The sequence below is a fragment of the Podarcis gaigeae genome (assembly GCF_964106915.1).
Source record: "Podarcis gaigeae genome assembly, chromosome: 7".
NCBI lineage: Eukaryota > Metazoa > Chordata > Lepidosauria > Squamata > Lacertidae > Podarcis > Podarcis gaigeae.
Genome location: NC_139683.1, coordinates 37,502,553 through 37,646,731, shown reverse-complemented (window position 1 = coordinate 37,646,731; position 144,179 = coordinate 37,502,553). Strand labels below are relative to the sequence as shown.

At 40.8% G+C, this 144,179-nt stretch overlaps 1 protein-coding gene across 4 annotated transcripts; it reads left to right on the top strand.

The window, feature by feature from the left end:
• The first annotated feature begins 31,273 nt into the window (after positions 1–31,273).
• Positions 31,274–104,789, top strand: FAM110B (family with sequence similarity 110 member B). Of its 4 annotated transcripts, none has more exons than XM_083747946.1 (2): positions 31,274–31,948; positions 101,618–104,789. In XM_083747946.1, the coding sequence occupies exon 2, from the start codon at positions 101,965–101,967 to the stop codon at positions 103,075–103,077; it is 1,113 nt and encodes a 370-aa protein (XP_083604072.1). In that variant the 5' UTR covers positions 31,274–31,948; positions 101,618–101,964; the 3' UTR covers positions 103,078–104,789. The 4 variants fall into 4 exon arrangements, with proteins under 4 accessions (XP_083604072.1, XP_083604075.1, XP_083604074.1 ...); XM_083747949.1 differs by lacking the exon at positions 31,274–31,948 and adding an exon at positions 56,269–56,427; XM_083747948.1 differs by lacking the exon at positions 31,274–31,948 and adding an exon at positions 66,615–66,745.
• Positions 104,790–144,179: the final 39,390 nt, after the last annotated feature.

Here is a 144,179-nt window from a genome sequence, read left to right as displayed (position 1 = left end):
CCAAGTGTTTTCTTTTTCTTTTTCCCTGCCAGCAAACGATTAATGAAATTCAGCTTCTGATTGGCTGGGGTTCCAGGAGAGGGAGTTGAAAAGGAGAGGTTGGGAGACATGTTGGGAGAGGAGAGAGAGTTGGTTCTGGGTAGAAACATCCACTCTGAGGAGTGTAACAAAAGCTACAGAAAGGAGTCTCTGAGCTTAGTGTGAAGGACAGTGTGTGGTGTGGAGAGTAATAGGCCAGGAATTAACTGGGAGACTGAGGCTGAGCCAGGAGAAGTAGAAGCTGGAAAGATACAGTCTACTTAGGTCTCATTCCAGTTAGAAGGGGAGAGATTCTGCTACAAAAAGAGAAGACTCCCAAACCAGTTGAGGGGTGTGGTGATCCCTTGGGTCTGTTACTTGGAGGACCTCAGGAGTAAGGTTGTCAAAGGGGTGTGTAACTGTCAGAAAATACCACCTTGTTAAGAATCAAAGTATTAAGCGGCAACAGCTGTACAACAACTGAGAAAGAACTGAGGTGAAATAACTGGAAATAAGCTGAGCATTTATCCTTTAGTCTATAAACCTGTAACATCTACCTGAAGCTAAGTAACTTAACATAAGCAACTGAAATTTAAAAGAAGCTGTGCTTGATTAGAAGTCCATAACAACAGTTAGATTTAGTATAAATATTATTAGGTGAACGGTTACCTGAAATAACATTATAACCTGAAGTGTCCTTTTTTAATACAATCTTTCTTGTTTATTTGATCAAATCCTACCTGAGACTCCAAATCATTAAGTTTTCCCTCACACAAGTCCCCTACTAGATAATCTGGGGTAATTTGTAGAAATTCACGTAATTGGTATACTTTGAGTTGGTGGCACTATATTTAAATGAGGCCCGGCCCAATGGCACCAGGGTGAAAAAGTGCTGTCGCGCCGTCACAGGGGGCACCAAATGCGGTCCTGATAGTTCTGCACCCAAGGAAATAGCCTGAAAAGCATCCCCTTTAGAGTCCACCACACGCTAGTCTCCAGATCATGGGCCATGACAATTTCTGCATTCTGATTTAATTCAGCACATAGCACTTAATGAATCAATACTTCTTACTTTTTAAAAAAGTTTATAAGATTTTAGCAAGTTTCATGTGGAATTTGAACAGATTTAGGTTGAAATATATTATTTTAAATTATATGGACATGACACATTAATATTTTCAACATTGTGTAGCTACATTACTAGCTTCTGCTCTGTGGGGTGATTGTTATTTTAAGAATGCAACCTTGAAGAATGTACTGGTGGCAAGGAAGACCTCTCTCTCCACCAATACATAGCCTAGGCCTAAAGTTTAAAAAAAATTGTGCTGGGATTGGTTGATTTAAATGAGAATATCTGGCTCCTGCACTTTCGCCTTATTTCTTCATGCTTCATCTGTCCAATTATCAAATCCCTTGCTGTACTGAGAGAATTCTGCTGTGCTAAGGGATTAACTGAACCCTCAAATATAGAATGTGCACTGCTCTGCATCTTGTAAATTACAATAACATGCACATCAGCCAGTTTTATCAAACACACAATGATACACTCTTACAAACTAGATAAAGGAGAGCTCCCAAAGATCACCAGAAAAGGTATGGCACTATGGATAATACAGCAAAACGCATATGTAAACACTTGACGCATCAGTAGGTACCAAAATTTTCTTACCATTGCAATATGAGCTGGAAAAACCCATCAGGTAAAATGGCTTCCCATTTACTCTGCACAGCCTGGCAACATTAAGTTTTCTCTCTGTAACTGCAGAGACAGATTATGGGGAGTGCAACCAGCTTGCCCATACTGGGTGCTGAGGGGCACCAGAACAATGATGTAGAACAGAAGGTGAGAGGTGGGGGACTCTGAATTTGGGCGTTGCACAGGGTGTTGCTTAAATTTGAAAGTCCACCACTGCATATTGTTGCTTCAGGCATAAACAGTAGTACTCAGAAGTTCAGAACCTTCAATCAATATCTGCAGAACCAAAGCAATTTACTATATTTTCTTTCTCTGGTACGATCATATTGAAATATCAGTAGCTTTCAAGGACAAGGCCCAAATGACACCCATAACAAATGCCTTCCCCACCTCTCATACTGGAGAACCTGGAACACATAATGCCTCTTTTTTTTAGGATTCAGTTTATTGGCACACAACCAGCAATTACCACCTCCAAGAACCAGTATAGCACCTCAACTGTCTCTCCTGAACGGATACAGGTTAACTGTACTGTCTTCAAAGTTGACATCTTGGGGTTGACTGCATATATTTTGCCTAGGATATTCCTGCATGCCAATTTTTTTTGGGATTCATCCCTACTTCCCAGGCCATTCAGGAAAAAGTGGAAGGAATAACTCATTGGTACCTCAAACACCAGGGGAACTGTGACATCTAGAACAAATACCATCCTGGCCTTTCATAATTCAACACTGTCAGCCTGCAATATGGATTCTCCATCATAAAGATGAATTGCACCTTAGATTGCTCATGGCAGTTGTGTTTGTAGGCATGAAGCCAATGCACAATGGGTCCATTAAAAATGATGGGGGGGAATAAATAAAGCTCATTTGAACTAGCTTTATAGACAGATCATTGAAACTTTCTAACCACACAGGATGCACAATTTCAAATTTTTCATTTAAGAACATCACTTTAGAATTAGCACATACATCTTAACTACTTTCATGATGGGTATAGATGATTGTTTCATTTCAGCCCCTTCCTCAAGTAGGAAAAACCACAACATAAAATCACTATTTTATTGATGTTTTCATTGCTGTATTTTTGTACGTCATTTGGAGACCTTTGCTGTGTAGAAAATAACTAGTAAGTTCAAATAATATTCATAAAGGAAGGAGTGCATTTAAAAAAAGGAACACAGACTGAAAGTATTGCTTCTCCCTACTAAAAGTTTTTTTTTGTTTTGTTATGTATTTTGACTAGTAGTGTCAGAGCACACAATAGATCCATTCTTCATTCTGTGAAACCTTCAGTTGTATTTAAAAAGCTGAACCATCAAAACCCATTATCCTCATGAATAAAATCAAATTGGAAATCAGTGCAATACTTATAGAACCAAAATGCCGCTTTCCCTTCCACATTATTCCAAAATATGATAGACATATTGCTTGCTGAAGAGCTTTATTTTAAACTAAATAATAAATAGTAATAGTAATAATAGTAATAAATAATTGGCATGTGGCATTTATTCCTTCTTGAAAGTAGTTGCATGAGTGATAGGAAGTAACAAGTTTTTCCTTGGAATATATAGCAAGAAGTTGCTTGGCTGAAGAGGAAATAAATAAAAAGGAGACAATATTCACTTTTCATTCTAAGAAAAATACTAAAATACGGTTAAAATACTTAATTTTAAAAAATCTTTGCTGAGGATCATTTGGATGAACTGGAACTCTGATTTGAATGTGACCCCAAATTAGTTTGTTTTGTAAGTGGTCAAGTGTGAACTGGAATTATTTTGGACATATTGTACTAGAACTATTTCCTTTTAAAAATGATCTTTCCACCTTCTGGGGTGGCACCCCTCCCCTATCCCATGTACAGAAACCAACTGGCCTGGCAGTTACATCTTACCTTGGCCATGGTGATGGGATCAGATCCTGCACCAAATCTAAAGCAGTGGGACAGATTGGGGGGCATAATAGTCTGTGTGTCAACAGAAGGGAATGAACTGGGGCTCAGGAAGTACAGCTGCTGCTCTCCAGTATCTGTTGCCTCACTCTGCCTAATATGACTGGCCCTGACTTTCAAGTTTTCAGTCAAGGGTGCTTGCATTTACAAGCACTCTGATCAAATGCTTGCAACACCCATAATCACAGCTGACATAGTTTTTTTAAAAAAAAATAACGTTTAAAGCAGCTGCTACTAATTATATCCAAAAAGATTACAGAGCCAACCAGCACCAGCTACCAATTACTGGCAAAACACCCGGCAGCAAAAGTGTGGCTTTCTCATTCTCCTGAACTCATAAAGGAGTACTGCCAGGTGAACTTCTTTCAGAAGGCACCCCAAAAATGTAGATCAAAGTATCTTAGCCCACACTTCTGCAAAGCTTACTTTTAAGCTGGAATCAGGGAGACTGGTTAATGGCTGTTGCTGCTTTGACACAGGAATTTGGGCATAAGGTAACAAAGTGCACATGCAAATCCTAGCATAGCTAGGCCTAGCACTGGGAACTCAGTTTCTGTAGAAAGGGGGTTACCTATAATTTATTTATTTTACTTTCTATGTCATCAATATTAAGCAAAAATACCAAAGTGCATAAAATCAACAAAATTAGTCACAAATCAGTAGATCAGCTTAGGACATTTAACATAGCTGGCTTATCCATTGGGGAAACCCTGGGTGAACAAATGAGTTCAAAAATTCAAAAGAAGAAGTTATAAAAATTGCATAGTTTATCCCAACAAAGTTACATAAAGAAATATGGAAATTTATTCCCTCTCTCCTCTCTTCTTCACTCCAATTAGTAGGTTATGTTCATTATGCGATTATAGCTCTAGGTATAAACCTTGTGTAAGGATGAAGGTATGGCTTGGGGAGTCAGCACAAGAGATCAGTGTTAATAGTACCTGGCAGAATTTCTCTCGAGATGCTCAAAGCTTCAGGTCAAAGAATAAGTACCATATGCTGCACAGCTGGCAAATGCAGAAGGGTTTTAGTCATTTTAAATGGATGACGCCATCTCTGGGCATGAAAAGAATAATTTGCTTACTATGCTAGCATTGATACGTTGACAGAATGTTTATGACTGTATCTGCTACTGCGCCTGCACCAGTGTGAGACTGAATGCATATTTTGTATGAGGTGTGGACAGAGGGAATGCACAATAAAATTCTAATCTGTTCTAATGGAAGCAAAGTAGCACATCGCGGCTACACTAGAATGTGAGAGTGGATGTTTCCATTTGTCTCCAGGAGACAGAGAGAACAGGAGGGAGAGTGGGAGGGGACAGGGAGGTCAGTGTGGTGCAAACACATTGACAGAGGTGCCAGATTGGCTCTGTTGATGTGTTTGTGTTGTGCTGCCTCCCGTCTCCTGGTAAGCAGCAGTGTCTCACCTGCTGTGGAGCAGGGGTAGTGACTCTGCTGCATCCCATTAACTGCAGAGTAGGGAAGTGACTGCTTCAGAAGCAACATGGATGGAGCACCCCTCTAAAAATGACTGATGGATTGAAGGGATCATTGAGTGAGAGTCAAGAAAAGGCACCCCAGGATGGGAGATTGAGGTGTAGACTGCTTCCAGTGGGGAGGGCAACTCCTGACATGACTGGAAGAGAAAAAATGTGATACTGTGGAGAAGACTGTAGTTACCAGTACTGACATCAATTGTGGAAATGGTAGTGGTTGAGCTGCTAAATCCTGTATAAGCCTGTGTGTGTGTGTGTGTGTGTGTGTGTGTGTGTGTGTGAAATGCTGTTGCTACTGAGGAAGGGAAAGGCAGAGGGTAAATTATAATGTGTGCTTTTATTTCTGTTATTAGTTGATTATTTGGGATTTATTTTATTGTTCCACTATTAGCGGATGGTTATATTTTTATTGCCTCACTTATTAGTTGAATTGCTGTTGGATTATTAAGTGCTACACACTGAAATCTCAGCTGTCACTTGAGACAGAATACAATTTTGTGTTTTCAGTTATGTGTTATTTTGTATAATTGTTTATCTATTGGATGTTAGATGCTCTATGCTTCAGATAGGAGGAATAGTGAGATGTAAGGATCTTCCATGAACGAATAAACAAATCATAACATCTCACCTGTCTTGCCAAAAGGCATAATCACCTATACTACACTGATATTAAATTCATGTATTAAGAAGTAAACAAAACACAACAAAATGTCAATATTGCTGTTTCAGATCAAAACCAAAGTAAGTAAACATTGTAGTCCAAGCATTGTATTTCAGCCCTGCTATGCCCCGTTCTATTCCCTGCAGCCCCCCATTCTGCCTTCTACCATGTCCCAAAGCACCCATGTGTTGCCAATCATGTGTCAGTTGGATGCGCCTAAAATGATTACCACCAGTTTTCCCTACAAGTCACTCATTTGCAACGATAATCCTATACTTGGAATTATGAGGCCTGTAGGTGCATTTAGAATGGCACTCTCAGCACTGTTAGCCCTTTTCCTTTCTTGCAAATTGTGTACTATATTTCTGCACATTAGGCAATCTAGCTCCACCTTGTAGGATGTTCAACAATTTTTCTGTTTGATTGTATGCAGTTCATATTTCATATTCAGTAAACCAACTCTGTGTGATAATGTTGTGGCCACTGTGTCATGAGACAAAGATTCTTGAGAGCAGAAGAAGCAGTAAGGCCTACAAAATCATTCAAGCCTAAGCCTGCTAACTGTTAACAGCACACTGCTAAGTCACTGTGACTCGTGACTCATTCTCCCTATAAAAGTAGCCAGTCTCGCTGTGGGCCTCCATCAGAGAGCTGTATGGATTGTGTATGGAGTAGTCTGTGGAATGGTGCTGTTGTTGCTGCTGCTGCTGTGTAAAGCTAAGGCAGACAGAGTGGCTCCAGGACTCTAGTAAATCACTAAGACTGTGCCTCTGTGAAGAGGCAGATAGCAGCTATGAGCACTCTGTGTATGCGCTTTAACTATCCTGTTTATGAACAAGTTTATTTTCTTCAGTAAAGTTTTAATTTGTTTATGAAGAAGACTCTGCGTGATTAATTTACCGCTGTGTGACACACTGAACAGAAAAGAAATCATTTAGAAGAAAATTATGCCCAGAAGTAACACTCAGTGCACACCTATGTATCCTGTTTATTCTGATTACACAAAGATCTGCATTTTTACATTTATTTATTTTTTAATAAAAGCTTTGCTTGCGAGGCTTCAAATTAAAATTGGGTAACTGAATGAACATAGTACTGTTTGCAATGCAGCTGTATCTCTGTGAAGATAATTTTGCACTAGTCTTCCAGCTCTTTCTTGTAATAAGTGTTGTTGTTTTTCCTTTGTAAATATGGTCTCCAGTTGAGTGGCTTTGCAAAATAAAGACAGATGGCAGTGGATTATCTCTAACACTTCTTTTGCTGCAATGCAGTCATTACAGATCTTTCTAATGCGCTCACTACTGCCTTGTCCAACAGAATTTTTTATAACTCAATCACCAGCATTTAGGGAGTAGCAAACTCTATGCAAATTGTGATTTATGAGTTTTCAAAATGGCAAGGACACCACACGGTTTCCCGCAGAAGTTAGGCTCCTACACTGGTTCCAGATGCATATGTAGCCCTCTCCAGCCATCATCTAAATGTGTTAACTGAACATGCAAGGGGGGTAGTTGGGAGGAGCATGGTAGCTCCAGGCCCACATCATTATTCTCATTGCCCTTCACTAGTTGGAGGGCAACAGTCTGAAGTCAGAAGACCCCTGAACTTATGTAGCTAACCAGCACTTTTTAGAACTTTGCCAGGGAAAATGATAATAGTGGGTGCCACACTCATCTCTGCTAACCTCCTTGTGTGCTTAGTTAATACATTTAGAGAGAGCGCTTAAAGGACATGTTGTTGTTGTTGTTGTTATCAGTTTTATTATTTATACCCTGCCCATCTGGCTGGATTTCCCCAGCCACTCTGGGTGGCTCCCAACAAAATATTAAAAAGACGATAAAACATCAAACATTAGTCATTGTTGGGCTTTCACTGTTTGACGGAAATTTAGTTGTTGTTTTTTTCCCTAGCTTTCGGTGCCTACAGTTAGACTGTGTTTGAACCTTGAGCATCTTTGGTTTTATAGCAATTGTTTTGCATGCATGGTTTTATTATTGCTATTTTAATTGTGTTCTGTGAGTTGTAATGATGTGGTTTATCTTTTTTTTATGTAAACCACTCTGTGGACATTGGGTGATTAGAATAAATATACTAGGAAAGAGGGCACAGGGGCCTCCAACTTCTTTTACTTCATTTGGTGATCTTACCCTAAAGTTGTTTTATTTTTGCTGAAAAGGGTTTCAGGAAATCAAACACATAACTAAGAAGAAAATTTTGCCTGACCCTAAGTCCACTCTCCATTCTCTTTTTGATCCCGTCTTTGAAACGTTGTTCTATAAAGACTTAGTGATATACAGTATCTTATTGTAGCAACTGGTCTGACAATTGCTAAGCACTGGAGAACTGTGGTCAGAGACTTGTTGGAATGAACTACCTAAATATGGACCTGGGCATTAATGGGAAACTTGACTCATGAGAAATGAACATTCAACTGACAAGTTCTATACCAAGCTCTTTCAAGTTTTATGACATATGCTACAGCAAAAGATCATGCATTGCATCCACCAGGGATGCATAGACACATGTGGGAAAGCATTTTGGGATGGGATGGATTACATAATGCTCACTGGTGCAACCAAGGAGAGGGTGAAGAGGGAGAGTTGGGGATTTGTTTTTCCTTTTCTTGTTCTGCACCTATAAAACTAATATTATTAAATAAATAATATTTGCAAGACAGGAGTGCCTGGCGTGCTCTGGTCCATGGGGTCATGAAGAGTTGGACACGACTAAACAACAACAATTTGCAAATGGATGCATGCCCAAAGTGATCTGAAGCCACCCCCATTCTTACTCTCCTCCCTCCTTGTTTCATGCATTTCACCTCCTCCCCAGCCTGGGTTGCTTCCAGTATCAGAACAGTGTTGGGGAGAACGTCCCTTTAATACAGAGTTGCATTTCTCATTCCTCTGTTTCTTCATGGATCTTTTGAACTGTCAGTGTTGGCACATTTCTCCCTATTGCATTCCACTTCTGCTGCCAGGATTCAGTCTTCATAATTGGATATTCTGCTTTCCCTGATTTGAACCTCTTGCTTATTGATTTGATTAATTGCATTTCTATGCCACTTTCCATTCAAAATAAGCCGAAGGGGCCTGCAAGCAATAAACAACAACAAAAAACAAAAAACACCATAGTTACAGCACAGCTTATATAATTTAGCAGGTCATTAATAAGACAACTATAAATAATTCTAACCTATTTTAAAAATACAGCATCTAAAAAGTGAGCTAAGCATTATTATACTCACCACTACCACCAAGAATAGTCCAACAATTATTCTCTCCACTCACTTCATAAAACTACATGGCCAGCATACAAGAGGACTATGATCCAACAGAAATGCCTACAAAGAGATCTGTAGTGTAACAAACACCCAAATCATATAGATGTGTGGGCGTGGGCAGCAGCCCTACTCCCAGTCAAGCTGCTGTCCCTTAAACTCAAGCTGTCATCTAGAGACTGGGATAAACTCTACACCTCTTCCTCTGGGACTTCACTCTCACTGAAATGAATCATCTTCCAGGCCCCACAAACAGTAGCAATATAAAACAACCAACAAAGTTGGTGATATTCTGCAAATGCAATTCTGGTTCTAAATGCAGCATAACGAGTCTCTATAGTATATTATATTTTAAAATGGGGTTTCAGAGTTTTTAGGGGGGTTTGAATGTTTTATGTAGATTTTCAATTTCATTGTTCTGTATGGGACAATGACAATAAAGATATCGTATATCGATATTCTTATGTGGCCTCGTTGTCCAACAGTTATGACCCCCTTATAGGATAGCTCTATCTAGCTATTTAGAAAATGTCCCAATTGCTTTAGAATCTCAAAGTGATGTACAGAAAATCAAAATCAAATACAATAAACCAGTGTTTCAAAGCATAATACTAGGTAGAGATCTTGTAGCATATGAAAGAACCTCAAAGCCATGGACAAAATATAGATCGAATATGGAATAAACAAAAGCTCAAGTTGATATAGAATATGAAAATCAAATATAGTATGTATAAAAGAATCTGAAAACTGCATGCAAAATACAAATACCAAAAAATCAAACAATATACTAAGCAGAACTCAAAGACAATAAATAAATACATCTCAAAACAGAATACGAAAGAAAAATCATATAGAGTACGAAATATGAATAATCAAATAAACCATTTTTAAACCAGTAATGATTGGAAAATCCTAATCACTCTGTCAAGCAAAGACAGCTGACAAGATAACAACTTATAAAAGCCTTGGAATTAAAGTAAAGATAAATCAATAATGTCGTCTCCTTGCCTCATCCCCAAAGGCAGCTCTGTGTCGATAAAATTCTTGCCCCAAACATCAGTGAGCAACTTTATCTCACCAATATTCCAGCTGCTCAGGCTCTTTCCCTGAGCTATAAACTCCCACTCCCAACCACCCATCAGACCAACTACTATAACCTTCGTACCTTCCAAAACAAACAGAAAACTGAGCAGGGAAGAAGAGAAGAAAGGAAGAGGAAACTGTGGGAACCCAAAATAGAAAGGGGAAGGAAAGAGAAAGAGAAGGTTAAAATAATAATAATAATCTACTACTGAGAGTTAGGAACTTAGGAAGCGGCCTTATACCAGGTCAGACCATTAGTCCAACTAGCTCAGTACTGTTGGCAGCTCACCAGGATTTCAGAGAGGAGTCTCTCCCAACCCTAACTGGACATGTTAGGGATTGAACCAGGAAACTTCTGCTTGCAAGGCAGACACTCTGCCACTGAGCTATGACCCTTCAAACAGCAGCACCCTTTAAATAAGTCTATGGGCCAGGTCTTTCACATTAACCACAGCTGGTTTCAGTTCTCTCCCTCGAAGATCACCCAAGACAAAGAAATAGCCCAGGTCAGCAGGGTAGCTAAGGAATAGGCAGGCAGATGGATTTAACAGCTTATCTACCATTCCCAAACTCCTACCCCAGTGAAGCACTGAATTCCAGTCAGAATTCTTATCTTCCTAAGACTCCCATGGTCATGATGGCTCTGCTCCAAGCATACATCTTCTTATAATCTATACTAAGTAAGTTAAGGGTAGCCAAATAAAATCTAATGCTAAATAATGAGTTGTAGTCCAACAACATCTGGAGGTCACCATATTAGCAACCAAAGTAGCAGACCTTGTCCTGTTTAAATATTGTTATATTATGTTCCCCTAATGTAGCAATCCCCTCCCTTTGCAAATCATCCTGGAATGCCATACAGAAAGATTTAACACATCTGTTGATAACTAGCATGGAATCTTGAGGAAACACGTCTCATAGAATACTAGTATAGCACATCAGAACTTCATTTTGCCACACATCTAGCTATATGAAATGCTCAGGCGAGAGCTCATTCTCAGAATAACCTCCAAATGTCAGCTCCATCCGTCACCCAAACCCTGTGGCTGCATCATCGCCATCATCCTATGCCAATGAGTTAAGTTCCATTTTCACATGCAAGTTTGTCACTTCAGGAGATGTGTCAGTGTATTTATCACACTGCGTAGGCAGAGGGTAACCTTGGCATCCCTCTTTTCAATCACATTCATAGCCTTGTGAATATTTGCCTGAATCAGTGTGATGGATTCAAAAAGCCAAGTCCTGCTTGTGTGCAGAATGGCATTTCATTTCTATGACGGCAAGTTTCCATTACTGTTATTATATCTGATCCAAGTTGTTTATTCATTCCTGTTGTCTACCCCAAGGTCAGACTCCAATGGCTCTCTTAAACTGATTTCTTTCCCATTCTCTTCAAGTGGCGCTAGGTCACAAAAGATGGCTACACATTTGTGCAAAAATTATTATTCACTGTTAATTATAAAAGTGAAGGAGAGTTATCTTTTGCTGTTCTTTTTTTGTGGTTAGATAACCTGCCTCCTTCCAGATATCTGAAGCTGCAGTTTATAATGTGCCAGTCACAAAATACACAAGCATGGTGCCATATATTAAATGGTGACATGATCAAAGTGTATAGAGTTATATATAGTTTAGAGAAAATGGACATGGGATGCTTCTAGACTGTTGCTATTTACTAGTGAGAGTCAATCACAAACCAGCAGGTTGCACAATTATACTTGATTGGAAGGTCTTGTGTAACAGACCTGCTTCTTCAAAGTATTGAACGTTTGGCAAGAAGAAAAGTGACAGGGAACTGCACTGGAAAGGGTGGGCAACACTTGCTTGGATACAACATTATCTAACCTTTCCACTACAGTGGGACCTCAGGTTACATACGCTTCAGGTTACATATGCTTCAGGTTACAGACTCTGCTAACCAAGAAATAGTGCTTCAGGTTAAGAACTTTGCTTCAGGTTGAGAACAGAAATCATGCTCCGGCGGCACAGCAACAGCAGGAGGCCCCATTAGCTAAAGTGGTGCTTCAGGTTAAGAACAGCTTCAGGTTAAGTACGGACCTCCGGAACGAATTAAGTACTTAACCCGAAGTACCACTGTAACTGGGGAATGGAGGAGAAATTTGATTCATTTAACACTGTTGAACCCACACTTTCCAAAACAACATATGAACCGGAATAGACATTGTGACACAGTTCTCCAACCAAACAATGTTTACAAAGATGCATATATTGTGGGGAAGTATGCATAAAAATAATTATATTCATGAAAGGAACATACAAATATGCATTATATTAGGGGGACTTACACACATTAGTGAAAACTGCATATAAAGTGTGTTTACTAGGAAAAAATTGCACTAAAATGGTAATGAATTTTAATGAGGATTTTTGTTGCAAATTGCTGTAAGATGTGGAGAACTTAATTTGATTTGTAAAAATGAGAAACAAGAGAGAACCTAAACTGCCAGATCCTTTCAACCCTACTCTCAGCAAATCAGAATGTATATTAATTTAACAGACAACATGCATATGAAATGGATGCCTATATGAAAAGTAGCTAGGGCAGTGAGGTCCTAAGACCACTATAAATGCCATTGGGTATTTTTCTTTCCAGACTTGAAGTATAAGAAAACTCAACTTTCACTGTCCATCCATTAATCCCCATACTACAGGAATATAGTTTAAAAGTACATGAAAATCTGTAAATATCAAGGATTTCACCAATACAAAAGTAACAAATTAAGACCAAAGGATAGATATCACTGGAGAAGCTGACGTCATAAGAGGCATTCTCAGCATTACATCTTCCACATCTGTATTATAAATGCTTTCCTATGCAAATATTGTAGTATGCTCAAAAGACTGCCTTTTCCTGCACCAATCTCAGTTTGAGGTCTAAAGAAACATTTTGTATAGACTCTATACCAATTTTCCATTGTTTACATTGTATAATACCTTCTAATTCCCTGCTCCACACTTCTCTGCAGAGAGCCAGTGAGGTGTAGTGGTTAAGAGCGGTAGACTCGTAATCTGGGGAACCAGGTTCGCATCTCCGCTCCTCCACGTGCAGCTGCTGGGTGACCTTGGGCCAGGCACACTTCTCTGAAGTCTCTCAGCCTCACTCACCTCACAGAGTGTTTGTTGTGGGGGAGGAAGGGAAAGGAGAATGTTAGCCGCTTTGAGACTCCTTCGGGTAGTGATAAAGCGGGATATCAAATCCAAACTCTTCTTCTCTAAATTTATAAACTTCTACCTTACCAAAATCCATTTAACATGGCTTAAACATGGGTTTAGTTTTCTACCAAACAGTTTAAAGGTAAAGGTACCCCTGACCATTAGGTCCAGTTATGGATGACTCTGGGGTTGTGTGCTCATCTCGCTCTATAGGCCGAGGGAGCCAGGGTTGTCTGCAGACAGCTTCCGAGTCATGTGGCCAGCATGACTAAGCCGATTCTGGCAAACCAGAACAGCGCACAGAAACATTGTTTACCTTCCCGCCAGAGTGTTACCTATTTATCTACTTGCACTTGACATGCTTTCAAACTGCTAGGTGGGCAGGAGCAGCGACCGAGCAACGGGAGCTCACGCCTTCGCAGCGATTTGAACTGCCCACCTTCCGATTGGCAAATCTCAGTCTGAGCCTCTCAGCTGGTATAATGTATATATTCCACATTCTAACCATTTCTCCCAAGACTACTTCTCTGTCTTCAGATCTGCATTACCCCATATGTGTTAATTTAATGTGAGCATATGGATTAAATTGTAACTGACAGGCCAATAAATAACATGTCTCTCTAGCTGCTAAAATAGGACAATTTTTGAAACTATTTATGGAATAGGAACTTGTCTAGTTTGCAAGACTAGACAAGCTAAGAGATAAGCTGGCCGAGAGAGCCTCAGGCAACGAGGTTATTAAGGGGGACCAAAAAAAGACCACAGCACGTAACCTTCAGATTAAAGCGGAGATTAACTTTCCACCAAGAGAGAATGTGCCACCCCCCAAAGAGAGCACTCCATCACCTCCCCCCCCCGAAGGAGAAATATCCCTAAGGTGACCCCACCAGACGTATGGGACAAAATGAGATACCTAGATGAAACAGAATTGGGCCAAAATCAGGCCTCAACAGAATATCCACAGAAGGAATTTATGCATAATAAAGATCTGGTGTTCACAAACGTGAGCACTTTGCATCCACCTATTGAAATCATAGAGTGGCTGGATAGCCCGCCATACAAAGACGATAGGCGACCGATACATAAAGCGACAAACCCTAAAAGTACGTTAGCTAATAATTGACAAAGACTCGACTGTGATAAAGCCAATTTTAAATTTTTATCATGGAACATTGCTGGTTGGCTCAACAAGGCGACTGACCAATCATTTGTCAATTTCATTCAAGATCATTATATAGTCTTTCTGCAAGAGACATGGCTAACAGGGGATTTAGATGTAAATGGTTTTGCCTCATTTTCGCTCGCAGGTTCACCAAGCAACAAAGGGGGACGAGTTAAGGGCGGGCTAGGCATTCTAATATCCACAAGGCTGAGAGCATCTTTCGTCGAGCTGGAGCCTCTGAGCAGTATGGCCATGGCATTATTAATGAAATGCAGATATTGCACATTTCTATTGATTAATATATACGCCCCTCCCCAAAGAGGCAAGCAGCTTATCAAAAATATCTGGCATAGGCTAGAATCATATGTCGATGAGCTAATGAATCAAACTCCTGCAGCGGCAGTGCTGCTGGCTGGGGATTTAAATGCCAGAATTGGCCAATCAGACGAAGCGTTATATGCTCATTTCCATGACGTACCTCCCATTTCTGAAGTAGCCCATCTTATTCCCCCAAGGCTCTCAAAAGACAAGGGCTGCAACTACGCAGGCCTATGCCTTCTACGTTTTTCCAACAATCTGGATCTGACCGTATTAAATGGTCGTGTCGACAGAGAACTCAGTGGGGAATTCACATTTATATCCAACATGGGAGCCTCCACTATCGATTACATCCTAGTGTCATCCAACCTTTTGAGCAGAGCACGGGAATACAAGGTGGTGGAGAGGGCTGACAGCGACCATCTACTGCTCTGTTTAATATTGGATGTAAGAAAAGATTTATTTTGCTCTGATAAACTTGAAGCCCCATGTTTCGAAAACATGGAGCTAAGATACTCGCGTATTAAATGGTCCAGCAAATTGAGTGACGAAATATCGGAAAGACTTCACTCAGATACTTTTCTCACTAGAAAGGAGAACCTCATTAATACCCCAACTCCTGAGGCTAGATTAGACATGTTCCGGGAACTGATTTCGTCCCTACAACCTTATCTGACCAAAAAAAAACGCCACGGCAATCTCTACACTCTAATAAATCCAAACCCTGGTTTGACCAAGAATGCATGGCTATGAAACGCCTCCTGCTGGATAAGTACAGGAACTATAGAGCAGCGAACTTACCTTCGCTTCCATTAGACTGGTTTGAGTTAAAACGCAGTTTTAAAGCTTCGATTAACAAGAAAAAGCTCCAGGCACAAAGGGAGGAATGGCAGTGCCTAGTGGAGGCCTCCCGAAGGAAAGATTCTGCCACGTTTTGGAAAACAATTGCAAAAGGCTGGAGAGACTCCCCGACTGAAATCGAATACTGTATACCTGCTGGAGCATGGGAGGCCTTTTTCCTCTCATTATATTCATCAAATCAACTGGCCCCAGTTCTGCTTCCCGCTTCAAGCGAATTTGGCAAGGAATGGCCCCCTGTAACCACAGAAGAAATTACTGGCCTTATTCAATCTCTTAAATCAGGGAAAGCCCCGGGTGCTGACAATATCCCACCAGAAATTCTTAAGACAAATGTTGAATGGTGGGCCCCTGTGCTAGCCGCCTTGTTCACTAGTATAAATCAAACGGCTATTATCCCCGAGGACTGGGGTTTAGCCATCATCATTCCAATATTCAAGAAAGGAAACAGATCTGAGCCAGCTAACTATAGACCAATCAGTCTATTAAGTATTATCAGCAAACTATACGCTGCTCATTTATGTGACAAATTAGTGGAGTGGATGGAAAGAGAGCGTATTCTATCAGAAGCTCAAGCTGGTTTTAGAGCAAAGCGTTCAACTATAGACCAGGCCCTTATCCTTCAACACCTGGCAGACAAATACTCTAGAAAAGGGGGGTCTTTATATGCAGCTTTTGTGGATTTTAAATCGGCCTTTGATCTAATACCAAGGGACAGACTCTGGGAAAAGCTTGGCGCTACAAACATAGATAAATGCTTATTACGCCTTATCCGTGGTCTATACGAAAACACCAGGGTGAGGGTAAGATGCGATCGGTCAGGCCATCTAACTAAAGAAATTCAAACGCACTCTGGGGTTAAACAAGGATGTGTCCTCGCGCCAACGCTATTTAATTTTTATATCAACTCTCTAGCAGTAAATATGGCGAAAGAAAATGCCCACCCTCCCAAACTGGCAGGTATGCCCCTCCCGGTGCTTCTGTATGCAGACGACGCAGTCCTACTCTCCTTTTCCTGCGTTGGCTTGAGGAAGCTTTTGAGATCACTTGCTGATTATTGTCAAGCGGAACAACTATCAATAAATTACAGCAAATCTAAAATTATGGTGTTTTCAAAAAAAAAGAAGGAAACACAAATGGAGAATTAATGGTCAACCTATTGACCAGGTAGCAACTTTCAAATACCTGGGAATAACTTTTCAGGACAGGAAAGGGTCTCGTGGCACCAACACATGAAAAACGCCATTGCCAACGCAGGAAGGGCCAATAAAGCCCTTACAAGATTTTTTCACGGGAAAGGGGGTAAATACGTTCCGGCGGCCTCCCAGGTTTTTGCTGCAAAAATACTCCCACAACTCACTTATGGATCCCAGGTTTGTAGTTTTAAAAATTTTGCGCCTATGGAGGCATTTCAAGCAAAATGCTATTGGTGTTTATTGGGGATCCCTCCCTGTGTATCTAATATAGCTGTCCGCTTAGAAGTTGGACAACTACCCGTTAACGCGTGGCTGTGGATTCTAAAGATACACTACTGGTTAAAACTTATTTTTCCCCCGGCCGGTTTGGCTCCCTTAACACTCTTAGACACCTTTCATTCTACCTGGAAAGCTTCCCTGTTTGAAAAGATAAGAAGCTTGGGATTCTCCCCGCAGATCTTGATAGCAGCAGGATATGAGAGAGCCAGAAGTCAAGTGCTCCAGCGCATTAGGGACATAGAGCTGCAATGTCATATGGGCAAAATGGATAAACATGCCACAATTAGAGACTTTGGGAGAGGGTTCTCACCTGCAAATTATCTGGCTGATTTACAAATACCTAAGTACAGACACTCCTTTACCCTGGCCAGATTTAACGTTCTGCCCTCTGCCCTGCTGTTAGGCAGATATGAGGGCAAACCATATGAGTCGCGTGTTTGCCCATGTGGCTCATCGGAAGTGGAAACAAGTTTGCATGTATTGCTGCACTGTAGTTATTACGAGGATCTACGCCTGACCTTTATTGCCCCAGTTCTACAAAAGCTTAAAAATGAACCAGAACTCCATTGTATGAGAGCCTTGGTAGAAGATAAGGTTCCTGAAATCACGATCAATGTTGCTAAATTCTGTGTAGCCGCTATTAGGCGCAGGAAACAAGAGCTTTCCAATGTCAACATGCAGGCGAAGGCAAATACTTAATTTTATACATGCTGTCTAACTTTAAATTGTTGTTATGGCCTAATCTGTATTGAAATTGTCCTTTGTTTTCTCTGGTGTTGTGTTTCGATGACTAGCTGTACGAGTTAATCTGGTCTGTGACCGTTTAATAAAATTTGAATTTGTCTAGTTTGCCATGGAGTTCAGTTTCTTCAGAAAATTTCCATATTTTAAAATCTGTACATAATCAAATGTTCATGTGTGTACAGCTAGCACACTGCCAAAATAAGTGAAGTCTTAGTGTGATAATAATATGAATATGGAATCTTAGGCTGAAGGGTGGGTAATAAAATATTACAACAACAACAACAACAACAACAACAACAACAAATCCTTTTGTGCAGCTTTTTATTAATATACACATATGCACTTACGCATTAACAAAAATCTGGATGCAATCATATAATAATTGCACTGAGAGTGCAGCTTTTTGGCAGTGCTTTAGAAATACACACACACATTTGGTAATACAGAGTGGGGTGGAGAAGAGTAACAAATGAATTGAAGGAATCGATAGCTGTGCATTCACAGTGCTCTGAGCAAAGCTGAAAAATAAAAATCAATCAAATCATGATGGATTCAAATTCATCAGTTCTACTTCAGAAACAAGACCAAGTAATTTTGACCTGTACAATCCTGGGGAAAATTTGAATGAGGAGAAAGTGGTGAGCTGTTGGAAGATGCCAGCAGGAGCTGCTTCATGCAGGCAGGTTTCCATATAGTGCAGTGTTGCTGACTGAGGTCCATTTGTTGGCAGCTACCACGCTGCATGTTAAACCATATGATATGGACCCTATGTGTACAGAATGCATATGCTAGGATAAAATTTGCATCAAATGCATATCATAGTAAAAATAAGATATAAAAATGCATTATGCTATGCAAAATTGCTTTGAAAAATGTGTGTATTAGGTAAAATTGCATACAGAAATATTCGGGAATTTTGCACTAAAATGCTGGTGAGTTTTCATAAGTTAAAGCAATCTGATGTTGAAATGTGGATAACTGAAGACTTGAAAAAATGAGAAGCTGCAATTGACAGATTCGCCCATCCCTACTGAATGTGCAATGTAGTTGTTCTCACAAATGAATCCCATTGTGTTCAAGGGGACTTAGTTTATGGCGAGTGTAAATTTGCTGCTTAGCACACAAGACTGCAATATTATGCCCACTTATGAGTCTCCTTAAATTCAGTGGGACTGAATTCTAAGTAGTATAGAATTGTGCCACATTGCTATGTTTAAAATCCAAATCTGGAGCAAAAATAGGCAGGCCAGATAAATATAACAGCTTGGAGTAAAAAACAAAACAAAACCAAAACTGTGCAACTAGATAAGCCATGTCTTAGGGGAATTTGGTCTCATGTGTCTCAAACAGCTTCTCCTTGTGCCACACGACAAGCCTTTTTTAAATAGATAGATGATAGATAGATAGATAGATAGATAGATAGATAGATAGATGATAGATAGATTAGATATAGATAGATAGATAGATAGATAGATAGATAGATAGATAGATGATAGATAGATTGATAGATAGATAGATAAGAAAGAGACTATAAAATTTAAAAAAGGAAACAAGTCACAACATAGCACTGGTCCTGCTAAATCCGCTGGGTGCACCAAAAGTGGCACTTCCCCCCTCTTCTTTTAATTGAGCTTTTTTGGGTTTTGGACAGAGCAGTGATTTAATGAGCTTGCAGCAGACTTAAGTATAGCAGCAGCAGTTCTAACCTCAATTTCACACATGCTGCCCAACTGCTTCATGGCTGGCTGCAAAATTTGGCCTCAAACCAACAGGTCAAATTAAACATGCTTTAACTAAACATTTTATCAAGGCTGTGCTATGTAATCTAATTTTCTATTGCCGCTTTGCGTATAACTGTGTAAACCAATGCCACAGAGCTTTCGTTCAAATGGGTCCGCTGTGGTTCTCTCCTAGAACGTCTTAAATAAACAGGAAATAGATGTAGCCTATTAATTCACACTGTATTAACTCCAATTTCTGATGAAATTACATGTTCTGTTACATCATTTAAATTATGAAAAGCTGCATTATATTTAGAATGGTTGTGGCCACAGATCACAAAGGAAGTGAAGGTTGCAAACCTTCATTGTGTGCGAAGGTTTATATTAAGTATTAATGTATGAGGAGGACAATTTTAAGGCTTAGGAAGGCCAGAATCAAATGTGGCTTCCTTGGGGGCATGGTTCCCAGTGCCCACGCAGAGTTAAGAAGAATATGTAGGAGGATTGGCTGTGGCAAGGTGACTATTAATTCTCTTTGTGGAATGGGACCAACTTTCCGTCCCTCCTCAAATTAGCCTTCTGGGAAAAAAGAGCTCAGGGGCAAAGGCTCTAGTTACTGAATATGTGTGTGTCCATGGACATGTTTGTCTGAATGTGTATGGACATTCTCTCTCTGAATTAGCAAGTACAGTGTGTGTGTGTGTGTGTGTGTGTGTGTGTGTGTGTAAAACAGAGGGAGTTTGTGCTGGCGAATTTCAGACCCTCTAAGTGTCCCCAAGTTCTGGATTTTGATTTGATCAAGATCGTCCCAGGTTTTGATTTGATCCTGAAATGTCCCGTTTTTCTTAGGACACCCCTATTTTCATCAGATAAATGGTGGAGGGTACAGAGTTATGCGACCCCTGAGCCAAGCAGATAATTTACTATACTAGCTTTAGAAGACATCTAAAGACAGATGTTTAATGTTTTATTTTATTTTTTATATATGTTGAAAGCCACCCATAGTGGTTGGGGCAACCCAGTTAGATGTGTGGGGTATAAATAAAAAAATGATGATGGTGATGGTGGTGATGAAATAGAACATCCCTATTTTCATTAGAGAAATGTTGCAGAGTATGCAATTTTGCCATACTCACCACAGACATGCAGCCCTTAGTGCAGGGGTGGGGAACCTCAGGCCTGCAGGCCAAATGTGTCCTTCCAGGCCTTTCTGGCCCTTGGGACTTTCTCCAGGCCACACCACCTCCTCAGGCCATACCTTCTCCCCTCAGGACATACCTCTGACCAGCTGTGCTTCATACCATCTTGGAATATTTTTGGTTTTTTTCTGGCTGGAATGTACCCTTGACCTCTGATAATGCTTTACAGTTGCCTGAATAGAGGATAAAGGGGGTGGTGTATGTGTGTTAGGGACAATTGTACAAAAGTAAAATTTAGATTCATTGTTCCACTCACTTTAGCCTCTGAACTCATCCACAAGTGGCATGTGCCCTATACAGGGCTGCCTAGAAGGTCATATGGCCAAACAAAAAAGGGTTTGGCCACGTCTGCATCTAGCATTTGGTTTTGTGTCAATTTCTTCCATTTGTATTTCTGCTTTTGTAGGTGGGTATTAATTTAGGCATTGGAACATGAGGGGAAAACCTCCTGATACAAGGCTGCCTTCAGATGTCTTCTAAAAGTTGTGTAATTCTTTATCTCCTTGACAACTGAAGGGAGTATGTTCCACATACTGAGAAGGCCCTCTGCCTGGTTCCCTGTAACTTCACTTCTTTCAGTGAGTGAACCAGCAGAAGACCTTCAGAGGAGGAGGACCTCAGTATATCCCACCTTTCTGCCAAGGAGCTCAAGCTGCTATACAAGGACACTCCCTCCAATTCTTCACAACAATCCTGTAGGTTAGACTGAGAGAAACTGTGACTATCTCTGGGTGGGTTTCATGGCATCCAGTGAGTTTCAGGGCTACACTGGGATTTTAACTCTGATCTCCCAGGCTTAGTGTAATACTGCAGCCACTACACGGTACTGACTCTCTGCAGTCCATACCTATCTTATGAACAGATAGGAACTTCTTTGTCCAAGACTTCAACTGGCTTCATCCAGGTTATGCTGGTTTAGATCTTACACAGAGCCCAATTTCAGGGCTGCCTTCACCTGTCACAAGGTAGATTAATACTTTCTTGCAAATGGAATAAAAAAATTCTTTCAGTGATTTACCTTCTTTCAGTAATTAAGCCAATAATTTTGATCCATTCTATAAACACACACACTGCAAAATGTTACTTTTAAGTAGCCAGTTAATGATTTAGCAATGCACGTAATGAATTTCCTGTTGAAATCATTATTTCTCCCCAAATAGTGGAAAGCATTTACACTAATTCACTTCAAAGTTTATAATAAAAATAATGGAATTCCTGTTGAGGTTATGTCTTCCAGAATATAGGAAAGCATTTATACTAATTCACTTAAATGTTCTCCCCACATCTGCTTTGGAAGCTGGTTTTAATGGCATTCCATATGCAAATTGCATTTATTTGGGGAAGGGCTGTAGCTCAGCAGAAAAATAACCTCTACAGTACTTTGCATGCAGAAGGTTATTGGCTCAGTCTTCAGCATCTCCAGGTAAGGCTTGGAATTGTTTCTGTCTGAAATCCTGGAAACCTACTTCCAGTCAGTGCATGGCAATAGTGAGTTAGATGGGCCAATGGTCTTCCTCAGTATAGGGCAGGGGCCTATGTGTTACTCTTGTGTGATTTTTAGAGAGACAGAATAGCCCAGCAGATGTACCCACTGAGGCTAGCTCAGTCAGCAGAGCATGAGACTCTTAAACTTAGGGTCATGGGTTTGAGCCCCACGTTGGGCAAAAGATTCCTGCATGGCAGGGGGTTGGACTAGATGACCGTTAGCACCCCTTCCAGTTCTGCCATTCTATGACTGTATGGTTCTAAGTGGTTCCCAGAAAGTGGTATATGGACTTCCAGGTCATGGAAACAGAACTTTACAAAACTATTGTAAATACTGATCTGTTGCAAATTTATGTTCCAAGCTCTAAAGATGCACAAGCAGCTTTTCCAGGGTCGTTACTGGTTTTAATTATGTCCTAATCTAGCTTAATTTTTTCATTATGAAGAAGAAGAAGAAGAGGAGGAGTTTGGATTTGATATCCTGCCTTTCACTTCTCTTCAGGAGTCTCAAAGCGGCTAACAACCTCCTTTCCCTTCCTCCCCCACAACAAACACTCTGTGAGGTGAGTGGGGCTGAGAGACTTCACAGAAGTGTGACTGGCCCAAGGTCACCCAGCAGCTGCATGTGGAGGAGCGGAGACACGAACCCGGTTCCCCAGATTATGTGACTGCCGCTCTTAACCACTACACCACACTGGCTTTCTTCTACTTTTCAGCTTTTTCATTGTATGGAATGAAATCCTTGGGGGGGGGGGTACACACTGTGAAGTGTTGTGGACTATAAATGTGATTCACTGTTGTGTGTTTCAGTGCTTTCCCACAGAACCTGTCAAGATGGGGCAAAACCTTCTTAATGCAAATCATAAATGGGCCAGGAACAATGAGTGGCATCTGTGAATGGGTGCTTTGCTTTTTAAAGGACATTTTATAGAGTTCTAACTTGGCTTCTTATTGCAAATGCACAACTGACACATTCTCACAATGCTGCTTAGGAGGTGCCGTTCACTGAAGGTCCAGCATCAGCATGTATCAGCCTTGTGGGGCAACAGCTAGAGAAGGCCATTGCCCACATGCACTGCACCTAGACTTCCCAGAGCATCTGTATAGCCACTGGGGGAACTAGAACAGTCAAGGAAATAAACCTTTGGTCCGATCCAGCAGGGTACTTCTTATATACTGATCCACATGCTTAACTGTGTCACTAAACCATAATCACAATCAAGCAGTCAGTATCCCATAGCCATTGCTCAAGGGACATTTGCAGAGACACTAATGAGCATACAGAACTTTGTGCAAACAAGAGTTTCTTCATTTACTTCAGGGTTGAGGAGTACAGTGGTATCTCGGGTTACATACGCTTCAGGTTACACACTCCGCTAACCCAGAAATAGTGCTTCAGGTTAAGAACTTTGCTTCAGGATAAGAACAGAAATCGGGCTCCGGCAGCACGGTGGCAGCAGGAGGCCCCATTAGCTAAAGTGGTGCTTCAGGTTAAGAACAGTTTCAGGTTAAGAACAGACCTCCGGAATGAATTAAGTACTTAACCCGAGGTACCACAGTATGTGCATTTGTGTTTGGTGTTTGGTATGTGCATTACAGCTCAGTAGAGAGGATGAATTTAACCATCTCGTTCAAACCCTGCTGACCTTATGACCACACCACATTATTTGGGGGATTACTCAGAGTTAGCATGTAAACCTAGTCACAAGTCTTCCCAGGAAAGAGACCATGCATAAATTAAGCTATGCAGTCTCCTCTTTACCAGGGTTTACTTCTTTTGCTGCAGCACAAAGGAAGCCCACACGAGACCCTATCAAAACTGTGTGATTTAGAATTTGCACAGACAGTGGCTCTTTATATGCTCACTTTAACACTAATCGATACATTCTCTCTTTAGTTTTGAATTAAGCCGTGAACCCCACAGTAGAAATAAGTACATTATGAACTGTAAGGAAACAGAATCCTTCATCTACTATTTTAAAATACTGAATGCATAAATATTTGCTGCATTCATATACATTTCCGTTTTGGAAGTTGGAGTGGTGGTGGTTCTGGGGTAAAACATTATAAAATGCTTACAAAATGGTAAATGAAGAGAGGTCAGGTTGATTTGATTTTTTTTTACCCTAATAATTTCCAGCTGGTGTATCCATGCAGTTAAATGGTTGATGAGTTCCTGAATTATATGACAATGTATGTATACTTGGAAGCACTTGTTTCAATGTTATATATCCTTACTCAAATACATCTCAGCTAAGTCAGTGGGTTTTGCATTCAAGGAAACAAACAATTGAATGGGTTATGCATTGCTTAAAAAGAATATGCACACCTTTTGTGAATGAAAGGTTTGTCCATTATTTATTTACTAGAAGTGTAAGATGATGGCATAAAATAATTTTTTTAAAAAATATCAGTTGAAAATAGCACCAGTTAAGAATTAAATATATATTTTTCTGCAAATAAGGACATATTCACTAGGGAAAGTTTATTGGTAATAACAATCTTGATTGCCTGAGAGCTTTTGTGGAAACAAAAGGCTATTACATTTGGCATCATGAAAAATTCAACATGTTTTAATTTTCTTTTAATGTTCCAAATGTACTAAGCATTTCCCACAAATTAGAAAGCTAGATGATATTTATATCTATGCTGTGGAGCATGATGTCTATGCAAAACTAACCCCCACTGTGTTCACTGGGTCTTATTTCCAGGTAAATGCGTAATTCCACCTTGTTCATGTTTTAGTGAAGCAGACTGTATGCCCAAAATGAAACATGTCCTAGTGTTTTCCTGTATCAAGCTCATAAACATTGCTTTAAGTGCCTTTACGGTATCAGTGCTAGTTGAACTTGCCATTATTTAGCATCTTTGCACCAGAAAATACATAAATCAACTGATCTACTGTCAGCACGGTCCATTATAGGTTCATTTCTGAACTATCTAACAGCAAAGGGCTGCACTGGGGATCCGGAAGAGGCTCACAACCTGTCCTGGCTCATGCTGGACAAAGGACGATTACCATTTTCTGCCAAAAATGTTATGTACCACCAGTCAGTATGGTGATACATAAGCAAGGCAAAGTTCAAAGGTGCAGCAGGTTCAAGGCATGGCTACACAGGCTGTTCTGTTGATCCAACAGTTGACATGCCCCCTGGCTTGCTGTTATATTATTATTTATAACAACAACAACAACATTTATATTTTGTACCCCACCCATTTGACTGGGTTGCCCCAGCCACTCGGGCAAGCATTAAAAACTTCCCTATAGTAGAGTGCTGCCTTCAGGTGTCTTCTAAAAGTTGTGTAGTTATTTACTTCCTTTACAACTGATGGAGGGTATTCCATAGGGAGGGTGCAACTGCCAAGAAGGCCCTTTGTCTGATTCCCTGTGACTTCAGTTCTCACAGTGAGGGAACTGCCAGAAGGCCCTCGGATCTGGACCTCAGAGGGGCAGGCATGGTTTTACTGCAGGACTTGCTACTGTAGTGATAACCTTAAAACTCTGTATCATCCCCTTCAATCAGGTCATTGCAAAACACATGGAATAGCATCCTCAAATACATCTGGATTTCTTCTTTCCACTCTGATGTACATGTGCTTGTTTCTTTTGTTTGAGGAGCTTTTCAGACAATTGCTTACTCAACTTATGGCAGTGATTCCAAGTCTTCATTTCTATGGCTGTCTTGCAAAGGTGTCCTATGAGGTCAACAGCTTTTAATAATGACAAAAGCCACAATCCCATGCACGCTGATGCTTTGCTGAAAGCTTTGCTATAGGCTCTTCCAGGCAAGGATATGTCAGTATAATGTGGAAGGAATTCTTTTTTAAAAAAATGAGAGAGCAATATTCTAAAAAAAAATCTTCAAGGCTTGCATTAAGACAAGCTAATCTTAGCCATTTTCTTTAGAATGCATTATTTATTCATTCAGATCATTTTTACCTGCACTGTTAAGCCAAAGAGACTCTCGGAGGAGCTTACATATAACCCATAGAAACAAAAACAGTCTCTGCCTACGGGCAGATACAAAACAAAAGGAAGAAAATATAGTGAGTGAAGAGGAGAGCAAACAAACGGAGGCACCAATTATTAAAGGTAAAAGCTCTTATAATAGCTAGAGTGGGAAAAGTTGAGGGATGGAGCTGGCCTTTCACCAGAGCTGATGGAGTGAGCCTGCTTCCCAATTTTCCTATGGCTACAACAGTAGACATTCCTCTATAGAAGAGATGTCAGATCTAAACATCCTTTGATTGTTAAGTCTTTTCTTATTTGTGTGGTGTAGTGGTTAAGAGCAGTAGTCTCGTAATCTGGGGAACCGGGTTCGCGTCTCCGCTCCTCCACATGCAGCTGCTGGGTGACCTTGGGCCAGTCACATTTCTTTGAAGTCTCTCAGCCCCACTCACCTCACAGAGTGTTTGTCGTGGGGGAGGAAGGGAAAGGAGAATGTTAGCTGCTTTGAGACTCCTTAAAGGGAGTGAAAGGTGGGATATTAAATCCAAACTCCTCCTCCTCCTCTTCTTCTTCTTCTTCTTTTTCTACTACTACTACTACTACTGGTTTTAGGTAGTTTCATTACACTAAAATGAGCAAATTCTTTTCCATCAAGTGAGACTTAATAACAAAGGGAAAATACAAATATTAAAATTCATGCTGCTAAAATATATTCATCTAATCAGGAGCTTTCACTGATGAATATATTATAAATTAAAGAGATTTCTGTTTTGCAGATTTTAAGAAGTGATTTTAAGAAGTACAGTGAATTGCCACCAAGATTATCTCATTGGCTTATTAGCAGCTTACATTTCAAGTAGTGCCTGAAGTTATGGGTTCTAATATGAATGCTTTTCTTCAACCTGTGCTATGAAATAGTTTGAAATATGAAAACCAGTGAACTGTCAAGATTGTTGTTGTTTAGTCATTTAGTCGTGTCCGACTCTTCATGACCCCATGGACCAGAGCATGCCAGGCACTCCTATCTTCCACTGCCTCCTGCAGTTTGGTCAAACTCATTTTATATGCCTGTTGTCTTTGTCCATGGAGTTTTTCTTGGCAGGGATACTGGAATGGATTGCCAGTTCCTGCTCCAGGTGGATCATGTTGGGTCAAAACTCTCCACTATGACCTGTCCATCTTAGATGCCCTGCTCGGCATAGTTCATAGCTTCTCTGAGTTATTCAAGCCCCTTCGCCACGGCAAGGCAATGATCCATGAAGGGGATTATCAGATGGCAAAAGTGCTGCTAGAATATACCAAGGGAACTGATGTTTGGATATAATGGTTATGACAGCTAAAAGCATAACTACTTATAGCCAACTTTATCGTGAAGGGATCCCATTTGCACTACGGTGCAGAAATGCACAGCTTTTACCTCTGAGGGAATGTAGTAACAAGAACAAGGCATTCCAAGCCCCCCTTCTCTGTCTCCTTCCAGAAGAAAACACCAACTCAATAGGTACTGTCCCCCTGTAAAAGTGTATAATATGGAGTTTGCATTTTTAAAAATGGGCAGAGTTGGAGTTTCATGGCTCAGCAGGAAGTAATGTGCAGGCGATGCAATACAGAATAATTTCCTAAATATCTAAACTCCCCATTATACTTTCACAGGTAGACAGTACCTATTTAGTGTTTTCTTCTGGAAATAGACAGAAACCTAGCTAATACATGCCATGCACTGTATAGAGGATGCACTCAATTTTCATGAGTCTCTATCCTTTTGGATCTGTTCTTGGGATAGGGGCCTTAGGTCAATCCCTTTTCCTCCAGCTCCTCTCACTTTGTCATCCATGCCACAACCCAGTTGGGTGAGTCTCTGCTGGTCAGCAGTAGGGCACTGTGCTTTTCACCTGTTCTAGCTGTCCTACCTGCATCAGCATACACAACTTGGGAGAAGCCAAGTTAGGACCAGAAATGGAAAGAGCAATAAAATCAACAGATAACAACAAGCATGCCATTAGACTATCTTCCATAGTCAGCCCCACATTCATCTCAAAGGGACATGTGGAGGAGAGGTAGCCAATCCCACTACCCAAATCTGGAAGCAATTCACTAGATTTGTTTTTCTGCTGGAAGCATGGTTTTGGTACCAAAGCAGGTTATGGATTCATCATGGGCTCTTGAATCCACCTATAGATTCCAAAACTGTTTGGCTCCCGAAGCTTGTAAATCTATTATAATACAGAAATCCTGCAACTAAATCCTGCAAGATAAATCATACATTAAAAATGGAGTAAAAGTTTATATATATAGTAAGGCTAAGCCACAGCATTTAAATTTTATAGTGTTTATCCTAATCTCGAGGTCCTGAGATTTGCAAAATGAAACATGATAAGATGTGGCAAGAAGCACAGCCACATTGTGTCATAGTGTGTATTTGAACAAAACAGTCAAGATTTATCATAGAGTTAGGAGGATTAGCAATAAAGCTTTGCCATGTTCTTCAAAATCAGTCATATTAACAGCAGCTTTGCGAGACATCTGTGCAGTACGCTGTAGATGAAATCCAAATAAATACACATAAAGAAAGCGATTATCACTTCTATAAGAATCCCAACCTAATGCTTTATACCCACAACAGCCCTAATTAGATAATTAATGCTCTCATTTTATGGACAGGAAAATGAGGCTTAGCCAGTGACTTGTCTAGACCAGCTTTCCCCCTCCCCTACTGGTTCTGCAGGCTAGGGATGATGGGAGTTATAGTCTAACAACATCTGGAGAGGGGACCCAAGGTTGGGAAAGTCCAGTCTAGGCAACTAGAAAGTCCATAGGTGAAAGGGATTTGAACCAAAAGAAAATCCTGTGGTGCAACATACACAATGAAACATGATTCAGGTAAGTAGCTGAAGAAGTGTGCTTATACCCAGAACAAACTTAGTTGTTATACCCAGAACAAACTTAGTTGGTCTCTAAGGTGCTACTGGACAATTTATTTATTTCAAAATGAAACATGATATTCTCAAAAAGTGGAAGTGTGAATTAGAACACTCATATGCTTAAATATGTGTTATTAGGACACTTCTGCATTCTATGCACTGCAGTGGGAACTTCGTCATTCTAGTCCCCAGCATACTTCCATTCTGGGAAAAGTCTAGAGAGCCATAGAAGCAGACTAGAAAATGAATAGAGTGTCCCTATTCCATACAGAGCTCCTTCACTACAAACATATCTATAGGTGCCACCTGTGGAATGCTGAACAGCATAGGGCAGGATGGTCATGGCTTCCATTTATGGGAAGATGGTTTGGCTTCCTACAGGATAACTTGCATGAGGGAGTTGTTCTGAGGTGGTTTGGCCTTTAGCAGCAGGCACAGGTTATACTTTCCTGCACTTCTGCTTGGTTTCGTGCAAGCTGCCCTTGCTATATTTTAATCAATATAAGCTTTAAACATATTCCTATGTCAAGTCTTCATTCCAGGTGCACCAACAAGCCCCCTTCCCTAAAAAAAGGGGGGAGAACGCAGCAAAATGGTTTCTGCTCTTTCTCAATTTAATCTTATTTCATGTGATATGGGGGGGGGGGAATTAAAAGTGCAACACTTCTACCTTCAAAAGCAATAAGACTGCTGCATGCAGCTAAGGTTTTCATTGAGCTGGGAAGACTTCTGAGGAACTATATTTTTATTATTAAGCTTAATTGTCACTTGTCACCCTAAGGGTCTTCCAGCAATTCACATTTTAAAAATATACATATATATAGAACTATGTGCTATACATAGAAAGGATGGGAATAATGTAACACATTAATATTCTATACAACATAGTGGAAAATCAAAAACAATTTAGGTAGATTGACCTTTGCTGCAGCCTGATTGGCTAATTTGTATCCCCTTCCATCCAAAGCCCCAACAATGACTTGAAATACTGACTACACTACAGGACTGTCATAACTGACACCTTCAACCATGGTCTCCCATCCTGAAATAGCAGGCTAAGAGATTGCATTTTTACTGGAATTGCATTGGCAGGGCCTTTTCATACATTTTTTTTATAAGGAGGGGGCGGAACCAAAATGAAGCATGGTAGTAACGAGTCAGTATATACAGTGGTACCTCTGGTTAAGAACTTAATTCGTTCTGGAGGTCCGTTCTTAACCTGAAACTGTTCTTAACCTGAAGCACCACTCTAGCTAATGGGGCATACCGCTGCCGCCGTGCCACCAGAACACGATTTCTCTTCTCATCCTGAAGCAAAGTTCTTAACCCGAGGTACTATTTCTGAGTTAGCGGAGTCTGTAACCTGAAGCATCTGTAACCCGAGGTACCACTGTAATTATGATGGGACTTAGGTTGCAATCCTACTTCCATTTACCAGGGAGTAAGTCCTATTAAATTCAATAGTGTCTGCTTCCAAGTAGACCTGTTTTAAGACTGCAGTCTATGTACACTGTAAGTATATCTGACCCCAATGAGATATGCCTTGCAGGGAAACATTTGGCCATTGGCTCATTATTTACAAATCACGGATACCTACCATCCATAGAGAGTGTGAAGAATTCAGTTTCCTAGCGCCAGCTTTAAACGGACAGTATACTACACTGAGTTTCAAATTGGCATCCTAGCCTCTGTTTTTTAAGAGGGGGGGGGGGGAGAAGTTAAAGTAACACCAGGCCAAACTAAGAACTGGTTCAGGCCACACAAAACCAGTGTGAGAAAACACCCTCTTTCTCAAGCTTTAATCCTATATATATTTTTTTTTAACCTGAGAGTAAACTTTAACTGAACCGATGTTACTTCGCAGGAAAAGCGCAGAGGCTTTTAGGCTGCTAGTTCTCGGGGGAGGGCGAGGGCTTGCGCGCAAATCACTTTGCGCAGCTTCGCACATGCTGCTAAAACAACAAAGCCGAATGCGGAAGAATAGATCGTCACAGTTCTCGCAATCCAAATTATGACTGGTTTAAAGGGGAAAAGGGGGGGGGGACCTTTCCCTGGCTTACTATTCATTTATTTGGACGCCTGCATTGGCTGGCTGCCTTCCCTCTCTTCCTCCCCTCACACGTCTTGGTCCAAACCCAGAGCATTGCCTTTAAAAAGAAAAGGGAAGGGATGGCGAGAGGGCCGCTTTCTCGGCAGCGTCTGCTCCGTTACACGGAGGGGGCCGATTCAAGCCTATTGTGTGCGGGCAGCAGCATCCCCCGCCCCGCCCCCTTCCCCATTTCAGCCTGGACCAAACCATCCCGAAGTCGAGGGGGCCCCAGAGGCAGCGGGGAAAGGAGCATGCCAGCCCCTTGGCCCAGCCGCGCTCTCCCGAGAGCTCAAGGCCGGAGCTCGAACCGGGGCTTCTGGCTGCTTTTTGGCTAGACCCTGCGAGGCCGCCCATGGAGAAAAGGCAGCCCCGGAGCAAGGCAGCTTCTTTCCCTCGACTCCCCCTCCGCGTTGGCGAGGCAGTGGGAAGGACGGAGCTCGGCGCCGCCGCCGCAGCCAGCGGCTCTAGCTGTGGCAGCAGCAGCAGCAGCAGCAGCAGCAGCTCGGTCGTGGGAGAGTTTCATTCAGCGCGTGGAGGGAGCCCCGCGCGCGCCGGCGGGACGGCTTAGCGGGCTGCGCCCCCTCAGCGGTTCGCCGCCTCGTCTCCCCTTTCCACGGGAGCTGGCGTCGCCTGGCGCGGGGCTTGGTATCTCTGAGGAGAGGCGCGGCAGGTAAGGGTGCTTCTGAGAGAAACGGAGAGGGAATCCGGGCGCCTCGGGACCGGTGGCGGCGGCGGCGGAAGAATACCGGAGGGGTGTGTGGAGAAGGTTGGCTGGCTGTCTGTCGCGCTCGTTGTCTGGCGCAGCTACAGCTCCGTCTCGTCTGCCCTCCCCAACCCCCTCACATCTCGGCTGCTCTGACTGGAGCGCCTGTGCCTTGTTTTGTTGCAATGGCCATAAGCACAGGAAAGCAAGCCAGCAAGCAACATTGCTGCCCGTTGAAATAGCAGCAGCTGAGGGAAAGTGGGGGGGGGGCGCTTGCTTGCTTTGTGCATGCGCCAACCACCTGGACTGAGCCCCCCTCCAAAAGGGCATTGTTCTTCCAGTCTCTCGGAGATATTTGGGTTAGAAGCAGGAAGTGGGGGCAGGTTTTGGGGGGAGGTTGCTCGTGTAAACTGGGTTTGTGCTGCAGAGAGGAGGGTGGGTTATCTGCGAGTGCGTAGAGGGAGGCAGGCTTGTTTCCTTGCAGATCTCCAGAGATGGAAGTAATTCCAGGAGAATAGCAAAAGGTTGGATACCCAGAGCTGCCAAAAGGATTCTGTTGGCTCTGCCTGGGAAGCGGAAGAGCTGTTGGTTGCTGAGATCCAGGTGCAGCAGCTTCTGGTTCCAAAGTCTTGCTAGTATCACTGTTGCATCCCGAGGCTGGGATCACGTGCAGCTTTTCAGCTTTAATGTCATATATTCTCTCTCTCTCTCTCTCTCTCTCTCTCTCTCTAATAGTTCAGCAGTGTTTTTGGTTGCAGTCCTAGGAACATTTACTTGGGGAGTAAGTGGAACTAAGCACAGTGGGACTTGCTTCCAAGTAAACATCCATAGGGTTGCATTATTGGAGGACAACTGTGTTTTCACATTTGAGGTGCACCTGTTAGGTGGGAACTGGAGTTACAGTTGCAACTGAATAAATTGTGTTAAGGCAGTATCCTAGACTTCTAGTAATGGCACGGGTCCAAAGGAGGACTTTTCACACAGGCTTTCCTTACCTAAAACATCCATGATACTTGCCTGCCAAACTTCTTTCATCAGTGTCATTTCATTTTAGTGCAGGTCCTTGTAATGGCAATATTATGATCTCAGTCTCATCCATAGATGTGGTATAGTGGCTAGGAGTATAAGTTGTGATGTGGGAAGATTCTACTTAAAATCTCATCTAATTTATGGGGGGGGGGGACTTTCTCCCTCCCCTTTTAGAATCATGTAATTGTAGAGTTGGAAGGGACTCTGAGGGTCACCTAGTTCATAGGCAGGTGGCCCGTATGGGGCTCAAACTCATGACCTTGGCATTATCAACACCATTCTCTAACCACCTGACCTAACTGAGCCCATTTGTAGTGTGAGGATAAGAATACAGTAATGGCCTACTGCATAGGGCTGTTATAGTAACTTTTAAGAAAACATGAAATATTCAACCAGTTAGGCAACAGGTTATGTACTAGAACTGCTTAGATATGAATGGGCCTCATGAAGAGGCTATGTAAAATTCTTGCTTGTGGTGGCATTCTATACAGTAGGCTTAAAGCTATTTACTCCATGCCACCTCCCCAGTCATAGTTTTAAAACCCTTCTAGGGAATCCTGGTGTTTTTGGAGAACTTATCAGTGCATTCTTTAGTGAGAAGACCTATGATGTTAGACAAAGTTCATTACATTTAGTCTTCCATTATTGATCTTTCTTTCCTGAACAGTTTTGCCAGAAGATGTTGGGTGCATTTAAGGCACACTTATGGGTGCACATAGGATAACAGTGGAACTCAAAATGTATGGCCAGTGCCTGATGATTGCAGTGCATGATCTCCTACAACAGAGATGGGGAACCTGTGTCTGTCCAAATATTGCTGAACTACAACTCCCATCATTCCTGACCATTGGTCATAACTGACTAGAACTGATGGAAGTTTTAGGTCAGCAGTATTTGGAGGGTCACAGGTTTCCCAACCTTGCCCTACAGTATACAAGGACTTTTTGGTCATGTGCTAATGTTCTGTAGGAAGTATGTAGTTGTATGTATTCCTGGCAGATAAGTTGATGCAGAAGAGGTTTCCTGAAGACAGAGAGTTCTAAAACCACTGGTATAAGAGACTCTTCATGCCCATTCCACGTGCATCCTTGTTTGTAGAGCATCTCTTGCCCTCTGCAAAAGCATTTTTCATTGCTATCCACATGTGGGCTGCAATATTTGAATGGACCTTTTAGTAGCTTTGTGAAAATGGAAGCGAAAATGTTTTGCATTAAAAAAAAAATCTCACTGGTATCAAGAGAAATTGCATTAATAAGCATTTGACTTCAGGACATGTTATGAGCAGCAAACTCAGTGGAAAAACTATTGAGCCAGTGCAAATATAAATCCAGGTTAGTTCTTCCTTACATCAAGAATTTGTCTTGAGCCTGTTGTATGTCTGAAATACTTTTTTTTAATTTAATTCATTGAGCAATTTTGCTTCACTTAAATGGTCCTGAGTAAGCTGCTCCTTACAGGACCTTGAAAAACTGTTAATAAAATTTAAAACTATAACAACACTGGCCTAGAAAGAGTACATATTTATGACTTGATCTTGGGGTTGTCCAATGTGCTTTAATTCTTTTATGATGAATGAATAAACACAAGGTTCCTTCCTCTAACCCAGACTTCTGTCCTGTTCCAAATCTGGTACACATCTGTCACAACACTGCATGAAATTAGGCTCCTATGAGGGTAACTTTTTTAAATAAAAGGTTGGTAACTGGTCAGATTTCAAAGGGATGCTCTTTCTTTTCAGAGAGGTGAACCTAGTGCGGCAAAAATGCTAAAAAGATACATAGAGACTATACTTCCTTATATATTCTCTAGCTCTTTAGAGGTTATTTTGTTAGTCAGTCAACTGAGCACTGGTTTCACAGTAGTCAGATATATGTCATGTATCCTTTTTATGGAAATGGCGATGTACATCAGTCATGATGTCTCCTGATAGGAAATACAAGGAGCTCCTTGCTGCACCCTGCCACAGTCAGCTTCAGGAATGCCAGGGTCCTAAGTCTTAACCATTTGTAAAACGATCAGACAATTGTGATGGAGGTAGCAAATAATGAAATGGGGACAGGGAAATCTCTTGGTTGCTACAACAATGTGATGTGAAATTCCAGCGGATCAATCAAGGCAGCTTGCTCCTTCATGATAGTGGAAAGGGTGGAAACTTCCTTATGGATCAGCCATAGTGGCAGAAATTATTGTGTTGCTGCTAGTGCGGAATGGAATCGGTCAGCTTGCAGAATCAACTTTCCAAGAGCCAGAAATCAGTTTCAAGCCTTGCATTGTCGTAAGACTGATATCCGCATATCTCAGTTTTAAGTTGTGAAGAATGCCTGATTAAGACTTGTGTCAGTGAGCAGGAGTATACAAGAGGAGGGTGGGGGATACTGATGAGAAAGGTGATGACACTGAAGCATCTGAGTTGGATAATATGAAGCAAAAATGCTTGTGTTGGCCTGACGTCTGCTTAGTGTTACCTTCACCACATTTAAAATCTGGCTTTTGCTGTGCATTCAACATGTGTGTTTCATATGTACTCTGTATTTTATTTGTTTAACTTCATTTTTTAAAATATCTCTTTGGGCTCTTCCTGAGATTCCATGATGAAAACTAAGAACTCTTTATTCTCTTCAGTATTATGTACCTTTGTATTTACAGAACATTATTGGTAATTTCCCTTAAAATAGTTAACCATTTTATTTCATCATGTCATAATAACAGTTGATGGACTTGGTTCTGTTTTGTAAGTGATGTCAGTGTCTCATGCACACTTCTCTTAAGTTGATGATTTAAATACTTGTCTACTCTTTGATAATATTTGACTGGTCAATTGAGCAATATTCCTTTACCAATGAGTTGCCTGAAATCTTGTATTTCATTTCATAATGTTATGTTCTCAGAAGCATGATAATGATTTGCCCTATGTTGAGGTGGAGAAGTAATTGATAAATCATAGTGGTTGATTATAAGATACAGCCATTAAAATTTCATTTCAAGTAAAACTATATTATTACCAGAGCAGACAGGTAACCCATTATTTTGTAGCTGGTCAAATGGAATCAAATATCTGTAAAAGCCTATTGAAAGAGAGATGTATTTCAGCTGACACGGAAAAGTAAACTGTTGATGCTTGGAGAGCATTCCATAGTTGGGCTGCCGCTACAGAGAAAACTGTATCCTGTTCACTACACAATGTTACTTATGTGGTAATGGGATTGAGAAGCCACCCCGCTTAAGCTTCTTTGACAAAAAGGCAGGAGAAAAGTGCAGTAAAATAAATAAATGTGTAGATTGCAAGACAACAAGTTGCATATATATATATATCCATTTATGTTTTTAGAGCATTGTGATGTATTCAAGATCCCAGATTAAGAAAGTCTGTGCTGAGGTGTTTGCCATGCAATGTCAGCACTCCAAGATCATGGCAGCAAAGGATTTTCTTCAGTCTTGAATCGTCAAACTTCAAAAAATCATGTAAAACCTTTAGGATGACTTTTGTGGAACAAGGTTGATTTTCACTCTCATATCTGAATGCTGGCTTTTGTACTTCTATGCAGATTCAGAAGTAAGCTTTGCATAGATGAGTAGGACATGAGATTAGGACTCTATGGAAATACTTGATGTGAAAATTAATGACCATGGTTATTGCTTTGAATCTAACCTTCAAAACCCCTATTTGCAACTCAGCTGGATGGGCAAATTCATTTTGCATTAGTTTCTGTTGGTTTCTTTGTTACACAGATCTCTTCTTATTGTTTTCTGGGCTAGTTTTGCTCTCTAGAGTAGCAACTCCCAAACTGTGTTCCACAGGCAACTACAGTGGTACCCCTGGTTAAGAACTTAATTCGTTCTGGAGGTCCGTTCTTAACCTGAAACTGTTCTTAACCTGAGGTACCACTTTAGCTAATGGGGCCTCCTGCTGCGGCCGCCACACAATTTCTGTTCTCATCCTGAAGCAAAGTTCTTAACCTGACGTACTATTTCTGGGTTAGTGGAGTCTGTAACCTGAAGTGTCTGTGACCTGAAGCGTCTGTAACCCGAGGTACCACTGTAGTTGTCCACAATCTTCATTCAGGTGGTCCACAGCATATCTGTGAAGAACAGTTACAATTTGAATTCCATAAAATTTGATGGCATTCAAATTCTGTTACAATAAAATGCATTACAGTGTTACCTCGGTTTAACAACAGCCCTGTTTATGAACTATACCGGTTTAAGAACGCCGCAAAACTGGAAATAGTATCCTGGTTTGCGAACTTTACCTCAGTCTAAGAATGGAAGCCGAACAGTGGAAGGGCACCGGCGGCAGGAGGCCTCATTAGGGAAAGCACGTTTCGGTTTAAGAACAGTTTCAGTTTAAGAACAGACTTCCGGAATAGATTAAGTTCGTAAACTGAGGTAGCACTGTATAAGAAAATAAGAAGCAATAAAAATACAACTAAAGATCATATAGCATCTAGCAAAGTGCATTACAGTTGCTACAACAGGCAGAAAACAAGGTTCTGCCAGGAACCTTAGCACTTTTCAAGTGGTTCATGGCGAAAGGAAGTTTGGGAACCACTGCTCTGCAGGAGCCAACTAAAGCATGCCTGATTTCTTCTGGCTACAGCCCATTATGTAGAAAGGATTTTCCATGTGGACATCTATGCAGCTTTGTGGTCTGTTCTGTCAACGGAAATAATGTACATTCAGTTAGAAGGAAATATAATAAGCACACAACATATGCACATTTAACCTGTGCACATTCCGCTTTATGTGCTTGGCAAAAAACAAACAAGGGGTGGAAAGGCGTCAGTGTCTGGGGGGGGGGGGAAGACTTTGGCAATCCCACCTGCCATTGAACCCATGACCAATTTTGGCTTTAGGCATGATCCCCAGAACTATAGTGAATGTTGAGAAATCTGTGTAGTTATAAATAATGCCCCGCCCTTATCAATATTCATATTGTATTTCCATTGGTATTCCAGGTGACAACAGTTGCATACTTTCATCTGTATAGACACACTTGTGTTTACTCTTGATGCTGCATGACATTTTGATCCTAAACAGTCTTACCTCTTGTTTGCTTACTATCAAATCAACTGTGTGAGATATTAAAGATTTATATTGCAGCAAAATTAAGCATTTGTAAAAGCCTCAAAGTAATACTGATTTAAGGTAGTCTTTTAATGTCTATTCATGGCTGTTTATAGCCATAAGACTGCAAATCTATTGTTGCCTCCTTTTATTTAATTTAATTATAAGACAAGTAGATACCATTTCTTTCTCTTCCTGCCCACAGCAAAACTATACTACTACAACAGAACTGTCTTTGTTTTTATGAATCTATGAAATTGTGTAACTCCAAGAGCAATCCTTCCTTTCAGGAAGAGACTGTTCCGTTTAGGTCAAAAGTGACAAAATTAATAACTGGTGACACAGCATTTGCTAACTCTGTAATCCCACTGTTAGTAAAATAAAATACACCCCCCCCTCAGGTTCCATGAATTAAAACATAAGCTTCGTAGAAATGAGATAAAACAAAGCTCCCCCTCCTCACTTTTAATCAATGTAAAATTTAGCATGAAATTGGAGAAGATAAAAGGCTTACGTTTAAGGAGTTACCCCTTTGAGTTTAGAAGTATAGCTGAACTGCTAGCTTGACAACTTTCTACATTTTCCCTCACCGTAATGTGGTTTGGCGCTACATAATGGAAATGTTATTTATACATGCCTGGTTGCAGCCTTGCAAGTGCAAATAGTAAAGAAATGCATTTGATCCATGCCTTGCACTTACCATATTTTTCTGTGTATAACATGCCCCCATGTATAAGATGCCCCCTATTTTGGGGGACTAAAATTAAAGAAAATGGGGGAAGATTGCCGAAAATCACTCACCCAACTGACGAACGCTAACAATCGCGACACCCGCCAAATTGGCAAAGCCAATCCAAAGCAGCCCTTGCCGCATCCGCTAATAACCCACCCATTTGACAAAGCAGCAGCCAATCCAAAGCAGCCCTTGCAGCAGACTCCATTCACCCACCCAATCACAAGGTCCTGCTTGCAGCTGCAACCAATTGCCCGTTGTTGTCCCCCCTCTGCACTACCCATGTATAAGATCCCCCCCATTTAAAACTTTATTTTTGTGTAAAAAAACTTTGTCTTATACACGGAAAAGTATAGTATATTGAGCAAATTTTAAAAGTGGGCATGCCATTGGGTTGCAACCCTGCGCCTTGTTCCACTTGCAAGAAATCCTGCTGATTTTTTTAAAAAATGGCCACCTCCTACCATGATACTCACTGCTTGAACTGATGACAAGCTGCTGCCAATATGGGGAGAGGCAGTCATGTGAGGAGCACCATTGTGTACAGATGTGTTTGCAGCTGCTTGATAAATATCACTGGGCACTGAGTTCTTAGTATACTGAGAAGAATGTTCATGTATGTATATTTGTAGTAATAAAAAAAAGTGCCATGAATTTAGCGTGGTTCCTTCATCCCTTTGATGTCCACGTTTTTGGCATGTGTTTTCAGGAAAGAGACTTGTTCGATGAATCATAAAGGATTTCCTATCACTAATATGATAATTTACAAGGCCAGATAGGATATTTATTTGTCGGGAGCCAATGAATGTTCCTTACTCTCTTTTCACCCCGCTCCAAAAAATAAGATTGTCTAATTTTGACTTCTTTTATTTTTTATTGAGAAACCAGTGAAACCAAATCCTTAATATATGGGACTGGTGTTTAAGGCTGCAGTCCTACAAACACATTGTGAGTTATATAATTGAACTAGTTTTTAAGATATTTTCATTGTTTTATTGTTTGTTTGCTTCCTTGGGCTCCTTTAGGAGGGAGGACAGGGTATAAACTTAATAACTAAATAAACTAGTGGCTTTACTTTTGAGTAACTTGCATAGAATCAATTGCTGTGCTAGCTAAATATTTTTCTGCTATGGAAATGCATCTGAGTTTGTTTGTTTTTTTATCTCTTGGAATTTAGTGTACTCTTACTAGTCTTTTGATAGCTCTTATTAGGATGGTTTCAGTTTTATGTCATTATGAAGCTAATATGTTACTTCCTTAGAGTAAAAACTACTTTAGTTTGGGAGATCTATGGATTCCCAAGGACAATGAGTTGGATAACTTCCATGTGCTGCCTTACCTGCCACACCCTCTGGGCTCATGGAGCCTTCCCACAGAGTCCCTTTGACATGCAATCTACTGCAAATTATCCATGAACTACAGTAATTCTTTTATAATACTTATCCTAGTGACTGGAATAGCAAAATTTGCTAACTGTGCAGAGAAGGACTTGCTGGTTAATATCTATTAATTTTAACATGCTTTTGTGCGAAAAGAGTTTGCTCTATCAAATGAACCTTAGAAACATCTTACAATCCATCAATATATCATGTATACCTGCCTAAATGATAAGTGACAGTCTCTGAACATTACTGTTCTCTGCACCCCCAGGGCCCCGCACAAGCAAGCTGTAGTTGTAGTGGTAGAGCACATGCAAAGCAGAAAGTCCCAGGTTGAGTCCCATTATCTAAAAATCTCCAGGTAGTCCTTGCTTCCAAGTCCATGTAAATGCTGAGCTAAATACACCAGTAATGTCACTTAGCCTAAGGCAGCTTCCTAAACTATGGGAGGTAATTGCAAAAAGGGTTAAAAAGGAGGGGGGATATAAGAACGGAAGTATGTGAGGACATGCTAAAGTAAAGTATCAACTATATTTGTGTAGTTTTGCTGCTGCTCAAGGTGCTGTGTGTTGTGTGTTTGCTCTTTTCATTTAACCCCATTCTCTTTTCCAATAATCTGATAACTCCGATACAAACTTTCTACCAGTGGGTTTCCATAAGAAGTGAGGTGGGTGGCAGCCTGGGTTCTCATGGCTGAGCAACTGGGTGAATATTTTGCCATGGACTCACTTTTCCAGCTTTAAACATGAAAGTTATCAAACCAGTTCAATTAAAATGTAATCCTCATAAGGGGAAAAGGAACCGCATTGAAATAACTCATTCCAGATGTGCTTACCAATAGGCTCGCTCTTTCTCTGGCTTGGGATTTTGCCAGGTTCATCCGCTCTGTGCCTGTTTTTGGTCAGTTCCTGGGAAATCGGGAAGAGCAGCTAGTGTGGGAAAAGGCAAATGCTGATAAAATTTTGTATTTGCGAAGTGTCAGGAAAGTGGACAACAGAGATGAGAAGCATTAATGAAAGTCTCTTATAGTAGCTATGACTAGATAGCACTCCAAATTGCTATATTGTGTTCTTGTGTTAAGATACTGTATCTTCACTGCTAGGGTCGGGAACCTTGGGTCCAGAGGCCAAATGGGCCTTTCTCTCTGGCCTTGGAACTCTCCTCAGGCAACACCTACTCACCAACTCTGCTTCCCACCCTTGTTGAGTGCTCTTGTCTGGTTGGAATGTGTCCTAGAACTGCAATAGCAACTCTTTCTTATCTGGATGGAAAATAGAGGTGGATGTGTGTAGAAATTAGCCTACTGTCACTAAATGTTTCTTCCCTTGTTCCAGCCACTTTTTCCTTTGGTCCCACCCACCACTTGCATATGGGGGCTTGGAAACAGATTCCCCACTTTTGCTTTACTTGGAGGTCTTGGAAATGTTGGTCCAGCTGTAGTATTGTTCAACTGGCAAAGGGAACAGAGACAGAGTTGGGAAGGCTGAAGCTGATTTTCAGTTTTGGAGCCTTAGATTGTGTGCCTAGATAGCTCAGTTGGCTAGAGCATGGTGCTGATGACACCAAGGTTTCAAGTTCAGTCCCCATATGGGACAGCTGCATTACAGAAGGTCGGGATAGATGATCCCCAGGGTTCTTTCCAACTCTATAATTCTATGATACTAGTGAAATACTTTTAATTGTGTGCTCCCCTCGTAAGTATACAGTGTGTGTGTGTGTGACATTAATGTTTGCACTCTCTTGGAGTTGTATTTTTAAAACCATAATTCTAAATAGTGATGCTCAGGGTTCAACAATGTTGCTCACCCCAGGGGCTGAGTATGCTCAAAGCTTTCTCTGAAACTTGGAGCCGCAGAGGTGAAAGAATAAAGCCTGTTGCCTCCCCAACCTCAAATTTCCACTGAAGCTTGTGATTTGTTTTGGTCCTACACTTGCCTAGTGTGTTCTATGTCCCCTGGATTGAGGACTCCTAGCTCAGAGTCTGCATTAGGTAGAACGTGAGTTTTCATGCTGTGTTTCAGAGGCGTGTCATGAGGTAGGGGGTTAAGGTAGTGTGGTCATAGCAACAACTAATTATTGGTTCAAGCATCTAGAGAACAAGCTGCCTTCAGGTCAGTTCTGGTAGCTTGATGTATTGGAGTGTTCTCAGCAAGCCTTAGGAGACAACTTTTTTGTTGGACCGTTCTTCCTGGCTTGTAGTGTTATTCCATGCATACTGATGGTGCCTAATACATATTTCTATCACATTGTAGTGTAGTTTGGGTTGATACTCCCAAGTATTATTGTTATTATGGAGAGTACAGATGCTGCAACTGAATCTCAGATGCAACAGCTGTTCAGAATCTCTCCAGCTGTTACCCATGCAGCACAATATTACCTTGCAATTTTACATGCTATTTATTTATTTATTTATTTATTTATTTATTTATTTAATTTAGTTATTGGATATAGTTTTGTTGCAATCTGTGAGAGTTCACTTGATAATAAGGAGTTAACATATAAAGAATCAATGCCCATTTCCCCCTAAAAGCAGCTCACTTTCATCACCTGGCTGACTATGGACTTTGCGTGCACAACGTCTCAATTTAGGTTCCAATCCACATAATAAGTTCAGGAGGAAATTGTTGTTGATTAATCATACAGCCAAATGTATATGGTTTTGTATACTAAAAAAGGAAATTAGGAACTTTGGATACACTGTTAATTCAAAAGTGCATTCCAGTATAGATCTGTTTCTCTCATGCTGATGAATTTGGCTTTCAAAATATGTTTCAGAATAACACAATAGGAGATTTATTATATGATCATTTAAGGTTTTTTGAGGGAGAGCCACAGGTTCAACATCTCCCTTAGAAGGCCTTTCAATTTAGATTCTATTACTTTGGGGTGGTTTTTTTAAAAAGCCCTGAATTTTTGTGTTAGCTTTGTTTCTGGGTTTGTTTGTTTTTTAATCATTATAAAAATAAATGAGATTATGAGAATGCAAACTATTTTTGATAGCCTAACGTTTAATCTGTTGCAGAGATAATATATATTAATATCAAAGCTGTTATAAATAAAACAAAAATCCAGCAAGCATCTCTCTTGGAAGTTAAATCTAGATATACTACTGTGCTGGGGATTCCTACATGTAAACATTTAATTAAACAACAGTAAGAGAAAGAAGAAATCAAATAAGTTTGAAAATAAATCTTTAACCCTAGTCCAAATAAACTGGATTTTGACCCAAAGTACAAGCACTCTTTCAATTATATGCAATCCAGCAGAGTGTAGATATTCTTTTAATTTTACTTGTTCATATCTGTCTAATATAATTCAGTATGGTGTATAATATGTTGCTGCTTCTTCTTTTTAAAATGCAGTCTTTTTCCTTCTTGTAGCTAGGAAAAAAAATCTAGGTCAAAGAGATGCTGTCTTATTAATAACTTAGGGCTCCGTTCAACAGAAATTATCTTCAGTGGCTTCCTAGCTTCTCTGTTCCATATCCATTGTTCTGAGACCCTTGCTTCTGACCTTTTCCTCCTCTACAGCCTTCTAAGTTTCATACAGCCAAAGGTTGTGTGACTGTGTGTGCTTATGATTGATTTCTTTGGATTTTTTTCAGCTTTTGTTTCTGCATTTACATTGCTGTTCCTCCAACAGAAATACTTGCTAGAATGACTCAGTGGCTAAACATATTTTACTCAGAAGCAAGTCCTTTTGATTTAAGTGAGAATAAGGTCTACTTCACATGCACATTACTATATGTTGGCACTGTGACTATTCCACTGTGGGGTGCCACGGGGTACCATTCTGTCTCTGAAGCGGTTTAACAGTGCTTAGGGGATTTGGCGTACTGTATCATCAAGATGCAAGTGACACACAGCTCTGTCACAACTGAATAATGTGCAGATGTGCAAGTTCTGAGCCCAGTGCCTGGATACATTGGTGGTCTGCATGAGGGCCACAAGCTGAAGCTGAATGCTGACAAAGCTGAGACCCTGGCTGTGAGTGGTGGTCCCCAGTTCTGGGAGTTAGTCTCCCTGTTTTGGACTGAGGTGGCTCTCCCAATTAGGGAGCAGGTGTGTGCCCTGGGGGAACTCACCTTTAACACTGGAGCCCCAAGTGCCTGGCTAGGAACATTTTTTACAGCTTCATTTGGTGTGTTATCTACTTTTGTATCTGGACAAGGATAGGTTGGCAACAGTGATCCATGCACAGGTAACCTCATGATTAGACTACTGCAGTGTGCTCTCTGTGGCGCTGCCCTTGACATTGGTCTAGAATTGTATGGTTGGAAGGGAACCTGAGGGTCATCTTGTCCAATGCCCCGTAATGCAGGAATCCTGCCCACAACCATCCCTGGGTGGGATTGAACCATTAACCTTGTTAACAGCCATATGCACCAACCCTTTACGCCACGAGGCTTCTGCAGCTGTGCAAAATGCAGTGGTAATGCTGCTAGCTGGAGCAACCTACTATGGTCATGTAACACCATTGCTGAAAGAGCAGCAATGGCTGCCAGTTTGCTACCAGGTCAGGTTTAAGGTTTTGTTGTCTTACAAAGCCTTAAGCAGTTTGGAACCTGAAGGAACGTGTTCACCCATATAGACTGGCTATTGAGATATTAGGATATGGCCCGTTCGGTTGTTCACAACATGCAGAAGAGCATTTGGCAGGAATCAGGGTGAGGGCTTTTTTACCCCTCTTGTGGCACCTGGTTCCATGGAAATAAGATGGACACCAATTCTGTTGAGTTTTTGGCACCTCCTGAAAACACAACAGAATTGCTGTCCATCTTATTTCCATGGACCAGGTGCCACAAGAGGGGGGGGGAAAGCCCTCACCCTGATTCCTGCCAAATGCTCTTCTGCATGTTGTGAACAACTGAACGGGCCATATCCTTTGATGGATCACTGGTGCAAGGCATTGACTGGTAATGATGAATTTAGTGTGTTTGTTTATTGTGATTTTACTTTGTTTTCCTGTATTGTTTTGTTAAGTTGTATTTTACTGTTGTAAACTACTTTGGGATTTGTATGAAGGCTGGTATAAAATATATATTACATAAATTGTTCTCATGTTCTCACTCTATATATGTCCTTACAGCTGTAGCTTTCCAAATTTGCTGCTGGTTCAGAATGGGAGGCATGTGTTTGAAGGGTGCTATATTTCCCAGTAATAATGCCTAGGGTTGGAACCCTGAACTTCTTGTTGGGAAGTATACTTTATCTATTGTTTTTGGTCAGCATTTAGGAAGGCTGCCCCAGGAGAAGTTTTCTGCAATGACGAGGGTTAATATGTTGAGATTATTTCTGGATGAGGGGAAGGTTTTAGAGAAAACTCATAAACGCCCAACACTACATCTTAGATGGAGGGAAATCCTTATACATTTAACTAATATTTTGTAAGAGGCTGAGGGGCATTTGCAGAAATTGGCTACACAAAAAAGTTGCATCTTTTCATGATGTAAATGCTTGAGTTTGCATGAGCCTGAGATGTGAAAGGAAGCAGTTCATTTAGAGGAATTACTCCCGGCACAACTACTTCCAAGGTGAAACAAAATCTTACTAGGTGGCTCACCTGCAGCATCAGTTGTTGGTACCCAGACAGTAATACAAGGTTCTCCACAGGAGGACCACCATCATCATAGGGGAAGGCCTGTTTTCTAGGTCTAAGAAAGCTGTCTTCTGTGATTGTATCTGGGGCAAGAGGTGCCTTTCACTCACAACCCAATATGGCTTCTTGCTTCTACAAGTAGATGACCATATAAGGAGTTAAATGCAAAACTCGTATATCAACATTTATTAGATTGTTTAGATTATGTACAATAAGTTAAATGAAAACAGCTTTAAAATGTAACAATGAAAAAAATTCATACTGAAAGTCAAACCAGCACTAAATAACAAAACAATGTCAAACACAATTCATTTTATACACCAGAAACCTAAAATTATATTGAAATGTAAAAAAGGCCCACCCACATCAAACAGCATAGACAATACTAAATTAAGAAATGATACTGGTATTTGGCCAACTGTGTGAACTACTGCAGTTAATTTTGCCCCAAAATTCATCCCCCTTTGAAATGAGGCCTTCTTGTATTAATGTCTTTTCCTGGTTTTGATTTGTAGCATTGCCTTGTTGAGTTGCAAACTCTCTCATAGTGACTAGTTGGACTGTAGGCTTCAATATGATGTTCTTTTAAGTTGCTAAATAAATAATCAGGTTGGAGGTGCTAAGTACAAAGAATTGGTGCACTGTTATAACATTCAGTGTTTTGTTTACTAAAACAGCTGAGCCCACACCTTGTTAATAAATCATTTCCAAAAATAAAACATTTGTTGCATTTTATGATAGAGTCAAACTTAAAAGAGGTGTGTGAATTTTGAGGGAAAGCAGGTTAATAAGCAGAGGCAGGACATGCACTTTTTAAATCGTGTTTGCATGTTAAAACAACTAAAGGTGCAATCTAACAGGGTAGAAACAAAGGTGGATGAACGGCCTAATCCAGTGGTCAGCAAACGTTTTCAGCAGGGGGCCGATCCACTGTCCCCTCAGACCTTGCGGGGGGCGGACTATGTTCTTTGGGGGGGAATGAACAAATTCCTATGCCCCACAAATAACCCAGAGATGCATTTTAAATAAAAGGACACATTCTACTCATGTAAAAACACGCTGATTCCTGGACCGTCCATGGGCCGGATTTAGAAGGCGATTGGGCTGGATCCTGGGCCTTAGTTTGCCTACCGATGGCCTAATCCAATGCCCTGTTGGGCTTGTGCCATCAGAGGAAAGTGTGGGTGGAGTAGTGTGTCAGGGAATGGGAGGTGTCTCCCAGAATGACCACCATCAGGTGGTTACCTGATGTATCCTCCTTGTTGGAGAAGAACCAATAATGGACTTTCCCACATCCTTGCAGAAGGGACTTGCAACATTGTATATTTCTCTGCAATGGTGGACTTTTCCCTCTGCCACCAGAGAGGGAGATTTGACACATCCAATGGCCCCTGGAATGGGGGCCCTCTCCCCCATTACTGTAGGGTTGTTAACTTTCAAGGTTAACACATTTATTTATTAGACATGGTGCATCTGTATGACCTGAATATAATCTTACGTAGTCACCCAAATTCTGTCTCTTCCTGTATGTTGGATTGACTTTTCCCCCCAGCTTTCCTGCTTGCACCTGTAAATGCCTACCTTACCTTACTGCAGGAAGTATTTCTAAATAGTTATGGACAATTCTGTTTCTGCTTCCATCCACTTTCAAGTGTGTTCTATCCCTTTTCTGCATTAATCGGCGAATTTTGAAAACCAAGCGGGATTAAAATTTCCATTTAAATATGTTTTTAAATAGGCATTTCCAAATGCATTTTCTATCAAAATAAGGATTTTAGAATATGTAGTTTGATTCTGCATCCCCCCCCCAAAAAAAAATCACTATCACAGTGTGAATTCCAGTGGATGGCTTCATTCCAACCTGTGCATTAATCTAGGAGATGCAGAATAATTCAGTTTGTATTGGAAACTGCAAAAAACTCCACATTCCCCCGGTATCCTCATCTATTGCCAGGGTGACAGGTCCCTGGCATTGGTATCAAATGCCATTTTCTTTCCGTTTGTTTGCTTATTTAAAAAAACACCTTTGCTTGTTGCCTACAGAACATATGTAGATGTATCTGAAATAACAGAATTCTTTTCCATGAACACCATTTTTGCTTGCATGAGTGTCCTTTAAATTATGCATTTCCCTGGGCATAAGCTGAATATCTTGAACGTCCTTAAAGTCACTAGCATATCAGAGGCATTACCATAAAACAAAAAATAAATACATTTTCTGTCATTCTGTTTATTCTAGCTTCTGATTTCACCACATCTTCCGCATAAAGGATGGAAAGCACTGGGATCAAAAGGGAAAATTAGGGCACCAAGAAACCTAAAATCTAACTTACTCATGAATATTGCATTGTGTGTCCTTCTCTAACCCACACAAAAGGAACTAATATCTCTGTCTTTTATCCAATTGCATATTTTTTGCAGTGCTGTAGAACATAGATGTGGGCAGGGAGGGAAATGAAGAAACCCTTTTGTTTAAAATATCATTTTAATTAGCAGCTAGTTGGAGCAAGCCTTTAAAAAGTTGAGAAAACTGTCTCCTTGCCTAGGACTGTGTTCCATTTAAAACATTTTTGGATGACTTCATAGGTTTCAAAACTTTGGTTTCTACTCCCTCCCTCATTTGGCATACTGTTTGAATTCTCATATTGCATACATTTCTTTCCAGAGTTCTCAGTTGTATTTCTGTGTGTTTGAATGGTCATACATTGCTGTCTTAATTCAGTTCTATTTTGTTACATTTGGGGATTTTCATGGAGTTTTGCACTATGTCTCGCCATGGTCTCAGATATCCATGGGAAGTCTACAAAGTGTCTTGGATATCCTTGCCTTTCCAAGCAATTCTTCCAGTGTTCTGCCCTCCCTCTGAAAGAGCAGTTGCACAAACTGATGCACATTTATGGTGGCAGGCGAGATGTATTTATCTTAGCTGGTTTGGGATGGGGATTTGCATTTGAATGTTCATCCCTGCTGCAGTCCTTTGTCCATTTTACTCTGTATCAAAGGGTTTTAGTCAGTTAACTTTTACTCAGAGTAGACCCATTGAGATTAGTGTCTATGACTTATTTAGGCCTAGTAATTTCAATTGGTCTGCTCTGAGTAAAGGTTAGTTGACTACCACCCAAGACTTTGCACATCCAACAGCCAACTCTTCCCTCTCAGACAAGAAAATAAATTGGATAGAACTGGTCATAAATTTCAGTCACCATCAGAACAACAAATATTTGCATTGGAAATAGAACATCACCAGTTACTTACCATGATAGTCCATTTATGGCTAGGGAAGGAGAAATTAAAGGCTTTGGTGTTAGACGCCTCTCTAAAGACGTGTAAAATGTTATTAAATAGTTAATAATAATATTTTCATTAAAAGTAATCAGGGTGGTGAGTTTCACTGGAGCCTAGGTCTATAAGGGAACTTGTGTTCTTTATTTTCATTCACAGCTTCTGCTATGAATACCCCCCCCCCTTGCTTATGATGGAACTCTTTCATTTGTACTGGTTAATAGTGTGCACCACATGAGCACTGTCTGTGTTCACACATCGCCCCTCTACTTTCTCAATGCTTCTCTTTGCCACATTTGTATAGTAGCACCAAATAGCTTCCTTGGAGTTTCTGTGTTATATGGAAGAATGATGGGAAAACTTTCTCCATCTGCTGTTTCAGAACTTCTCGTATAAAATCTGTTTCCTATTAAGTGAAACTGTAGAAGACACAAGCTTTCCAAGAGGGCTGGATGTCAAATGCACTCTCATAAGTAAGAGGTACAAAAATACTAAACATAGAATAATGGCTACAAGGTGACTAAACATGTGATGTGTACTTCTTTTGTATACATGTCATTTCCTTCTGTTCTAATATTTCAAGGTTGTCAGAAGGCTACTGAAGGGTGATAGTGGTGAGCTGAAATGCCAAAGCAATTGGGCTGATATTCTTGTGTGCTGATATAACAACTTGTAGCTGATTAGTTTCAGCATAACATGGATAGGGATGTGCTTTCATTCAGTAACACAGTATGGAATGGTGGATTGACATATTTATTTGGCTGTATGGTTGTCCATCCATAGTATATTGCTTTAAATGGGATGTGCATTCCCCCATTCACGTTCTGCAATTCATCACTCTTAACTAAGTGAAACTAGAGCTTTCTCAGGGCAAAAGCCTTGCTACACCATGCTGCCATGCAATGAAACTGAGCCTCAGCAACATGAACACATTCCTTCCTCTCCAAATAAGCCCTAAAATGGTGTCGAAGCAGCAGTAATTGAGGACTACAACTTGCAGCAAAAAATAAACTTTTCCAAGAGGGTTGTTGTTTTTCTTTCTGCATCTCTTGAAAGCCCACTTTGTCCCTTGGAAATGCTTGAGTGAACATTTTGACACAGAATTTCTTTTCAGCAGAAAGCTACAGAAAGGTGAACTCAAAAAGCTAGGTGCCCATCAGGATTTCTGTTGCATTAGGGGAATAATAGTGCTGAATAATGAAGGCAGAGGGCAAGGTACTAATAATTAAATCCCACTGTACTGCAGGCCATTTTCATTTTGGGGTTTGTCACAACTTCTTGGCTTCCAGAATGAGGATATGGCAGTCAGCACAGAGAGACCATGGTGTTGTGGTTTCCACTTTGGAGGGGGGGGGGAAGGATTGGGCATTGGATATTCTAGGAGATGCTTGTTCTAACTCTGAGTATATATTTTGCCTGCTTTAGTGAGCATCTATTCAATCCTGCTCATATATGCCGACATGAAAAATATTGTAGGCACACAGATTCATGGAAACTGAGATGTTGAATGACAAAGGACTTTCAGTTGCGCAACAGAACTTCACCACCTCCCCCATGTGTACTCCTGAAATATGCTCTGGGTTTTCCCCTGACTCCCCAGAGCAGATTTGAGGAGAGTGCAGGGCATGCATACAGAGAGAAGGGAAGTTGCACTACACAAGCAAAAATCATTGTGCTGACAGAAACAGTTGGATATTGTCCAGGGTCTGCACCATACATAAACATAGATTTCTCATTAGTGTAAGGTTGGATCATGTTCAGACATTTATTTGAAAGTGTGTAGGGAGAGGGGAGCAAGATTGTGTGTGCTGACTCCATACCTGCCCTACATGTATTCAGTGTGATATCAGAAAGATACTTGTATTGCACGCCTATGCAAACTCTCAGCACTTAGGCTCTGCTTTGCAATCAGATCTCGTAAATAAGTAGCAGTTGAATATTAAGTGGTAAAGAAACACAGTAGTACCTCGTTTATCGAACGTAATCCGTTCCGGAAGACAGTTCGACTTCCAAAACATTCAACAACCAAGGCACACGGGGGGGGGGGGTTTGAAGAAAATGCAGCAGAAGCCATTCGACTTCTGAGGAACATTTGAAAATGGAAGCAATTACTTCTGGGTTTTTGGTGTTTAGGTTCTAAAATGTTCAGCTTCCGAGATGCTCGAAAACCAAGGTACAGTGGTACCTCGGGTTAAGAATTTAATTTGTTCTGGAGGTCCGTTCTTAACCTGAAACTGTTCTTTTTTCTGTTTTTTTTAATAGAATATTTATTAAGATTTTACAAAGACATAAATACAACAGTCCATAAAAAATAAAAAGAAAAAGAAAAAGACAAAAAAAGGAAAAAGATTTAAAAACAAATCCATTTTTTATAACTTTAAACTCATTAGCTTGTTTCCTTGACCTCCTCACACCTCCCCTTTTTGTGTTCCCATTTACATAATCAAGTCAGCAAATCCTTACCCTCTTTCATTTATGTTAACTCTTTATCTTAGCATATTATAACTCTATATTTTCATCCATTATCAATTCATTTTTGCATATTCTTATTAACTTTGTTGCTAATGCCACTTATTTTCAATTCAAATCATTTTAACATTCATTAATTTTACAGTGTTTCTGCAGATAGTCTTTAAATTTCTTCCAGTCTTCTTTCACCAACTCTTCTCCCAGGTCTCGGATTCTGCCAGTCATTTCCGCCAATTCCATATAGTCCATCACCTTCATCTGCCACTCTTCCAGGGTGGGTAGATCTTGTGTCTTCCAGTACTTTGCAATAAGTATTCTTGCTGCTGTTGTTGCATACATAAAGAAAGCTCTATCCCTCTTTGGCACCAATTGGCCGACTATGCCCAGGAGAAAGGCCTCTGGTTTCTTCAGAAAGGTATATTTAAATACCTTTTTCATTTCATTATAGATCATCTCCCAGAAAGCCTTAATCTTTGGGCACGTCCACCAAAGGTGAAAGAATGTACCTTCATTTTCTTTACAGCTCCTGAAACTGTTCTTAATCTGAGGTAGCACTTTAGGCTAATGGAGCCTCCCACTACTGCCGTGCCGCCGGAGCACAATTTCTGTTCTCATCCTGAAGCAAAGTTCTTAACCCGAGATACTATTTCTGGGTTAGCAGAGTCTGTAACCTGAAGTGTCTGTAACCTGAAGCATATGTAACCCAAAGTACCACTGTACTTGAAATAAACTGTACGAATAATGACTCTTGTGTTGGTGTACATTAAAAGTTTATATATAAGATGTCATAAGGTATTTTAATTTTAAAATATTTCATATGCAAATAGGCTTATTGCAAGATGCATGCTTTGGTTAAATGATTGTTTTTTAGCTGAATCCTTGCCTATGTATGATTATTTCAATTTTATTTGTCCTTTTTGTTAAAGTGATATACATTTTTGTTAATGCTGTGGGGCCTTTTAAAGTTTGACATAGCTTAGGGGCTCCTCAGGCCTTAGCCTGGCCCTTGTTGTAGTCCAGCAATGTTTAGGGGCCCACAGGTTCCCCAGCACTGTGCTGAAGAGGTCTATTAAGGCACATATTATGGACAAACTATAAACAGATGTGATACATAATTCATTTTATGTAGTATGGGTGACTTGAGTCGCTGTAGAACATGTTGCATAGTTTGTCTTCTGCATTTTTCATTTCCGAATGTTATCATTGATTTTATGCAGGTGGCTTGATGTGGGAGTGGCAAAAGTGTTTGTTTGGTGTCTTAATGCCACTGTGGAACTTGTTTGATTCTATTTAGTTCCTTAAACAGAAATGCACTTCTCAGATTATATGGAGTGCGATAACTTTTTAAGGTTTCCTGTTGCAACTTCATTTGGGCTTCTGTTATTCCTGTAAAGAGAGAGAGAGAGAGAGAGAGAGAGAGAGAGAGTGTGTGTGTGTGTGTGTGTGTTTAAAAATAGTGACTCAGCCTGCCTGTCTCCTTGAATTGAGAGTATGCTTTTTACAGACTGATTCTCTTTGTCATAATGTCCACTGGCAAAGATCTTCTGTTTCCAATTAGATGCAAGGCCAGGATCTCCCACACCTTTTCTGTTTTGTCAAATCACTTCTCTTGTTCCAAGAATAGAACTATCTTTCCTAGTTCAGTTGCAGAGCAGAAGGTGCTCTTATGGAAGAGACTGTCATGCTTCAACTGAATAGTTACAGAACCCTGTAGCTGTCTAGTCAGTTAAAATTGGCATAATTCTTTCTCTTTCATTAGTATGTTAATTCTGTTTATAGTGTTAAAGTGCTATATCAGTAGCTTCTGTACGTTCCTGTTAAGTATCAAAATTGGCATTGCTTATCATCTTTAAGACTGAGCAATGGATTAAAACATCTTTTTGTAGATTTGAATACATGTAGTGGCTCTTCAGGGAATGTTAGTCAACCCAGCTTCATAAATTTGTCCCAAACTAACCTTGGCTTGTTTTGAGAACATAGTACTATATACTTTCACAGGCACTGGAATGTAATCAACAAGAGTAAAGAGAGGTCAGGCGATGTCAGATGAGCAAACTGTATCTAATATAAACAGAACTGATATCCTAAAATGACAAGATTAGGGCAATAGGCTCAAGAGTTGTGGATTATTGAATTTCCAGACTGAAACATGGGACAGATTAGCATACTCAGAATAAATCAGAGTTTTTGTGTTAGAAGCTAAAAAGAAGAGACTGTAACATTTAATAGGCATGTAAAGAGGATCTTGCAGAGTTCTGTGGTATCAATTTGATTTACCTCTGGCAGGACTCAAGGTGGCATACAGATAAAAATAAGAACTGCTAAAATTCAACCTAAAAGTATGGATTTGCACATTCTTGCTGAAAAATATGTATGTTTGTATGTGTGGAAGATCTCGCCCTGATAATCGCAGGTAGAAAAGGTCCATATATATTCTGAGCCCAGGATTGCAGCGTACCTGGCATAGCCAAACAGGCTTTAGTCTGCCCTGTGCTGCATAGATTCTCAGGATAGTGACACACATAGTATGTTTGGGGAGTGTTCGTTTGTGGTAGTATGTGGCTTACCCACACTTTATTTTGGGGAGCAGTGAACCTAATCTGAAACCCAGAGGGACACAACATGCCCTGGATGTGACAGATCTGGCAGTTCTCACATCATTGTACATAGTGCAGTACATTTTGTCGTTTTGTTTGCTGAAATTCTAAAATACCAGTATTGTATTGAGAATAACGCTAACCATCTTCAGCTTTAGACAGAGTTCAAAGTGGTTTGCAAACCACAGTTAACACTAACTCTTATGAGTTTAAACATATTTTCTGCAAATAACTTTTTAAATTGCGGGTGTGGGTGTGTGTTTCATACAGAGATGGCACCTGGAAGGGACAGAACAGCACCCATGGGTTTATTTCACCCAGGGTCTTAACAGGAGATCAGAAAATGTTACATCTGCCTTGGGCCTCATAAGGAAGATCTCACTTTTTAGGTGTAGTAGTAGTTGTTGCAGTTGTTGTTGTGGTTGTTGTTGTTGTGTGTTATTGCTGAAGCATGCACTAGATTATCATTTGTCTTCAGTTTGAAATGCCAGGTCTTCAGAGGTTATATGGGAGTAAAAGGACAAGTGAATTACTCGGCTTACTTTCACTTGCACATTTATATTGTACCTTTCCTCCAAGGAGCTCAGGGTGGCATATATAGTTCTTCCCCCTCCTCATTTAATCCCCACAACTATGTTGAGAGTAGATTAGGTTAGGAATAGGTTGGGTTAAGAGACCGTGTCTGGTCCACAAGTAAACTTTGTGGTTGTGGGGATTTAAACCCTTCTCTCCCAGGTTCTAGTCCAGCACTCTAACCACATTGATTCTTGAAATTACTTCACAAGGAGAGTTCAAATTCTTCACTATAAACAACTCCATATTCTGAGAATGAGTCCCAATCATCCCTGACCACTGGTCCTGGCTAGGGATGATGGAAGTAGTTGTCTAAAAACAGCTGCAGACCCAAGTTTGAGAAACTCTGATTTATGCCCTCTCTACTGACAATGGCCATCAACCAGAGTGGCCAAAGTAGTTTTGGTTCCATATCTGAGCCTGAAATCAGATTGAAATGGGTTTAGATAATCCACTTCTTCCAAGCATGTTTGCAGGTGGGCTGTGAGTACTGAAGTAAGGTGCATGCTCTCTTTCAAGTGTGCAGAGAAGTTTCTAATGCCATTTATCTTTATGTAAGTGGTGAGATGCTGTTGCTTATTCTGTTTTAGCTGAACAGAATATGGCCTGTAAGCACTTATCATTGTGAATGTGACTTGGTTTTCTGACAGTCTGTAGAGGTGCAATCCTTAGGGCTAGAGCTGTTTATTTAAAAGAGAGCTTAGTTTTGACTGCAAATATTACCAAACCACAATTTTGAAAAAAGCTATTCTAGCTTGAAATTGCTGTGCTTCATGTATCTTAGTAACTTCCCTCACGCAGCAGCTGCATTCTGCATTTTGTGGTAAAGGCACATATCCATCAATAGCTCCTTTCTCTTGGCACAAGGCTGTAGGAAGTTGTCAATAGCTTATTCAGCACTTGTTCCCTTGCTTGTGAAAAGAGATACTTTAGTAGTTCTTGAGATAAACAACTTGATTGCATTTTTAGCTAAATATTATCTGCTTGTATACAAGACAGTTGTTAATGCATCTGCTTTACACTTCCATTTAATCAGTTGGACTTAAAGGGATATAATACTGGGTAGGTTGTTCTTTCTATTGAATAGGTATCATTCTTCTGGATATTTATTTATTTATTTATTTAGCATTGTAGACCCATCCGTCCCCCCTTCTTTTGAAAATGATAACCCAGTTACCCTGATAAACTAGGTCTTTGTGTCTTATATTTGTATGATATTATAAAAATGAATCAATATATGTTTATTCAGCCCACTTTAAAAAAAAGCCTATTCACAGTGAGTTGTGAATTTTTAGAAACTAAATTAAATAATCAGCATCAGTGTCCTTAGTCTTCCACTCAGAGGTAATATTTACTATTGAAAATCAGTCCAAAGAATTTCCTAACACCTCAAGTTGTAATCATTAATTTGTAAGGCGTTTAACATATATTTTCTTGTCAATGCAAGTTGTTTTGACAGCTACTTTGACAAGTGCTTGGATGAATGTTATGCCTTTACAAAAATGTGGCTTCCGAGACTGTGGACCCACCAATCTGACTATCTTCTGCTGTTACTTGCTCTAGGGGCTGCAAAAAATATCCTGAAAGTGCTTGTAGAGGAGTTTGGCCTTGGAAAGCTACTAACACCCCCCCCCCAAAAAAAAAATTCAAATCTGAAACAACATCAAGAAACTATCTGTGGTCCAGACGAGCATAACAAAAATTCTGAAAACACACTAGCTGGTGAGATACTTTTTATACATTTATTCTGACAAAATGATTGGTAGAGTGCAGCATTCAGTTCTTTCCCTGGTATGGAATTTCTGTGTACCATCTCTTTGCTTGCTTCAGCTATCTTAATTTTTCATCCTAATATGGTATGGGTTTATTTACCTTGGAAGGACTTTCAAAATATGTGGAGAATCTTGGCTGATTAAACTACATTCAGCTCATAGGACCAGTTAAAGGTGAAGGCTGGAAGGAACAGGAACAGATTTTTTCTGCTGCTCCTCCCAGACTTTAGTACTTATATGGGGGGAGCGGAGTTCATCATTCCCTTGAAGTAGTGTTTTTCACGTTGGGGTTTCCTGAAGCTTACTAATTTTCCCCAAGAGCAGAAAGCTACTGCAAAAGTTGATTCTCATTGCCTTAAAGTTTATTACAGCCAAAGGCTTCAAGCTGGCTTTATAGTTCTCTGAAATACAGTGGTACCTCTGGTTACAAACTTAATTCATTCCAGAGGTCCATTCTTAACCTGAAACCGTTCTTAACCTGAGGTACCACTTTAGCTAATGGGGTCTCCCACTGCCACTGCGCCACCGGCGCTATTTCAGTTCTCATCCTGAGGTAAAGTTCTTAACCCCAGGTACTACTTCCAGGTTAGCGGAGTCTGTAACCCGAAGTATTTGTAACCCGAGGTGTTTGTAACCCGAGGTACCACTGTAGTGAAATAGGCAGTAAAAGCAACTGCTCCATGCATTTGTGTATCGTTTCTGCTTTGTCTTGAGGAAGTAGAAAACATGAATGGGAACCTGTCTACCTGTGTGCTTTCACAGCTTCTAATGCTCAACTCATCCTTCGTTGTGGAGTCATTCACTCTGGTGTAACCTAACTGGGAGCTCTTGGTGGTAGAAGAGTTTTAAACAGCTGTTCAGTTCATTCAGCTACATATTGGTCCACTGACTGACTTGGTCTACCAACAACATACAGAGAGGAAGCGCTTGTATCAAAGCCAATTTTGTAACACTTTGGCTTGCAGCCTGACACATTTATTTGACTGGCACTAGGAACAATTGGAGTGACCCACAGCAACACAGTTCATCAAAGTTAAATGCAGGCTATTTTAAAAGGCTGTTGCCAACTTAGCACTTAGAAAATGAATAATTGAATAAATAAGTTTCACTCTTCTGAATGGAGCTCTTTCAAAAGAAGCGTCATCAATTAAAAATATCCTTTGAATAGCGTAAGGCAGCTTTGTGCTTAGCTGTTCTTAAAACTGCGGGGTGTTTATCATTCAGGCAGTAGGTAATCAGGGCTAGATTTCTTATACTGAGAAATGCGAGTAATATTAGACACTTCTCTTGATCAAAAGAATAAAAAGCAGCTTTGGAAGTGTGCTGAAGCCCTTCATCATCTTTTCCCAGTGTTCTTTATTTTTTACCCTGCCAGCCGTCTTTAGAAGTTTGCATTGAGATTTTGTTGGTTTCTTCTAAACACTCTTGAACAAGGCACAAGAAAAGGTGTGAACCATCAGCAGATTGGTGGAGCTATTTTAATAACTGCATCACTGGAAGGGCATAGCAGAAACAATGTCCTCAATACATGATTACACTAAGTAAATTTCCTCTGGCACCAGGAAGCTGGAGGAATGTTACCTTGGATTCTCTTTTTAATTGTACTGATATCTAAATAGAGCCTAAAATAAAATAAGAATGGAATGATTTTGTCAAACTTGGTAGAAAATGGAAATTACGTTTTCCTTATGAAAAATTAAAATTATTTAATATCCAACACAATTTGCATCTCAACTCAGAAATTAATTCCATTGATTTCAGTGAACTAAACTCTTTAGTCAATGTACTTAAGATGGTGCTTTATGCTGCTATGAGAGTAGAAAATTTAATGGCAGCTCAATGTGAGACAGAGCCTTTTCTGTAGCAGCACCCATGTTGTGGAATTCCCTGCTAGGAAGTGGTGAGACAAGCCATGTCCATGATTGTATTTAGGGAGCAGTGAATATATACTTATTCTCTTTGGTTCTTAATACATGGTTGAAGATTTAGCTTTATTTTTTGTTGATTAAGTAGCAAAAATTAAAACTAAATCTCAGTGCTAGTCAACACATTTTGGAAGTTAGGTTTTGTTTTTCTAGATATATTGGTTTGCAGGGCTGAAAAACAATATAAATGTGTGTGTGTGTGTGTATGGGGAATAGTAGGAGATACAGGATGGAGCACTTGTCTTGGACACCCTTCTTCTTTGCAGTACATTGGTGTGTTGCTTCTCCTTCCCCTAAAATGTGGGTGGAATGAAGGTACTAATAGCAAATATTTGAAATACTACCATTGCAATATGTTCAAGGAAAATGGAAGGTTCTCTTTAAAGTTGTCAAGGTGATGTTTGTCCTACTTTATTTCTCCTCGCCGAAGCAAGTTTAACTGTTGCAGATTGTATGAATAATTGAACAAGGATACCTCACTCGTTACCCAAAGTAATATTCTGCTCACTTGCTGCTCAGAGCTGTGCTTCACTCTTTATTATGGCACAGAGCTTCTTAGATGTTTGTGATGTTTCATTCCCCAGTGTGAGTGCTGACTTTTGCTTCAATTCCCTCCATGATTTAAATAAAACGTTCAGAAATCAACATTAGTATTGAAACAAACATCTGCCTGCCCCCCTTTCCTCCCTCCTCCCCCCAAAAAAATCACAGACCTAGAAGAGATGTTTCCTCACAAGTCTGGATTTGCTGTCTTTACGGATATTAAACATGAGGGGTTTGCCACATAGTATTTTGTAAGGGGAGACTCCAAAAGAAATGAAAACAGAGCTCTGTGTATCTGTTTTGCTGTTTCTAGCGGAAGACATTTAATTTGCCTTCTAAAGCCAACCTCGAAAATGATGCAATTCAGCTGAAGTAGATTTATGGTGCCTTTTCCTCTGGAAATCAATACAGCTTGGAGGGGCTGTCATGGGAACTGGCTGACTGAGATGCAGCTGTGTTCAAATATAAACTTCTGTACCGCAAACCCAAAGTAATGACTCTTGGTTTTTGTTTTTTAGTCAGCACTTTAGCTCTGAGACATTATGGGGTAAGCTTTAATTGACTGCTTTGTTTCCATTAGGAAGTTATTGAAACTTTGCTATAGCAAATTCAGCAAGTTGATGTGATGTTCTAAAAGCCATTGCTATTCTTACTTGCCCTTGTGTATTTTGTGGTTTGTAAGGACCTGGAAATGTGTTGTGGGGCAAGGTAGCATTTGTATACTGCAAGAGATGGAACCACTTCTCTCTCTAGTTTTATAAGCTTTGTAGTTGCTTGGCCTCTTAAACAAGGGCTCAGATAAAGCAATTTCTTCTTACTGATTGTAGGGATCAGCCTTCTTCATACTGAGTACATCAGCGACATGTTTGCTGATGTCATCAGCAAGTTCTATTTTATGCTGCTGGAAACTGGATTTTTCAAATCATATTTGTCGCAATACTGTGATCTTTCAATTTTTAAAATATAATTGATAGTACCATTGCCTTCAGAAGCTCAGGGTGATGGTGATGATTTGGGAGAGGGAATTCTCTTCCCTGAGTTGCACTTGGCACCTTCATCATATGCTGAAGAAATACCTTTTTACTCTGACCTCTGACACTTGGAATGAGTCCTTTTAGGGCTTGTCCTATTTTTGTGACCATAATTTGTTTGAAACTATTTTTCTTTTGTTTTAAATTGATGTGACCCACCCTGGGACCTTAGGGTAAAGAGCATATAATAAATCAAATATATTGTTATGGTTGCTATTATTAACAGCAACAATGGTGATGTTTACACCACAGATAAGATACAAATTCCATCTAGACTTAAAAGGATACCCAGCAGCAACCACCTTCTCTCCTCATTTCACAGATGCTCCAAAGCCAGTCATAGAAAGAACCATCCAAGAAATGTCCTCTTAAGACAGGTTTAGTCAGCTATTGTTGGACTACAACTCCCATCAGCTCCAGCCAGTATGGGTTTGTTGGTATTTGGAGTTCAGCAACATCTGGAGAGCACCATGTTAGCTATCCCTGAAAAAACTGAAGAGCTGGAACACAATTTGTACAGGCCTGGGAAAGCATCCATGACATAAGAAAGTGCATCAGCTTTAGTATACCAAAAAGTACAACAATAACCTGAAGCAAATCTTCTTTTGAAAACAGTGTTTCTCAGAACTTGGCAAGCCTGCTTTTTCCCTATTTGAATGGAATATAGAAGTATACCATGTCATGGACTGCTGTTAAAATCAATATTCTGTTTTGATTTAAAACTTATAAAATGTTGGGTTGTAGCCGAAGGTTCTGTTCCTCCCAAAAGAAGGAGTCGTCCTCCCATGGAAGAATGGGCTCTTTGGATCCAGCCCATTAAAAGCTGGATTTGGGTACATAATAAACAGGGAATTGGCCACATCAAGTCATAATATTATATTTGGAACAACAAGCTGGATATAATTGCTTCAGAATCAGATCTCATAATTTGAAAGCTTAAAATCTGATTTAAACATATGGTATTAAAGAAGAAAAAAACTTTATAAAAATGAAATCTGAATTCAGTACCAACCACCATCTACATTTAGGGTGTGGTATTCTGTTGCTTTCTCACTCTTCTTATAAAGAAAAACAACAAAGTAGAGAAATGCCCAGCAGTTTGCTGGTTTTGGGGAGGAAGCAGCATCATGGGCAATTTTATGTAATGCTGAAAGATTTGCAGAATTTTTTCTGATGTGAAAATAACAAGCTTAGTATTTGCGACCTAGATTACTATTTCTTTGTTGCAGTTATGAGCAAATGTACTTATGAGTGGGGTGTTGTTTGTTTGTTTGTTTTGTTTTGTTTTGTTTTTTTGTTTTTAAAGCAGCTCATTGGCAAATGTAGCCACAGGCTGCAAAGGGTTCAGTCAAGAAATCAATGCTCTTTTTCCATCTGACTGCCTTGAAGACTATGTAAATTAAATGTACTTAACCATAAAACCTGTCTACATTGCTAGAGGTACAGTTGGCAGTTACAAACTACCACCAACTCCATTTTGGGAAATGGATCGATTTATATATTTGAAAACAGTCATAGCTAGGGTTCCTTGGAATTTCTCATAGTGACTTTCTAATAAATATGTAACTTGAACTAATAAGGTTTTATTCCTTATGACATAAATCAGAGGGCCAATTATCTTCCCATTTTGCATCTTTGTTAGGCTGGCATTCTAAAGTATGAGAGCAAATACCTTAACATGCATATGACCATATTTATCATAAATTTAAATAGCAAGAAAAATGCTCCGGGTTTCAGCTACTTAGATTTCCAGATGATTGAGGACTTGACTGAAAGGCACATAAGGGCTGCTTTCCAGAACTGTATGGAGTGCATTTCAATAATGACGGTGATGTTATTATTATGTGCATGAGTTTGAAAAGAACTAAATAGGTTGCATTGTTTAAATGGGCTAATTGGATTTAAAGGAAATAGGATGAACTGAGATGTTTACTGCTTATAATAAAATACTTAAACCAGTACATTTTGTTTGCTCAGTCCCAGTTCGTATTCAGGTAGCTCCAGATTGCTAGCCTGCTGCATGTTCCTCCAAATAGTTTCAGACAATTCACATGTCTAAAGGTACCATGCTGTGACTGTACTGATTTGCAAGAATGGATGGAGCATATTTTAAACTATTGCAGGTAGCAGGATATGACTATCCTCCATATTGCCCAGGAACTTGTATGATAGTCTGGAGCAATTGCCACTGTGCGGTGAAATTCAGCATGCATATGAGCGTAACATTGCCCCAAAAGTCTTTCATAGTCCAACACACTTTCAAAAAGGGAAACTTGTTAAACATGAAGAAAAAAGGTAAAATGAAGTAGAATTAAGGGTTTGGGTATGGAGAGATTAACTCAGTCGGTGGACTGCAGCTGAGAAATAAATCTGACACATGCCTATTACTGGTAGCCACAGCTACTGCGGCAGGGGAGGCTGGTTTTGTTCCATTGGCATAATTCCAGAGAGACCCAAAGGGAACCCTTGTTTGAGTAGCTCTACCAGGTTGTGTTTCTTTGTAGTGTGTGGCAAAAAAGACAAAACATGCAACTTTTTTCCTTTTATAGACAAAAGATTCTACCAAGTGAATTCCATGGCCTTCTAACAAGTATATTCTAACAGTATATATGAGTGTCTTATGAGAAAGGAAGGAGATTATTTGAAAATGGCATTCTGTTCCCTTACCTTCACTACAGGCTTATGGGAGTGCTGCTCTTGCTTCTACTTCCTGGAAGCTTTCACCCCTCTATTTATTGTGATGTAGGTGTGTCAGAACCAAGAGCTCATTCTGCACTAGGAATACTCATCCTAGCTTGACTTCCTATGGCAAAGCAATCCAAAGATTTGCCTGAGGTAGAAATTGCAAAAGTTGCTGAAGAGAGCGCTAACAAGATTCCAAAATGCCCTTGTGGCATATGTTTAGATATCTTAGAAAGGGGTACAGGATGCTATTTAACATAATGGATAAAATTCAGAAGTAGTCCTCCTCTCTTAATGCAAAGTAGCATTCTGAAATCCAGAAGAGCTTAATGGTTACTGTTCTAGTTGTGCAAAACTGATATTCTAAATAAAGCAGGGGAGGCTGGTTCCTTGGGTAACTGGGGTACTTACTGAGGATGACCAACCTCTGTTATTTTCAGTCAATCTGCAGTCTTCCAAGCAATTGTGGGTGGCCCTGCATGTCATTGTCTCTGGCTCCGCCTGCTCCTCTCCTCCCTGCTTTCCACCCTAGCAGTCCCAATGAACAGCCACCACCACAGCACATAATATAACTTCAGCAGTTAATCCCACTTGTTTATTTTTTGTTTGCAAGCAAGCCCTTAATATCTCATCCACGTTTCTTATGCAGCTTCCTGCTTGCCTGAGAGATAGAAGGGGACTGCAAATGCTCTTCTCAGTTTTTTTTAGGAAGTGAAACTCTCTTAGGCTGCAATCCTATGGATGTTTAGTTGGGAGTCAGCTTTGCTGAACTTATTGGCTCTTACCTCTGAGTAAATCTTTGTAGGAACAGTCTGGGAATCTTAAATTCTGGAAGAGTAATTGTATTAATCTGTGCTAGAAAAAGCAACAAAAGCTTGCAGCACCTTAGTTTTAAGAAATTACAAGCCATTTTTTAGTCTAGAAAAATACAATAAGAGTTTTCATTAATTTATAGAATGGGGAATAAATTTATGAATGGAAACTAGAAATGTTGGCTGTGTTTTCATTACTGGCATTTTCTCAAGGCAATCAAGATGCACATTTTTGCTTTCCTTTCATTTTAAACTTGTTAAAGTTTTCTGCAAAATGTGAACGTGGGCAGTGAGACATTCTATCTTTTTACATTCCAATTAAATTCCTAGGCATGCTCAGTTTGGGAGATTTGTTTATTGAATTTGAATGTTTGAGCAGCATGTCAGCCTTGCATGTTAAATGTTCTTCTTCTTCACCAGTTCAGTAAAATAATTTAAAGATATGTCAATAACACTTTTTATCAACTAATTTGGATTAATGTTGGAAAAGCTTTAATTATGTTGGTTATTGCACAGGAATTGCAAGCTTAATTTTGCTGCCATGGTATGTCTGATGCAACAGAAAAATAAAAGTCATAATCCAATACAGAAGGAAAGTACCTCATAACTTGCATTATTAATAATAAGAAATCGGGGGGGGGGGGGGATGCAGTACAGTCCCATAGATGTCTTTTGACAAGTATACTCATTTGAGTTCAGTGGAATTTACTCCCACGGTAAGTGTCCATAGGTGTTAAACTTGACATGAATTTCAGGTTGACATGAATTTAGCACACATAACATCTGGATGTTAATTCATGGCTACTTATTAAATAAATCTGGGCCATTATGCTAAAACTTCAGAGCGGGATAAAGGGTCTTTCCTCAGTTCATATAATGTGCAAAAATGTCTTTACAAAACTTTAGTTTATGGTTGCCATCAATTTTGATTTTAATTCATTTTTATAATGTTTTATAATGTACTGTTTTAGTGTTGTTAGCCGCCCTGAGCCCGGCTTCGGCTGGGGAGGGCGGGATATAAATAAAATTTATTATTATTATTATTAAAGACAGATGTACATGTTGATGGCAAGATACTAGAGTTTGACAAATAGTGGCTTGTCAGTGAATGACCTGTAATTTAACTTCATTCAATTTATTGCCATATTCAAGGAATTCAGAAATGTTTTTGTGTAAAAACAAAGGTCCACAAAGGCCTGTTTTCACCCTAACAATTACTGGTGGTTTCCACTGATTATGTATACAAAAAGATTTGTTGGGAAGGGCTTGATCGTGTTTCATTTACAGAAGGAAGGACAAGCCTAAATAGCATAGATTTTGTGAATCTCCAGATGAAGCATCTTCATAATTTGAGAATCATTAGAGAATGTGGGTGTCAAATAAAATACAGTTATGGACCTAACAAGTTCAATCTGGTTTTTGTTCTTTTTTTAAGTGTGCTTAAGTACTACTGGAGTAAATTGGGACAGATACGGTTGATGTCTATGCTTCATTCAGTGAGTTTAAGCACATGCATTTTTAGCAAAGTTTAAAAATACTTCGCAACATATAATATATAGCTGCATAAACAGTTTAAAGTTTTTATTCCTGGGTTGAATTAGTGTATTCATTATTCAGATGGTAATTTTTACTACCGACCAGATTGGGTCAAGAGAAGGAAAGAAAATGAGAACTGGGAGACTAGCTTCAAGCCCTGCCTCTAGCATTGATTTTTTTTGCTGGCTTTCCCTTAATTGTAGGTTGTTGAAATAAGCATTATTACTTTGCCCTGTTTTAGCTATTTGACCACCCTAAATCAGGATTCCATAAATTTTATCTTGGCTAGTCATTATTTGTGCTCGCCATCATAGCCACTGCCCACTTTACTCTATAGGTTGCTTGGCATATGCAATTACTGTAGAGGATGGGACAGATAATTCATGTCGTTTCACATTGTTGTAATGGGGTGTGACTTGTCTTGTCATGCTCCCCAAATCAAGTAACCTAAACCCCAGCCACATACCTGCCTTCCAGGCTAACTACCCCACTCCTTTCTCACTACATGACACTACCTGAATGGAAGCAGGAACAAGCCTGGTGTGGAGGAACAGGAGGAGCAGTTGCCTAGATCCACTGCCAACTTTCCTAGTTCTCCTGGCTGCTGAGACTTGATATTGTTGCATATCTTACACTTGTTCCTCTCAATATGCCATCAAGAAACTGATTAGTGGGCATCCTCTGCCGATCCTAATATCCTGTACGTACCTGCTGCACACAAAATAAGGTTCTTTGCATGCAACAAAAAACTTGGAAGAGGACAGAGCTGGTCTGTTGTGCCCAACACAGAATGCTTCTTTCTTCCAGAGGTCCCTGCCAAGTGCAGATAATGCATGGAAAGGAATCTTTGTACTGGGCAGAGATGCTCACTGATAGAGAAGAACATTTGCTTCTGGGGAACTAGTGAGGGTATGTAGACCCCTGAATTGTTTTTGGAAACACAGATATAGAGTCACAATTTAGCAAAATACTCAAGCATATTCTTTACAAGTTTCAGCAGCTCCACTACAACTTTGCTTTGAGAAGCCATGTGCCAAACGTTTATATGCATCCTCATTACACTAGCACAATAAACCAGAATTGGAATTACTCATCCTTCTCTACTGCCAGTCTGTGATATGTCAAGGAAAATGATCGTATTTCATGCAAATGCAACAATTTTGCATATAAAAAATGAAACACTATATTGTAGCATAACCTATGAAGGAAACTAGCTTTGAAATTGATGAATGCTGCTTCGTGGTTTCAGATCTCATGAGGGAGTATTGAAATAAGCTGAATGTGTGAATTTGATTTTTTGCAATTAAAGAAATAGCACATGTACACACACACTCATACACATACAATTAGACATTCCTAGAATACCTGCCTTGGGGTGTGTGTTTTATTTTCTTGATCATGTGCCGTTTTTCATAGTACTGTGCTAGCAAACTGCTATAATTAGATTAACAGCCTGCTAAACAGCAGTGACAGTATCCAAGTCTCAGAGAGCATGTGCTAGATTCTGCATGCGCCTTTCTCCGATTGGCTGCTGGCGTTTGCTGCTTGCCAATTTGATAGGTTTCCACAGTAATCTTTATGCTGCATTAGAGACATAGATACAGAGGTACAGTGTTCATGCAACGGTGGAGGAAGTCTGCCTCTTCTGTGTAGAATAAAAGAAAAGCCTATAGACGATAGAGGCATTGCTCTTTGTTATAAACCCATCAGCATTTAACAACTGCTGGCTGCAAGCAGAGGTCAGTGAAGGAGTTTCAGTTAATGGTAATTACTTTCAGGTCTTTATCTCCCCCCAATAAAACACATCCATGCATGAAATGAATACAGTTAATCATGTCATCTGTTTAATTTGATCTTGCTTTCATTAATATTGTGTGTACTCCAGCGAGATGGTCATCACATTATAAAACACATCATTATACTAAGAATTTAGCAGACAAGTATAATGTGTACTGCATGAAGAAATAGCTCTCATATGAAATCTGGAGCGTGGCATGTACCTTTTTTGTTATTCTAAGAGCAGTGTTGGTGTTTATTTGAAGGGGGTGGCTGAACATTTGAATTAGAGCATATATGATTTTGCCTTTCATGGAGACGGAGATATTTCTAAGCAGATAACAGGGAATAATGTCAGGATGTATGCTTTAATGTGGATTGGTGCAATAACTGCCTGCCGATTTATGCATAGGGAAAGGAATTCGGATTAATATTCTCCATTGTCTGTCTGTCACCTTACGTTGTTTGGGTGAATTCTTTGTTTGATCCTTTGATATTTTTTTTAAGCAGCCTTTCAAAAACAGCCACTATAGTGCAGTGAATCCATCTCTGCACACTCATTGTTCCCAAAGGCCAAACAGTGAGATCAAGCTTGTGTGTGTGTGTTTAGGGACCTTGCCCTGAATGTAGTGAAAGAGGTATATATTGCTGCAGTGATATATCTGACAAGCTTGGGTGGGTTTTTTGGTTTGTTTTTTTTTTTTTGTGGGGTGGGGGGGGGGCTGTTCAGGAAAAAAACATTTCCGAAATTTGATTCATCTTGTATTGTCCTGTTTTTTCATTTGGGATTTGTGTGGTGACCGATCCAAACTTATTCAAAACTATGCTGATTGCGAGGGTTTATTAAAAGAGCAGCCAAAGAGAGCTCTATCTCCATGTAGTCTCAGAGTGCGCTATGACTTAGTGTGTTCAAATCCCATTCAAATGCATGGGACCTTGCACATGATGACGATGGTTTCAGTGGGTTTCTGCAGGAGAGGTTCTTTGAGGATGTTCCCTTGGTTTGTTTTGACTGCTGATAGCCCATAAATGTGCATTAGGTCACCAGTTGTCCAGCTGGCACTTCGCCACCATGCGTCTGGGTAACAGGAGATTTGCCTCAAGTGAGCACAAGCTATGGACTTTCACTACTTTGCTTTCACTTCTTATCTCTCCCACTAATCTCTGGCTCCCTCCCTCCACCCCCCCCCCAAGTGAAGTTTTGCACTGCATTGCAAAGCAAAACTAGGTGAGTCATAGCTATCGGTCTTTTGCCCATAAAAGCAGGGTTTTTTTGTCATTTGTTGTCAGCTTTGTGCATTTTACATTTGAACACAGAGAGGATGGAAAGCAAACACAAGAAAGTAGTCGTTCATCAAATATTTTACTGAGTTTAACCTTCAGCCTAGATTGTTTTAATATTGTGCATAATGTTGATAGTTTGTTTTGTTCTATTTGTAGAACAAGAGTTAAACTAGTGGTTATGACTGACATCCCAAATTTGGTTCATCACACTTTTGAATCTGAGCCCAGCTATGAACTGGTTGGTGGCTTTTGGCAACCCTCTCAACCTCAACCTCCCTCTCCCAGCTTTAAAATATTAATAATACTCATCATATTACAGGATTAAATTGATAATATATGCAAAGAACTTTGAACATGAATGTGGGGGTGGAACTGTAGATTTTTATTTTTATTTAATTTACTTGTTTATTGCCTTAAAGAAACTTCAGTACCAGTGTTTTCTGAACTCTGTATTCCCAGAAATTATAGAATAGCCCTTTTGCATAGCAACAGTTAAGTCTAGGACAATGATGAATAGAGAGAGTGGGTGTGCACATACAACCTGTGTGTTACTGTCTGCTAGCCCCTCTCTGTGCTATATTGCCAATTATAATTGTCCTGTGTTTTCTTTTTCAAAAGAGACCTACTGCCTCCTGTAATTATCTATGTGGGTGGAAAATAAAATGTTGCAGTCTTTTTATGGCATGGCACGATGCTGCCAGTGCCTTGCAGATGTTGACAGCAGCTCATGTGACAGTTCTAGACAGTTTTAATTCAAAATGAGAAGTACCTGTCTTTTCTGTGCCAGCAACTACCGGTATATAGGACAAGCTCTAGTTTTCTGAAAACATGGATGTAACTCCTTAATTTGTGGCAGGTTTTATATACATCTCTTAATAACCATTTCATGCATGTGGTATCTTCCATACTGAAAGCTGTTTCTGACACAGTAACCCTGTCAGCCTTTCCCAACCTGGTGCCCTCCAGAAGATATTATTGGACTACACTTCCCATCGGTTTCAGACAGTATGGGAAATGGTCATAAAATGATGGGCGGTGTAATCCAACAATATCTGGAAGACATCAGGTTGGAGAAAACTGATCTAGTCCCTTATCAGTACTGTGCTAGAAAGATGACATGAAAGCTTGGTGGTTTCTAACAATGTTAAAGAATGGAAGGAAGAAGGTCTTCCTACAATACACCCTCATTTTCTTGTGATAATAGAATTGTAGAGTTTGAAGGTACCCTGAGGGTCGTCTAGTCCCACCCCTGCTATGCATTGTTCTCAACTAAATCTTACAGGACAGATGGCCATCCAACCTGTGCTTAAAAACCTACAAGGAGAGTCCACCACCCTCCTGGAGAATCCATTCCATTGTCGAACAGCTCTTACTTGTCAGAAAGTTATTCCTGGTGTTTATCTGACAAATACATGTTTCTGAGTTTTTAACACCATCTTCCAAACATTTGTGCCTGATTTGTTTCCTAACAGCTTCCCTTCCCCATAATTTATTTATTTTTAATGCAAGTGAGGAAAAGCAATGTCAAAGGCAGTCTAGTAATGCATATGGTATCTGTCCTGCTTTTCATGTTAAGAGACCTTGTAAACATAAGAACGAATGTGATATTGCATCACATTAAGATATTGCTGAGAAATAAGCTGGTTTATGTTTTGTTTTGCAAAGGTGTATTGGACTCCTAACTCCCATCAGCCACAGCCATATAGCCAATGGTCAGAGACAGTGGGAGCTATAATCTAACAGCATCCAGAGGGTACCAGGTTGGAGAATGCTATAAAAATTCCTGGGAGGGGGCTAAGAGAAAGAGGGATACCATATTTGTTTGTTTTTTCTTATCATGCTGGGTCACCTTCCATTTTTTCCAAGAAGCTCCTTGTGTGTGACAGTAGTACTTTTCCAAGGGTGGAAACAGTTGTTGAGAAGAGCACTACTGCCACCAGTTTGCATTCATTGTAGATCCCACGGGATGCTTTCTTCCAATGGATTGTGCCAACAATCTGCCCTCAGATGTTTGGGACCACTCTTAAGAGACTGCATGTTTCTATCTTAACCAGGTTCCTCGGAAACTTCTTGGTGAGATAACCGATGAATAGTTAAATACCAAACAAAAGAATACCAGTAAACACCAGTATACATTAGAACAAACAGTTTCATGATTAATGTAGCAGTATGGTTTTATAAAAGGAAGAACTCTGGATTCTGGCCAACCAACACTACCACAAAAATAAACAACCACATAACATATTAGGAGAATGTCAGATATAGCTGTGTTCATAGATTATGTGGACTCTTGGTCCTAGACTCTCTGCTTTATCACAGTATTTTAAAAGTTCAGAAATCATGGTCACTCTGTGCATGAGGATGTTACACACACTGAATTATGTACTGGGGGCTTTTTCTATATCCAGCAGTCAGATAACATTTCCACCCCCACTCATGTTCCTCAGTCATTTGTATCAATGTACAAATAGAACTTCAATTGCCAGCAATCTATATGGGATGGCCGCCTTTCCTGGAATGAAAAAAAGGAACTATGGTTATTACAAATGGAGGACCTCCTTTTAGGCCCAGTAATAAGAGCCATTAGGCTGACAAGCATCAGAGACAGGGCCTTTTCAGTAGTGGCCCCACATTTTTGGGGGAATCCCTCCCCAAGGGTGTCACTGTTGCTATTCTCCTGGAGACACCTGGTTTGGTTGTCTTAGGGGATTTTAACATTCACGCCGACACGACCTTACAAGGGGCTGCTCAGGACTTTGTGGAAAGCATAAAGCATGGCCTCCATGGGGCTGTCCCTGAATAAGTCTGGCCCAACTCATAGCCGCGGACATGCCTTAGACCTGGTGTTCACCTCTATGGATGTTGGTGATTTGACACTAAGTAAAAGCAAAACTAAAGAAGTGCCATGGTCAGATCACTTCCTGGTGCAACTGGACTTCTCCGCAACCCTTCCCCTCTGCAGGGAGGTGGGACCGATTCGGATGGTCCGCCCCCACCACTTAATGGATCCAAATGGTTTCCAGAGAGTGGTAGGGGATGTTTTATCCCATGTTGATGACCTTTCAGCTGATTCCCGGGTGGCCCGCTGGAATGTGGAGTTAACCAGGGCTACTGACTGTTTGGCTCTGAAGTGCCCTCTCTGATTGCATGGAGCCCAGACAGCCCCATGGTTTTCCTTGGATCTGAGGGCAATGAAACAATCGCTGAGATGGCTAGAGCGCCGGTGGCGGATAACTCATTCTGCATCTGACTGGACAAGGGTTAGAGCTCAATGTCGAGCCTACCAAGTGGCGATAGCAACGGCGAAGAAGACCTTCTTCACCTGTATTGCATCTGTGGAAAACAGCAGCAGGAGACTCTTTCAGGTGGTTCACAATTTAGTGGAACAACCTGCTGCATCGGGGCCCAGTACAGGCCACATGATCTCCTGCAATGATTTTGCAATTTTTTTTGCAGATAAAGTCGCTCAGATTCAGGAAGAGGTGGACTCCACCGTGGGAGCAGGGCTGGAGCGGGAGACTGCTAGAGTCCTGTCTAGTCAAGTTGTGTGATATTAATTCCAATCTGTTACCTCTGAGGATGTGGACAGGCTGCTTGGACGAGTGAAACCAACCACCTGTCTCCTTGATTCTTGCCCATCCTGGCTTATAAAAGCTAGCTGGGAAGGGCTTGGCGATGGGCTTCACGGGGTGGTGAATGCTTCTCTTTGTAAGGGAGCCTTCCCAGACCCACTGAAAGAGGCGGTTATCAAACCGCTTCTTAAAAAAACATCTTTAGATGCGGCCAGTATGGCCAACTATCGCCCAGTCTCAAATCTTCCATTCTGGGGCAAGGTGATTGAGCGAGTGGTTGCTGAACAACTCCAGGCACGCCTGGAAGAAGCGGACCATTTGGATCCCTTCCAGTAGGGATTCAGGCCTCATCATGAGACTGAAACTGCCTTGGTCACACTGGTTGATGATCTCCAGGGGGCTAGGGACAAAGGTGAGAGCTGTTTCCTAGTTCTGAAGGATCTCTCACCGGCGTTTGATGCCATCGACCATAACATCCTTCTGGACGGTCTAGAGGGACTGTGGGCACTTTATACAGTGGTTCCGCTCCTTCCTCCTGGGCCGTGTTCAGAAAGTGGGGGGGGGATGAGTGTTCAGACCCCTGGGCTCTCACTTGTGGAGTGCCTCAGGGTTCTGTCCTCTCCCCCATGCTTTTCAACATCTACATGCAGCCGCTGGAAGAGATCATCAGGGGGGTTGGGCTGGGTGTCCATCAATATGCGGATGATAGCCAGCTCTACCTCTCTTTCAAATCAGAACCAGTGAAGGTCCTGTGTGGGTGTCTGGAGACAGTTAGAGGATGGATGGAGGCTAACAGATAGAGGTTTAATCCTGACAAGACAGAAGTACTGTTTTTTTTTGGGGGGGGACAGGAGGTGGGTGGGTGTGGAGGACTCCCTGGTCCTGAATGGGGTAACTGTGCCCCTGAAGGACCAGGTGCGCAGCCTGGGAGTCATTTTGGACTCGCAGCTGTCCATAGAGGTGCAGGTCAATTCTGTGTCCAGGGCTGCTGTTTACCAGCTCCATCTGGTACACAGGCTGAGATCCTATCTGCCCATATACTGCCTCGCCAGAGTGGTGCATGCTCTGGTTATCTCTCGCTTGGACTACTGCAATGCGCTCTATGTGGGGCTACCTTTGAAGGTGACCCGAAAACTACAACTAATCCAGAATGCGGCAGCTAGACTGGTGCCTGGGGGCGGCTCCCAGTACGTTTCTGAGCAGAATTTATATATATATATAATAATAATATAAAAATACCTTTTCTTGTTGTATGTATGTGTGTGTATATATATATATATACACACACATACACACACACACACACACACACATATATATATATATATACACACACACACACATACATACATACAACAAGAAAAAAGTATTTTTATATTATTATTATTTTTTCCTGAGCAGAATTCAAAGTGTTGGTGCTGACCTTTAAAGCCCTAAACGGCCTCAGTCCAGTATATCTGAAGGAGCGCCTCCACCCCCATCGTTCTACCCAGACACTGAGGTCCAGCGCTGAGGGCCTTTTGGCAGTTCCCTCACTGTGAGAAGCCAAGTTACAGGGAACCAGGCAGAGGGCCTTCTTGGTAGTGGCACCCACCCTGTGGAATGCCCTTCCACCAGATGCCAAAGAGAACAAGAACCACCAGACTTGAACTACCAGGACTGAAGGCAGTCCTGTTTAGGGAAGCTTTCAATATTTGATGCATTACTGTATTTTTATATTTTGTTAGAACCCACCCAGAGTGAAACAGATGGGCAGGGTATAAATATTATTATTATTATTATTATTATTATTATTATTATTATTATTATTTTATTAATTAACTTTGGAATATCTATTTTGTTTTATTTCCAGGCTGTTTAACTAATTTTGGAAATTTTAACTGCTGCTGGCTTTTAATTTTAACATTGTATTTCTTGTAGCTTGGTGTAAAATATATGTTTACATATGTTAAAATGTTTTGGCATGCCACCTTGGGAGGGCAGTGTGTCTGCTTTAAATAAGTAAATACAGCAAGGTGAAACAATATTTTGACCAAGAGTTATAAAGAAGTATTTTTTTTTCTTTTACCTGCTTAAACATCAGTTTTCCCAGCTGATAGAAATGCACTTCAACTTTATAATACACTCTCATAAAAAATTCATAACTCCTACTTTGTCAGAGAAATCTGATTTTCCTTGGGTACATAAATATTGCCTTTGACAAGAGAATGTCCTCCTGACAGGCAGTGAAAATGTGCTGTAAAACTTTAATATTTCAAGGCAGGCAATCAAACCAGTTGCAAAGAGGCTACAGTAAAAACTTCCACACATAGCTAGTTTCACTCAGGAAAAAAGTTGGATTTTTAAGGGAATGCATGATATGAAATAATTTGCTCACACTTTGTTTTAGCAGACAAAACATTCACCTATAGCTAAAACTGCTTGATTTCTGCTCTGTTTCACCAATTGACAAGCCACCTATTAAGCTATTAATCCAGCAGATATGAGAAAATGCAGCATTCAACTCTTATTTTCCAACTATCTTGGTCTGCCTGTTATAGCTCCGTTAATTTTTGTTGTTGAAATGGTGCTTGTATCATTATCTCTCAATATGAAAATATGATACACTAGCCAAGAGTATTATTATCTCATAAAAGTGCAGGGACATGTTATCTTTCAAAGACATTAATTTGCATTTTAAATGGTTCTGATATATTGTCATTCTCACTGAAAGCAAAGTTGTTTACACTGTGTCCGCTTGCCATAAACCCAAGTTCTCTGACATCAAGGAATCAAGGATATGTCCATGGTTGGGGTTCTCTCCCCCGCTTCTTTTGGGGAGTGGGGTGGGCTAGTGACATCTCCAGTGTCTTAACTACCAACATCTCTTTTCAATGTCACCACCTCCTCAGTCCCCTTTCTGTGTGCATGCACACTACTTCAAGCAATGGAAAAGGGGTGAAATGACAGTAAAGAGGAAAGGGATAGACTACAGCTGATTCTTCTTTTCTCTCCTTTTGGACCTTCTAGCCCTGATCTTCTTTGAAGCAAGTTCAGTGCTGGTGGGATTTTATTTGCTCCACTGGAGAATGGGAAGTCATTCCGAAGCCCCCTGCATCATCCACAGCAATAGCGGATTTAGTAGAACATGACACTCTTTCATGCTGTTTTCCCCTGCCAGTGCCAGCCTTCTGCTTCAAATCTGTTTCCTTTTCCTTAGCATCTCTGATTGGGACTTTGCCAGTTGGTGATACTGAACTTGGGCGCATAGTACATAGCTACAGAGGCAACAAATTGCTTGTAAGCTCTTCTTTAAAATCCTCAAGCTTTTGTTTCTGGTTCTTTCCCTTCCCTTTTTATTACAGCAGGAAAATGTTGTATGTATAGTGGCATGGTAATGTGAAAGGTTTAGAAGATGTGTAAAAAGAAAAGGAGTGAAAGTGGTCTGTTTTCCAAGTGCTATAGTTTTGATTAGTGATGTGAAGTGAATATTCTCCACATCTATATTTTTCTGAAGAAAACTTTCCATTTCTAAACATTGGTTTACCAACATTAATTAGGAACATAATGAGGGCATGGGTAACTTTCTTCTGGGCTTTCACTGAATAAGTTTGTTTTGAAGGTATGTGCTATAAAAAGAGATTTCTGTTGGGAAGAGATGACTGGAGCAGCATTTTTCATTGACTATGGAAGTAGTTTTTCTATAGCCAGATTCTAAAAAGGAAGACCTTTAAAGACCTTTATCTTTCAAAAACAATGCAAGCTATTCAGATTTTTTTCTTTTCTTTTCTTTTTAATGAAATAGATGCCCTGTAAAACACATTTTCAGATGTCTTGGCAGAAATGAAACCTTTTCTATCAGGTGGTTTAATTATTCTATATTATCCTAGAGTAATAAAGGATTATTCTAGCATAATCCTGACTCTAATAAGAAATATTATACTTAGTGAATAACAAGACATCCAACTTCTAGTGCTGTCTGCACAGTGGCAAAGTTTGTGATGTGAGATAACTACACTAAAAAAATAGGGCGAACATGTTTTTAACATCTGATGTTATTTGTACCGGTAATTTTCATGTGTATTTTACATAAACCACCTAGAATTTTTGATGCTTAAGCAATATATTAATCCAGTTAAATCAACAATCAAATAATCAAATAAAAATTAACATAAATGTGTTGTTATTATCATTGTGCCAAGTCATTTATAGGGTGAAATTTCACTGGTCTGCTGATGACACACTGCCCCATTTCTCCTTTTCATAACAGTGTGCTATTGTGATGCCTTCCCTGAATGATCTGCCTGAGTTCAAGCATAGACTAGATGATAATGAAAAATCTTAAATTGAACTGAGACAAGAGAAGATGAGATGGTAACAGTTTTGTTCATTTAAAGACGCCATTCTGTGTGCCTCTTTCTCCTGATTTCAACAGTAATGTTTCATTCAAAAACATTTTTTTTCAAAATGCTTCTTTCATTCAAAATAATGTTTGCTATCTGCAAATAGCAGTAATTTCAAACCTAGTGAAAATCACAAATGAACTTCTGCTGCCTATGGCAGTTGCTCTTGCAGAACTGTTACCCACCTGATTTTATCGTAGTGATACAGAAATTATCTATAAGTTGCTAGGTTTGCTTCCTTTGCAAATGTGTGAAATAATTGTTCTTTGTTAACAAATGTGTTACCATGGAAACCCTCCAGGCTTCTTTACAAATATTATTGCTATGCATGTATACAAATAAGATATTATAGATCCAGTGTCTTAAATAACTGTTAAATGTTTGACTACAGAAATATGTACACATCAAAGTTCACCATAAAAACTTTATGGCTAAAAAGTGTGCTTGAGTAGATGCAGGATGGTTCTTTTAGGATTTTTTTGGGGGGGGGTGAATTTTGGGGGATCCTCCATGCTCTTGAATTTTTGCTGGAGACAACACCAGCAAAGTCCTACTTGCACCTGCTGCAAAATATATCTTCTAAGGGCAAGTACACTTCCTCCCTGAGTTCCCTGAAAAAAAGCAAGTATTTTGGGAGGAAAGGGTGAGTAGCAACACAAGCAATGGTTTTGCCTAATAAGGCAAGCTGAAATTTGTTGTTGACAACTTGATTACACTAGGACAGAGTTGCTCGAATTGAGCACTAAAGTTTAACATGATTAGTAGACCTTGGGCAGGGAGCTCAGTTTGCTGGACTTGCAAATAAGCATACTGATGATGGTACAAGAAGTAAGGCAGTGGAGCCTGGCAGCAGGGCTGTAGCTAGCGGGTGGTGAGGTGGGCCCCTGCCAGGGGCGCAGGAAAGGGGGGGCTAAAAATATGTCCATAAATATGTCTATAAATAAAAATACAGTGGTACCTCGGGTTAAGAACTTAATTTGTTCTGGAAGTCTGTTCTTAACCTGAAACTGTTCTTAACCTGAGGTACTACTTTAGCTAATGGGGCCTCCCGCTGCCGCCGCACCGCGATTTCTGTTATCATCCTGAAGCAAAGTTCTTAACCCAAGGTACTATTTCTGGGTTAGCGGAGTCTGTAACCTGAAGCGTATGTAACCTGAAATGTATGTAACCCGAGGTACCACTGTATTTATTATTGCCTCATAATAGAAGGTTTTAAATAGAGGGTGAATTGAATGGGGGGGGGGTGTTGGAGGAGAGGTGGAAAGAAGAACTAATTTGTCAGTGGCTAGGGGATGCAATCTGAACAATTCTGCCAGGGGCGCAAGATCACCTAGTTACGGCTCTGCCTGGCAGCCAGTATATACTGCAACTAACAGGTAACTCACATAAAGCCAATATTGTGTATTGTCAACGCAGCCCTGAAACCACCCCCATGTTAGCATCCTTACCTTTCCAAAGCTGGTGCATTGAGGAGGCATTTTTGCCATCGCCCAACCACCACCAAGCAAGGTGGGGAGTTTTTAAGCCATCCAAGTTCTTGCAAGGGCTTCCCAGAGCCTGCTAAGCAAGGTGGAGAGTTTAAAAGCTTTTTCCAAGGCGGAAAGAGCTTTTAACCTCTCCTCCTCGTGCACGTTTAATTTGTGCGATTTGAGCTGGCTGGCCGACAAGCATGTGAAGCTGAAACCATGCAAGTTAAATGTGTGTAAGTTGTGAGTTACCTGTACTTTGCCCTATACGACTAAACCTCTTAGTATATTTCTTTCACATAGCCTACAAGTTTTTGAGCTGGTGTGCGGGATGAATACAGCAGGGCTTACCAACTTTTGATGACAGTAGGGAATTTAAAGGCCAGCTAATGAGTAATCAAGTGTATTAAGAGACATTGAGCAGGCTTATCAGATCATAATCTCAGGTTCATATTCTGTAATGCTGATTTCTCCAACTATTGTCTACTGCCTAACTTATAGTTGTTTTCTTCATGCTGTAGGTCAAATCCTACACACGTTGCTTAAGTCTTGGACAAATCCACTTTTTTAAAAAAATCAAATCTGATAATTCAAGGTTGTTTTCTCAGGGATTCTGTCATCATGCTTCTATTTGCAACATCATGTAGCTCCCTGGTCTGAAACCATACACTTTTTTCTTTTTTCTTCTTTTTTTGGTTCTCTATATTCCAGTTTCAAAAAACATATTTTAGGAATGGACTACTCTTCAGCCTGCTGCAATATCCATAGCATATACAATAGACTTATTGTTAGAGTAGGCTGATGCGGATATGACTTTGCTACCAATGGTGATAATGGCAAAATCAGGATGTGTCCTTATTTTCAAAGAAACTCTTCTCCATTAAACTAATGTTTCAAAATCTGCCATGATGCCTGTATATCCCTACATCACAAGAGATGTACCTTTTGAAATATCCCAACAGTTTTTCACATTGAGATGTCAGAAAACTCCAATCTGTTGTGGGTTTTGAAAAAATCGATACACTTGAATCACAACAGCTGATGTATTTTAAGGCCACAGTCAGACAGCAATTTTGTCCTTTTGTCCTGACATTTATGTAGCTGATAATTTTCACATTTTATGTAACCTTTCACATATGAAAGCCACTTCTGGATATTGACCATAATCAGGTTGGAAGCTTAGGCATATCTGCGATAGCTCAGCCAGGAGAACATGAGGCTCTTAGTCTCAGGGTTGTGGGTTTAAGCCCCACATTGGGCAAGATTCCTGCATTGCAGGAGGTTGTGCTAGATGACCCTTGGGGTCCCTTCCAACTCTACAATTCTAGGCTTCTAGGCTTCCTTGATAATTGCATCAAGAAATGAACTCCTTTGCAGCCCCATTAGAAAACCTGAATTTTTCTTGTGGTTTTCATGGATAACACCATCTCTGCTCACATGACAAAATGTGGGGCAGTTCTTTTCCACCATTTTCATGGGTGAATAATGAGGAAACAGAAGCGCACATGAACATAAAGGGTGATGACATGTCCAGTGACATCCAGTGTTGTGCTACACAGTGTCCACTAGCATGAATCAAATTGAGCATGACATGGCAGTATATCAATCAAAATCCCACAATTCCATAATGCAGCAACTAATGCAGTGTAAAATGAATATTAGAAATCAAGACAGAAGCACTAGCATAATGACCAGAAAAACTAGAGCAGTAATCTCCATGTCTGAATGCACCTGGAATGTGCATCTGGAAACTTTTACCAGGTCAGTCGTGTTCCTGTTCTCCACGCCTAATTGGTCATATTGTTCAGCATTCTTATAATTTTCCTTATATTGAAAAATAGTAATAGGTTCCATGATCTTTATTGTCCTTTAAGTACCAGGTGAGAATCAACAGATCTAGAATTTTGGGAGGTGGGGAAGGGGTTTCCAATTACCAAGATTCATCAGGTTCTTGAAATGCTGACAAGTATTTGTCTAAAGCAAATCACCACTGAAGAATCTGCTAGAGGTGTTGCTACACTGTTCATTTTACCTACATAAGCTGATTCTATTTTATTAGATTTTCTGAGGAGGGAATTGTTGCTATTTCGATCTTAGTTTTTCATTTCTTGAAACAAGTGAAGTGTAAATGAAAGAGTTGTTTTAACCTCTTTTCTTCTCCAGATGCTATATTAACTTAAAATCTAATCACTAAAGTGTTTTCAGGTCATAAGTTTATTTAACACTGAAGGTAGTATGCACAGTCAATATGTGCAATATGCTGTGTTCAAAATTTTCAATTATATCATGGATCCATTATATAAGCAACAGGAATTCAACTTGATTAGAAGTTTATGCATCTTGGCATTGGTGTACAAATTAATTTATTTTTCATATTATATACTAATTGAACTTGTTCTGCAATATACTAACTTGATGTTAATCCATATGATCATACTGTTTGTTATTTGTGTACAATTTTGGTTTAAGTATCCATTATTTGAATTAGGTGGCCAGACTGTTTGCATGTTGAAGGTATATAAAACAGCCTACACCTCCCATTGTATACACTAAATTACTTTTGTAAAGCACAAAAGGGAGCCTTCTATCTTCTGTTAACTTGTTCAGCTGGCTATATCTCAAGCTGGCTGACCAGCTATCACTTGCCCATTCATGGGCTTTTGAAACTTTTAACTATTTATCTACATTTTCCAAAAAGTTCATCCGTATTTTCGCTTTCAACTTTTTGCCACCTACATTTTTTAAGCATAGCACTGTTCAGTACAAGACTGCTTGGAAGCATCAACCCACACAAAAATAATTACGTTTGGTGGCAGGAAAGTTTAAGCAGAGTGAGTCATAGATAATATTTTGGTGAATATGGTTGTAGACTCTGCTGTGTAGCCTTATTTTTTCTTTCTATTTCCTATAAATCTGCTGAGACACAGGTCACCTTTCTGTAGATATTATTTCTTATGCAGCCAACCCCCTGCTGACACACACATGCTCACATATATTTTTTACCTTCTCACATTAAAACAAATATTGTGATTCTGAAGGCTTATTAGAAACAATGCTATCCCAAACAGAGATAAATTAGCCAAAAGAAACTTATGTATGATCAGCAAGAGCTTTTGAGGCCAGGAGTGAAGGAATTGTTTGGTGGTGGTGCTATGGTATGCCATAGGAGGTATTCTACTGATGCACCCCAAATTTAACTATTTCTGTGTGTCTGTCTTGAGGAATTCAAACAAATAGCCAGCACGTGTAGACACAAAGCACAGCTAAAGCACAGAATGAACTCAGGCTTGCTAGAGAGGTTAAAAGCAACAAAAAAGGCTTTTATGGGTATGTTCGTAGCAAAAGGAAGAACAAAGAAACAGTGGGGTCACTCAGAGGAGAAGATGGTGAAATGCAAACAGGGGACACAGAAAGGGCTGAACTCCTCAATGCCTTCTTTGCCTCCGTCTTCTCCGATAAAGAAAACAATGCCCGACCTGAAGAATTTGGAGCAAATGATTCAGCAGAGGAAACACAGCCCAGAATAACTAAGGAGATAGTACAAGAATACTTGGCTAGTCTAGATGTATTCAAGTCTCCAGGGCCAGATGAACTGCATCCAAGAGTATTAAAAGAACTGGCAGATGTGATCTCAGAACCACTGGCAGTCATCTTTGAGAATTCCTGGAGAACAGGCGAAGTCCCGGCAGACTGGAGGAGGGCAAATGTTGTCCCTATTTTCAAAAAGGGGAAAAAAGAGGACCCAAATAATTACCGCCCAGGCAGTCTGACATCAATACCAGGGAAGATTCTGGAGCAGATCATTAAGCAAACAGTCTGTGAGCACCTAGAAAGGAATGCTGTGATCACCAATAGTCAGCATGGATTTCTGAAAAATAAGTCATGTCAGACTAACCTGATCTCGTTTTTTGACAGAATTACAAGCCTGGTAGATGAAGGGAATGCAGTGGATGTAGCCTACCTTGATTTCAGCAAGGCATTTGACAAGGTGCCCCATAATATTCTTGTAAAGAAGCTGGTAAAATGCGGTCTTGACTATGCTACCACTCAGTGGATTTGTAACTGGCTGGCTGACTGACCGAACCCAAAGGGTGCTCATCAATGGTTCCTCTTCATCCTGGAGAAGAGTGACTAGTGGGGTGCCACAGGGTTCTGTCTTGGGCCCGGTCTTATTCAACATCTTTATCAACGACTTGGATGATGGACTCAAGGGCATCCTGATCAAATTTGCAGGTGACACCAAACTGGGAGGGGTGGCTAACACCCCAGAGGACAGGATCACACTTCAAAATGACCTTGACAGATTAGAGAACTGGACCCAAACAAACAAGATGAATTTTAACAGGGAGAAATGTAAAGTATTGCACTTGGGCAAAAAAAATGAGAGGCACAAATACAAGATGGGTGACACCTGGCTTGAGAGCAGTACATGTGAAAAGGATCTAGGAGTCTTGGTTGACCACAAACTTGACATGAGCCAACAGTGTGACGCGGCAGCTAAAGAAGCCAATGCAATTCTGGGCTGCATCAATAGGAGTATAGCATCTAGATCAAGGGAAGTAATAGTGCCACTGTATTCTGCTCTGGTCAGACCTCACCTGGAGTATTGTGTCCAGTTCTGGGCACTACAGTTCAAGAAGGACACTGACAAACTGGAACGTGTCCAGAGGAGGGCAACCAAAATGGTCAGAGGCCTGGAAACGATGCCTTATGAGGAACGGCTAAGGGAGCTGGGCATGTTTAGCCTGGAGAAGAGGTTAAGGGGTGATATGATAGCCATGTTCAAATATATAAAAGGATGTCACATAGAGGAAGGAGAAAGGTTGTTTTCTGCTGCTCCAGAGAAGCAGACACAGAGCAAGGGATCCAAACTACAAGAAAGAAGATTCCACCTAAACATTAGGAAGAACTTCCTGACAGTAAGAGCTGTTCAACAGTGGAATTTGCTGCCAAGGAGTGTGGTGGAGTCTCCTTCTTTGGAGGTCTTTAAGCAGAGGCTTGACAACCATATGTCAGGAGTGCTCTGATGGTGTTTCCTGCTTGGCAGGGGGTTGGACTCAATGGCCCTTGTGGTCTCTTCCAACTCTATGATTCTTTGATTCTATGATTCTGTGTCTCTATAATAAGTGAGGCTCAGCCAGAATAGGGAAAATTTTGGAAGGTGTCTGTTACTGGCTTGAAAATGTTTGCCTGTGCAAAGACATCAAAAACAATGGTGCTTGCATTGAATGGTCACATGATATCACTTTGTAGATTACTCGGGCTAAAATGTTTAATGCCATCATCACACTTATTACATGATGCCCGAGTGATTAGGATAATGTTCTTATTGTTGTAAAAGGATGCAGTTTCTTATCAGGCACTTAGCAGCCTTTGAAGAGCAGAGAAAGGTATTAGCAGACAGGTAGAGGGCAGTTTTGTCCATTGAAAATGCTACCTTTTGTGCAAAAAAAATGCATGTGAGTACTTGTATAACCAATGGCTGACATATGAATTGCTTGATGTGCCCATTCAGTTAACTCTGTAGACCCCCTGTAGTGTCCCCAAGATAGAACCCTGGCTGTCTTAAGCATGATGTCTGTGGCATACAAAAGGAATAAACAACACTTGGGATTTAAAGCAGCTGATATTCTAACTTGGTTCTGTGCTCTTCTTCTCTCTGCACTTCCCTCTGCATAAAAGTTTTATTCTAAAATAATTTTAAGAGCAGGCAGATAAGGTGGTATACCTGTGTCTGGGTATCACTGCAAACTGCCATGGTTTGCATGAATGAATTATGTATAGGAATTCATAATCAAATGTCATTTTTCTAGCCAAGTTTCTCCCATTCCCATACCCCCAACTTACTAATTTTCTGGGTGGAGGAATATTCTTTTCCTTCCCTCATACAAGTTCACACCTCAAAACTAAATAAAAGCACAGATTTATTACCTCAAACTGCTTTTTTTTGGGGGGGGGACTTGGCTTGGCTCTTCTGACCTTTTTTTGGAATTCATATCTCTCCTTCCAGGAGAACTAAAAATGTAGTCTAGCACGACAGTTTATTGGTATATTGAAGCAATTATTTCTACATAATAATGCATAGATAATATGCAACGGTGTTGCTTTCAAATCTGTGTTACTTTATCTTTTAGGTATAAATTCCAAGAGATACATTGTATTGTTAGGTAGTCGTTTGCAGGTAGATGTGCTGGCCCATAAGAAAAATGGCAAAATCTGCATTAGGGGATTACCTTCATTAGGCCAACCACATTTTATGCTGAATATAGGATGCAGCTACAGCAGGCGTCAGCTGCATCCAACGTACAGTCCAGAGAGTGCATATCAACCCCACTCCCTTCATGATACACATGTATACTGTTGTGTGCTGGTGCTGCGCTTGTGATGACAAATGGGAGTTAGATGGCACCTCATAATATCAGTTTAAACTTTTTCAGAGTTTTCATATTTAGCCTGTGGAATGCTAATGATGCTGTTCTTCAAGAGCAATCACAGAATATAACTGGCCTCTTGTTTGATAACTATTCAGTCACTTGAAAAATGTGTTGATTTATTTCTACTCTCTTAAAGTATTTTTTTTCTTTTCTTTTTTGGTAGGACTGAAATTACTGCAACACTGACATGTAATTTTCATCCTAGGTTATCTGTGCCAAGAACAAATACCACTTACACTTCTGCAACACAAAAATAATGTGCTGCAGAAGAAGAAATAGAAATGGTTTAATTTAAGCACAAGCTTAGCAAGTTCCTTATTTACTGAACTAACGTTTTGTTGGAAACAAGATTTTTTCCCCAACAATGTTTTTAATTTTAATGTGCTATATAAACAGCAGCTTGTTTTGGAAGAGGCTGCATGATAGAATTTGAAGTACTTCAACTGGGTTTAATTTCCACTGCATTGAAGCTAGTGACTAAGCTTCCATTGAAATTGAACAAAAGAGATAAATAGAGTCAAGAATGTGCAAGGATGAACATTAGGGGGTGATATTTATTTTTATTTGTTCTCGTCTTGTTTATTTATTTTCTTTGATTTATCTCTCTCCTGATCCAGATGTTAATGGAGAAGTATAGCTTCAGGTCACCAGCATACTGATGTCACTATGTTCCAAAACTCCCAATAACTTAGTAATAATAATAATAATAATAATAATAATAATAATAATAATAATAATTTATTGAATATCTACAGCACCTTCACCCAAGGATCACAAGGATTACAATATAAAAACACAAAGATGCATAACAAACTAAAACAATAACCACACACAAACATGGTTTAAAAGGCCATAGATTGTTTAATTAGCCAAAGCCATAGCATATAGATGTTAAATAGCATTGGAAAGAAAATAGTGCCCCAGGGAACCCCATAGCACAGGTGCCAGGTAGTCTTAAGAGCACTCCCCCAATGCTGCTCTTTGGACTTGATGATGTAGGTAGGAATGGAACCCCTATAGTACAGTGCCTCTGATATCCACCCTACACAGCCAGTTTAGAAGGATGCCATTGTCAATAGTATCAAAAGCTGCTGAGATATCAAGTAGTAGCAACAGGATTGAACTTCCCAACCCTCTCCCATTACAGATGACTGTCCCCCAAAGATCCTATGCAGAAGAAATACATAGAAGATTCACTTTCAAGTGTGCCTTTCTAAGTACTAACATATAGCAGAGTGTTAAAGGTGGTATTGTGCCTATTTCTCAGTTTTAAGCAAAAACTCTTAAGGTACAATAAGTCTTGTCCACTCCACGGATTGTGTCATAGACTGGCTGGATGCCAAGGAGTGATGGGAGGCGCCAGCTGAATAACCCCCAAGGGAATAAGACTCAGGGCCTGAGATTTGGTGGTGGGATGATGATGATGATGAGTGGTCAGAGGGAGAAGACTGGGAGGAGGAGGTGTTGGAAGCTGAAGAGGTAACAGGGTTTGGTGAGCAGGAAGAGAGCAGTCCAGAAGCAGAGGCCAAAGAGGAGGGAGATCAAGAAGCAGGGATATGAGTAAATCTGGTGATGAAGCCAGGGTGTCTTCCCCTCCTGCTGTGACCAGTTCCCCTCCCATTCTGGTCTCCTAGAGGAGGTATGAAGATGGAGGAGCAAAGACAGGCACGGCGATGGAGTCTCCGATTGCTTGGGAAGGGCCCAAGGGAAGACTTAGGACAACTGTAGAAAGGTGGGGTCCTTCAGTCCCCACAACTGCCTCATAGGAGCAGGATCTACCAGGATGAGTTGCTGTGCTCAGTAGGCCTGGCCTCCTGAGCTGACATTTCCCCCTTGAATAAAAAGTTAACTGCACTGACGCTATGTGATTGATTGCTGACCTACTCCTGAAATCCGCTCCTGAAAGATTGTTTTCTGCTGCAAGTTTCTTGTAGATGAAATATATGGAGTGGTTGCAGAAGCACTCTGTCTAACCCTAACTATTGGAGGGGATCACTGTTTCCTTTAAGAGGTTTTACAGATGAGCTGTACAGGCTGGTGCCTTTACTCCATTTTCCTCCTCCAAACTTACTACTTTAGAGCATAGGTAGGAATTCAGTGGTCCTCCAGATGTTGCTGGACTACAACTCCCATCATCCATCATGCTGGCCAGGGCTGGTTGGTGCCCAACAACATCTGGAGAATCACAGATTTCCTCTCCATATCTTCCTTGTTCCTTCCTAAATACCTTCTGACATTTAACAGCTATTTGTTATTTTTTAATTATACCATTGCCCCTTTTAAAATAACTTTGAATTATTTGTGGTTCATGCATATATTTTCCACTTGCATCTAATAAGTTTTAATGTTCAAACATTTTTTCATTAACTTTCTTTACTGCTGCTTGTGCCATAAAGCTTTTCATCTGTCTTTTGAAGAAAATCGGGTTTGATTGCAAATATATCACCATTGCACACAGCTTGCTCTCTGTGTATATCTTTTAGCTTGTGTTGGGACTATTGGAATATTCAGTCTTTCCACCCATAAGCCATAAAATTATCCATATGGGTACATCTACACTTGGAGAGGTTTAATGATATCATATTAAATATTCCCAGGCTTTCTTGTCATGTTTTCAGTCCTGTATTATTGGAGGGAGAAGATGGAATGAGAGAGAGGTTTGGTCTGAAAAGCATTGTCCATTTTAGTGCATGTTCAGCATATATTCTACAAGTAAGGTTTGCATAGTTTAAAGTTTGATCAGAATGTCCAGATTTTTAAAAATGATATATATTGAATTTTGTTATTTCTTTAAAAGCAAGCAAATCCTGCCTCTTTCTACTATTACTGGTACATACTTCCTTATTTAAAAAATGTATTGGCTACTTCCACTTACTTTGATCTTTCTTTCTTTCTTTCTTTCTTTCTTTCTTTCTTTCTTTCTTTCTTTCTTTCTTGTGTTAAATAAATTTTTATTGTTTTCCACAATTTAATTCCACATTAACACCAATAAAAAAAGAACATTTTTACACACACACCCAATCCCCATTTGTAGCAATATCTTTTCAAAACCTTTTCTTCGAGATTCCAAGAATCTCTGGACTTCCCTCCATCCCCTCTTCTGGTTCTTTATATAAACAAAATTCTCTTATATTTCCATATCCATTTACCCAATTTTCTAATAATTACACATAGTTAATCAAAACTTAGTAACACTTCAAATCATTTACCATTATTTAACACATACGCCATTAAAGCGTCTAGAATATCATTTAACACAACTTTATGCATTCCACATCTGTACTTAACTATTATTTTTTCTTCTAATTTTATCCCCATCTCTATTAATTGCAAGCATTTAATCAGAGCCTGCTCACTTACTTTGATTTTGTTGTGTCTCTGTAATAAATCAAACCAACAAGCACATCTATGGTGATCTGGGTTTCAAATTCATTTTTGTTTGTAAGCCAAGTGGACACAGAGAGGGTGGGTGTCAAGATAATTGGTATTCCCACAATTGTTGGACAGATTTTATAACAAGAATAGTGTCTGTCTTAAGAACAGGAATGTTGTCACATCAGCCAGGCAACTGGAAAGAAAGCAATTGAATGGAAGAAAGGAATTGTAATAATGGATTGGATTTGTGAGGAACAATGACAAGTTTTGCACTCTCTTCTGTCTAAACTGTTCGGTGGGTCACTGAAATGGTGACATCTCACTAGTCAAAATGGCATGATTTAGGGTAGTCATATATATGTTTCTCTGGTATAGTGAATTATTTGTATTGGGGCTCTGAAATGATTCACAGATCTGTTTTACTATAGTGCTACATTGTTGAACTAGGTCTCAGAGAACATTCCGCTCTGATTCACTGGGTGACCTTGGGCCAGTCACCATCACTCAGCCTAACCTACCTCACAAGGTTGTATGGAAGACAAAATGGGGAGGACAAAACAATGCACTGTATATCACATTGAGCTCCTTGGAGAAAAGTTGAGATATAATTGCAGTGCTTTGGGAGGACCCGGGGGGGTGTAAAAAATGAAGTGCCAGTGCTCATATCTTGATAAAACTGCCTTGGGTGCCAACACAGAGTGGCTGCCATAAGCAACAAAACAAGATGGTGGTACTCTATAAACTGTACAGGTCTAGTTAAATAAATGTGTTGGCCTTGGAGTACTTTGTCTGCAACATTGGTAGATATCTCTGGCAGATAGGTTGCCTCTGTGTGTGATGTCCAAGATAATTCAGGGAAAGGATCTCTGCCCCCAGCCTCAGGGTTCCAGGGCTGTTCTACTGCTGTAGAAGTGCCTGGATCCAGTTCATTGCAAAAAATGAAGTATCAAGGGTTACACCAGCAATTATCAAACAAGCTGTATAGATAAGACAGTTGAATTCAATTGTGAGTTAGCACTGTGTATTCTAATTGGCTCTATTACATTTTGATTGATTGGTCTATGCTTCTGTATCCTATACATCTCTAGTACTAAAACTGAGCTTATAAACTATGATTGCATTTGACAGAGGTTATGCAGTTTGCTACTTGCTCAGTGTTTTCAATCACAAGGAATGAGATAAAAGTTTGAAAGAGCAATTCAGCTGAGGATTGGGCATTTAGTATCACTAGCTGTGCTGTGCCAAATTTACTCAGATCAGGAGAACAAGCTATTGTGATTATTATTCTCCATATAAAAGCATGATGGAGCATCTAAATATAGAAACCCAGCATACTCTTCCCATAATACAATTACTGATATATATTTATTGCATAGGCCTTGTAAATATTTTTGTGCAAATTTGTCTTGGAATATCTAAAGCAAAAAATAAAAATGAGGGGATGTTTCAAAGAATTATCTTAAGTGTTTCCAGCATTTGATGCTGTAACCCACTTCGCCTTAAAACATAATTATTGTAACTTAGATATCAGTTTACTAATTTACTTGTTTTCCTGATGTCTTCTGTAATTCTTTCCTCCATCAGTCTACATTTAAATATAAAGTTTAATAACTTGTACTTGAGGTCATTTTACTTTATTTATTGGAAATTCACCGAAGAAACAGAAACAGTAATGAAATCAAGGTTTGGACTTTGAGTTTCCTTAAGGATAACTGTGATAAAATTTGTTGAACAGTGCATAGCATTTTCTTTTCTTTTTAAAAAGCAAGTATCAATGTTTATCAATTATGCTGGGATTTATCGCCCCATTGCAACCCATTGTTTCAGGTATCATGCACCCCTCCTCTTGACACCACCTCTCTCTCCCCCACCTGTCCAGGCATAAACACCTACCCATCTCCTGACATCAGTGAAGTGCATGCAGCTGTGAAAAAACTTAATGTGCTGATGATTATGTGAGGCTTAATGTGTTGTGAGCTAGAATTGCTGGAGAGGGTGGAACTCTTTGTTCACCTTCAGCAGAAAGGATTTGCATTTCATCTGCATTTGACTAAGAGCTACACATTAGTTTACACTTAATCACTGTTGTATTATATTCAGAATCACTCCCTGTAAATTGTAAACACTACCATGCATGAAAGCAGTTTTCTTGGAATGTGCCTGGATCTGAGTCATGCCAAACACTGAATTTGTGTCCATAGAGAGGAAACAAATTGCCCCATGGAAAGCAGTTTATTGAAACCAATTAAAAAACAAACAAACCCAAAGGTGACTGCTTGAGCTACTACAGATGGATTTTTGATAAATTCAGAGTTTTGCAAGTAAATTTGATACTCCCTTGCTGCTGTTCTGCCAGATTTGCTCTCAAAGACTGACTGAATGCTAAAATATATAAGTGCTTAGAAGTTACTACTTTGCTTTGCAAAAATATATTATTCTGCAGGAGTTGTGCTACAGGACTTCAAATGTGGTGAAAATAGTTGGATACATATCTTCCCTATTGTTATTTGAGACACTTGATTTTCTCTTCTCATGGACACCTTGAAAAACTATTTTGCCTTGCAGAGTTAATCAAGGGAATTCCCACAACTCAAAGTGTCCCTATTTGAAATGCAGTACAGATCCCTCGGCTTGTAAAGCGAGATGAGCACTGCAACCCCAGAGTTGTCTGCAAGTGGACTTATCTGTCAGGGATCCTTTATCTTTACCTTTACAGATCCATGCACCAGATATATCCTGCTGTGGGTTTCTTTTTTTAAGTTAGCACTTTAAATCAAAGCAGAAGAGAAAATGTCTCTCCAGACTTGTGTTCATTGCAAATATGTAAAAAGTAGTCCATGCATTTTGCAGTTGCATACATGCAGTTTTGCAGGATGCAATTGCATTTGGAGGTTTGAGTCTTTAGATAGGTGCAAGGCAGGGCTTTCTGTTGTGCATTCACGATATTTGTAGCCTGCTGTGATTACTGAGTTCTTTTTGCACAGTTAGACAAATAAAGGTTGTTGGTGAGCATTTTTTGTTTGTTTGTTTGTTTACAAGTGTTGTGAATAAAGTTTGTAGAGAAAATGGTAGGTGAAATAAGTGGAATTACTGAGAATTGCTGTTTCCTTAGGGAATAGCTATGTTCATGAGACAGATTGAGGGAAGGTTGTGTGACTGTGTGGGAGTCTCGCCCCACCCACTACTCCTGGAATGTGCTCCCTGACATATTATCTTCTTCTTTGGCGATCACTCGTAGCCGAGTAAGATTGTCTTCCATAAACACAGGGGGATTTTGGAAGACGCCTGTGTGTGAATTTGTTTTATGTGTGTAGATCAGTGCACGCTGACCAACACAGTCTTCACAGTAAGGCTCTGTTCCGATGGCATGAGTAGTCACAACGACCAGTAGATTCTTATCTGCTGCAGCCTTCATCTGCCTTCACAGCTGTTGTAACATACCGCTTGTCATCATCAGCCTGTTCTGCTGTAGAGGACTTCTTGGAACATTCTTTGTCTAGTTCCTTCCCTTTGACCATACTGCCTTGGGTGACCCTGACGGCTTTGCTCACAAGAGTCATAGGAACGTGCAAGCCCACTCACCATGACAAGGTGATGATCTACCGAGTGAGAACATATTATAGTAGTCATGTGGCTCTCATCTCCAAAAGGTTTTCCCACCCCGCTATAGAGAGGGTTCTTATGGGGAAGAGGCAGTGCAGGGGCATGTATTTGGAGGAAGAACAGAATTGGAGATGCCTCTCCTCTTAACAACAACAACAACACACCCTGAATATCTTGTTTGTATTGTGTTAATTTTGTAGGTATGTCCTTAATAGAAAGAGAATGGGAAGTTTGCTTTTATTGAAATTCAGTAGCAGACATCTATGCTAAGTTGGGTGATGGAAGTTATGGAGGGATACCAAATTTGACAATAAAATGTTAAACATGGACCTGCAGCAAAATCTTGCTGTGTACAGTACTCTTGTTCAGTGTGCCAGCCAGCCATGTCTTCTTTCAGGCCACCACAATCAGTTTTCTCATGCCCAATTTATACTTACCATATTGTGGTGACTGAGCATGCTGGGTCATCATTGAACTGTTTGGTAGGTGCACAGTTGCTCCCTTGGATTTTTTTCCTAAATGGTGGTTTGTACAGGCAATCTGCACTTTGTGCACATTCAAAGAATGTGCAACCATGCACGCACGGGCCATTTTTGGACCCAAAGAAGATGGAGTGGTGTAGGGTTGTAATGGACTTATGCATTCTCCACCGACTTGTGCAATAACCTGGAACGCAGCCCTCATGCCAGTTGGGGCTTGCCTAAACTTCTGAAATGGGGCTCCCTGAAACATGCTGATATCTTGCTCAATACCTTTGTTTTGCCTGCCTAGTCTTCCTAACTTGGTACCTGAATCTGTTGCTGGATTTCCTTTATATTTTAGTCCCTACTCTCACTCTAAAACTCATCTTCAGGTTTCTCCTAAAATGCCATTGATTCTACCTGCAATCAATCAATCAATCAATCAATCAATCAATGCAATTATCAATGAAAGGAACAGCTAAGTAAACCACAGTACTTTAACAGACACTGCCTAAGCTGTACTAATCCATAATTGCTGTACTAATCCATAGATTGGGTGGGGCAGGTTCCACAGGGGGAGATGTATAGGGACACCCGATCTCAGTGATCACGGGCAGGAGGAGGAGTTATGCTAAGACCAGACCATGTCATTACCGAGGAGACAGGTTTAGTCGTTGTTTGAGGACTATCCCTGCCTCCAGGTCTGGTCCTGACCGAAAGGATACAGTAATCAGCAAGGGAAACCCACATGACCTGAAAGTGTTGCTGTGCAATGCCAGGTCAATGATTAATAAAACCACTGCCATCCACGACCTGATTGTGGATGGAGGATTTGATCTGGCATGTGTGACAGAGACCTGGTTGGATGAAGCAGATGGGCCTGTCCTTGCCGCTGCTTGCCCACCAGGTTTCTCTTACGCACAGCAACCCAGGTCATGTGGGCGGGGAGGGGGGGTTGCAGTGATTTTTAGGAAGTCATTAGTCTGCACCAGGCGTCCTATTGGGAAGACCCAGTTTTCTGAGTGCATGTTCTGGAAGTTGGGCAATAAGGGCAGTACAGGATTCCTACTGGTGTACCGACCTCCCCGCTGCACCAAGGATTCCCTGCCCGAGCTGCTTCAGGTCGTGGCGGATATGCTCCTGGAGACACCTAGCTTGGTTGTCCTGGGGGATTTTAACATCCATACCGACACGACCTTACAAGGGGCCGCTCGGGACTTCGTGGAAAGCATGGCCTCCATGGGGCTGTCCCTGAATAAGTCTGGCCCAACTCATAGCCACGGACATGCCTTAGACTTGGTGTTTACCTCTACGGATGTTGGTGATCTGACATTAACTAAAAGCGAAACAAAAGAAGTGCCATGGTCAGATCACTTCCTGGTGCAACTGGACTTCTCCGCAACCCTTCCCCTTCGCAGGGAGGTGGGACTGATTCGGATGGTCCGCCCCCGCCACTTAATGGATCCAATTGGCTTCCAGAGAGTGGTAGGGGATGCTTTATCCCAAGTTGATGGCCTTTCAGCTGATTCCCTGGTGGCCCGCTGGAATGCGGAGTTAACCAGGGCTATTGACTGTCTGGCTCCGAAGTGCCCTCTCCGATTGCATGGAGCCCGGACAGCCCCGTGGTTTTCCCCGGAGCTGAGGGTGATGAAACAATCGTTGAGACGGCTAGAGCGCCGGTGGTGGAAAACTCATTCTGAATCAGACCGGACACGGGTTAGAGCTCAACGTCGAGCCTACCAAGTGGCAATGGCGACGGCGAAGAGGGCCTTCTTCGCTGCCTCCATTGCATCTGCAGAAAACAGCAGCAGGAGACTTTTTCAGGTGGTTCGCAATCTATCAGAACCACCTGTAGCACCGGGGCCTGGTAGGGACCCCAAGATCTCCTGCAATGCTTTTGCAAAGTTTTTTGCAGATAAAATCGCTCAGATTCAGAAGGAGGTAGACTCCACTGTGGGAGCAGGGCCAGGGCGGGAGAGTGCTAGAGTTCTGTCTGGTCCTGTTACATGGGATCAGTTCCAATCTGTTACCTCCGAGGATGTGGACAGGCTGCTTGGACGAGTGAAACCGACCACCTGTCTCCTTGATCCTTGCCCATCCTGGCTGATAAAAGCGAGCCGGGAAGGGCTGGGCGATGGGCTCTGCGGGGTGGTGAATGCTTCCCTCTGTGAGGGAGCCTTCCCAGACCCGCTGAAAGAGGCGGTCATTAAACCGCTTCTTAAAAAAACATCTTTAGACCCGGCCAATTTGGCCAACTATCGCCCAGTCTCAAATCTGCCATTCTTGGGCAAGGTGATTGAGCGGGTGGTTGCTGAACAACTCCAAGCACGCCTGGAGGAAACAGACCATTTGGATCCCTTCCAATCGGGATTCAGGCCTCACCATGGGACTGAAACTGCCTTGGTCGCGCTGGTTGATGATCTCCGGTGGGCTAGGGACAAAGGTGAGAGCTGTTTCCTAGTTCTGCTGGATCTCTCAGCGGCCTTTGACACCATCGACCATAACATCCTTCTGGACCGTCTAGAGGGGCTGGGAGCTGGGGGCACTGTCATGCAGTGGTTCCGCTCCTTCCTCCTGGGCCGTGTCCAGAAAGTGGTGGGGGGGTGAGTGTTCAGACCCCTGGGCTCTCACTTGTGGGGTGCCTCAGGGTTCTGTCCTCTCCCCCATGCTTTTTAATATCTATATGAAGCCGCTGGGAGAGATCATCAGGGGGTTTGGACTGGGTGTTCATCAGTATGCAGATGACACCCAGCTCTACCTCTCCTTTAAATCAGAACCAGTGAAGGCGGTGAAGGTCCTGTGTGAGTGCCTGGAGGCGGTTGGAGGTTGGATGGCGGCTAACAGATTGAGGTTGAATCCTGACAAGACAGAAGTACTGTTTTTGGGGGACAGGGGGCGGGCAGGTGTGGAGGATTCCCTGGTCCTGAATGGGGTAACTGTGCCCCTGAAGGACCAGGTGCGCAGCCTGGGAGTCATTTTGGACTCACAGCTGTCCATGGAGGCTCCACCTGGTACGCAGGCTAAGACCCTACCTCCCCGCGGACTGTCTCGCCAGAGTGGTGCATGCTCTAGTTATCTTACGCTTGGACTACTGCAATGCGCTCTACGTGGGGCTACCTTTGAAGGTGACCCGGAAACTGCAATTAATCCAGAATGCGGCAGCGAGACTGGTGACTGGGAGTGGCCGCCAGGACCACATAACACCGGTTCTGAGAGATCTGCATTGGCTTCCAGTACGTTTCCGAGCACGATTCAAAGTGTTGGTGCTGACCTTTAAAGCCCTAAACGGCCTCAGTCCTGTATACCTGAAGGAGCGTCTCCACCCCCATCGTTCAGCCCGGACTCTGAGATCCAGCGCCGAGGGCCTTCTAGCGGTTCCCTCATTGTGAGAAGTGAGGCTACAGGGAACCAGACAGAGGGCCTTCTCGGTAGCGGCGCCCGCCCTGTGGAACGCCCTCCCATCAGATGTCAAAGAGATAAAGAATTACCTGACGTTCAGAAGACATCTTAAGGCAGCCCTGTTCAGGGAAGTTTTTAATATGTAATGCTGTACGGTTTTTAACACTGATTGGGAGCCGCCCAGAGTGGCTGGGGAAAACTCAGCCAGATGGGCGGGGTATAAATAATAAATTATTATTATTATTATTATTATTATTATTATTATTATTATTATGCCCCTATCCCATTTGTTTTCCTTTATTTCATAGTTGCCTCTGTTATTCAAACTTTTATATCCATGGGTCACAAATCTGTCTTTTCTGGCATGTTTTTCTCCATATCTGAAGCTGCTGTCTTGATCTAGAGCACTAAGAAGATCAATATTGGATCCAACTTATCTAAATTTCTCTTATTATCTTAAAGTGAGGTTGTCCTTTATCTCAGCACTGTAGCTGATTCCAGACTCTGCAAAAACCATGAAATTTTTGCAATATTCCAAGAACACTTGGAATTCCAAGTCATATAGGTGGAATCTACACACATTAAAAAAACTCTGTGAAAATGCTTTTTTAAGAAATATTTTGAAAAATACATTGAATTTTGCATAGTTCACTGGTACCATCTAGTGTCACATCTGTATATTGCACATTTAGTAGGGACGCGGGTGGTGCTGTGGTCTAAACCACTGAGCCTAGGGCTTGCCAATGGGAAGGTCGGAGGTTCAAATCCCTGTGATGGGGTGAGCTCCCATTGCTCGGTCCCAGCTCCTGCCCACCTAGCACTTCGAAAGCATGTCAGTGTGCAAGGAGATAAATAGGTACCGCTCCAGTGGGAAGATAAACGGCATTTACGTGTGCTGCTCTGGTTTTGCCAGAAGTGGCTAAGTCATGCTGGCCACATGACCCAGAAAAGGTCGGCTCCCTCAGCCAGTAAAGTGAGATGAGTGCCGCAACCCCAGAGTCGTTCGTGACTGGACTTAACTGTCAGGGGTCCTTTACCTTTACATTTTAGCTGAGTTCATAGTCAGCTTGCAAGAAATCTAGGTGCAGATAAGCAGGGCAAAGCACAGCTGGAAACTGGCTTACTGCCCTAATCTGCTTCTAAAAGACCTCTCTCTCCCCAACCCCCTTTGCATGACCCATGGTGTCTATTTGGGAAGATATCTGATGTTTTCTTCTTAAGAGTTAAATGACCAATTTCCTCAGAACACTTTCACTTTGACTTTTCTGGCATCCAGCTTATCACACTTCACAAATGCTAGCATAGAAGCCATTCTCCCCCACTGACATGCTCCCCAACACAGAGGAGGAAAAAGCAATGCCCAGGAGTTTTCCACTTTTGCTTCCGCTATATGTATAATTCACACTAATATTACTCAGCATTCTTCCTTAGATATAAGATTGGATTTTAAATACAAAATCAGACCACTAAGTTTGAGTCCAGCAGCACCCTGTAGGATCCCAGGGTATCCACAATGGCTATGTTGCAGCTCCTCTGTCAGAGGCAGCATGCTGGAGATTACAGGTGACGGGGTCTTGTTGCACTCATGTCTTCCTTGCAGGTTTCCCACAGGCATCTGGTTGGCCACTGTGAGAACAGGGTATTTTCCTAGATGGGCCATTGGCCTGATCCAGCCAGCTCTTCTTACGTTCTTATTTAACCAATTGCTTTTCTTCTAGGGTCACAGGAGCCTCATTTTCAGAGAGATAACCTCTCCACCTTTGCCTACATCCAGTGCAACTGTACCATAGAAAACAACATCTTGTACCTGCTTCATTTTTTTCTGTTTCACAGCTCCTAAGGCAGTGGAAAATTTGCCTTTCATCTTGCTAGATTAATACCAAAATAAAAACCCTAAGATGCACAAGAAGTGCAATAACTTCCTTTAACTAATACCTGACTATCAGAGACTTAAGTGTGTCTTTGCTTTGATGGCTCATATACCAAAGGTTCATCTAATCCAACATTTTGTTCTTCGTAGCCAGGCAGATACTTGAGAAGCTCAGAAGCAGGCCATGAGTTCAACAGTATACTCAGCACTCATGTAACCCAGCCACTGGCATTCAGAGGCATACTGGTGACCTTGGAAGGTAGAGCATAGCCATCATGCCTAGTAGCCAGTTTGCCTAATCTCTTTTCTTGTTGGACAAGAAAAATCCTACACGATGGTTCTTGAACTCTCATCTCTTAAGATTTCTGGTATTCACCACAGGACAGTCATTAAATCTCAGTCAGCCTTTCTTTATTTGAGGCTGCATACACAACATATATTTAAAGCTCTCTTAAAGCACACCTGGACCAAGAATCCTGGGAACTGTAGCTTTTACCCCGCCATTGAACTACATTTCCCAGCACCTTTTACAAACTACAGTTCCCAGGCTTCTTGTGAGTGGAGAAATATGCTCTGAATGTATGTTGTGCACAGACTGATTCTCTCTCACATCCAGTACTACGACTGCTTGTTTTATGGGCTTTTTAAAATATCCAAAATCTTTCATTTTTTCCTTGTCAGGCCTGAGCAAAAGGGCAAGGAAGAAAACAAAGAAATAAGCTAGTTTCTAAGCACACATTTTATATGTAGCACTAGGTTTTTGTTTGCTCTGTTCGTATTTGCTAGTAATGTCGAAATAGGCTGGGGACACTCTCTGTTTTGCTCTTTATCCAATGTTCTCCCATGGCTGATTTGGAAAGCCATGTACACAAGAGGTTAACCACAATCTACACCTATCCTGTCGTTTCTTAAGAAATACTGCATTTTGATCCATTTCCCCCACAAACCTGCTTCGATCCGAATTGAGAAAAAGAATGACCTAGCTGTGTTTTAAGCCAGTAATGTGCGCACTGCCTTAGATTGCAACAAGAGTAATCATGGTTTTTTTCCAGGGTGCTTTGAAAGCTAGTATAGTAGCCCTAAGATAAAAGGCTAATAGCAGAACACAAAGGGATCGCTTAAATAGAGAGTTCCAAAGAGTTTCCATTATTAATGATGTATAAGAGAGGGGAAGGATGGAAGCCAATAAATAGTAACCTTTACAGTGCCGTTATTGCAGAGAAGGCTGTTTTTAAGTAGCAGTCAAAAGGTAATAGGGTATAGTGCTATAAAGTTTTATGAATCACTATCCAGAAAACAAGATGATGGTTCAGCAGGGTATTCTGAACCCTTAACTGATTTGTTAACATATATATGAATATATATGTTATATGACTATATGAAGTCAGATTTTGAAGTGGATATTTTAGCTCTACTTTCTAGAGATATTCAATTCAACATCTACATGCCATTGAAGAGATCTTTTTTTTTTATGGCCAGCATGTGTGCAGCACAACAATGGTCTGATTTAAGTTTCTAAAATTAAGTTTTGAGTCATGTCTCTCCTTGAAATACAGTGGTACCTCAGGTTACATACGCTTCAGGTTACAGACTCCGCTAACCCAGAAATAGTGCTTCAGGTTAAGAACTTTGCTTCAGGGTGAGAACAGAAATCGTGCTCCGACGGCGCTGCGGCAGCAGGAGGAGGCCACATTAGCTAAAGTGGTGCTTCAGTTTAAGAACAGTTTCAGGTTAAGAACAGACCTCCGGAATGAATTAAGTACTTAACCAGAGGTACCACTGTAAACAAATCTCCCTTTCCAAAAGACATAGCTAAGGGATGAAATTTGGCACACAGTGTTGCTTAAAAACTTACAACACCCTTTTGAAGGACAGTTCCACCTAGTGAGAAATCAGTAAGTCTATTCATAATCCAGATGCAAGGCTTTTTGTGTTTGACAACCTTTTAAAGAGAATAATTTGCATCTGAGGGCATATGAGTTACACGTGTGCCAGGTTTTAACCCAGTTTGTTTGTTTTTTACATGCTACTGAATTTACATTTTAGAAACTGAATTTAGATCCTCATTTACTGAAATAACACTGCAGTTCTGCAGTATAGAGAGAGAAATAGAGATGCAAGGCATGCCATATCACAGCTGATATGTTTATGGTGTCAGTGTATCAGGACAGTGATTGTCAATTGCAGCATCTTCCAGGAATTGATTAGTACCTTCTGCAAGAAACTTAGAATTCACTGCAGATTTAGTATAGAGTCACAAAAGCAATAAAAAGGGCCAGAATATAGTAACAGGAATCAGGACATTCCTTGGTGCTTGTTTTATTACTAGTATCTGCTGATTATATGGAACAATAAAGAACAATAACAACAACAACAAACTTTGAGTCAAGGGTGGGGGGAATCTAACTTAAAATATGAAACTAACAGCTTTTGTGATGGGAACATCTATTGTGAAAGCGGAGCTTGAGCTTTGATCGATAAATGGCATCCATTGACATTGAGCTTAGACTTCTGATACAGAAAGGGCACAGGTTAGTCCTGCATTGTCTGTGCTGTAAATAAATGCAACAACAGTTTACTTGCTATGCTGTTCTTCCTTTTCCCTTCCACCACCACCACCTCAGACTTTTGGGGGATATGTGTGTGACAGGGGGCTATAGGGAAATAGGGAGAGAGAAAATTTCCCCTCTTTCACAAGTACCTTGCATCAATAGAGGGGGCAATGGAGGCTAATTACCAGCCAGTGTTTGTATGGCTGGAACACTTGCTTACCACACTCTTTAAACATCTTAGGTTTTGCAGTATTGCATATACTTTCTGGTTGGATATTCAATATAGCTTTGTTGCATAATTTGCTGCCTTTTTTGTAGCCTTAGTGTTCCATAGTGTGCCTGGTAATGCCTATTAAAGAACTCATTCCATATTCTTAATGTCACTAAATGATGTATAATTCTGTCTTTATTACTATGTTTATTTCAGCAGTTACTGGGGAAGTATAACAAACCTTTCCTGTTCTATGAAGCTTTAAAGAACTTTTATTGAGTTGGATACTAATAAGTAGATTAAGAGATCTTAAGAATTAATAATATATGTGAATTACTGGTGTCATAATTTCAAAGCAAGAAATAATAATAAATATTTTTATACCCGTGTAACATCTCTGAAAAAGAAAGAAGTTATGTTCTGTTTGAGTGCATTAATAAAATGTTACCATATTGTGTTTTTATTTAATGCCCATGCTGGTAACATAATTTGCTTGTTAAAAGGGAAGATATATAAAAACGCTTTTGGATCCTCCACTCAGTCCCAGTGCAAGGGCGTGGGGAGCACTTTCACACCCCTGGCGCAGAGCTACCCTCTATTCCTTTGATTTATGTCACTTCAAAATGAGATGTTTTCATACAAGCTGCCATATTGGATTAAACTAGTTTTCTGTCTAACTCATTATTTTGCCTGCTGACTGTGACCAGTCAGATACTATTGTGTGATTCTCGTGCAAGGCATGATATCTTGGTCTGTTGCTCCCCAGCATTAGATAATCACAGGTATAGGTATAGGAATGGTGTTTCATGGCTTGTAGGCACTAAGTACCCTCTGATGGTAGATTAATTTGCTTGCAATTCAATTAGGTTGTTATGGTTTTCACCCTGCATTATCAGCCATGCAATTCATCATTTACCACCAGTAAGTTGCAGCTGTGTTGATGGCAGATTCATTAATTCATTCTCTGCCCACCAGGTGTTGCCACTACATCCTGTTTCCTTCCCCTTTTGTTGCTGGTGCTTCTACTTGAAGAAATACCATAACACCAGCAGTAGTAACTATAGCAGAGGAAAGGCTATAAGCATAGTTGAAGGGAAAGAGTATTAGGTAAAGAAGTAGTGAGTGAGCAAGAGTAACAACAATAGGGTGGAAGGACTGGGGCGTGAGTAGGCAGAGCAAGTAGAGGAGACAGGAGTCCCCCTTTGAGAGGTAAGGTTTGCAAGATGGATTTATTTTGTAACTGATTTTGGCGTGTGATCATATGAGATCAAAAGGGTTCTGTACACAGCATTTGAAACACGTTGCTTCACTCAAAGAATTCTGGGCACTCTAGTTTATCCCTCACAGGGTTTCAATTCCATCACTCCGGAACAAACTGCAGCACCCAGAATTCTTTAAGAAGAAAAATGTGGTCTGAATGTGCTTTAAAGGTATAGCGAGTACGGAGCCAATGATGAAGAAAACCTAAGATCAGAAGGAGATGTTTGTCTTAGACATTTGTAGCATTTGTCTTAAACATTCCAGAGGGAGAGCCATGATAGTCTGTTGCAGAAGCAACAACAAAATGTGTTAGTCTTTTAAAGGTGCCACAAAACTCCTTGTTGTTTAAACATTCACAGCAGAGACAAACATTGAGAGAGAAGGGAGCTATTGCTGTTTTTAACTCTGCATAAACTGTTCAGTATAAAATACATGAATTAAGATCATCTAGGCAAAACGCCAACAGCTGCGGTTCTGGTTTTCTTTTGTGACAATAGATATAGCAGGAGGGATTATTAAATTTTCCCTCCCGGTTGGTCCTTTTCATTCAGCCTCTTTATCATGTTTCAAATGACAGTCAGAAATATAGGGACAGCCTTGAAAATTCAAGAGACCACATAAAATGTCTAAGCAAGAATATGATTTACCGTATAAGCCTGCAGCTTTGTCGCTGTAACTTATTTTTTTAAAAAACAACATTTGAAACCCAGGCTTAGATTACAAATAACTAACATCTTTAAAAGATGCATAAATATACCTACATAGAAGTGCATTAATCCCAGTTTGTTAATCCTATATTAATAAGGCGCATGCCATTAGTCGAAAGTATGATGGAATGTTTTAGCTTGAACAGTCCACAGCTGTAGCTCAGCCAACAAATGAAGGGGTGTGGAGAGAGATCTCTGTTGCTATAGCTGTGATATCATACACTGTTACTAACATGTGGTTGGTTATTTTGCATTTCAGATCACTGCTTGTAGTGGAGCACAAAGGAACCGCAGAGACTTCCACGTCCTTCATTGAGAAGAAAGAAGCCAGCAGAGCAGGATTAATACAGGCTTGTTTCTGGTGGTCTTCTTATACAAAGGCTGCCTTCGAGGGTGGGGGAAGAAGGAAAAAAAAACACACCGTGCTTATTTAATGAGCTGTGAAATGAAGCGCTGCTGCTGCTGCTGCTACTGCTGCTGCTGCTAACCTCCCAATTCCTAGATTCATCTGCTATTCATTGTGCTTAATATACATGTTTCTGCACTGTGCATTTAGAAGATCCCAGAAAGGAATTCAAAACGGCTGCCGGGGAAAGACCACCAAACATGCCTACAGAAACACTACAGACAGGTAGCATGGTGAAACCTGTTAGCCCCGCCATCACTTTCACTTCAGCCGTTCCACTCCGCATTCTAAACAAAGGACCTGACTATTTTCGCAGGCAAGCAGAGCCTAACCCAAAAAGACTTAGTGCCGTGGAGAGGCTGGAAGCTGACAAGGCAAAATACGTTAAGAGCCAAGAGGTCATCAACGCCAAACAAGAGCCTGTGAAACCAGCAGTGCTTCCCAAGCCGCCAGTGTGTCCTGCAGCCAAGCGGGCTTTGGGCAGCCCTACCTTGAAAGTGTTTAGCAACAATGCAAAGACTGAGAGTGGTGTCCAAAGGGAGAATCTGAAGCTAGAGATTTTGAAAAACATAATCAATAGCTCAGAGGGCTCTAGTTCAGGTTCGGGTCACAAACATAGTTCACGAAACTGGCCTCCCCACAAATCCGATTCAGGAGACCTTAACCGGCATTCGTTTGCAGAATCCTTAAAGGTTTACCCCACCCAAGGCCGTAGCAGTCCTCAAGAAAGCAACTCCAATGTGGGTAGAAGGCTATTGGGACAGTCGCCAGAGTCATTCTTGCACGTTTCCCATAGCTCATCAGACATTAGGAAAGTATCTAGTGGCAAAACCTTAAAAGCAATACCGTGCAGTAGTTCAGCTCCACCTCTCCCTCCCAAACCCAAAATTGCTGCCATCACCACGCTGAAATCGCCAGAGATGGACACAGTAGAATCCAGCTGTGGAGTCAGTAGACGACCTTCTCTACAGCGATCGAAGTCAGACTTAAGTGACAGATACTTTCGAGTTGATGCAGATGTTGAAAGATTCTTTAACTACTGTGGACTGGATCCTGAAGAACTTGAAAATCTTGGGATGGAAAATTTTGCAAGGGCTAACTCTGATATTATCTCTCTCAATTTTCGCAGTGCAAGTATGATCAGTTCAGACTGTGAACAGTCTCAGGACAGCAACAGTGACCTTAGAAACGATGATAGTGCCAATGACCGCGTGCCATATGGCATTTCTGCAATCGAAAGAAATGCCAGAATCATCAAGTGGTTATACAGCATCAAGCAAGCTAGAGAGTCACAGAAAGTGTCCCATGTGTGAGTTGGATCCGCAGGGGGGCAAAGAGGGACTGTATCTTTGTGAATATTGTGAAGGGTTGTGAAGTCTACTTGAAGTCTTAATACACTTCTCAGATCTCTTTTTGTGTTGCTTGTTGTGCAATGTTTTCAAGTTGCATGCCTGTCAACATGTGAACTGACCTGGCTTCCACTTGAACAATAACTAGCTACAGAGCCTGGCTAAGCATACACACATTATCTGCCAAAAGTTTAAGACCAGAATCTAAATAGGGCTTTGTTTATGAACAAATTGTTTACATTAAATGGTTATATGGCTTCTTTTTTCTAGATCTGTAGGTCCCTTGTGGTTGTTTTTGGGGTTTTGTTTTGTTTTGTACATTTTTGTGTGTGTCTTGAGCACAGGTATAGTTAAGACACAGGACAGAAACTGCCAACCTAAGATTGTTATAGCACCGTGCATTAGAACGGCATAGTAGTCTGTGGAATGAATGGGTCAGATTACCAATAATAATAATAATAATAATAATAATAATAATAATAATAATAATAATTTATACCCTGCCCATCTGGCTGGGTTTCCCCAGCTACTCTGAGCAGCTTCCAGCACATATAAAAACATAATAAAATGTCAAACATTACAAACTTCCCTATACAGGGCTGCCTTCAGATGTCTTCATCTGTGAATAGCAGTAAAAGGCAGTGGTATAGGGCTGAGGTTGCAGGGAGGGCGGGGGCTGGCCTGTCCATGAACTACATTGTAAATGCAATTATTTTTCTTTCTTTCTTTCTTTTTAAAAAGGTTGTTTACCTTTCAAAGAAAGGATACACAGGTTTTCTGTCGTAATCTTCTAACTGAATCCCCCCTCCACACCCACCCACACGCCTGGTGCCCCCATATACAGCCTTTTTACAAGCAGTGGTCTGGAAAGCTATAAACTATTTTTTTGATGTAGCAAGAATGGTAATGGTTTGGTTTCCGCAATCAAGGGGTATTTTGAAAAGAGGCTGGGAAAATGAAAAGGATGGGTGACATTTTAAAGGAAACTTCCTTGTCTTAAACTTTTGACAGGAATGGTTAGATCCTGTTTGCTGATCTTTGAATGCCTTTAAACTAGACAAAGCACATCATGATTACAAGCTCCTGCTGCTGACTACTTTTTTCGTAGACCTGTTTGAGCAGTTCATGAACAGAAAATGGAAGTACACAGCCATATCAGTATAATAAGAGCCTCTTACCCAGAAGTTTAAACACACTCAATATAGCTGAACTATATCTGAGAAATTGTGATTATGTTGTCTTAAATATGTTATATCTTAAGGCTGTGGAAGTTTGTTACAGCTCTAGGAAACTGTAGAAACATGACAGTATGTAGCTTCTTCTTTTTTGTACCCTTCTCTTCCTCCTTGCACCGTATGATGTTTAGTGCTGCACGTCAATCTGTTACACTTTTTTTTCTTTTGACAATCTTGTGTCTTCCCAATGGTTTAACTGTCATGTCAAAGTGGCAGTTGTGGTGCATAGCAGAGAGTTGAAAGTGCAGTGGTCTGCTTCATTATTATTATTATTATCATTATTATTATTATTCATGCTTTGAAGTACTTTGCAGCACTCTTATACTTCATCAGCTAATAGGAAACTTTTTCTTGTGTAAATGCTGTAAGACTTTGTACATATTTCAGTTCTTACGAGATCTTTAAAAAAAAGTGTTATGCTAATAAATAGCTCTTGGTGCAGCTACTGGTCATGAGTTTCTCTGTTTGTACTCATTATGCTAAAGTGGGCACAGGAAAAAGATTGAATGTAATGAGTGTGAAAGCAACTCCTGGTTAAATGTATAATGGAAACAGTCCCCATCCCCTACCTCAACCCTTTTACTGCTAGACTAGGCATAATCAGGGTTGCTGTTATTGTTAAAATTTGTAGTCTTAGCCTTCAACCCCAAGGTTCCCAGGGCAGTGCATAACAATACGTTTGTTCATCAATTCAATAAGTTTATTGTGCTAGCCAAAGGCCATAACAGTTCATAACAAAATCAACATAAACGTCATAAAGCAAATATCAAACCAATATATCAGGAAATCAGAATCAGGGAACCCAGCAGCAATCTATCTGTTACATCAGCCCAGATCATATACTTTTGTTTTTGTATAATTATGTATTTTGTACTCTTATTCGGTATCTTTCTGTTGTGAACCACCCTGGGATCATCAGATGAAGGGCAGTATACAAATTTGAATATAATAATAATAATAATTAATAATAATAATATGCCTGTAGAAATTAATGCATCTGAATCTGACACCTAAAAACAGTGTAGGCAACAGGTGGGTCTCGATGGGGAGAGAATTCCACAACCAGAATGCTACAACAAAGATCCTAATCCACATCATTACATCACGAGATATCAACAGAACTAAGAACAAGGCTTCTCTTGGAAATCTTAAGGCACGGGATACCAGGTAATAGGGGAGGCATTGTTTTAAATACTTAGGCTATATAGATGCCATAGGCCAAAGTCAGTATCATAAATTGGGCCAAGTAGAAAACAGGCAGCCATTAGATATCCTTAAGGCTAGGTGTTACAAATGTAGGGAGCTGTGTTATACCAGAGTCAGACTGTTGGTTCAACTATCACACCATTGTCTATTTTGACTGGCAGTGGCTCTCCCAGCCCCACCTGGAGATGCAAACTTGCCTTCTAAGGCTAAAAGAAGAGGGGGTGATTTTCATGAGGGCCACATCTGGGCGTTAGGATTAAAACCTATCTCCTCACACACTGTCTCCTCTTTAGAGGCCATTCCTGAAAAAAAGTCGTTCAGGTATAAGTATGTGTCCACAAGAGCAGAGATGAAAGGAGGTGAAGAAGGTAACTTTTATCAATTAGTACCAGAATTTTAACAGATCACTGGGGCTCAGAGGCATGTGCTCAAGAGTTTTTAAATAATGCAGATATAAATTTGTTATACCTTTATGCAACTTGTCACCAAAATCCATCCTGAAAAACAGCCAATGCAAATACCAGTTCTTAAAAAGGGATCTAAGGGAGAGTCACAACAGTTAGCTAGTTACTCTTTGTCCTAGGTCAATTGGTAGAATTATTAAAGCTAGAATTATTATTTGTATTTTATTTTACTGGAGTACAAGTGCATATATTGCCACACAGAAAAACACAAATGTGAATAAGGGCATATAACGAATATGAATGAAGTCGTAGCCCAAAGGACCAATAAGTTAGATTACAACATGATAACCATAATGTCAAATAAGTGAATCTTTCAAAAAGGATGAATTAGGCAGGGGATGAATACTTGACACCCCTTTGTTGATGTGATGAAGGGAAATCACATTTCAAAGAAGTCTTATTTAGCTGCATCACTTGCCAGTCTACTTTGACATGTTATCTTTCAGGTACTGCCCAAAAAACATAATTCTGGACCAATTCTGAACTGAATATCTAGAGAAGCATTTACAGTTATATCTGCCTCCATTCTAGCTGCTATAAGGAAGAATACGATGAGGTTCTTCTGGAGAAGCTGTTATTGATGCTCTTCATATACACACACATACATGCAAAATGGTAACTTGGAGCAATGCAGTATGTTTAGACATACAGTGTCTGATATGTCCTTAAACCCTGTTCCCAGAATGTCTTAACCACTTGACCAGCCCACCCCATGCAGATCATACACACCCCTTTCCTTGCATCTCCTCCAGCACATGTGAGAGACATTGTTCCATCGATGTTGCAAAAATGGTTTGGGGTAAGATAGCACCTATGCATGAGTTTCAAGGAAACCATACATACTGAAGCTGAGGTGGACTTTGCGGAGCACTTTGGTCCGCATGAATGACAAGCGAAGTTCCAGAATAAAGGTTCCTTCATCCATTCCTCATAGAGTTCTTAAAACTTCATTGTTATCAGAAGACTGAAAATGAATACATTGCAAATGGTGGATACTACATGTTCAGGAACTGAGGTAACACGTGCCTTTTCAAACTGTAAGAGCGTTGCCTGCTGAATATTTAGAAGCTTAGATGCAAATGAGCTTATTTGATGGTGTAGCAGCCAGTTAAACTGATACCTTGAAGCTTTTCAGCAAGTTGTGCTTTGCTTTGCCATCTACCCTTAATAAAGAAGTCTGGTATTCTGTTCAGTCTGCATTTTCCACAACCAATGCATTTCTTACTGTATTTTTTGCTCCATAAGACGCACCTGACCATAAGGTGCACCTAGTTTTTAAAGGTGGAATGCAATAAAACAAATATTATTTAAAGGGAGCGCTGAGCAGAGCCTGTATGCATCCCAGGCTCTGCTCAGCGCTCCCTTTCACAAGCTACACGGAGTGTGCGTCCAGCGCTTGCAGGCTTTTCCCCAAGGAGGGAGAAAAGTCACTGACGGGCTGCCCTTCTCCCTCCCGCAAAAGCCAGGGATAGCAGTGCGAAGCCTCCACAGGGCAGCGGGATGAAGGCTCCCCGCTACCCTCCAGAGGCTTCGCGCCGCTAAGGCAGAAGCTAGAACTGCTAGAAGGAGCACTGCACAGCGCTCTCTCTAGCTGTTCTGGCTTCTGGGGTAGCCCGCGAAGCCTCTGCAGGGCAGTGGGGAGCCTTCATCCCGCTGCCCTGCAGAGGCTTCACAGGCTACCCCAGAGCTGCTCAGGAGCACGGGGCATCTGCATGCAGCCTGCCCGCTGCTCCCAGGGCTGGCGGGGGAAGCCCGGGTCCCCCCCCCAGCCCCAGGGACCACACATTTGCTACATAAGACACACAGACATTTCCCCTTAGTTTTTAAGAGGAAAAAAGTGTGTCTTATGGAGCGAAAAATACGGTATATGTCCCCATGTCTGTGAAATAGGGGTGGTCCAATAATAAAACAAATATATATAATGTTAGCATTTTAGCCCAGGATTTCCACATTGCCCTTAAAAATATACTGTGTGTTTCTATCATGGTTAAGAGAGGACTGCCCTTAACGATGGCGAATGAAGCAGAAGTTCCCAGGGAAGACTCATTCTCGATAACATGGATCAGTTGTTTGAATTTAAATGGGTCATAATATATTTTTAGAGTTGGAAAGCCAAATGCTCCTGCAGTGGTCTGTCCTTTATGTACCCTAGCTACAATAAAACATGTAGCTCCTGTATTGGTCTCTACCCCCACCACAGGCATTGTAACTCTCCAAAGGAGTTAGCTACAGTGCTTGGATTGTGTATCTGCTTTGGAGAGAGCCAAGGCTGAACTCCTGTGGACTTAGTTGGATGTATTTGGCCCACCTCCAAAGCAAAGCAAATATTATCTAAAGCAAAGCTGTCCCCTATTGGAAGCACTGAAGCAGGTTCCAGAATTAATTCTTTTTCTCTGCACACTCCTGTTAGCAACTATAGTACAAGCATTTGCTACTTCTTCGTTGTTAATACAAATAGGAGTTGCATGCCTGTGTACTCCCATTAGCAGGAATTCAGATTTGTCATAAAGCATTGTACTTTCAAGGGTATGTATGTGTCATTCTCAACTCTGTTTCAAAAATGTGGAACAATGAATTAATAACTTCCTGCATATGCCCAAAAGGGAGTCACGAGAAAGTTAAAATGCAGCTGTTTTGCTACTACTTCATATTTTGCAATTATATTCTGGTAGAAAAATAGGGACAAATGATGATGAAAAGTTTCAGATAGAAATTATGCATTTCAGTCTTGTGCTATAGAATGCTGTGTTTGTTTGCAAAAGAAATCTAACATCTGATGATCAAGGGCTTTTGAAGGGCAAACACAGAAGGAATAATGTGTTTGGCAGGAATTCAACAGTCAAAAGACACATTTAGAAAATGCAGCCAATCAGCATTGCTGACTTTCTCTTCCTTTTTTTTCTGCTGCAGCTTCATCCATCCATGGAAGCTGCACATATTTGATTCAAGTCTCTCTGCTCATTCAGTGAGAAACAAAGTGCTTAATGGAGCTCTGGGAAAGGAAGTTGAATAAACTCCCTGCAGAAGTCTATCACCCGGAAAGTGCCAAATATCAGCAGCTGGAGCAGACTTTTCCCTTGCCTGCATGTAATGCTATAATTCTTGGCTTCAGACAAAATAACTTATTTAATTTCTTTCTATTTTTTTCAGGTTTACAGGTAGCCCAAACGTCAACAGGAAAGAGATTAAAAGGGGACGATGCTTCAATAAATGGGATTGATCGGTGACAGAGGCTTTGACGATTACAGCTCAGGAGCCTATACTGCAGTTTATTAGAGGGTTTTCTCAGGGGCAATGAATCCACTGAGAGTGAGGCATCTTGGAGTTTTCATGAACATTCCAACTTCTCAGGAATGAAATGGTGAACTAGAGAGTCTCAATCACTGGTTGGGCTTCTCCCTCTTCTGCCTTCCCTCGTGGCCTGCGACTTGCCTCAGAGAATGTGGCTAAAGAGGTGTCTCAACAGTTCTCTTAATCCCTTTCAGGTGTAGTTCATAACTGACCATGGCATCTTCTATAATCAGTTGAGCTGATTTAATATGAAAGGTCAATGGGAGGGAAACGGGCCAAGAAATAGAATGAAGCAGGGAGGGAAAATAAGAGGCCAAGCACACATTACACACAAACACATGAAACAACACCAATGCTACTTACAAAATAATAAAAGATATACCAGGACCACGGGGGAGAAGGTGGTTTAACCATTTACACATGAGTGATTCCAATCAGTATTAGTGGGACTTAGTTTCAGTTAGAGATGTTGGAGAATTCCAATGAAAATAGGAACAGCTGTGGAAATTACCAGTGTTCACATTAATCCAGTGTCCAAACAGAAAACAATCCAGTAAATATGATCAGTATTTGCTGTTGATTTCAAATGATACATAGCTGATTACACACATATCCCTTGCATTGTGTTTGCTTTGCTTTGCATTAGTGGGGTGGTGGTGGAAGAACGTAATGGCAATGTAATTTATGCAATTAATAGTGTAAGTTACGCAATTTCATCTCAACAGATAATAATGTGATTTTTGGAAGATGAACTGCAGCAGAACACTAACACTGCTGCATGCAAGAAATACAGAACACAATGGAAAACAAGGCTTCTTAATCCCTCCTCTCAGGTAGGAGGCACAGAATTGAAACTGAGCACTTCCATTTTCAGGGTGTATAACAGGGTTCAGCAAACTTTTTCAGCAGGGGACCAATCCACTGTCCCTCAGACCTTGTGGGGGGGCCAAACTGTATATTTGGGGGAGGGGGTGAACGAATTCCTATGCCCCACAAATAACCCAGAAATGCATTTTAAATAAAAGCACACATTCTACTCACGTAAAAACACCAGGCAGGCCCCACATAACCCAGAGATGCATTTTCAATAAAAGCACACATTCTACTCATGTAAAAACATGTTGATTCCCAGACTGTCCGCGGGCCAGATTTAGAAGGCAATTGGGCCGGATCTGTCCCCCGAGCCTTAGTTTGCCTACCCATGGTGTATAAGAAGAGTTACAGGGCTGTTATTACACTACACCAAGGGTGGAGAACTTGTAGTTCTCTGGATGCTGTTAGACTACAGTTCTCATCAGCTCAAAACAGAATAGCCAATGATTAGGGATTATGGGAATTATAGTCAATAACATGGGGGGGGCACAGGTTCCACACCCCTGATCCACACCTGGGAGTAAGCCCCATTAAACTAACATCTGGGAATACATATCTCGGATAGCACTGCTAGTGAACCAAAACAAAATGGATTCAGCTGCCTTAAAAAATGATTTAGCCTGATTAGAAGCTGGCACTCTTCTTGTGGGTACATGTTCTGGTCTGTTATTGAGAAAGTAATGGCCAATTGCCTCTAGTGTGTGAAAGACCAGTTTTGACTGTTGACACATCTACTCTGTCAGCGGTGAGCAGGTAAAGTCATTAAGAAAGTGTTAACAGCTCCTAAAAGATTCAGAAGCAGAAAAAAAACGACAGTCCCTGATACTTCCCAGTGGCTTTATGCTAACAGGATAACTAGCATCTTAAAATGAACAAAATTTTGGCATGAGAGCAGAAAAGATTGTATGAGGGCATTTTGGGTAATTCCGAATCATGACAGGAGGAAAATCGGGATGGGGGAAGGAATTGCTTATATAAATATAGGTTAGAAGAGAATAGCTTGTGCTTTTAAAAGTGTGCTAAAATGTGTGACCTGCTTTTCAAGCATATTATTATTTTATAGAGTTAATCTTGCTTTTGTGAGGCGATTGAATAGTGCTAGGGTTTCTCTCTCCCTCTCTCTCGCATCTGCAGATAATATTCTGGAGTACAAAAGAGAGTTTTCCTCCTCCACCCCCACCCACCCCCATTTTAAATTATGGGATATAACACTGCTTTATCTGCAGTGTTTCAGTGTAGACCAATTTCCACATATCTTCTCCATTAACTCTGACCTGCAAATGACTTGGGAATGTGTGCTTTGCTAATGTGCCTCGCTGCATGAAAATTATAGTATTAAATCTCAATAAATGCTTAATTTGCTCTATCCATGTTATGCATATCGGCAAGCAGATCAGCTTACCATTATCTGGCACAAAATGAACTTCTCCTGAAAACCCTTCCTGTGAGCTTATGGATTTGGACTCCCATCTGCTGATGTGTCTGTTGTATAAAGCATTTGTGAAGAAAGAAAGCAGTCATAACACTCCCAGGTTTCCCAAGGTTCTCATTTTTTTGCACTTTCTCCAGCTGTTAAACACTAAATGGCAATTCAGATGAATTGTCTGTGTCCTATATGTTAACATGTGCATATTCTGGAGAATATGGCAAGCAAGTAAATAAAAAAAAACCAAAAAAGCACACTTATCTAAATTGTAAGATTCCTGGCATGCAGTGATATACAAGCAGAATGGAGTTATACAGGCAAGCCTGATGAGTTTATAACCTTCATGCGTTGGGAAGAGATTGGAATACCTCTCTCTAATTTTCATTATTAAATGTACTTTTGGCAAAATCTGGTGCTTTGTTTTTGGTGTCAGATAAGATCAGCCTTAGTTAAAGCATTCTTGCTCAGGTAGATCTTCTGCTGTATGCTGAGAATGGGCTTCGGCTGGTTGAATATTCTCCTTCCTCTTGGAGGTTTTTAAGCAGAGGTTGGATGGCCATCGGTCATGGATCCTTTAGTTGAGATTCCTGCACTGCCAGGGGTTAGACTCGGTGACCCTCAGGTGTCCCTTCCAACTCTATGATTCTGACCAAACATCTTTCCAATTTCCTGGCACTTGGAAGGGTCTTTTTCCCAGATGGGCTGTTATATGCTATATGAGGAAAGATGAAACACAGAAGACTTTGCCACACACAAGGCACAGATACTTGGTTCAGCAGATCATTCCAGCTTAACAGATATCACCTGTGAGTTATAGAGGACTGATGAGGTTCAATGAGGTTCTCACATTGTATAGTAAGTAGTTGGTACTTTTAAAAACAAATTTGACTTTTTAAAACAAATTTTCCAAGAGAACCTTCCAAAGTTGAAACTGTGATAAAGTAAAGCAGAAACATTACAGCTGCAATCATAAACTTGCTTAGGCAGCAGCAGGACATAAAGCAGCCGAGTCACCATTGCATTGCATTATAGAGCCAGGGAGGAAGAACTGGGAGAGGAGGAAGAGAAATGCTTTGTATATTTGCCATGCCAGCTCCCAGGCTGGTGCAAGAAACAGTTGTGGCTTAGTATGCAGTATTGTTAGGCACACTAGTGAACAGTGTATGAACTTGAAAGGTGCCGTATTGCATCCTCTTTGACGTTGCGAGAAAGTCTGGGAGGCACATCTCAGATCCTGGGATGCAAAAACAAGTGAGGTGAAGGCCATACAATTTTTGCATTGCTAATAAAAACTCATAGCATAAAGTCATCCTGCTATTGAGCTGGTCTGTGAATGCTTTTCTGTTTTGAAAATACCAGATAATCCATAAAAATAATCCGTAGAAACTGCAAGCCACAACTCCTACTTGCATTTCTTTTTCTTTTTTAAAGGAACCCAGTTTGCTGGGGGAGAGGGGGTTAAATCCATTCCTCCATCAGATCTAGTGGAATAGCTTAGAAGCATGTCTGTGATCAAAGCACCAAACCTTGGCAGAGGTTTGTCAAAAGCACTAAAGGTATATTAACCTAGACTAAAAGAATATCATTTCCAAATACAACTTCTAATGGGAAGCTAAGGTTTATACCCCTCAAAACAGTGGCGTAGCATGGGTTGTCAGCACCTGGGGCAAGGCAAGTAATTTGCACCCCCTAACCCCTGGATTTTAGCACTCGAATGTGAGCGCGCCCCCCCAGATGTTGCGGCCGGCCCCCTGCACCCCCCCCACGCTACGCCATTGGGGCTGGGGGCGAGTGAAGGAACCAAGGACCCCCCCTTAAGGCTCAGCAGGAATTTATTAAATTTATTATTTGCGGAGCCCCCGCGGGCCGAGGCAGCCGAAGCCCCCTCCCCTCGGGCGCCTCCCCGCCCTCTCCTCTCCTTGGGCGCTCCGAGGCGCTCCAGATCCGGGCTTGGCGAGCGCCTCTCCTCCCCCCAGCCTGGTCCGGGGGCTTCCAGCCGCGCTCCGTCCTCGCCCGCCGCCCCCGCCCCCCCGCGGCTGAGGCTTGCACTGAGAGCTGGAGCCAGCGGCGCCCCCTTCCGCCGGGAGACCCTCGCCCGCCCGCCGGCTTCCTCTCGGAGGGTTTGGCTCCTCCCTCCCAGTCGGCAGAAGCAGCCGCCGCCTGTGGCTGGGCCGAGGGGATGGCGGCGGGGGGGGGTGGAGGCTGCCCGTGCCCGGCCAGGCGTTGGTGGCGGCGTCGGCGCTGCTGCAGCGGCTGCTCCTGCGAGCAGTGAGTGGAGCGCGGCGGCGGCGGGCGCGCGCGCGCTAGGGCGCAAGGCTGGCGGTGGCGGCGGGGAGCCCGGCGGAGGAAGGAACTTGTCCCTTCCCTCTGGACTTGCGCCCCCCCAGATGTTGCGCCCGGTGCGGCCGGCACCCCTGGCACCCCCCACGCTACGCCACTGCCTCAAAAAAAACTGAAGAGGAAATAGCAATGGCTGTGCAATGCAAAGAAGAAAGCTCCAATCAACTCTGATAAGTAGAGTCATGAATTTTCCTAAAACACTTTTCTATTTATCTCCTATGTTCCATATCTAGAATAAACATGTAGAAACTGACAGAGCTGTGTCTCCCTATTTTTTGTTGTGTTTCTGCAAATAGAAAATTATGATGTTCAGTACTGACCAAACCTGCTTAATGAACAACACATCCTCGGTGGAACATAGGTCTGCATGACAAGATAGAAAGGGTGATGGCCTACAATTTGGGAAGGTATTGGAGATGGTTGGCACAGAACACCTTAATCATAAAATGGTTGTGTTTGTCTGACTTGCAGGTAAGCCCTTAATTGACTAAATTAACTGAATTTCTGCAATACAACCACCTTACTGATCTCTGCCCACAGTGGTTTCCTGTATATACTAATATAATATATCAGTACTTAGTCATGAAAACATCCATTAATGAGTGAGACTTATTCTGTAATGTATTTGGTTCCCCACCTTATCTCAAAAGTTTTAAGATTTGTATATTGCTCTAGTGGTTTGGGGTTTTTTGTTTTATAGAAAAAAGTGCAGAGTATTTCACAGTGATCATCTCAGCCATAAGAAGAGCCTGCTGCAAATGGGGTCAGCTGCATTAAACTCTGCAGGCTTCAATTTGGGAGGCCAAACATTGAGAAAAATGTATGCCTAAGACTTTTACAGGAACATATTCCAGATTCTTGTAGACTCTTTTTTTTCATCTTCTATAAAAGAGACTATTTATGACAAGCTTATTATATGCAGAGACGAGTAGAGTATAACTTCATAAAATGAGAACATTAGGGCCTTTAGATATTCTAATGTTAAGTGTTCCCAGTAAGTCAGAAAAATTCTCTGCTCACAAAGGTGATTTACTATTCTCCATTGCCCAGGGTAGATTGCCCCTTTAAGCAGGTAAGAGCATAATTTAAGGCTGAGGGCAGATAACAGGGCTTTCCCCCTCCCCTTTGAGAACCGAGGGGAGCTTGAACATATGTTTAGGGGGGTGTAGTTTGAGTGGTTAATGTGCATAATAACTGGCCATTGTGCACATTCACCAGGCACATAATCCTTTCATGAAGAGGGAATTGTACAATGCACCCTATGTGGGGCTGCTCTTGGGTCTGGTTCAGAAGCCCCAGCTGGTGCAGAATGCAACAGCCAGACTGCTGATGGGGGCATCTGGCCAGGAACACATTGTTAAAACAGCTGCACTGGCTGCCCATGTACTACTGAGCCAGGTTTAAGGTCCTTGTATTAATTTGCTATGCTTAGAACAACTTAGGTACCTTTGGGATTGCCTGAATCCTTATATCCTAGCTCAGTCGCTCAGATCTTCTGCAAGAGCTTCAGTCATTGAGTTTCAGAAGTTCATTTGACAACAACAAATGCAGTCTTTAGTGTCTTTGGTCCAGTATTGTGGAATACTTAGCTGGTGTCTTCTGTTTCAACTGAATCAGTATAAGGCAACTTCCTATGTTTCTTACACTTGTAGAGTCCATTCTTTTACTTAAAGCATATGTTTGAAAGTTGACACAGTTCTTTGTTGACACCTTTTTGGTCAATAAATATGAAGCAAACATGAAAAGGAATTAAATTTGTGTAAGTATCTTCCACATCCCAACTCTCAAAATGAAATAGGGGTTTTTTTTAAAAAAAGTTAGTGTTTGCTTTGGGCTGGTTTTGTGGCACCCTGTTACTGCTAGCGATAGTAACATAAGCAACCAAATTAAAATGGAACTGATTGACAGAGCTGTCAGGTTACTTATTCTGCTGAGCTGTGAGCTTGTCATACCACTTAGATTAAGAAGCCATGCCTAGTTAGTACTTGAATGGGAAGACATTTGGGATCCAGCAAAGGAACGGCGCTGATGATAAATCCACTCCTTTCTGCCATGTTGATCAACAATACTCTTTCAAGAAACCATTTGAGTGCTCCACTATTTTAATTTGCTTGCTGATCAGGTTATCCTCACCTGTACAATCATTATTTCTTTTTTTGAATTCATTTCTTCTCTGTTCCTTTAACTTTGCTGTTCCTCACTTGGGCTGCATTCACATGGCAATTCTGTTTTCACGACTCTCCCCTAACTTAAATTCCGAATTATATTTGTGTTTTCATGTGACTTAAAAGCTACTTCTGGAAACATAGTGGAATATAGTGAAAGTTTAGCGCTCATTCCCATTTTATTTGCTTCTGGGGGGAAAACCATATGCAAATTATATGCAAATTAGCATTAAACTTGCATTATATTCCAATATAGTTCCACTATATTCAATTCAGTTCATATTGAAAGGTAAACCCACCTAATTCATGTTTTGTGAAACAATACATGAATTGAAAGTTAACCATCTTTCAAAAATCACAGTTTCCCGAATTTTGTAATGCTGTTCTCTAGACACTTTAGTATATTAGTTTTGTGTCACCATCAATTCTTGCCATTGTGAAGGGTCCCTGTGCTTGTTTTTCATACATCCAGCTTCTCAGCCCATCTCCTTTCCCCCATTCTGTTGTATCCTTTGCCTCTGTAGAAGTTGATGCCTAACAGCAAGGGAAGATTGCTTCCATTTTTAAGTGTGCATAGAAGAGCATATATTAGTGCAAATAACATACAACTGCAGTATATTAGGGTAAAGTCCTTTAAATATGTGTATATAGGGAGAAATTTGTACTAACATGGAGATGCAATTTTATGTGGACGTCTAACATTTTTTAACAGAATCACAAATGGATGTGGAAATATGATGAAATGACCTTAAAGACTGGGGAAATTAAAAAATGAGAGGAGCCAAAATCCCTAGCTGCAATATTCTTAAGAGGGCAAATGCTACTCCTACAAAAGCCCATAGCAGAAATAAAACTCCACAATATTAACCTTCAAATAATACTTGTATTGGCATATATTTGACTAAGTAATGTGCTGAGATCAAAATACAATGCACCTTAGTAAGCAAATGTAAATGTAAGCAAATGTAAACAAAGTCTCCCATATTTTATCAATTCAATGCAGTTTTAAAATGGCTGCATGGGATATTTCCAAATATGTGCTTTACGCAACTTTGCTACTGTATGCAGTTGCTTAAGAAAGTCTTCGTGCAGGACTGACGTTAATGGATGCACTGTCTAGTTTTCATAGCTGTTTTTGGTATCTGAGGGGTGCAAACCAGTGAACAATAGAGGCCTGAGTTTGCTTTGTGTGAGACTACAAGGACCACTCTAAAAGTTTATTGTGTGTTACTAGCAGTACTGTACATCATTAGACATGGGATAAATTGTTGCCAGTTTGCAACACCGCACTGGGGCTTCTTTTAATGTACCATGTAAACTTTAGCGCAGTCTTTTGCTTCTGTATTTATGATGCTCTCTTCCCAATAAGTGTTCCAGCACAGTAATTGCTAGTCTTTCAGACAATCCTTATTACAAACAAATTAAGTTGTTTCAAGCCATGGTGCACCTAACATTACATGGGTTGATATAAATCACATTTAATGAGTTTCCTCATTATTCAGAGTTTGCAGCCAGTGTGAACAGGAAGCAAACAGCCAGGCAGTAATCAATGTTAGAATATATTCCCTGTCTATTAATAGCAGCTCTGCTTTGGTCTCGTAAGACTGGACTTGGAGTGTACAGTGTTACCTCGGGTTACAGATGCTTCAGGTTACAGACTCCTCTAACCCAGAAATAGTACCTTGGGTTAAAAACTTTGCTTCAGGATGAGAACAGAAATCACACGGCGGCACAGCAGCAGTGGGAGGCTCCATTAACTAAAGTGGTACCTCAGGTTAAGAACAGTTTCAGGTTAAGAATGGACCTCCAGAACGAATTAAGTTCTTAACCCGAGGTACCACTGTACTTCTGCAGTAGTAGGTTTAACTACTAACGTTTGGTATGTTATAGGTTTTGTATCTTCAGGGGCATTTCTTGAATAACTTTCCCACATGCTAGACCACCAAGAGATTTCAACAGTAGCGTATGATGTAATGTAGATGGTGGATACATGGGACACAGCCTTCTTGGCTGTGGCCCACACATTCAGATTTGGCTCACACATAATGCCAAACCATGAATCATCAGACTATGGTTTATGAAACCATAGTCAAGCATTATATGTGTCATGGAATGCTACTCAGTACTGATCCAGAGTAGATTCCAATGTATAGTTAGCAGAGTAAAAATTTAAACACGTTGCAGGATTCTCAAAAAATTGACCAGAGGCAATTGTATTTCATCCAGCAGAGCTTTACTGTTACTGAAGGCAAATGAGCATAATGGTTACAAATCCAATACATTCAGGATTGGCACTGTCCATAAGAAATCCAGTTGCAGCAGACTTAACTTAAACTTACAATAACTTATAAGTCTAAATCTTAACACTAAGCATGCTATGTACAGAACACCAGACCAGAAGGAAGAGAGATAGAAAGAGAAAGTGAAACCTTCCAGCCTTACTTTGTAGTCAGCATGACCTTGACAGAAAAGATAACAGAACCAGTTTAAGCCAATTGTACTCAGCTTCTCTGAAGGAATAACCCAAACATCATGAACCTTCTACTTGTTTCTTTCACACAGAGAAGCTTCCAGAACCCTCTTGAATTAATTAGAATAGGAAATATCTACACATTATATAAATACTTTATGCACTAAGAAATGCAAACTGACAATATGTGAAAGCAGCCCTGCAGCTTAACTATTGTTTGCTTTCTGCCAATAAACCATTATCTGAAGCCAGGGTTTGTTGTTGGCTTAAGAACTTCAGTTTGTTTTAACTACTGCTTGGTGTTACATATGAACCCAACACCCTACCACCCTAGGTTCTCACCAAGCTATAAAGGCCTGAGGCAAGAGCAGCTGGAAAATGAAACAAGCTTTGGAGAAACAAACCACAGTTTGTTTGATCAGCTGCGGAGGACGACTTGGGGTTAACTTGAAATTGGTTAAATGCACCATGACCTAAACAAAGCATGGCTTAACACTGTGTGTGAACCAGGTCTCAGACTCCTTACCTCAGATAACTCATCTTGCTCTGTCTCTTTCAACTGTTTATAGGTTAAAATCATAGAGTTGCTGAGTTGAAAAGTGTCTTGGAAAGCATCTAATCCACCCCGCCCTCCCGCTCAATGCAGGATTTGCAATGCAAGGTGCAACAGCATCTTCCTTATGCACAGATCTTTTTCCTGCATCTTTTTCAGGTGCTGCCAACAGGAATGAAAAGGAAGAGTCAAAGGAGTCCAGGCCTCTTTTAAATGCCAGGGGATTACTCCAGCTGCTTTGTATGACAACCCCCATATAACAGTTAGCACTCCCTTACACAGACCAAAAACGTTTTTCAAAAGATAAAGGTTGGGCATGAGCCATTAATCATGGGACTTGCAGTTATCTTTCACCAGTGAGAAAGAAAGGAATTGGTTGCTCAAGGAGAAAATAGGGAACTCTTGCTGGGAGGGGGAAAAAGTTTTTTAAAAATCGGAAATAAAATAGGACACTTCAAGCTCTTTGTTTTGCTTCCAAAAATCTTATCAGAACAGATGCAGAATAAAATTTTGGCTGTGCTATAAATAATAAAAGTTATCTTCGCATTATGAGGGCCGCAGCACAGTAAGGAATCCATGCCCCAGGGTGTTACAAAATATATAGTCTGGACAAGATGTTTTCATTCCTAGGTTTTTATTTTTAGCTTTTTATATAGACGTGTTGGTTAGTAAACAAAAAAAAAGTTGATTGTTACATATAACAGCAACTCAGTTTCTTAAATCTGGCATCAGGGGCATTACAAATGACGTTCTTTTCCTTTCAAAATAAGAGGCCTGACAAATGCTTCTTATTTCAAAACAAAATGTATAGACACTTTGTTTCTCATTGTAGGAAAGGAACTGCAGCACATAGAGTGGTGCCTCGGGTTAAGTACTTAATTCGTTCTGGACGTTCGTTCTTAACCTGAAACTGTTCTTAACCTGAAGCACCACCTTAGCTAATGGGGCCTCCCGCTGCTGCCACACCACAGGAGCACGATTTCTGTTCTCATCCTGAAGCAAAGTTCTTAACCCGAGTTAGTGGGTTAGCAGAGTCTGTAACCTGAAGTGTATGTAACCTGAAGCGTATGTAACCCGAGGTACCACTGTACATAGTTTCTGGGTATCTCTGGTTCATGGTTTGAATGTAGCTGGAATGTCGCAATGTATTCAGTAGTTGACAAACAGGGAACAGAGAGGTTTGGCTCCCTGAGAATAGACTGACCAAGGAAAAGGTAAGAAAAAGAAAACTGGCATGACTTAACTATTGCTGGCCCTATTGGTCAACCGAATTTTGCCACAGAATCATTGCTGTAAGGCTAAATAGGATGACCTGCATTGAATGTGCTAGAAGAAGAGTGGGGTACAAAATATAGGGGAAAGTGCAGCATGATGCTATAGCAACCATTCCAGCAGCTCAGGCTTTTCAGCTTGTCGGGCAGAAAGATCTTTCCCCTTTTTCTCCCACACACTGTTTTGTGGTTCTCCTGACCTACCCAAGTCACTTTCAGAGTGCATGGTGGGAGGAGAAGCCCTCTTGCACTAGTGGAAGTCTGCTGGCAAGACTAGTTAGCTGAATCCTGCCCAAAATAATGACACCAAGAAAGTAATTTTCTTAAAGTTTGCTTTTTTAAAATAAATTAATTTTAATAATTAAAATAATGGGATGGTATTCAGCTAAGTTTTGCATGACTAAGTTAGGTCCATTCATTTCAGGAGGTCTGCTCTGAATAAAACTTAGTTGAATACTACCCAGTGGAAGTATACTTTCCCCCCTCTAACGTTTGCTTTTATTAAAAACAGAAGTCATTGTTTTAAATTCATTATTATTCTCAGGCTATATAAGATATCTCCAGCAAGCAGAAGTGTCTGAAATTGTCTCTTAATTGTCTCTAGTAAAAGTCCCATCTAGTTAACCTTTCCCAAATGGACTGCAGACTTGGAGGATAATTGCAGACGCCAAAAGAGTTTGCCAGGTATTAGAGATATGATTAAAATTTCCTGTCTCCAAAGAGGAGTCTGTCAGGTTTTTCTCTCCCACCCACCCCCCTTGCTGTCCCCTGGACTCAGCTTTGGTATCAACATATGGGACATGACATGCAATCCATTTAAAGATGGAAAACTTAAGGAAGCAATAGATTCAAGCCCCATGTTGGTCTGGTGCCCAGATGAGGGGAGCAGAATCAGAGAAAGATACTGGGCCAGGTACTAGGGGTTTCTTTATCTCTTTTCCCTTTTTTGAATTTGCTTAACTGCATTGGCTTCAAATGAATGAAAGCAACATGCGCCAGCTGAGTGTTGGCTCCTTGCACTCAGATAACCAGCTGTTTGGGTCTCCTGCAAAGACTGCAGAGCTTCAAGCGCTGTCATCTCCACAGTTAAATCTGATTCCCAGACTTAAATTAAAACCACATTGCTTTCTCGCTCCCACAGACTAACCTTTTTTTTCCCTTTTAACAGATCTTATCTTCTCATTTTTCACGGACAGGCCCACATCCTCTGCATTTTCACCATGGCCCCTGAATCCCACTCTGGTACTATAATAATTTATGAAGATGTTGAAAGAGGCTTGGATGCCACACTCACCCCTCGTGTTTTCCTCTGGAAAGGGATTGGGAGCAGTGGCAGGGGGAGATAACTTCAACGTTTGAAGGTTAAGAATAGAAGAAGATCGAGGGATAAGCTTACTTTTAACACTGGTAAAGCCAAATGGGCAGTTGTTTGTGTTGCCCCTGAAGCAGAAGGTAGATTGAAAAATGTGGGATCATTTTTAAGGCATGCTCTCAAATGTTACCAAAATGCTGCATCCTTCTTTTTTAAAAAAAGAAAAGAAAAGAAAGAAAGAACACATTTTTAATGGTGAGAAGATGACATGTTCCATCTTGATGCGCCGGATTTATAATGTTGTGGCATTTATATTCTACTGATAATGAAGCTTTGATCTTTCTAGAAATGTATGGAGATAAAAAGAGAGATTGATTCACTCAGAATTCTTACCCCCTTAGGGAACGGAGAGGCAGGGAGCAAGCTTGATGAGGGTTACACAAACACAGACCAGAGTACAATACTGCCAAGAGGGACTGTTTATACTGAGTGAGTGTGTGTGCATTGACTTCATGGGAAAGAACTGTGTTAAAAAATTCTCAGTCACAACTGCAGTAGTATATCCACAATAGAAGTATGGTCCAGCCAGTGCAAGCAAACTCTGAATGGGTTCTTGTGTCAAGAATGGTAAGAGCAACATCCTGGAGTTGGGTTTCTCTCCTTTTTATTTGCATTAGTTCTTAAGAGAGGGCAAATTGTCCGTGGCTTTTATTCCTTTAGTGTATGCAGAAGGGTGGAAAGTTTGGAAAAGAGGAGAGAGGGAGCAAGTTGGTATAGAAGAATAATGTATCCAATCACAAGGGATTGGAGTGGGGATGTTTAGAACTAATAGGATGTGGTTTGGCCTACATTGTTAGATCAGTCTCAAGCCTGTGCTAACCTGCCATAAACTGTATAAGAAGAGCCCTGTTTGATCATATCAGAGACTCATCTAGACCGTCATCCTGCTCTGAGTGGTCACCAAACTGTTTATGGCAACCAGCTAAGATACCAAATTGTCTGGAAGCACAAGATGGCTAACATATAAAGGACAGTAGTTAGCCAAGCTTTGCACAGTGAAATTAATCAGCCTAAATAGTTAAGTTCCTTAATTTAAATAGGCCTGCTATCAGTAAAATCCCTTTTCATCTTGCCTTTACTTTCTATCTGTGGTGGCAATGGTTCCTAATTAACAGAGAACACTCTATTTGAAAGCTCTCCAGTTCAAGTCTGATTTAAACATAAGGAACACTTAAGAAGGGAGAGCAGGAGCTTTGAAGCTTACCATCCATAGTTAACAGCAACTGGGCAGCAGATCAAGCCAACACATAAGTCACCTGGTGTCTCTTCACTCCTTACTTCATTTCTATATACTTCTATATAATTAAATACTTCTGTTCAAATTATTGTACTTTTTCTAAATTTGCAGCTCTGCAGACAAATTGCCATATGCAAATGTTGTACAAATCAGAGCTCTCTTTGGTTCTCTTTTTTACCTGCTGAGGCAAATCCTCTTTTTTAGCAATGCATAACTGGTCACTCTATTCCCAATGTTTAAACTTTTATATGGAGCATGGTGGAAAGAAAATTGAACATCTACACACAAAGGAACAGAAGCAGGAACATTTTGTCTGTTTGTGAGGGCTGGATTGTCTACATGACAAGAAAAATTAAAGTGGGATTTGGAGACTCTTTATCTTTTCCACTATCTCCCCCCTCCCCCCCCCCAATTCCTTGTAGAATGAAAAGCATTTAGTGTTTTTCTTTAATTACCTTCTTGTTCAACCTTTTATTTGTTGTCTAAAACCTTCAACGAGAACTTTTGTCTTCCTTTTTCTCCTGCCAGAAATCTCTTGAGTAAAATTGCTCCTTTCAGAATAGACTAGGAGACAATAGCAAGAAATTATTGAGGAAAAAGTTCACATAGTGGTGAACAGGGTGGAAGGAAGAGAAAAGAAAACAAGGAGAGCATGTCAGGGAACATGTCTTCCTAAACTTTATCTCTTATCTAAAACTGGGGTCACCAATATGGCACCTGTGAGGACTTTCCCTGGTGCCCATGAAACCTCTGAGTACCAACCCCTGCCCCATACCCTTTTTTGTCATGAGGTAGGGAGTTGCTTTTTGCTCCTTGACAACGACACAGAGGTGAAGGAGAATACTGGAAGAATGAGGCAGTACCACAACAAATGAAATATATTAAAACAGTAAAAATATCCATTGAAACTTAATCAAAAACACCAGTACAACATGAGTAAATACTGGCTGATGAAAAACAGAAATTCATATTGTGAAGATCTGCCTAAACAATACAGTTTCTAAAAGAAGGGATGGTTCCTGCTTGGTAATCCCAATGTTCTCATTTTTTTACACAGGTTGCCTTATAGAATTTTAGAAACTCAAAAGCAGCTTACAACAATCAAATATACAAATGTTAAGACTGAAATCACAAATTATATTAAACCAAAACAACCAAAAAATAATAACATATTGAAGACAAAAACAACTCATACAATCAAGCAAACACAGCAAGGAAAACATCATTAACATAATGAGAAAATAAAAGTTCTTTAGCTGAAGACCTTAATAAACAACCTGGTTTGAGCTAAAACCGTAACAAGTGGCATTCAATATGTAGGCCTATTGAAATTGATGGACCAAACTTAGTCATGCCCAATAATTTCAGTGGGTTTATTCAGACTAAAATTTAACTGAATGGCTTCCAAAGTGTCAGGGATTGGTAGATCTCCTCTGGGAAGACATTTCACAGAGAGAGCATTACTATCGAAAATGCCCTTTCCATGCTGGTACCTGCAAGCCTCATACAGCCAAGAAATCTGGAGCAGGGCCTCAGATAGTAAACTGAATTTCTGAGAAGGAACATATGGAAGAAGGCTATCCTTAAGATGATATTTTTGCTCACTTTCAGCCGGTTACGAACTCTGTCTGTTCCTGGCATTGTTAGACTTGGCCACAATCATACAGGTAACTTTGGTGACTATTAAGCAGTTCTTTAATAGTTCAAATTCCACATGCCATTGTTCCAGTATTGTAATACAACATGTTCTGCTTCTTGTATGTTAATTCATTTCTAATAATGACCTTCTTGTGGGAGATGTGTGTATTTTACACACCAAAAAAAATAAAACAATCAATACGGTGTAATGACAACACACTAGAAGTGTTTTAGCACAAGGAAGTTAAGTTGAGAGAGTAAATATTTGAAATCTGGTTTTATGTTCCAGAAGCTTTGCCCCCACTGTTACCTGCCAGCTCTTTGGAAGCAGTGAAACTATGCTCCCTAATATGCCATAATAGGAGTACATGGAAGTTCCTTCAGAAGGAATTCTAAACAGCCTCATCAAGGGCTCTATGAAAGCCTTCCCCAACATTGTCCTCTCCAGATGTTGCTCAATTCTAGCTCCCATCAGTCCCAGCCAACATGGCCAATGAACTGAGATGATGGGAGATGTTGTTCAGTGACAAACAGAAGAGAAGCAGTTGGGAAAGGCTAGTCTTGGATCTCTAAGCCACCCCCTCTTGTTCCTGTTTGCAGAGCTCCTTGAGAAGTAGGGATGATTATTGAGGATGCAGTCCTATACACACTTGCTTCTATGTAAGTCCCATTGGATTCAGTTTTACTTTCTTCTGAGTAGACATGTTTAGGATTGTGCTTTAATTCGGTTTTAACTTGTTCGTGTAGGTATGCCCAGAAAAAATAGGTCCTGGTTATAGCAATCTGTTACATTTGTCTGGTGGGATTTGTCTCATTCCAGAAACTATTGCCTGAAGGAAGAGACTGGAGTCAAACCAATGTTTTAATCAAGTATGGAAAATCCAGTATTTAAAGTATAAACACGGCAATTGCTTCTCTCCCCACCACCACCTCACCCGTCTTATTACTGAACATTCTTCAGTGAGGAAAAACATGCCTTATCTGCATGGTCGTATGAGATCAACCTGGTCCACTGCCAAAAGGGAAGGATTCTCACACAGAAAAGTCACTTCCCGTTGCTGGTTCTGAAATCTTTCTTTAAAAAATGAAATGAACAACTGTTTTGTGCCTTCCATCTTGAGATGCTTTAGGAGGGTTGACAGAAACCAAGCAGCTGGAGTAACTCCCCCCCCCCAATCTTGAACAGCCGCTCATTCAGTGGGAAAGAGGAGAGGAAACTGACACAAATCTGTGCATCTAATGATGAAGCAGCCAAGTGTATTTATGTCTAAGCTTTAAGGAAATTGCAGAAACCCTGATTCAGCCCCCCTAAGAAGATTCCCGCTGTAAGGCTGCCAAGGTCACTGAATGCCTAAATCTGATGAGAAAGCAGCCCGTGAAAGAAAGTGGCAATTCTTTTGAGCTGCTCAGCATTCAGTTGGCCAGATGCATTTATTTATTTTTTGCCATGTCCAAACTGTGACATTCCTGTGAAAATAAGGGATTTAATTCTAGCTGCCATTTCAAGGTTTTACCAATAGGATAGGAAAGCTTCTTTAATTTGTACTGCAGTGGTGGCTCTCCACATGAAAGCCAAGTTAAGGCCTGGCATTTCCTTGCCTGTCAACCTGAGGTATCCTGGTATTTGATGCCTCTAGGAGGAATTCCGTGTAGCAACAAGTCATTCTATTCTTCTCAACCTTCATTTTTCTAAGTTCATTTTTCTATATATCTTGTCACTATATCCTACTAATGAAAAAGCAACATCACATAGAATCATAACAGTTGGTGGGGGAGCCTTGTAGGCAGTCTATTCTGATTTGGAGCAGTTCCCCCATGAGGAAAGATGTTGGGATGTTGTTGTGTTTGGGTTTTTTTAGGAGAGAAAACAAGCATGGTAGAGACATGGTAGAGGTGAATCAGATTGCACATTTTGTGGGAAAAGCAGAAAAAGCATATTTTTTCTCCCTCTCTCATATTTCCAGCTAAATGGCAGAAGACTCAGGAAAAAAATAAGCATTTTTTTCACACAGCACATAACTAAGCTATGGCATTTGCTCTCACGGGATGTAGTGATGGCTGCTAACGTGGATGGCTTTACAAGGGAGTCCGACAAATTGATGAAGTATAAAGCTACTGGCCATGATAGTTCTGTGCTACCTCTGCTGCTAGAGGCCTCTGAAAACCAGTTCCCAGAAATCACACATTCATGTCCTGCTTCTAGGCTTCCCGCAGGCTTCTGGCTGACCATCTGCTGAGCTTCTGTCAAAGAGGAGCTACCTGCAAAGCTTACATCCCTTTCTAACAACAGCCTCGGTGTTGCCAGTCTTGGGACTGCTGTACAGAATTCTGCAGACGAATGGCTGGAGGTAAAGTACTCATTCCTTTGAAAAGAAGGGCATCAAAAGCATCCATGTTTTATCTTACTTTCATTGGAGAGAAAAAGAGGAGAATGAAGGGGAGGTTCCATTTCACTGGAACTGGAACTTGCCGACACTGTTTAAAGTGATGTAGACAAAGTTGTTCGAAAAGGCCTTACTACTGTTTTCAGATTAGTATGGCTAAATTAAAGGGATTGGCTTTGATTTATTTTCCCAATCGCTCAGCATCAACAGAAACACTTTCGGAGCATGTCAAGCATCTCCAGTGAGCAGATCAGCTGAGTTGCTGCTTTCTGCTAAGAGCTCATGCACAGCAAAAAATAGATAAATCAATAACAATGTGAAGCTTAGGAAGGATAAAAGTGGTCTCTCATCTTGCAGGAGAAATGCAACTCAAAGTGAAGCTATATTTAGAATTGTCAGCTCCCTGTATTATTGTGCAGGGGCAAAAGGAAGTGAGGTGCGTCCATGGGTGCAATCCTGAATACATTTCCTTGTAAGTAATCCCATTTCAATCTGAATGGAGTTTATCTCCAAGGACATTGGTTTAGAATCAGGCTGCACACACATGGTTTCAGCACCCCAACCCCAACAGAATAACAGGAATAACCTTCCACAAAGCACCCTTATAGCATTATTCCCTTGATGTCCATTATTGCTAGCTTGATTGCTGGGCAAACTTAACAAGGTGGAGTCTGACTGCAAAGAAAAAGTGAGGCACTTACAGCCTGTTGCTATTTTTAATCACAGCCTACCAAATTCAGGTTAGGCAATTAAAGTTGATTTGGCGCTGTTGTGCAACAAACAGGTTATCTGCCTCCTTTTTATTGCTCCCTAATGCCATCATTGCAGCCACACCAGTTTTTAAACATCCTGGATTTTTCTTCTGCATTTTTCTTCTAGTATCCTTATTATTTGAAGGCATTTCAGGCAGACAAAACAATGAAATCTGAAACAGTGAAGCTGCTGTTCTTTGTATTATCCCTAGAATTCCAATATAAGTGACAAAGGGGTGTGTCATTATGTGTTTGTTGTTATTTTTGGAAATTGTAAACTAGTCTAATTGAAGAGCAGTATAAAAATACTTGTAATAAATAAATAATAAAGGGTGGGATCCAGTGGTCACTATCTGTTGATGGAGAGGAATCCATCAGCAGATAAGGGAGAGAGGTCATTTTGGAGTCTCCCAATCCTCTGGAGCAGATTTACGGGGGCCACTGCAAAGAGGAGAGGAAGTCATGAAAATAGTCTCACGCTCTGTTCTGCTGACTGATCCCCTTCTATCAGTGAACAGTCACTACTGTATTTAACTCAACAGAGTGGTGCATGCTCTGGTTATCTCCTGCTTGGACTACTGCAATGCGCTCTACATAGGGCTACCTTTGAAGGTGACCCAGAAACTGCAATTAATCCAGAATGCGACAGCTAGACTGGTGACTGGGACTGGCTGCCGGGACCACATAACACCGGTCCTGAGAGATCTGCATTGGCTCCCGGTACATTTCCAAGCACAATTCAAAGTGTTGGTCTGACCTTTAAAGCCCTAAACGGCTTCAGTCCTGTATACCTGAAGGAGCGTCTCCACCCCCATCATTCAGCCAGGACACTGAGTTCCAGCGCCAAGGGCCTTCTGGCAGTTCCCTCATTGCGAGAAGTGAGGTTACAGGGAACCAGACAGAGGGCCTGTGGAACACCCTCCCTTCAGATGTGAAGGAAATAAGCAGCTATCCTATCTTTAAAAGACATCTGAAGGCAGCCCTGTTTAGGGAAGTTTATAATATTTAATGCTGTACTGTTTTTAACATTTGATTGGGAGCTGCCCAGGGTGGCTGGGGAAACTCAGCCAGATGGGCGGGGTATAAATAATATATTATTATTATTATTATTATTATTATTATTATTATTATTATTATTATTTCGATGGGGGGTGTTTCTACTATTTCTAGTAGAACCACGATGGTGGGTGTTTCTACTATTTCTAGTAGAACCACTTAACATTTGCAAAGCATTTGAAAACATTAATCATAATTCTTCCCAGGGGGCTTTTTTGGGTTCAGGGTGCAGGGAGGCTGCAGAGTTCTAGAGAAATGTACCCAGGAAAGAAAAACTTCCACACCCTCCCCCTCAGCTGCTTGCAATGATCAGGATTTCTAAATAAATTGTAACTACAGTTTCAAGTTCCCTGAGCCATGAGCAAGAAAAATAGAAGCCTCTTTAACAGGGGAAGAAAACTTTAGAGAACTTGGAGGACAGAGTTTGGCATAGCACTGATGGTAAATGAATGAAAGCAAGGTAAGGTTTTGTGTTTCCGGACAAGACATGATGTCTCACACACAAACACACACACACAAGCTTTCCATGTTTTTGTATCCAGATCTTTTTAATTGAAGTGTAGCTGTTTCAAGACAAGATCCCTAAACATTAATTCAAAATATTCAGATAGGGAAACATGGAAACGTTTTGTATGGGTGTATATGTGTATACCATCTTCAAATTCCCTTGGGTGATTTCTACAGCAATGAATTTAAATCAATGAATTTAAAGCAAAACATATCATTATGTCTTCTGAAGCAGTAACATAACAATAAATATTGCAAGTCTCAGGTAGCTAACCCTCAGTTGATTCCTATTTAGGGAAGAACACATGAACTACTAACAACATCAGATCCTGTTTGTTGATTGACAGGTAAATATGACTGCTTCCCACTGAGAAATTATTGCCCTGAAATGCATATACCACAATGAATATGCTTTTTAAAGGTTTATTATGATTTAGGGACCCAGCCATGCCCCTTAAGTCACTTAGGAGCTTTTGAAAATCCTTTCCCTCTAGTTTAACAAATGATAACTGTTTTATCACACTGCAGACTTTTAGGATTAAGGAGATATGGATTTATGTAGTGAAGGCATTCTATACCTGGTGCTGCAAGGTGCTTTGTCATAAAGAGATTTCTTCTGCTTAACAATAACACCATTACCTACAGTATTTGTGGCTTTGCAGATTTTAGTTAGCATTTTTTTAATTAAGTAAATGTCCAAAAAGAGCTGTGTATTTTGAAAGCAAACCATATCAGTGGGTGTATATACCCTGATTCCACAGTGCCACCATCTGAATTACTCTGGCCTCAGCTTGACTTACATATGTTGCGGCAGATCTGGGATAATTCAGATGGCAGTGCTACTGCATACTGTGCAACTGTTCCATTTTAAGTGGAACATTCCAGATTTACAGAAGCCAGACCCAATCCCAGACGTCCCATTCTGGCTCCTGTGTTCTAGAGGGAGTTTTGTTTATTATTATTCCACCCTGTGGCGTGAGTCAATTGGTTCACACCAGAGCATGGGACAAAAAACTAACAAAAAAACAACGGAAGCAAAACTTAACTTGCCCCATATGTCACCACTCTTCTTCCCCCTCCTGCCATGGCTTTCCAGCCGACATACTTGCTTCAGGCACCATTTTCTAACCAGAAGTCCGTACTACTGGAGGCTGGCACCACACATGTGGAAGTGGCGATGGCCTCCGGAACTGTGGTGGCAGCCATAGAGGCTGCAGAGGTGGAGGTTGAAAGCAAAGGCAGTGGGTGAAGGTGTAAAGAAGGGAGGAAAGGGTTGGGCATGCAAGGAGGAATGGGACCAGAGTGAGAGGGGGCATTGTCTCTGTTGAGGTTGTGTTCCAGTTTCCTTCATTTCATTGTTGGAGGACATGCTATTCAATACCCCATGCAAGCCCAGAGCTCCACTCAACACCAGTTCTATTTGTATAGGCTGGGAACTTACCTGGCAATTTTTAAGTGGTGTGGGATGAGCACTGCTGGGGGGGGGACACAATACATCTAGAAGAGCCCTCTGAGAGAAGCTTACCCAAACATGGAGTCAGACCTGAATAATAGCATGAATAGAACATAAGAAAAGGCTTCCTCGGTGTGGCCAAAGGCCCATCTCGTCCAGCATCCAGTTCTCACAGCAGCCAACCATGGTTATTAATTGTTAGAATGGTTAGAAATGCTAAGGATCTTTGCAAACCAGGTTAAAAAGAGTCACAGGGTTATCGAAAGAACTCCTTCCCTAATGTGCATCTTCTTTCAACTGGAGCGCGAGCTTCTATTCTACCATTAGCAATCTGTGCAAATTTCCCTTTGGTTGATTGGTAGCACTGGAGTTCAGGTGGACAATAAGGTATTTTAGCAAGGCTTTTGTTTCCACAAGTCCATCCTTAAGGCTGTGGTACTTCTTTTGGATCTACATGCCCATACTCGGTCCTTTGTCATCTTGGCTGTCCCACCCTGCAATTTGTTGCCTACAGGTGAAGGACAAATGAACACTGCCAGGTGATATTCTCCTGTTCCCCTTTTCTTCACTTATTTATATTACAGGAAACTTAGAGCAAAACAGCCTCTTCCACTCATTTTTATCTAAACACCCCATTTAAAAAACGAGCCACAGCAATTAAATCTTCAGGCATTTCAAAGAGAAATGAAGACCTCTATTCTACATAATATTTGCTCAACACTGCCTTTTATGATCCCGCTTAATTTCAATACCATCTGGTTTACTCAGTTAAAATTAATTGAATTACTTTGTAGTTAAAACAACCACTACCCAACTGGCAGAACTCCAGTGCTACAATGTATTGCAGTTGACAAATAAGAATGAAAGTGGGCTCATTCATCCCAGCCACTTGAAAGGTTTCTTCTCCCCTCACGGGATCAAGAAAACCCAAGGACACATCCCAACAGCTGGAAACGTCATTATCCCCAAAGAGCCAACAAATGTAGAAATAGGCGCAAAACCCTTTAACTGGCTGGAAGGTAACACTCAAGGGGTGGGGCCTCCAGTCAATAACTACCTAGACTTGCCGTAAAATTCAGCCAGTTGTTCTGAGGCCTTCTTTGGCCACAGCAGCAAGAGTACTGTCTCTGTGTATGACTTTTCCCTTGCCTTGGGAACCAAGAATCCTGTACTTGGTGAGATGCATTCCTTTGGGATCATGACATCTTTATATGATCATGGTGATCAACTTTTCAGTGGATTTCTCTCATGTGGAATACATCAGTTTTAATTATCTGAAGCTGCATTAAGATAAAACATTTAGTTTGAGAATTTGATAGGTGCAGACAATACATCATCATCATCATCATCATCATCATCATCATCATTATTATATATATCAGGGCAGTGTACAACATTAGAAACACATTACAAAACATCAATGGTAAAAACATAAACAAACATCAATGGTAGTTGTAAGAATTTGGCCACAGACTATTGCAATTGTAGGACAGACATTTTGATGGGCCTACACAAAATTCCCCTAAAAAAGATCAACAATTTTTGTGTCCAGATTTTTTACTTCTTGAAGTTTGGCAAGGTCAAATGCTCGTCTAATTTCTGAAGCAGTCTGAATTTGACCTTGCCTCCTCTCAGTTTGACAGCCAGGGACAGCCACTGAAGACCCCTGGCCATCAAATGACAGCTTTGTGTGACAGCATGAAACATCTGAGGTAAACAGGCAGCATTCTCAAAACCTCTGATGGCTGGAATTCCACCCTCTTAGATGTCTCTCTTGCCCCAGTGTCTTCCACTGAGCTCCTCATTCCTCAATAATTCTTGAACATGCTGCCCTTCTACATCCTCTTACAGTCAAATCTTGTACTTGACCACTTAGAAGTCAGTTTCATTTACTTCAATAGAGCTTACCCCTAGGTAAGTGGGTATAGGATATCAGCCTTATTTAAACTTACAGAGTGACATCATTATATTTAATAAGAGATTTAATGAAGCTATATTGGGGGGGGACTATAGCTGGAAGCCTATCCTCCTGGATGGGTGGGGGTGGAAGTTTTTTTTTGGGGGGGTGCACTCATCAAGCCAAATAGACTTGCAAGCCTGCTGCTTTTAACAGTTTCAAGTAGCAAGGAGTAGCCTTGCTGGGGTTTCCCCAGGCCAAACAGACCAGCTTCCAGGCTAGCAAGGATCAAAGGACACCCCCTGGCTGCCTTTCATAGTTTTGTGCAGACAGGAGAGATCTGGCAGGGCATCTGCTGACTGAGGCAGATTAGAAGTAGCTGGATGGAAAGCAGGTGAACTGGAGATTCTTTTCCAGCATGGATTTTAATCTTAGCTGCATAAGAATTTAGGAGTTTCTAACACTTGACTCTTCAGTGAGATGAACATTACAAGTCCCCAAATTTTAATTCTGAACTCAGGCCTGGCAAGCTTTGCTGACATTTCTAAATTTAACAAAATGCATGGAAAAAGGTAGTGATATAAGAGTAATTATGGGTGGATTCATTTACAGGCAACATCAAAAGAGATGATATAGTTTCCCTGAAACCTAAATAACTTTGTAAAATGTCGCATGCTGCAATCTCAAAGTTTATGAATTATGAAATTATGTTTTCATTGGTGCAATAAAAGTAAATAATGAATGATGCTAAGATTTTTTTTTCTTTTAAAATATGTGCTGTTGTTTTTAGTTCAAAGTGACGATAAGCTTTCATAAATCTCTCAAGCAAGGTAATGAATACAACAGTATAGTTTGGCAGTTCAAACTCTATCAGCGTTTAAGTGCTTTTTCTTTTAGGTATTTTTGTGGTTGCAAGGTTTTAATAATTGAAAATGGAGAAAAAATATATATAGATCACCCTTCACCAACCTGATGCCCTCCAGATATTAAGGACTGCAACTCCCATCAACCCAGATCATTCTGGCTTGGGTTGATGGAAACTGTAGTCCATAACATCTGGATGGCATCAGGTAGATGGAGGTTTGTCTAGATTAAGCTTGGTTTTCTAGCTGTTTTTGGCCTACAACTCCCACCATCCCTAGCTAGCAGGACCAGTGGTTGGGTATGATGGGAGTTGTAGTCCAAAAACAGCTAGAGACCCAAATTTGGGAAACCCTGGTCTAGATCATGGATGAGGGGATACTACTGTATATCTGAATATGGTACCCAGAAAGCAATTACTTTCTGGAACACTTGTATTATATCTATGAGTGATAAAAGCTAACACATAGAAAAATTATCATAGTTTTATATTTTTTTAAGTGTTCTGATAGCACATATAACACATCTCATATTATCAATGCAGATGAAGAGATTAACTATAAATGTATTTATTATACTTTATTAAATACTTTCTGGCCCCTATTGACTTAGACTGAATCAGTTCCTTGGCAAAAGTATGAATAATCTATTCAAGGAACGGACAGGAAGAGGGAGATGGAATCCAGACTCCCATTCCCAAATGCAAATATTATTCTGCCTATCACTGATGATCTGGCTAGTGCTGTGCATGTATAAAGAAAGTTGTTGGATTGGTCTAGGAAGGGATCCCATGAATGACACTCATTTATACAGGTGTTTCCTCATCTAGATATCTGCACAGACCGCTTAGCAATGTACAGCCGGTGATGACATCACACCTTATTTTATGCCGTGTGGAGTTTTAGACCAGGCGAATTACCAGTTGACGCCGACCTTCTTCCATTTAATCAGTAATAAACATGACTCATGTTTGATATGGGTGATTTCCATTATTAGAGTGATCATCAGGGAACAGAGCTCATGGAAATGCTGTGCTCCATGAGCTGTGAATGATTAAAAAAATACATAACATGCTGACAAAGTGCAGCAGATTTTGCCGCAGGGGGAAAAGGTGGAAATCAGCAAACCTCTAATCTTGTCCTGGAAAACTGTGTAGAACAGGAACTGGAAATGTGTCTGGTGGCTATGGCTTTCCCTGTTCCCTGCTACACCCACAATTTTAGATAAACATGTCAGGTGTTTCTACACCTGCATCTCTCATTGCACAGTTCTGTGCATGTCTACTCAGAGGTAAATGCCACTGAATTCAAGTTAGTGTTATAGGATTGCAGCCTCAGTTTCCTCCTGTCTATTGCTCAGGGGTAGCATGATTTGCAAGTGGCATTGTGCCTTGCATGTTGATGAACACTGAACAGTCATTTTGCCATCCCAATATGAAAAACTTCCCAAAGGAAGTATGAGATTAAGTAGACTGGGTAATTTACTTCGGTCAGGTTGTTGTTCCTTCAATTATAAAACACAGAAATGACTCTAAATGTACTCATCTAACCATACAAGCTGAGAGGGGCGGACATATGTAAGATTGTCAGATATTATTATCTAAACAACTTTTATGCTAACCCTTACATTAGCAGGCTTTCTGGGTATAGAGGTTTCATGCTAAATGGCTTCTCAGACTTCACTAGCCAGGGCATGTTCTTTGCATTTTTTTAATCTTTCAATTTTAATCCTCTGAAGCTCTTATTTCTTCTGTTATGCTTCATTAATCTATATAGCGATATTCACTGTCACTTCTGGCCATTTCAGGCATCTCCAAGTAGACAGCCTAATTCTTCAGGTGCTGTGGGACTCTGTCTTGTAGTTGTCACACAAAATACTGTTCCAGAATGTAGCCTCAACCGTCCATCCTGCCTCACCACTTAACTCTTGAGCATTCAGTTTTTCTTTCAGTTATGTGCATCCTAATCTTAGATGTACCTGCTGAGCATTCATTTCCACAATAGAACTTAGTCTGCATACACACCACACATTTAAAGCACACATCTCCCACTTTTAAAAAGCCTAGTAACGGAAGTTTAAGGGTGCTCAGAATTGCTAAGGGTGCTTGAGGGCTAACCAAAGTTCTTTAGGGGAAGTCATGTGTTTTAAGTGTATATTGAATGCATGGGGTATATGCAGCCTTGGTCCAAGGAGAGCATGCATAGAATTAAAGCCAAACTGCACATCTTTACATCTCACATTGTTCAACATTATTGGTGTCCAGAACTAGCTTGTCTACAGTATTACGGATTTTAATTTGCCCTTAACAAGTGTCTGTACTTTGTCCTGCCGTTTAAGCAGCCACAGATGTGATAAGAAACACATGCACACATTTGTAAATCAAATAGCAGAGAGACAGGGCTAAAGACAAGGGAACATATTATTTGACCTTTTTGTGTGCTTTTTTAAAAAAAGATTGCCCCACAAACTTTCAAAAAAGTATTACAGTGGTACCTTGGGTTAAGAACTTAATTCGTTCCAGAGGTCCGTTCTTAAGCTGAAACTGTTCTTAACCTGAGACACCACTTTAGCTAATGGGGCCTCCCACTGCCACCACGTGATTTCTGTTCTCATCCTGAAGCAAAGTTCTTAACCCAAGGTACTATTTCTGGGTTAGCGGAGTCTGTAATCTGTAATCTGTAACCTGAAGCATCTGTAACCTGAAGTGTCTGTAACCTGAGGTACCACTGTAATATGAAATGTTTACAGTGTAATGGCTATATATGTGCAGATAATTTCATAAACTCCTTGGGAAAAGTTGTAATGTTGATATCTGTTTTGCCATAGTCCAATTATAAAAAGAATATGGTTCATTAAAAAATTGATTAAGAACAGGACTTCCAGGAATTACCCAGGACTGTTAATCTTTCAGAAAAAAATCTCTTTCCAAACCTCTTGGCACATTACTGGCTTCTTTCTTCATTTGAAAGTAGTCTTTGTAATTGGCCAGTTAGAAAGGCTGAAAAGATGTGACATTGATTAGGGTTTACAGGGGGTTTTGGCGGGGAGGGGTTAAAGGAGAGACGGGGAAGGAAGGGAAGGAGTGTGTGTCTAAGCCAGGAGCTGCTAAGGAAAGTAGCCAACACATTTCAGGATTTTTTTGGCAGGTTTTGTCCTAATGAATTATAGTATTTGCTCTCTTTCCCCCACCACTATATCTTCTACTCACCATCACCCCACCCCTCACACACGTTTCCCCCAATTCTGAATGTTTTTGAAAAGCCGCAATTACAGAGGTTACAGATAATTTGAATCAACACAGCTGGTCCTGGAACAGTTTCAGCGCATAATCACCTATCATGGATGCTAATTCCTGCTATGATTAAAACCCATTCTTTCCAGTAGGGCCGACAGCTCCATTGTCAGATATGCCACCCTTAATTCAGAAGTCTTGGGCTTGTCTCCACCTGGCTTGCAGGGTTTCCTACGTTAGTGTAAGGGTATGATAAAATATGGGGAGGGGGGCAGGTAAGCCCTGTCAGGCATAATCGATCACATGACACAGTGCGTGCACACCATTTGAATGGCAATGTCCATCAATGGGGGGGCAGGCCTCCTCAAGTATTGAGGAGGCTAAAGACCTTTCAGACCCTAGGAGTTGGCTCCTATGAATATGTATGTACTTTCCCCAAACCTGCTTATGCATGGACAGTGCTGTTTGGGCTTCCTCTGCACCTCGGAAAAGAAGGGCATGGTAATTGTGCACAGACCAATAGAACAGGAGCATAGGAAATTGGCATATTGTGAGCCAAATCATTGGGCCATCTAGTTCTGTCTACACCGACTGTCATAGATTTTCCAGGGTTTCAGACGGGGGTCTCCCCCAGTCCTATCACAGATAGAACCTAAGACCTTCTACAAGCAAGGCAGATGTCCTACCACTAAGCTGTGACCCTTCTGAATGTACAAGAAGACAGAAAGAGAATACAAGATCAATGAATAAAAATGAACGGGTGGAAAATAAACTTAATGTGAGTCGAATTTACATTTTCAGTTTTGAACTCTGAATATGATTTTGTTTGTTGAATTTAATGCATATTTTCACCTCAGGCTTTAAAAAAAATATATTGGGAGGAATGTGGCATGAAAGAGGGAGAGCTGTCTAGCTTCCCATAACTTCTTTTATACAAAACAATGTAACAGGATAAGCAAGAAATGCACTTCATTTTAAAATTAGGAAACCATAATCTAAATTTCCATTATTCAGTTACATTTTCACATGAGTCTGCCTTTTAAAAGTATGTGGAAATGTAGAGAGAAGGGGATCTCTCTTATCTTAATTAATCTTCTTCTCATCCTCCCCCCTCTTTGTGACAACTAAGCCATCGTAGGAGTTGAAATTACGCACTAAGAAAACCTGGAATTTGATGACATAAGTGTTTGAAGCAAAAAGGAGTTTTGCAGTATCCAACGCTGATGAATAAGCTGTCAGTATCTGCAAAGGCAGCAGCTCTCCCACAGTAAGATGAGAGCTGGCAATGCAACTGAAATGTAAGTGAACAGCACCTGTGAACGAGTGTTGTTCATTTGTCACTTCCCTATTGCCCTGAGACAGTTGTTGTGGGGAACAACTACGACTTCCATCAGCTCCATTCAATATGGCCAGTGGCCAGAGATGATGGGAGCTGTAGTTCAATAGCAGCCAAAAGGATTCCCCCACACCTGTCCTGAGGTTTTGATGTGAGAAATGTGTATGGGGAGGTGTTCCTGGCTGGGTCTGCTTCAGGTGTCATCTTGGGGCAGGGGCAGTGCTTCTTTTCGAGCAAAAGAGGTGCCAGAGGTCACCATAACCACTTCCTTTGTTCTTTTCTAATGGCATAGGTGGTGGAGGAGGAGGAGGTCGGATTTGATATCCTGCTTTATCACTACCCGAAGGAGTCTCAAAGCGGCTAACATTCTCCTTTCCCTTCCTCCCCCACAACAAACACTCTGTGAGGTGAGTGGGGCTGAGAGACTTCAGAGAAGTGTGACTAGCCCAAGGTCACCCAGCAGCTGCATGTGGAGTAGCGGAGACACAAACCCGGTTCACCAGATTACGAGTCCACCGCTCTTAACCACTACACCACACTGGCTCTCTCTCCACCTGAGAGGTGCCAGAACTGAGTTCCAGTGATTTCCGGCTGAAAAAACAACCCTGGGGAGACAGGACCTGAAGCCTGAATGCTGCACAAGGCTTCTGACCCTTTGGGCACCAGCAGGGAGAAGGCTGCCATTGAGGCTTCCCTTTCTGCAGTAAAATGTCTTGACTGGTTGACACTGGGAAGGAGGTTGTAGAAGACTCTCCCCAAACCAACCACTTTAAGTTGATGAGGAAGGACAAGGCTCAGTGCTAGAGCATCTGCTTTGACTGCAGAAGGTTCAATCCTTGGCATCTCCAGGTAGAACGGGGAGAGACTGTTGTCTGGAAACCTGAAGAGGCGCTGCCAGTCAGAGTGGACTGTTATGTACTGAAGTTCTCACCCTGGGCCAGCAGGGGGATACTGTAGATAGTTATGTAAATAAGGGATCGAAAGTGACGTTCAGTGATTGGGTAGTTTTAGAAAATTGTTACAGTTACGTTGTACTGGAGCTCTATATAAGCAGGCTGACTGAACCCTTCAGCTCAGTTCTGTTCTGGCCTGTGAATAAACAAGAGCTGTTTGAAGAATCGCTGTGTCGTCTGATATGTTCACCCACAACTTAACATGGACAATACGGAGCTACGTCTATCAATACTGCATTGCAGCACAAGACAACTTCCTATGTTCCTAGCACATGCCAAACCATTCTCGCAGGATTGTTTAAAAGTGATTTAAATTGCCTTAATGTTGCATTTCTGAACTTATTGTGATTTCCTTTTACTTCCTCCCATTACGCCAACCTCGCAATTCTTCGTGGATGCTTCTTCCTTTCATCTGAAAAATGGCACTTGCTTTCCTTGGAAATGAATAATTCCCGCACCCCTTTCCCACTGAACATTTTACTCCATTCAGCGGTTTGTTGTTGCTTTACTTTACATTACAGCCTTTACTGTCAAACTGGAAACATCTTATTTTCCAAAGTGGTGCTATTCATTTTTTCCCCAACATTTTAAACATCTATTTCAGCAGCATTGGTTATGTACGCTTTGCTCAGCCATGTTTAATCTTTGGAGCGATCTGTTTTCCCCTTAGAAAGTATCTTTTTAAATGCACCTGAATGAATGTATTCATTACAGCTACCACCATGGTGACACTTTAATACCAAGGCCTTATTTTGTTAACAGGCTGTGTGGCATTAAATATGAGTGCTGAAGCTACAGAAGTAATTTCGTCTGTGAATGTCTAAGTAAGGCTGAATGGAAGCATAAGGTGCTATGACAGAACAGAACATCTCATGTTTCTATTTTGGACAGCACCATATGCTAAACAGTAGTTTTCCTCCTCCTCTCTGAACTTAGCAAGCAAAGCCATTCACTGTCAATACCAGCTTCAATTTTGTTCTTTAATTACTGTTTATATTTACTATCAGACAAGATGCTATATAGGAGCTTCAAAAATGTACAAGGTCCAGGTGGTTATCTCTGCTTTCAGATTAAGATTATGCTTAATTACTTATCCCAGTAAAAGAAAGAGAGAGACAACCCTAGTTTATAGATTTTAGTGCATTAAAAAAAAAATCCCAATTATTTAAAAGTGAAAGTGAGTGAAGTGGAATGGGGGGGAACCATTTTAGTGTACAGTGGTACCTCGGGTTAAGTACTTAATTCGTTCTGGAGGTCCGTTCTTAACCTGAAACTGTTCTTAACCTGAAGCACCACTTTAGCTAATGGGACCTCCTGCTGCCGCTGCGCCGCTGGCGTGCTATTTCTGTTCTCATCCTGAAGCAAAGTTCTTAACCTGAAACATGATTTCTGGGTTAGCGGAGTCTGTAACCTGAAGGTATGTAACCTGAGGTATCACTGTAGTAGTTTACAAATTAGATTGGTGTTAAAGCAGAGACTCATAACTGTTGTTTTCCCCCCTGTGGCTGCATGCACACCACACATACATTTAAAGCTCATTGCTTCCCCAAAATAATCCTAGACACCGCACCTTTCATAGATTTAAATGCCTGGTGTGAGAGTGGCAAGAGGGTGAGTGAAAATCCCATATTGAATTGGCTTTGGGGATATAGGGATTTCCTGTCTGATAAAAGTAGAAAGATCCAGTCCACTTGATAGCTTTTTAAAGAGGATGTGGTTGAGTCGTCCTAGTCTTGTTGGTTTAATATGCAAAGTGAGGTTGGTGCTAATGAAGCACATTTTAATCAGCATCAGCCATGTTTATAAACCACCGAAAACAATTTTCAGTAGCTATCTTGCTTACTTTGATATTAGGAAGAAGAGAGTTTAATAAGAATTGTGGGGAGTCAATGAGTTGTGGTAATATTGGAAAGTAAATATCATAAGATCCCACACAAAATAACCAGGAGTCTAATGGAGCCTTAGGGGTACAATGGAGATCAAAGTAATTCCAGGAAGGGCCTGAAAGCAAGAAAGAGAGTGTGTCATTCTTCTGTTCTAGGAAATGCCCAACACTTTTCATGAGCACAAACTGAGAAGATGTGAGAGGAGGCTTTCTAGAACCCTATGGCAATTATTCTGCCCACAGATGCCTCTGCCATTAGGTTTTCTGTTCTTTTTTAAAAGTGCAATCAGTGCCCTAGGATCCACCATGCTACAAAATAACATTTCTCTAAAATATAATCAACAAATGAAGTCCATCTGACTTGATTGTTGCAATAACTTCCTGAGTTTTCGCTGAAAGCTAGCAAGCTACTTTTCCTCCATCCTCAACTGTGAGTTCTTCATTGTGATGTCTTGCAAAATAACTTCATAAGGGAAAAGCAAGTGAGTTTATTTTTATTTGTTTATTTTTAAAATTTATATACCGCCCTTCATCAGGAGATCTCAGGGCAGTTCACAGAATAAAATACAAGATAAAACACAAAGTTTATATCTCAAGCTCATGTATTAATATCAATTAAGGCTACTGAAACCAGGATTAAAATCAAAATAAAAGGTTAATTATTGATATTTTAATATGTGCTAAGAAGTACTATTACGTCAAATTGAAAAAACAATAGCATTGTGCCTCTTTTTCTTTTCTTTGTTTTAATCTAATTATCCAGATTCCTAAAGATTTTCATTTCACAGAAATCATTTGTTCCCTTTCCAAAAGTGAGCCTTTTGATACATATCTGATAAGGCCATCAAAGTCCCTGTTATTATGCATTCCAATTGCCCTTGGGAGTATTTGATTAGAGCATTTGCTTTGTCACACTGACAAACTAAAAGTTATGATCTATCTCAGGGGGCTAACGGAAAGACATAGGAAATAAAAAGATTGGTTGTTATGACATGCACAAGAGATCTGAAAAGCTCCATGGATATAATGAAGTGAGGCAACAGAAATGCAAATTAGATTGGCTTAGCAATATTTGCACATTCTAATTATGTCACCTAGCAAAGGACAAATATATAAATAAATCAGGAGGTAAACATGACTTGGTTTCAGGAATGCTCATATTATTTCCTATGCCATAGTTGACTGTGAGCAAAGGGGATTTGGGCATTGGGATAAAGAGTGAAGGTGTGGGATAAAGAAGGGACAGGTTAAGCCACATAGGAATGTGCAACTTACGATGATGCTCCATTCCCTTTTCCACAGCCCAAGCTGAAGAGGAAGGAGAAGCTGAAATGAGTTTTAGTATCCTCGCCAATTTCTTCAGGACCAGAGAATGATTGAGCTTATTTATGCACAACATTTCTCTTATGATCTGTTAACAACAACAAAATATTTTTGAAATTCACAAATATAATTTAAACACATGGAGCATAAAGAAAAGAACAAAGACATGTGGGGTGATGTGCTGCTAAGTCATGCTCCAAGTTGACCCACTGAAATCAGTGGACTTTAGTTAGTAGGTTCATTGATTTCAGTGGGTCTATTCTGTGTATGGTTTAGTCTGATACGGTGCAAAATCTTCAACAGTAAAACAGATTAAAATGAAACTGGTTTAAAGCTAGCAGCTGAAAGCCAGAGTGCCAAGAACTTTGAAAGCACTAAAATCAATGTGTGACTTTTTAAAAAGAAGAAATAGTAAATAAAATTGATGATGAATAGAATAACAAAATAAAAAGAGTAAGAATGCATTGAAATGAAAAAAGAGATAAAAGGAATTGATAGTTTGTATATATCCTATCCATAAACAATCAAAATATACAGATTAGTTTATTAGATTGTTCACAAGATTCCTAACAATGTACAGTTGTACTTAAGCTCCCAAATGCCTTGGGCATCGAACGTTCCAGATCCCAAACGATCGAAAACTGGAAGGGAGTGTTCTGGTTTCCGAACATTATTTCGGAAGCCGAACGTTCGATGGGGCTTCTGCAGCTTCTGATTGGCTGCAGGAGCTTCCTGCAGCCAATCAGAAGCTGCACTTTGGAAGTCAAACATTTCGGAAGTCGGACGGACTTTCAGAATGGATTCTGTTCAACTTCCAAGGTACAGCTGTATATGGGCTTGCATTTTCTTGCACCTTGCTGCACAGCTACATAATGAAAACATTCTATTTTTCACCAAAAAGGTTATCTTTCCCTATAAGGGGACCGCCTGTCCTGGTATGCCCCACAGAGGACCTTACGGTCGTCAAACAAAAACATCTTGGAAGTCCCTGGACACAGAGAGGTTAGGCTGGCCTCAACCAGAGCCAGGGCTTTTTCGGCTGTGGCTCCGATCTGGTGGAACGCTCTGTCACAAGAGACTAGGGCCCTGCAGGACTTGACATCTTTCTGCAGGGCCTGCAAGACAGAGCTGTTCCACCAGGCCTTTGGCCAGGGCACAGCCTGACCCCCTCCTTTGGCAATCCTCACAGAACTCTAGCTCAATGGTTGCCATTAATCTGAGTTGAACTGATTTTATAATGAAATGATTCTATAATGTTGTATCATTTTAATGTTGTTAGCTGCTCTGAGTCCGGCTTCGGCTGGGGAAGGTGGGATATAAATAATAATAATAATAATAATAATAATAATAATAATAATAATAATTATTATTATTATTATAACTCTGACCATATTTATCAGTTTTACCACACATAATATAACCCCTACTTTAGCTACTAGGTCCTCTTGTAGGCATCAGTAAGTGTAGGACCATTTCCCTGTCCTCTATTAAGACCCAATATTTTCTATATCCAAATAAGAGGATGAATTGGTCTGTTGGTAATATGTATCCTGTTATTTCAGTCTCTCTCTATATATCATCCAGAAGGTCCTCAATTTAGGGCAGGTCCAAAAACTACATGCAGCCATTGGATGGTTTTGCATCTCCATCATATGTTACTTGCTGTAGTATAAATACAATGTAAGTCCTGACGGTGTCAAATACCACCAGAATTTATATTTATAATGCCTTTATTTAAGATTTGTTTAGGGAAATCACATATATTTGAAATATCATTGGAAAATTATTATTATTATTATTGATAATAATAATAATAATAATAATAATACCCCACCCTTCCTGGTTGAAAAATCAGGCTCAGAGCGGCTAACAGCATAAAACAGCAT

What these genes read in the sequence shown, in the direction of transcription:
- FAM110B (XM_083747946.1), top strand. Translation starts at nt 101,965, where the DNA reads ATGCCTACAGAAACACTACAGACAGGTAGCATGGTGAAACCTGTTAGC.